We start from the raw sequence: 119,017 nt of genomic DNA on the forward strand, positions 1-119,017 counted from the left end.
CCGCCCCAAGCGGGTGCTTGGCCCGCTGGTGCCTAGAGCCCGCCCTGTCCCCCACTTACTGCCTGTCGCCGCCAAACTCCCCTCACCCCGCCCCCCTCCCCCAGTTATTTTCTGTGCCTAAGCTCCCCGCGCGCTGCTCCCCAATGTTTGGGGCCGGGTCTCTCCCCTGGCCCCACCTGCTGCCCCCACGCGCCCCCCCCAGTGTCTCCCGGCCCCCACTTGCTGCCCCCTCACCGCCCGGGAGCCTGCCCGGGAGCTCAGGCTGACTCCACTCCTCCGCTATGCCGGCTTCCGGCATCACCTGCTGCCGCAGGGTCCTAGCGCCCCCCTGCACTAGGGCCAGGGCAGGCTGCCCTTCCCCTGCCCTTCTGCCCTAGTCCTGAGACTCTCCAATGCCCCGAGCCTCTCCAATGCCTCAAACCCCTCACCCTCAGCCCCACAGCCCTCACCCCTGCACCCCCTCCTATCCCCAAACTCCGTCCCAAAGCCTGCACCCCCACCCCCTGCCGCAGCCTGGAGCCTGCACCGAGCACAGAGCCTGCACTCCAGACCCCCTCCCCCACCCCCACCCAAACTCCCTCCCAGAGCCTTAGGCAGAAAATCTAAGTGCGTGTTTTGTCCTTTGAGTGAGGTGCATTACTGAGTGTATATATTTATTAAAACTGTAGATTCTACATTAAAGTGTCAACCAACACTGTCACAATGACATAACCAAAATTAGTACAAAATTTGACAAAACGTCAAAATTAGCACTGACGTTTCACATTACAGTTAAAGAAGTTAATAAAAAAGTTAATAAATTGACTTTTAATAGCATACTATATTTTAATACTATACTACTATATTACTCTTCTTTTTTTTTCTGCCTACCTCCAGGCGCTTCCTGCCGCCAAGCCGCCAAACAGCTGTTGGTGGCGCTTAGCACTTTCCAGGAGGGAGGGGGGAGGAGCGGGGAGCCGCACACTTAGGGGAGGAGGTGGAGAAGAGACAGGGCAGGGGCGGGGCCTCATGGAAGGGGTGGATTGGGGGTGGGGCCAGGGGCAGCAAGGGGGCGTGTCAGTGATGCGGCCCTCGGGCCAATGCACTAGTCCTCATGCGGCCCTCGGGGTCATTTGAGTTTGAGACCCCTGGCCTATAAGGTGCCACAGGACTCTTTGCTGCTTTTACAGATCCAGACTAACACGGCTACCCCTTTGATACCTTCCTCCTAGTAGTTCATGCGAGTTGCTTGCTGCTAGTGCTAGTTGCTGTGCATTCCATACGTTCTTTACTTTTATTCTTTAAGTTTGTTATGCTATATGTTATACTATATAACAGTGACACTGGAACCTTTTTAATAGTGGGGATACTGAAAGCCATCCCCTTACCTTTATCCACCCCTACCCCCTCAGAGCTGAGGCAGCCGGGACCCCAGGCGCGTGGGGCCGGGAGCCGGGACTTTGGGTGCATGGGGCCAGCAGCCTGGAGCCTGGGGGTGCTGCAGCACCACCCGCACCCCTAGTTCCCGCGCCTATGCTATATCATAAAGTAGTTTTCATACCAACATTTTATAGCTACAAGCATATATGTGAAAATTAATATTCACCTACATGTTCATATTTCTCACTGCAGCCATTATAAAGAATAGAGGATTGATTTATAACCAGAGTTAAATTGGTAATTCATAACTAGGATTGACTAGTGACAGCTATGAGGAAGTGAAAATTACTGTAGTTGTTTTATGGTATCATCTGTTTTTCAAAATGCTGTTAACATTTCAAAAAAAATAAAGGTTGTAAAACTTTTATTAATGGGAAAAATAAATTTCTGTAATCACTTTTTCAATCACTTTCTTCATCCAGGTTTGGGACTTCAGTAACTCAGCAAGCGGTTGTGGGCCTATTGCAGGAGTGGATGGGTGAGGTTCTGTGGCTTGTGATATGCAGGAGGTCAGCCTAGATGATCATGATAGTCCCTTTTGGCCTTAAAGTCCATGAGAAGAGGTGAGGCAGAAACACAAGGGACCTACTTTTCTTCTCGCTTACACTGGTTAAACACTGCTGTATCTCTATTGATATCAGCAATTACTTCAGATTTGCACTTCAGTACTTGAGAACAGAGTTTGGATTAGATACTTGGATGAGATATAATATCAAATGCAATGGTAGCAATACAAAGAGTAGTCAAGGTTCTGACTGTTCCAGAAAGAGTTGGCATGGCTGGTATATGGTTCCCTGCAGGTATAGTCGAGGGGAAGGGCTACTTTCTATACAATAAACCCTAATTAAAATTGAGCGATGCATGTTATTGGGCAAGCATTTATTTTATTTTTGTTAAATGACTCGGTCCAGTTTGCCCTCTAGTGGCTGACACTTACAAAATATGCATTTGTAGAAAATAGTGCTACATAAAGATGCTTTAGAAAAGACTATGGGGCAGGATTTTATTTATCTTGCCTGACCTATGATTCAATTCTTTATTATTTTCTTTTCTGTGAGCACACAACTATTTGGGGAGGAGTTTTTATTACCCATTGATCCAAGTCCAATGTGAACAAGCCTACTATCCAGCTGCCCCTCTGCCAAGAGAAAGCAGAGGCATATAGCAGGCCACCAGCTCTCTCCACCAGAAGACAACAACAGGTGATGGGATGGGAGTATGGGAGGGTCTCTTTATGTCACCTGATATTTTGCTGTTGGAATGTATTCATCCTCCTAAGGCATATTTTATAAACATATATAGATATCTCAGTCCAACCTTGTTTTAAGAATGACAATGGTAAAAACACACTTAAAGTGTATTACATCCCACAAGTAGCATACTGAGATGCTTAACAAAATGGAAAAACAAGATATAACTGACCTTCAAAGGTCTTTTGAGGTAAATCAGAACCTCTTTGGGGGAAAAATGAAATGAAATAGCTGTTGAATTGCAATGTAGCATTTTCAGGGCTATTATCTCACCGTTCCTCAGTGTACCATATAAAACAATTTTTATTGCAATTTCCAGCCCTGTAGAATCAGGCTAGTGTATCAGCATCAGTGTGCGTGTATTCTGTTTTTCATGCATCATTTAAAAGGATCATCTAATAGTTTTGTAGTTGGGGCTCTTTTGTCATTTTCTAGCTCATGTGCTGATGTTGAGGAGAGAAGCTGCTGTTTAGTAATTTCAGCTGTGTTAACTCTACACAAACACTGAGAGAGAAGGGAAGAAGCTGGAGCAATTCTTAGAGTGCTTTGGTAAAATTTAGCCTGGAGATTATCATTCTGAAACTCTTCTCAAGGGCTGATTGTGGGTGAATCCCACCTAATCTGCTGCATGCAAAACACCAATTGACTTCCATGGCTGTTAAGTAAAAGAATTCTTCATCAAGCCTGTTTTTTCACTATCTGCACGCCGTGTCTTAGAATGAACTGTCTATAGTGTTTACTTCTGCACACAACACATAACTAGATAGTGGAACTCATTGCCACAGGAAATTGTTGAGGCCCTGCCGGAGGACAGGGAAAACATCAATGCAATAGGAGCTACAATTGTAGAGTTAGCTCTAACCTGATGAATATTATATAATAATATTACATAATATACATAAGAATAATATACATGATATGCAATATTCTTATGTATATTATTACATAATATTATTTCATGTTATGGCCACAATAAAGGGTGAGGTGTACATATTTGCAAATATGAGGAGACATATAGGAGAAAAAAGGAAGTTAAAGTATAAAAGTGGGGGAGAGGGATTGGAGAGGGACTGCTCAGTATCTCAAGTATTTGCCATCATCAATATATTTTGAAATATGTTTGATTCAGAAGATTCCGAAGGTCATAAATGTGTCTTCTAAGTGGAAGAGACTGAGACCCAGATCTTCAAACGTATACAGCTGTGGCTTCAGTCAGTGCTGCAGTGCCTAACCCCTGGGTAGACAGCTGCCTAGTGGACTCCTCAGCCTCCAGCTAGGCACATAGGGAGGGGTACGTGCTCCAGAAAGGCATCCTCAGAAACCAGCAAACTGAGTGGGCTGCCTGGCTGATGGGCCATAGATAGGTCCTCGCTCCATTTGGGATTCTCAGTCATGAACCCTCTCCTGGAGTTAAGTGGCTGACCTAGCCCATGCCCTCACAGCTGAAACAGTCTCTAACTTTCGCTGTCTCCTGCTCTATACTGCTCTCATACTCACCCTACATTTTCCTGTGTCTCTGCTGTCTTGTTTGGGTGCTGTGCTGCCCGTCCGCCTGTTGGGGGCCTGCATCTGGCCCTTCTGCTGTTGGGTCTTAGGTGTGCTCAGAGCACACCTAAAGGATTGTACCCTATTGATATGCCCTGCCTTGTTTCAGAATCCCACTTTGGGGGCTTCAAGGTTTTCAGCTTCAGCTAAGCCTCCAAGCAGCTTGTCAGCTATGGGGCAGTCAGGGCTGTGGGAGGTTTGTGAATGCCAACTGGTAGACACTTAGGTGTCTAGGGGACTTAGTGCCTATGGGGTTAGGTGAAATCTGAGTGCTGGTTTTGAAAATAGCAGTGGAGCCTAAGGGTGGGATTCACAAACCTATGTAGATGCCTAACTCCTATAGCCACCTAAGCTCCTTTGTGACTCCCACCTTAAATGGTGGACTTAGGAACCTAAAGGGGAAGATAGGTGCATAAATATAGATTCATAGATTCTAGGGCTGGAAGGGACCTCAAGAGGTCATCAAGTCCAGTCCCCTGCCCTCATGGCAGGACCAAATACTGTCTAGACCATCCCTGATAGACATTTATCTAACCTACTCTTAGATATCTCCAGAGATGGAGATTCCACAATCTCCCTAGGCAGTTTATTCCAGTGTTTAACCACCCTGACAGTTAGGAACTTTTTTCTAATGTCCAACCTAAACCTCCCTTGCTGCAGTTTAAGCCCATTGCTTCTTGTTCTATCCTTAGAGGCTAAGGTGAACAAGTTTTCTCCCTCCTCCTTATGACACCCTTTTAGATACCTGAAAACTGCTATCATGTTCCCTCTCAGTCTTCTCCTTTCCAAACTAAACAAACCCAATTCTTTCAGCCTTCCTTCATAGATCATGTTCTCTAGACCTTTAATCATTCTTGTTGCTCTTCTCTGTATCCTCTCCAATTTCTCCACATCTTTCTTGAAATGCGGTGCCTAGAACTGGACACAATACTCCAGTTGAGGCCTAACCAGCGCAGAGTAGAGAGGAAGAATGACTTCTCGTGTCTTGCTCACAACACACCTGTTAATGCATCCCAGAATCATGTTTGGTTTTTTTGCAACAGCATCACACTGTTGACTCATTTTTAGCTTGTGGTCCACTATAACCCCTAGTTATCATTGAGGATGTGGGCCTGAAAGGCCTGTGATCCTATTCGTCATTGTAGGAAGAGTGGTGCAGATAAGGGAAGAAACCAGGGCAAGGATACATAGTTCTCTTTTTTGTTTTGGGGCCTCAGTGTGCTGCAGACTTGCTGGAGCTTGGCAGAGTGACTCTGCTAGATGGGCCAGCATCATCCAAAAATTGAGTGGTGAGTACTAGTCTTGCTTATTAGCAGCCTGGCAGGACACACCCAGAGACCCTGAGAGTGTAACCAATGGCAGCCCAATAGCAACTCATGGGGACGAGTCGTAATTTATAAATAGGAGGAGTGGGAGGATGCAGTGTTGGAGCAGTGCAAGGACCAAAAAATTCTGCTGTAAGGATTGTATTCAAGCGGTTTAGCCAGTCTGTTGGATTAGACTGCAAGGCTCCCTCATCCAACTGCACTGCTAGAAATGCTGCAGGCTGTGCAAATTGCAGACTATCATTGCAAAGACCTAAGGGGAGTCTGAAGGAAACTGTGTGACTATCCCTTTTTAAGGAGCTGGTATGACCTACAGCGGGTTTGGACACTATGCCACTGAGAAGGATAACTCCTCTCAGAGGAAGAGTCCGCAGGGAGTGCATGCACATAATTATATGTTACATTTGAAGTTATGATAGCCCCAAATACTAAAACTTGGGGGAAACCCCACTGAAAGTGTTATCTTTAAAAGATTGCTTATTGCCAATATTCAGACTTGTTTCAAGGACTGCAAGTAACTATGATGTAGTCTTATATATATATTTATTTAGTAAATGTTTTCCTTCCAAGATTTTGTGTCACTGACCTTCTATCAGAGATTTAACTCTGTATGATATTTGTGGGTATACACATATATCAAAGTGCTGCAAAGACTTCACTCTGGTCTCTACTGCAGCAGAGAGATAAGCTACAATACAGGCAGAGGGAAAAATACTATACCTGATTTAGCATATTGCCTTCCCCAAAACTTACAGAAACACCCACAGGCTCCAATCAGGTATTTTTTTTGACGTTATGGACAGAATGATGTTTGTACAATCTTAAATGAGTCCAACTATATTTAATATTCAGTATTTTTATTTTGCTTTAATTAGTTTACACACAATGAGAGTAACCCTGCTGTCATTCTCTCAACGTTTTTACAAGTTTCACTGTCAAGATTATGATGCATAGAAGATATTATTTGGGCTGAACAATCAAAGGGAGTTAAAGGTGTTGTCACGTTTCCCTTCCCTTGCATTTTCATGCTCACTGTCAAAATGTTGTCCACAATCCTTGCTGTCTTAAAAAAATATGAATACTTAATATAAAAGAGCAGATGACCTGTATAAAACATACATCTCAGTCAAACAGTACAAAAAGTAGGAGCTAATAGCTGGAATAGCCATTGTTATGGGCAGAGAAACTGTAAAGCTTTATTCTGAAAGTTTACTCTGAAAGCAGAATCTTAGACATGAAAACTTTCCAGCTGCCTTGGCAGCCAGTTGCTGCAGCAAGGCAGTGGCGAAGTTATGTTCAAGGGCATGATCCACTGTCCATTAAAGTTAATAAGAGACCTATGTGGTCTTTGGATCAGGCCCAATATGCACAGAGAAATGTGTGATTTGCAGAATGACACTTTCTTCAGAGGAGGTTATCTGAAAAAATTCAAAGGTAATAATTGATGTGTCTTAAATTTCTCTACTTTGGAAAATTCAAGTTAATTTTTTTTAACCCGTCATAGAATAGAAAAATGACTAACAACTTCACAATACTTAAAGCATACCTGATAATGGATTTTCTACTTTACACATGAATATATGCTCATTTATTGCAAAGGATAGGTATTTTAGTTCCACCTACACTGTAACTTTTTAATAAAGGTAATAAATCTCAGTAGAGTATGTATGATTAACAGAGAAACTCAGTATGTGGTTGTCAGTCCTGAATGTTCTCGTATCAAGGAAGGAACAAGGATACTCTATCTCTGCTTTTTTTTTTTTTTGGTAGAAGGATCTTTTGAATAGTATCTTGACCCAGCTATGATATTTCTTTTATATCTGCAAAATAATGAATCAGACTGAGAACAGCCAGAGGGCAAAGAGAAGCCAAAATGGCTTCTTGCCTACCACGAAACAAAGCTCTCAATGATAGATTAAATGAAACTTGAAGTAGAGGGAAAGGATTTGGAAAATGCAACATGTTCTGTACCTGAGAAAATGTATTTGAGAGGTGGGGGGAAGCTATCACAAATGACAGGTACAGTACTCTAGAATAGGACTGCAACTTGCCTTTGCAAACATTTTTTGTAACCTTCTAATTGAGCATTACATTGAACAAAGATCTATAATTTAAACACTATTGGTGTTTTGAATCTGAACTTCATTCTTACAGCCACTAATTTAAAGAAAGTGCTTTGAATAGAATGGTGAAATTCTAAGTTATTTTTTTAATTTTCTTCCCAGCAAGGGTATATGAGGTTGATATACTACAGAATTATTAATGGTACATGTGAGCTGAATTGACTGCACATTTGGGCACTTTTTATCGATTCTCATTCTCAACCTGATAGTTGCAGGAAAGGACAGTAATATACTATTGGCAATGTTACTTTTATATACTTGGTATAAAAAGACATTTGGAATATACAGTAACTCCTCACTTAAAGTCGTCCCGGTTACCATTGTTACATTGCTGATCAATTAGGGAACATGCTTGTTTAAAGTTGTGCAATGCTCCCTTCTAACGTTGTTTGGCAGCTGCCTGCTTTGTTCACTGCTTGCAGGAAGAGCAGCCCGTTGCAGCTAGCTGGTGGGGGCTTGTAACTAGGGTGGACTGGCAGCCCCCTATCAGCTCCCCCTATCAGCTCCCCTAAGGTCCCTGTGAAGCAGCTGACCTGCAGGCTATCAATTGCCGGCAGTTCAGCTATTCCTTCCCCCATTGCCATGTGCTGCTCCTGCCCTCTGCCTTGGAGCTGCTCCCCAAGACTCCTGCTTGCTGTGCAGGGGGGAGAGGAGAAAGAGGGGGGGCTAATGTCAGGGTGTCCCCCTCCCCTCTGCTCCTGTATCCTGCTTCCATAGAGCATGAGGGACACACAACAGGGCTCAGGATGGAGGGAGCTTGCTAGCAGCAGCTGCGGTCTCAGCAAGCTGATCTAATTAACAAGGCAGTGTACTTAAGAGTAGGGTCAGCATACTTAAAGGGCAAATGCGCATCTCTCTCATACACATGGTGTGTGTCTCTGTCTCTGTCTGCGATGCTGTCACCCCTTCCTCCATTCCTGATGCCTTGTAGAATGTGAGAGTTAAACCCTGAGGGCTCAGCCAATTGCTAGCTCATCATTTAGCAGTAAGGCATTCCCTGGGAAATATCCCACCCTCTGACTCCTCCACTTCAACCAAGCTTCACAATCATCATCACTATGTACCAGTATTAATTTGTTTGTTTAAAACTTATACGGTGTATAATATAGTCTTTTGTCTAGAGAAAAATTTTCCCTGGAACTAAACCTCCTCATTTACATTAATTCTTATGGGGAAATTGGATTTGCTTAACATCGTTTCGTTTAAAGTTGCATTTTTCAGGAACATAACTACAATGTTAAGTGAGGAGTTACTGTACAATACACCGTTCCCAGAGTGTTAGTAAAATTACTGGATGGGCAGATACGGTATTAATGAGAATGAAATACCATAGGGGTCTCAGCAATAGCTCTCTAGAGCAGTGGTTCTCAAACTAGGGCTGCTGCTTGTTCAGTCCCAGGCCAAAGAGGGCTGCAAGAAGGGCGGCCAGCACGTCCCTCGGCCTGCGCTGCTTCCTGCAGCCCCCATTGGCCTGGAGCGGCGAACCGCGGCCAGTGGGAGCCGCGATCGGCTGAACCTGTGGACGCAGCAGGTAAACAAACTGGCCCGGCCCGCCAGGGGCTTTCCCTGAACAAGCGGCAGTCCTAATTTGATAACCACTGCTCTAGGGTATATAAAATATGTTCCAGGGAGTATCTTGGAAGAATCTTGGAACAAAGTGTCCAGCCAGATGAAACCACTATTCTGTGAAATATGGTAATTTAACTGGAAATTGCCAGTGCCTGGTACTTCAGAGGACAGTGGCTACCCATCATACTTTAAGCAACTAGCCAATTATATATCACTTAACTAGGGAAAACTTCCTTCCTAATTCCTGAGGCTATTTTAGACCATGAAGCATGAAATCTGATTGTCTTTAGGTGACATACCTACAAATATTATAAATTCACTGAATCTATCCACAGTACTTAAGTTGCTGATGTGAATTCTATAAAGAGACTGTGTGTTCTGTGAAGTAGTATTTCCTTTCACGTCTTCTGACTTTACTAGTGTTAGTGCCATCCTGTTCTTTTAATTTGTGCAAACAGAGACTCTGGTCAGTTTTCATCCGTTCCATTCTGGATACCTTGTTCAAGTGCTTGCTAGTTCCATTCTTTTCCAGGTCATGTATCTTTGTTTCTGCATCTCTCATTCTCCCTAGTCCTACCACAGCATCTCTGTTCTTTATGGGGATCTCATATGATTTCAATGAGGTTCTCTTTAGAAGTAAGGGTCTGTGCATGGGGATCTATTTGAAGAGTTGGAGCCATTGAAATTCCCACTGCTGCTTTAACCATCTTCATTGTCTTTCTTGACTTCATCGACCCCAACTTATACTTTTCTTACTTATATTTAAAATGTTCTTACCAGACCAATGGGGACAATCCTGACTTTGTCTTGAACATTAAGTAAGAACCATTGTGATGCATCATGGAAAAATCATGGCTAAGTAAAGATAAACAAAAGTCAAGTAAGCATTTTGGTTTAAAACCAATTTCCACATTATCATTAGATTTTTGATTTTTACTATTGGTTTTGATAGAAACAATAAACTCTAAAACATTAATAAAGGTTCACTGTTATTACTCCATTCTTAATGTTTGACAGTAGTTTAATTGTAACTTGTTTGCATGACTATAAAGATCTGTGGCTACAGGCTGGTATTAAAGTAAGCGAATATTTTATTACTGCAACTATAAACCAGTCATGCACCACTGTAATGCTCCCTCACTCTCCTGGTCGGAGGGAGGCCACTCAGGCTAGGCCTGTTGGGTCAGGGCCAGAGTGTGTCAGACAGGCAAGAGCCCCCAATAGGGCCGTGCTATTAATAGTCACTACCAGGCTTTAGCCTGGGTTTGGGTAGCTCAAGTAGTCAGCCCTTAAACACATTCTACCAGGGCTGGCTGGGGCCTGGGCAGAGCTCAGGCAGCCAGCAAACAAAAACAGTCTACAGGTGAGTGGTATGGGAAGCTCCTCTTCAGAGCTAGAGCCTCCTTTCACAGTGTAGGGGGTCAGCCACCCTTGGGTGGGGTTTCAGGGGGATGCAGGCCCACCCTACTTCGCTGCGTCCCAGCCCCGGGCCCTGGCAGGGGCAGAATCAGCTACCCCTGCGTCAACGGGGATCCAGCCGCAACTCGCTGAATAGGCCACCTCTGGCTCTGCAGCCAGCTGCTTCGGGGCTGCCCCAGGGCCACTTCCTGCCACCCCAGGGTTTGGTACCTGCGGCCTCCAGGCTTCTTCCGGCTCCTCGGGATATACAACAGCAGGTACTTGGGGCCAGTCCTCGTCAGCGTCTGGGTATTGAGAACTGCCAGGCGCAGATTTCTCTTGGGGATGCAGGAGAGCAGGCACAGCGTCCTTCTCCGCAGGCTCTCTTCCAACTGTGCTGTAGGGCCAGCCTTTTATACTTCCAGCCACACCCTGGTACTTCCCACAAGCGGGTGGGGGGGAGGTGGGGAGGGCGGTCTAGCTTTGCCCTCCAATGGGCGTGTAATGCACCCTTGCTCTCCTGCTCAGAGGGAGGCCACTCAGGCTCACTACAACCACCAACAGCTTCTTACCTAACCAGCTGATCCTGTTATTGATGTTATATAAGGAATGCAGAGGATGTTTATTTCTTAAATTGTCTTGTGCTCTTGCTGTCACTGATCTTAGCCTTAAAGTTCCTGAATCCAAGTGCAGAGAAGACCATATATAGCAAATATGGCAAAAATGCCTGACACTGATTGATCTGGTCACAATTGTTAACTCCACTGCCCAGGGGTCATGACCAGAAGCTCCCCACCTTCTCCATTTAAAACCATGTGAAGTTTTGAAATGACTTTTCCTGATTGCCTATCTGGATGAGCACACCTAGCCCTCCATTATTGTGTGCAACTGGCAGCTGACCATGCCAGTTACATGCTCCAGACACACTCTGGCACGTAGTAGACAGGAGATATTAGATCTCCTCCGCCTGTGGGGAGCGCTGTGCAAACACAGCTATGGACCAGCTGTAGAAACATGGACATCTATTGCACAGGGGATGCAGGGGACGGGGTATAACAGATCAGCAACCGTGCGGCACTATGGTGAAGGAACTGCAGCAGGAACAGCAGAAGGCCAAGGAGGCCGCAATCAATCTGGTGCTGAGCCATAGAATGCTGCTTTTACAAAGAGCTGCATGCCATATTTGGGGAGACCCCCCTGCCATCCTGCACATCACCATGGATACCTTCAAGGAGCCTGAGTCATAGGCCCCTGCCACGAACAGTGAGGACAAGGAGGAAGTGAAGGTGGAGGATGGGAGACATGTGAGAGGTCCCGCCATGCCATGAGGCAGGACCTCTTCAAGACTCCACTGCAGTGTCAAACCTGGGCAAGCCTGACACAGGGGAAGGAACCTTGGGTAAGTAAAAATTGCCTGAACCTATTCTCCCCCTCCTCCCTCACAGCCAGTCTTCTCTCTCTTTTTCCTGTGTCCAGAAAGGCTAGCTGGCTCAGCTGAACAGCCTCCACTCTCCTATTTCCTCCTTCACTGCCTCTCCTGCCTCCTTGAATTCCATACCCCACCCTCAGGATCTGCTCTTCTCCAGTCCTTCCTCTCTCATTCTGCTCCTGTCCCACCCCCTTCTCCACTCTCTGTGTACAAGAGAGAGAGAGCGCGAGTGGGAAGAGCAAAGGGGGAGCGGGACAGGGAGAGTCAGGGAAACCTGCCCCTGATGTGCATTGGTATTGTGGGAAATCGACAGGGGAAATGGGTGCCAGAGTCTCCCCTGCCTGCAGGCCCCTGTCTCACAGAGTTCCTGTCAGCAGGGTATGGCTGTGCTTGGCTTCTGGAGAACCTTGACCCCAAACAAGCCTTCCTGATCTTTCCCTTCACCTGAGAAAATAGTATTTAAAAAGATGATGCTATTTCCAGTAGGTGTTCAGCGTGGGTGTGAGATTTCAATGGAATGGGCACTCTCCCAGACTTCCCTGGACAGAATTATGCTTCCTCTTACTGCCCCAGTGTTAGAGAAGCGTCTAGCTTTCAACTGCAAAGATCAAATGCATACCATGAAAACAGCACCACTGGACAATGAAGCTTTCAAACAAAATCCTGCCTCTTATCACAAAGGGCCAAACCGTGGTTTTTAATTGAAAATCTACCTGAGAAAGGAATCCCAAAACCTTCCATTGCATTTACAGAGAGCTAGGGTCTGACTTTCTACTACCCAACCCATTGACACCAAGAGAGTGGCAAGTAAGGTGACCAGATATCAGAACTGTCCCTATAAAATCAGGCTATTTGGGGCTTTTTCTTATATAGGCTCCTATTACCCTCCACCCCCGGTCCTATTTTCACACTTGCTGTCTGGTTAGCCTAGTGGCAAGTGAGCGGCGCAGGTGCTGCAAATAATGATTTTTTTAGTGGGGGTGCTGAGAGCCATTGAACCAAACTGTAAACCCAGAACATAATGCAAACTACTTCAAGCCAGGGGGTTCTGCAGCACCCCCAGCACCTCTACTTCCAGCACCTATAATGAGCAGTGCTGCCATTCCGATTTGTACTTGCAGGGTGAAATCCTGGCAGTGATAGCAAAGCTTCCATAGGAGCCATGATTTCACCCACAGAACCTTCACTTAAAGAGTTATTGCAAAGAATTATTTTATTTCGAAGTCTAACCCTTTCCTTTCCTTGTTATTACACCGCGAGTAGTACTGGTTCTCACTGGAAGCTCGAAATCACATCACCTCTCTTTTATGTTTCAGCTGAATTGTCTCTGAGCTGGTAACTTGATAGGGGCTGGCAGCCCGCTCCCGGGAGACTGCAGAAGTTCAACACCATTGGCTGCTTCGGTATTGGCGGCAGGGCTGTAAAGAACAAAGGTTTGACTTTCAGTTTCGTTTCTTCTCCGCCCTGAGACTTCCCAAGAGAAGAGCTTGCACGGTAAGAGCCTGTATCTTTGCATATAGACATTGTGAGCGCTTAAAGTGTTAAGACGGCTTGAGAGAAGGTTTGGTTTTTAAATGCGCGAAAGTTTTATACGCTCCGAAGAGAAACTTAGCATCTGTCTATGAAGCTAGGCTCTAACGTGTAGCTGGGGTCAGGAGCTGGAAGATGATCTCATTTCCCTTCGCTAAAGCTTCCCTAAAGCTAAAGCTCGGAGCAATTCTTGCTCTCAAAACGCGAAGTTGTGTGTTTCAGATCAGACCAGAGGATAGTTAAACCAGATATTGATCACCTTAGCCAGTGGAGTCCTGCATGTCCCAGGCCATGTTTCAGAAAGCCATTTGTATGTTAGCTGTGCTGAGCAAGGAGGAAGTGTCGTGATTGAAGAGCCAGAATGAGAGAGTTGTGCCAGCTACCAATAAGGTGGAAATTACATCATCATGTTCTGGATTCCCTTGTTCCATAACATCACCTCTTAGCTAAAAGCACTGTTTAAAAGAAATCTCCTTGTTTCACACTGAACATGTTAGCAAAGCCTCTGCTACATAGACTTGGGGAAACTGGCATTCAGCAGTTATGGACAGTAGCGGTGGCTGCTGATTGCCAGAACTTGTAATATAATCACAAGATGGGTACTAAAATACTCCCCGTACCATCGCTTTAACTAATACCCACAGGGTATGGCTACACTTACAAATCTGCAGCGCTGGTAGTTGCAGCGCTGGTCGTCCAGCTGTGCAGGGCCAGCGCTGGTGTGTGGCCACACTCACAGCTACCAGCGCTGGTGTGTAGCCACATTTGCAGCGCTGTTGGGAGTGATGCATTATGGGCAGCTATCCCAGCGTTCAAGTGGCAGCAACATGCTTTTCAAAAGAGGGGGGTGGGGCGGGGCGTAGTGTGACAGGGAGCGGGCGAGAGAGAGAGAGAGTGGATTTTTGGAGCCAACACTGTGTGTTACCTTCCTGCCTTGAAAAATCAGAACATGTTCCCGATCCCTTACCCTTAACTCTTAACTGCAAACAGCCTGCAGCCAACGGACTCCCTCTCTCCCCTCTGCCCCGTTTCTGCCAAGCACACACTCACTCCCTGCCTGCCTCATTATCTCATTTGATTGTTCACAGATTGATCACAGCAAACAAGAGCTGTGTTTGTAGATAAGCAGCTCCGGGATCAAGGGATCAATGGAGCTACGGAGCTCGAGTTCACAACAAAACAAAGAGAGGCTGCATAACAAAACAAAGAGAGTAATTTAGTTAAAAGCATTCTGGGATATCTGCTAATACCCTGGAGGCCAATAACAGCGCTGGTGTGTGGCCACACTTGATGACCAGCGCTGCAGCACCAGCGCTGCAATCTTTATTCCCCATGCTGAGCCAGGTGTACGGCCAGCGCTGCAGCCAGGGAGTTGCAGCGCTGGATGTGCCTTGCAGGTGTGGACATTTACTAATTGCAGCGCTGGAAAGCCTCCACCAGCACTGCAACTCGCAAGTGTAGCCATACCCACAGAAAGGCAAAAATCTGCTCTTGAATGTGGCTGCAGAGGGGTGAATATGGTCATATATAAGATTGGGTTCAAGTTATACCTATACGCATGGTACAGTAATGTAACTCTTGATTTATTCGGGGTAACGTGTTAACCATAACACTCTAGCTCAGGGGTTCTCAGACTTCTTTACCGGTGACCCCTTTCACACAGCAAGCCTCTGAGTGCGACCCCCCCTTATACATTAAAAACACTTTTTAAAATATATTTAACACCATTATAAATGCTGGAGGCAAAGCGGGGTTTGGGGTGGAGACTGACAGCTCGCGACCCCCCTATGTGATAACCTCGCGACCTCCAGTTTGAGAACTCTTGCTCTAGCTCCACCTACAGGCTAGGTAGAGAACTTTCAAGTAATTCTAACTAATAAGTCTTTTCTAAACTAAATATTCCTAAGATTTTAGTGGTAATAATTGAAACCTGGATCATCCTCTTCAGGGCAATATATTTAAATAGAGAGCAGAGAAATTGGCTTAGCATTGCAAGAGAAGTCATTCTTGATGTACCCAAAACAAGAAATGTTAGGTCTAGTTCTTCTTGATAAGCAGGGAGCATAGTGTGTTTAGGAAGCACTCCGCTGCCAATAGTAGAATGTAGAGTTTCATCTTTTCTGTCCCATCATTCTAATATATTTGGACAGAGGAATACTTGGGAAATCTTGTGAAGAATGTTCTTTTTAAATTCTCCAAGTTGGAGACGAGAGAAGAACATTTATTCAGGACAGCATGTATTGTACATTTCTGAGCAAAGTATGTGCACTGTGCCATGCAGAAATTTGTTAATATGAAGTTAAGCAGTAAGTGGTCTTGAAAGTTCTGCATATTTACAGATAAAGGACCCAAAGAGTAAAGGACAGCTTTATATTTCTTTTTTTTATCTCTATAATGAAGAATAATAAAATAGAGTATATACCAAAAAAGGACACAAACTCTCTGTCTCCCCTCCTCCCCCCCAGTCTGGCTGCACACAAAGATTTCTTCGGGCAGAGCAGTCAGTATGGAAAAAAAAACAAGCCCCCCTCCCCCTGGAAAATATTAAGAGAACTTAAAAAAGAACAGTTGTTGGAGGTGTGTTAGTCTCTGTCCGTCCATACAAACAGTGCAGTGAAAGAAGAAATGAAACGTGGCAAGGTGAAAGCACAAATAACATTGATGTGTTTGTTAATTCTTTCTACTTGCCATATAAGCTTCAGAATTATTAAAAAGAACAAGAGTACTTGTGGCACCTTAGAGACTAACAAATTTATTTGAGCATAAGCTTTTGTGGGCTACAGCCCACTTCATTGGATGTAGCCCATGAAAGCTTACGCTCAAATAAATTTGTTAGTCTCTAAGGTGCCACAAGTACTCCTGTTCTTTTTGTGGATACAGACTAACTCGGCTGCTACTCTGAAACCTAGAATTATTAAACTAATCTTGTGTGGTTATGCAGACAGTAAACCCCATGCACTTTGCTCATACAAGTATCTTTCAAGTTAGGATTTGCAGGACTGGCTCTGTGCTTTCAACTGGTCATTAACTGGCCCGGGTGCAAAATACATAAGAATGACAGAGTAGCTCATTGGTGGGGTAGTGCCACTATGTGTAAAAGAAAGCATAGCGTCAAAGTAAAAATCTTAAATGAATCAAACTGTATCATAGAATCTCTATACACAATAATTCCATCCTTGAAGATGGATGGAAGAGTGTAGCAGTATGAATATACTACCAACCATCTGACTGGGATAGAAACAATGACTGTGAAATATTGAGAGAGAGGCAACAAAGGCAGAAAACACATTAATAATGGTTTTTTTCAATTATTCTCTTATTGACTGGGTATATGTCACCTCAGAGGTAAAATTTCTAGGCACCATAAATGTGTCCGGGAACCCACAAGGGGAGAGGCAATTCTGGATTTAGTCCTAAGTGGAACACGGGATCTGGTCAAAGAGGTAAATGTAGCTGAACCACTCATAGTGACCATAATGTTAAATTTAACATCATTGCAGGGGGAAAATGCCAAAGAAACCCACCACAGTAACTTTTAACTTCAAAAAGTGCAACCACAAAAATGAGGAAGCTAATTAAATGGAAATTAAAAGGAACAGTCACGGGTGAATTGCCTGCAAATTGCATGGAGACTGTTTTAAAACAGCATAATAGAGGCTCAAATGGAATGTACACCCCAATTTTTTTTAAAAAAAAGAAAAGCAGCAAAGTTCCACTGTGACTAGAAAGCAGAGTAAAAGAGGTGGTTAGAGGCAAAAAGGCATCCTTTAGAAATTGGAAGTCAAATTCTAGTGAGGAAAATAGCAAGGAGGATAAACTTTGGCAAGTCAAATGTAGAAATACAATAAGACAGGCCAAAAAAGAAATTGAAGAACAACTAGTGAAGACATAAAAACCAACAGCATTTTTTTAATACATTAGAAACCTGCTAAACAGTGACATTGGACAATCAAGGTGCTAAAGGAGCACTCAAGGAAGACAAGGCCATTGCAGAGAAGCTAAATTAATTCTTTATAGAGTATGTTGGGGAAATCCCCACACCTGAGCAATTCTTTTCATGTGACAAATCTGAGGGACTATCTCAGGAGGTGGTATGGCAGCAGAGGAGGTTTTGGAACAAATTTATAAATTGAACAGTTAATAAGTCACCACAACCAGATGATATTCACCCAAGAGTTTCATATATAAAATTGCAGAACTACTAACTGTGGCATATAACCTGTCGCTTAGATCAGCTGCTGTACCAGGTGACTGGAGGGTAGCTGATCTAATGTTGATTTTTAAAAATGGCTCCAGAGGCAACCCTGGCAATTACAGGCTGGGAAGCCTAACTTCATTACCAGGAAAAACAACGAGGAGTCCTTGTGGCAGCTTAGAGACTAACAAATTTATTTGGGCATAAGCTTTCGTGGGCTAAACCCCACTTCATCAGATGCATGGAGTGAAAAATACAGTAGCAGGTATAAATACACAGTACATGAAAAGATGGGAGTTGCCTTACCAAGAGGGAGGTCAGTCTAACTAGACAATTCAATTAACAGTAGGATACGAAGGGAGGAAAAATCACTTTTGTAGTGGTAATGAGAGTGGCCCATTTCAAACAGTTTCATTACCAGGCAAATTGGTTGAAACTATACTAAACAACAGAATTATCGGACACATAGATAAACATTATATATATGTGAAGAGTCAACATGGCTTTTGTAAAGACCATTATATTAGAAGCAGCAAAGAGTCCTGTGGCACCTTATAGACTAACAGAAGTTTTGGAGCATGAGCTTTCATGGGTGAATACCCTACTGTCCAACCTAAACCACCCTTGCTGCAATTTAAGCCAATTGCTTCTTGTCCTATCCTCAGAGCAGGGCCGCCCAGAGGGGGGGGCAAGAGGGGCAATTTGCCCCAGGCCCTGAGCCCCACAGGGGCCCCCACCAGAGTTTTTCAGGGCCCCCGGAGCGAAGTCCTTCACTCCCTCCGGGGGGCCCGGAAAACTCTTGCGGGGCCGGGCGCAGGAGCTTCTCCGCTCCCGGTCTTCGCCGGCGGGGGTCCTTCCGCTCCGGGGCGGAAGGACCCCCCCGCTGGCGAATTACCGCCGAAGACGGAGCGGGACCCGCCGCCGAAGTTCAGCTCGGTCTTCGGCGGTAATTCGGCGGCGGGGGGCCCTTCCCTTCCGGGACCCGCCGCCGAAGTGCCCTGAAGACCCGCGGCGGGGCCCCCCTCCGCCGAATTACCGCCGAAGACCGGGCTGCACTTCGGCGGCGGGTCCGGCTTCGGCGGTAATTCGGCAGCGGCGGCGGGGGGGGTGTCCGCCGTGGGTCTTCAGGTGGCGGGTCCCAGAACGGAAGGGCCCCCCACCGCTGAAGACCCCGGGCCCCCGGAATCCTCTGGGCGGCCCTGCCTTAGAGGTTAAGAAGAACAATTTTTCTCCCTCCTCCTTGTAACCTTTTATGTACTTGAAAACTGTTATCATGTCCCCTCTCAGTTTTCTCTTCTCCAGACTAAACAAACCCAGTTTTTTCAATCTTCCCTCATAGGTCATGTTTCCAGACCTTTAATCATTTTGAATACTGTGTGCAGTTCTGGTTATCCCATCTCTAAAAAGATATAATGGTATTGGAAAAGGTGCAGAGAAGGACAACAAAAATGATTAGGGGTATGGAACAACTTTCATACTGTTTTATTTAGAAAAGAGATGACTAAGGGGGAGTATGATAGAGGTCTATAAAATCATGAATGGTATGGAAAAAGTGACTAGGAAAGTGTTATTTACCCCTTCATATAACACAAGAACTAGGGGGTCACCTAATGAAATTAATAGGCAGCAGGTTTAAAACAAACAATGAGAAGTACTTCTTCACACAATGCAGTGTCAACTGGTGGAACTTGTTGTGAAGGTTATTTTTTGAATAACTGGATTCAAAAAAGAATTAAATACATTCATGGAGGATAGATCCATCAATGATTATTACCGAAGATGGTCGGGGATGCAAACCTATGCTCTGGGTGTCCCTAAAGCTCCAAGTGTCAGAAGCTGGGACTGGACAATAGGTGGTGGATCACTCAAAATTGCCCTGTTCTATTCATTCTGTCTGAAGCTTCTGGCACTGGTTACTGTCAGAAGACAGGATACCGGGCCAGGTGGACCATTAGTCTGAGCCAGTATGCCATTCTTTTGTTACTGGAAATAGAAAAAAGATTCACTCCATAAACTGGGAACTATATTTTTGAGACAGTGAATATGTATTTTCTCTCATTTACACCACCATAAATCAGTGAAGTCTATATAGTTATCCAGTCTAAGTAAGATTAGAATCAGGTCACAGTATGAAAGGTTTCACCATTTAGATAAAACGGTCCTGATTTGCATTGAAGTCAATAGGAGTTTTGCCCGAGTAAACGCAACACAATTGGGCCATACGTTTTAAGAATATTTTGTCTCCATTCAGGCCGAAAAAGTATTTTGCTGTGAAGTCCATGAAGCTATGCTGAGTTAGACTAGTTGGCCCTCCCTGCATCGTTTCCCACATCTGTTAATGGGGATAAAAACATCTTTCTCCCACTATTTGTCTGTCTTGTTTATTTTGACAGTAGGCTTTTGGGGTTAGGGACTGACTCTAACTATGTGTTTACATAGTGCCTAATGCAATGTTAGGCACAACACACATGTCCTCAGTTGGAATGTCTAGATACTCATGGAATAAAACTGGAATAATGATGATGATGATAATGATTTACTAACATGCCACTTTATTCCATGGGAAACACAGGGCCTTCCCTATTGTCTTCCATCTTTGGTGAGATGAGTTAAAAATAATAATACATTTTTCTTACTGTTATACTTGCCTTTGTAACATCTTTTCTGTCTTTTTAGATTAAGAAGAATGGCTGGTGTCAAATCTAGATTAACACAAGATGAAGTAAAGCAACTGCAACATCTGTTGGGGAGCAGACAATTCTCTCTTCTCTATAAAGCAAGCGTCCATGGTTACAATGCTTCTATATTTCATGCCAAGTGTGATGGACAAGGGCCAACTGTAGCAGTAGCATATAACGGAAGTGGTTATGTTTTTGGAGGATTTACAAGTCAGTGCTATGTTTCATCTGGAGGGTACATAAAGGATGAGAAGGCTTTTCTCTTTAGATTAAAAGGCAGAGAGGGTGGGCTCAGCCCACTAAAAATTCCTGTTACAACTGCATCAGGTGCTATATATGACTATAGTTCCCTTGGCCCTAATTTTGGCGGTGGAGCACTGCAGTTATTGAACCAAAATGCCGCCGCAGCGGCAACAAGTTCTAACAACAACTACACATATAATGTTGCTGACCTGCATGGAAATGATCTAGGCCTTACAGAATGTGAGGTGTATCGAGTTGAAGGTATGTTGATATCAAAAGAGAAAATGTTTATTGAGGAAATTATAGCTTCGTACTCTTAACGTTATATGTTCCTTTCCGCTAGATATTAGCAGTTTCCTGGAATCTCCATGGAGGAAGATTACATGGACAACTGAGTAAGTTACTTGTTGCAATATATCACTATAATGATCTGTGGCCACCAGATGATGCGAGCTACTTTAAGTAGATGGTGCTAGAATAGACAGACATGTGGTATTTGATGCTTATCTGTGTATCTTAGGTACCAATAGGGCACCTATGACCATGGTGTCTGAGCACCTCACAGTCTGGGGATAAGTACAAAATGATGATTTCAGAACAGATCAAACATAAATGAATTATTTAATGTCTGAACCAAAATAAGCTTCATGAAGAGCTATGCTTATTCTTAGCCACACTGAGTCTGCCATGGCAGAGACTTAGTGACATTCCAGAGGATTACAGACCATGATTAAGCAACTAGTCACTTATCTGGGCAGTTCCCAGAGTGGCATAGGTACAGTGTGGCAAACATAAAAGTATTTAATACATTTAGAAAACCCTGTGCATCTCAGCATAGAATTATAGAAATATTGGGCTGGAGGGGATCTCAAGAAGTCACCTAATCTAGTTCCCTGCACTGAGGCAGGACTAAATATACCGAGATCATCCCTGACAGGGGTTTATCTAACCTGTGCTTAAAAAACCTCCAGTGATGGGGATTCTATAACCTCCCTGAGAAGCCTATTCCAGCTGCACATTTGATTTTTCCTTCCTAATTTTAGTACTATGCCCTTGAGTAGGGCAGTTCGGCCGGGCTTGTCCCACTCCGGGACGGCGGGGAGACAGAACGCTATCCTACTTTGGTCAGGTGTGTTGGGGAATTAGCTTGGCTGTGCGGCAAAGCGTCAGCAGCTCAGGCCGGCTGAACAAACAGTTCGATATTAGCAGGCCCAGGCCCTGGGTCAGGGCGGGCCAACAAACAGTCAGTAGCTCAGGCCCTCAGGCAGGGGCTGAGCAAACAGTTCAATATTAGCAGGCCCAGGCCCTGGGTCAGGGCGGGCCAACAAACAGTCAGTAGCTCAGACCCTCAGGCAGGGGCTGAGCAAACAGGTTGAACAGCAAACTCCTGGCTCCGAGCGGCCTGGGAGAGGGGGAGACTGACACCCGTGAGGTGGGTGGCAGGGGGGACGCAGACCCATCCACTTCTCTGCGTCCCAGCCCGGGGCCCTAGCAGCGGCAGAAGACCTGCTGCTGCGTCAGTATGGATCCTGACCGCAACACACTGACATTGGCTCTGGCAGTGTTGCAGCCAGACTCGGGTTGGCTGTCCCCGGGCTACTTCCTTCCTTCCCCTCTAGAGGTTCCTGGGTCCGGACAATGTCCTCCATGGGGTCCCACATCATGGGCTCCTCAGGGTAGCTGGCTAGTGGTTGGTTTGGCAGCTCTTCGGGGTAACTGGCAAACGGTAGGCCTGGCAGTTCCTCAGGGTAATGGGTGAGTGGTAGGCTTGGTAGTGTCTCTGGGCTCGGGCTAGCATCAGGTGTTGGCTGATCTGGCTAGTCCTCGGTTCGGCCGCTGATCGCCATGGTCTCCCCACTGGGAGCTACACCACAGGCGTCTGGTCTCTCTGGTGGCTGAGCTTCAAGTGAGCTCTGGGCTTTTATACTTCCTGTCCTGCGCCTTGACCTCTGAGGGGTGGGCTCAGGGTTTGCTGGCTTCGCCCACTTTGGTGTCCAGGCTTGTCCCTCTCCGGGGCGGCGGGGAGCCAGACCGCTTCGCTACACCTTGTCTTTATTGAATTGCATTTTGTTGATTTCAGACCAATTCTCCAATTTGTTAACCTCATTTTGAATTCCAACCTTGTCATCCCAAGTGTTTATAATCCCTTCGTCTTAGTGTCATCCACTTATTTTATAAACATATTCTCCACTTCATTATTCAAGTCATAACTGAAAATATGGAATACTTCCATACCCAGGACCAATCCATGTGGAACCCCACTGGATATGTCCACTCAGTATGATGGCAAACCCTTAAGAACTGCTCTTTAAGAATAATCTTTGTCACAGAATCCACAGGTCTGGTGCTCTCGCACAGCTCTGGAAGAGTCTCCGAGAAGACCCCTTCAGTGTGTTATCCCCCTTTGGGTTACATTCTCTCACTGGGGTAAGCCCATCGATTCTCTGACTCCTGGGACCAAACCTCTGAGCCTTCAGCTCCCCTGCTTAACTCTGTGAGCTCCCTTTAGTGAGTCCATTTGAATTGGAAACCCAAAGGGAGCAATGCACCCCTAATTTCCTTAACCAGGAGCAGGGGTCAGCAACCTTTCAGAAGTGGTGTGCCGAGTCTTCATTTATTCACTCTAATTTAAGGTTTCGCGTGCCAGTAATACATTTTAACGTTTTTAGAAGGTCTCTAGAAGTCTATAATATATAACTAAACTATTGTTGTACGTAAAGTAAATAAGGTTTTTAAAATATTTAAGAAGGTTAATTTAAAATTAAATTAAAATGCAAAGCCCCCCGGACCAGTGGCCAGGACCCGAGCAGTGTGAGTGCCACTGAAAATCAGCTCGTGTGCCGCCTTCGGCATGCGTGCCATAGGTTGCCTACCTCTGATCTGGAGTCAGGTTTCAGAGTGGTAGCTGTGTTAGTCTGTATCAGCAAAAACAATGAGGAGTCCTTGTGGCAGCTTAGAGACTAACAAATTTATTTGAGCATAAGCTTTCATGGGCTAGAACCCACTTCATCAGATGCATGGACTGGAAATACAGTAGCAGGTATATTTAGTCTCATTAGACTGACCACCCCACCTGGTAAGGCAACTCCCATCTTTTCATGTACTATGTGTAAATATACCTGTTACTGTATTTTCCACTCCATGCATCTGATGAAGTGGATTCTAGCCCACGAAAGCTTATATCCAAATAAATTTGTTAGTCTCTAAGCTGCCACAAGGACTCCTTGTTGTTTTAATCTGGAGTGAATCTCAGACAGCATTGTAAAAATCAGAAAGGTTTATTTGATATCTGGAACACAGCATAGAAAGTCCTTGGTTAACATAGAGAGTTACAGTGTATTCCATCTCGGTCAGTCCTGTGCCTCAAGCTCTCTCTGACGTTCCTCGAGTCCTAGTCCAGAAAAGTGTGTATTCATTCGTATTTCTAAAGAAAGGTGCATTCTCATTGGCTGATATAACCATTAAAACATGTTGATTTACAACTAAATAGAACCATTACACTAGATTTGGTTCTTTTTTTGCTGCCTAGAAAGGTACACTATAATTATATGCATTTATTTAAACAACTATATAGCTTTATATTTTCAGATTCTTATTAATGGTACATTTATAGTATGTTAGAAAATAGTGAATGATATATTGCTTAATTGCTACTCTTGTGCCGTATTTATAAAGTTTGACCTCAAAAGTTAAATGTTTTTCCCCTGATACTTTCTTTATATAGAAAAGCAGCTTTTAACTCAAAGTTTTTGATGGAGGCTCATGGATTCAGCATACTAATTCTTTAATTTAAATATTTCAAGAGATTATAATAAATTTTGACCTTAACATATTTTGTATTAAATTCAGATTTTATTTTTAACAGGTTTGTTTATAAAAAGAAAACCTATTATAATTTAAATAATATTTTAAAATCTTCTTTTAAAATCCACCCTGCTTTTATGTCCCATTTTAGGTGTAACTCATTTGGTGCCTTAGCCTTTCTGATTTTGTCCTACCTGCTTATACTACTCTTCTGTTCTCATCCTTAGCAATTTGTTCACATTTCCACTTATTGTATGATTCTTTTTTGATTTTTCAGGTCATATTGGCCTCTTGCTATTCTTGCTGTCTTTCCTTCACATCTGGATAGTTTGGTGCTGTGCATTTAATATTGTCTCTCTGAGAAACTGCCACCTCTACTGAACATCCTTTTTCCTTACATTTTCTTCCCATGGGACCTTACTTACCAGTTCCCTGAGTTTGAGGTCTGTTGTCCTCATTCTACTGTTCTCACTCCTTCCTTTCCTTAGAGTCATGAAATTTATCATTTCATAATCACTTTCACCCAAATTGCTTTCTACCTTCAGATTTGCAACCAATTCCTTCCTATTATTCTGAATCAAATCTAAAATGGTTGCTTCCTGCTTACTTCCTTCACCGTCTGAAACAACACATGGTCTCCAACACATTCAGAGAACTTGTTAGACATTTTGTGCTTTGCTGTCCTACTTTTCCAACAGATATCTGAGTAGTTAAAGCATCTTCCATGAAAAAATGTTGTGCTTCCGCTAAGCATGTATGCTTCTACAAAGTTAGCTGTAGAGGATCTTTTGTCAAAGATGCCATGTGTCAACAGTGTAAAAAGACATTTCTATAAAGCATGCCACTGTCCTCACTTCAAAAATCAGGAACATGAAGTCACTGTGCCTGATATCACCTTGAGTGTAGAGAATTTCTGTTCACCTCATCCTATTCAGAAACTCCTTTGCTATGTTGACAGATGCACACCTGGACAACAGTCACACTCCAGTGAACACATACTAGACCAGGGATGGGCAAACCTTTTGGCCTGAGGGCCGCATCGCGTTTCATAAATTGTATGGATGGCCGGTTAGGGGAGGGGGTTGTGGCCCAGCCCCCACCTCCTATCTGCCCCGCCCCCCATCCTGGGACTCCTGCCCCATCCAACTCCCCCTGTTCCCTGATGGCCCCTCTGGGACTCCCGCCCCATCCACACAGCCCCGCTCCCTGTCCCCTGACCGCCCCTTAACCCCCGCTGGCCCATCCAACCCCTCCTCTCATTCCTGATGCCCCCCTGGGAATCCCTGCCTCATCCAACCACCCCTTCTCCCTGTCCCCTAACTCCCTCTGGAACCCCTACCCCTGACTGCCCCCTGCCGCTCCATCCAACCCCCCCTCCTTCCTGACTGCCCCCCCCAGGACCCCTGCCCCCATTCAACCTCCTGTTCCTCCCCCGACCACCTCTAGTCCTGTCCAGACCCCCGCCCCCTGACCACCACCCTGAACTCCCCTGCCCTCTATCCAACCCCCCCTGCTCTCTACCCCCTTACCGCACTGCCTGGAGCACCGGTGGCTGGTGGCTCTACAGCTGCACCGCATGGCTGGAGCTGGGCCACGCCGCCGCCACCACCATGCAGCACAGAGCGACGGGTCAGGCCGGGCTCTGCAGCTGCACTGCCCCAGGAGCTCACAGCCCTGCCTCCCAGAGCATTGTGCCGGTGGCGGAGCGAGCGAGCTGAGGCTGCGGGGGAGGGGGGACAGCAGGGGAGGGGCTGGGGGCTAGCCTCCCCAGCCAGGAGTTTGGGGGCTGGGCAGGACGGTCCCGCAGGCCAGATGTGGCCCGCGGGCCGTAATGTGCCCACTTCTGTACTAGACATTGGTTCAGATGTGTCCGTTCTGCCTGATTTTGCTTATTTGCTATGTTTTCACAGTGCACAGCTTACAAGATCTAAGCTGCATTTGGTGGTTTACGGTACCTGAACTTGGTTACCTGAATACATGCGTACTGCATGACAACTTGTATGCTCTGTATACATATGTTGTGAAAACGGATTCGTCCTACCCTCTTAGTAGTTTTTAGTCTACTTCTAAGCCTGTTTGAATGAATGGATGTAACTTTGCTGCATTACCAGTGACAGTCAGCACATTGCAACAGAGATTTAATTCTCCAGTGACATGTCAAAGCAACTGTTTTAAGCAGCATTGGTTGAATACATTTTCAAAATTTTCAAAGTTGACCACTGATATGGGGTACCCAGGTGGAGACATTGTAGGCCAGATTTGTATAGGTGCTGAGCACCTGAATCTCCCATTGGCTTCAATAGGAATTCTGGGTACTCAGCACTTTCTGAAAATCAGGCCATAGGATGTTTAAAATTGGGCACCCAAAATTAGAGGATATCATAGTTAAAGATCCATTCCATGTCCAAACCATGTCAAAGTTGTTTGACTTTGTGTGAAGTTCATTCTGTCAGAGGAGTCTGGCTGTTCTTCAGTTGCTCATTGTATTCAAAAGCACCACTGGATGCTCTTTGGCCATGTTACCAGGATGCTCTCAAACTCTCTATTGACACCTGGGGGGTTCATGTTTTGACTGTACCTGGTGCGGCAGTGGGGCCACCCCTGAGATTTGTGGATTCGCAGGATTGAGCCAGATCTAGGAACTTAACAACACAATGCCTTGTGTGACGCGATCAACTGTGGTCATTCTGGCTGGTGCAACAGCCCTGAGAAGACTGTGTGTTTGATGATAGTTAAAGATGGAAGATATGGGGGGGATGGGGAATGTGGAAGTAGAGAAAGAACTGACAGGGATTTGTAGGGGATCTTAATGCATGACAGTCTCTGTTAGCAAAAGTCAGGCTAGCTGTAACCCTAATAACACGAGATTTGTAGAAGCGAGGATTGTGTGAGGCGAATGGGAAAGAACTGTGTGAGAAGTTGTTGCGACTTTGTGTCGATAAGGTGGAATGCAGACTAGTGTCTAAATAGAAGTGAGAAAAATAAGATATCAAGATGGCCTATGTATAAACAAAATGCAGCTGTTGCTTATTATTGTATGTAACAAAAAGTATAAATGCTTGCTGTAATTCACCTGTGGAGAGACCTGCCTAGGAGAGGGAAACCCTGTGTCCTAGCGCACTCCCTCTCTCTATGCAATTGCTTGAGAATAAATAAAGTATCTGACTTTGCTGCACCCAACCAGAGTGAGAACTGAGTTTTTCTCCGACAGGTATATTTCAGTTTACTGAATTCACTGTGCCTAAATGCAGTGCAAAACATGTGCTGTGATCTCATGCGTGTTTGAAATTATGCAAATCTTTTTGTCTTAACAGGGAAAGAGCGAAAATAATGGAGGAAATCAGATCTTACAAACCTTATTTAAATTCAGTGCCACAGATTCGGATTTTGGTTCTTGGTCCAATTGGAGCCGGGAAGTCCAGTTTTTTCAACTCTGTGAATTCTGTTTTCCGAGGTTATGTGACAAGCCAAGCCATAGCAGGATCTGATAATACTAGCGTGACAACACAGGTAAATATTTGCTTCTAATTAATAAATATCCAAACTAAAGCACAGTCTCTTAGTTAAAAATCAACATTTTTTTCCCACTAAACGGAAAACCCAAAGATAGTCCATGATTGCCCCCACTGAATTCCATGCATGTACTTGTGAGAAGAAAGGTATTACTCAATATGGATGAGAGATAATCTGGTGCTAAATATGGATTTTTTAAATATGTATTTCTATATGTTACTTTTTTTTACCCCAATAGTATAGGGCTTACCCAGTTAAAGATGGAAGGGATGGCAAGCCTCTGCCTATTATCTTCTGTGACACAATGGGAATAGAAGAAAAATCAGGAACAGGTCTGGAAATTGATGAAGTGTCCAACATAATAAAAGGCCACATTCCTGATAGGTACCAGGTAGGATTTCTACAATTCTATGCAGTTCAACTGATATCCTTTAATGTTTTTTTACATGTACAAATATTATATCCTAAATTTAATTACTGTGGAACAAAATATCTACAGTACTCAGTACATTCTTGCAAATGTGGTACTGTACAGTAAAACCTTATGAATGGTGATCATAGGTAAGGTGTATCTGAAAAGGAATAAACTATGGGAAATTTGTGTTTGGGCCCGATTCTCCACTGTCCTGCACTTTGTGTAGCCTCTTACAGTCATGTGAAGTTGATGTAAATCGCTATCCACCCTTCTGCCCAGGTAGCGTTTAGCACCTACTTTGTTCAGGTACAAGCCAAGGGAGAATCAGGCTCAAGGTGTATAAAGATTGGAGGTGGTTGAAATATTTTGAACAAAAAGGTTTTAAATAGAAAAATGGACTTGAACCCCCCCCAGCCCAAATTTCTGTTATCTCTTGAAATTCTTGTAGTTTTTCATGACATTTTTTGAAAGATTTTTAGCAAAAATGTAATCATTTATATTATTGAAATAATTCTCTATTTTTTTAACTGGTTTTCAGGAAATGAGCAATTTTTTATTTTTTTGTGAAAAAAAATTGAAAAATGAAGAATGGGTTAGTTTGGTAAAGCAGAAACAAGGTTGACATTTTGAATTTTTAGAAAACATTGTTTTAAAACATTGCAAAGAGCAGCTTCCACCATATTCAAGCTTAGTACAGTGCCTTCTTATGTGGCCTTTTGTCTTGCCTAGTAGAGAGCTGCTGCCTATAGACCATTTCTAATTTTAACTGTTGTAATATGCAAGAGATGTAGAATTTGATTGGCCATTCACCTGAGCTGAGTTTGTTACAGAAGCAAAGATGGAGGGCTAAGATCGTTGTATGACTCTCATCACTTTAGTATCTTGGCTCCTCACAAATCTTAACTTAATCCTCATAACAACTCAGCAAGGTATTAAGTGTTATTAACCTAATATTAAAGCTATGAAACTGAGGAACAGTGATTAATTATCTTGGTCAAAGTTATATTGGAAGTGAGATCTCCTGAGTCTCAGTTTTATGCCTTAACCACAAGACCAATCTTTCCATGATTTATTTGGTCCCACTTTATATTAAAATTCCATCTATAAATGGTTTACAAAGAATTAATAAATGAAGAATGTTAAAAGCACATTACAGTACTGAGCAGCATGTGTATAGATGGTTATAAGCACATCAGTAGATGTTATAAGCTAGAGTTATGGGTAAATTTTTGATGGACTTGACAACAATCGATTAACCTTTTATTAAAACATCTGTTAATAATTTATTAATGCTTTATAGATGGAACCTTAATAAAAAGTGTGTTCAAAAACTCTATAGTAGGGATAGTCAATGGTGTGTGTGTGTGTGTGTGTGTGTGTGTGTATGCATGGGTGTATACACACACACACACACACACACGGAATATCTCGTGAATCCTCTTTATTTTCTAGAGATGCCTTTTGGTTTCATTGTAACTTTTCCACAAGGGATATAAATTCAGAGGAACTCTATTGACTTCAAAGGAACGACTCTGGATTTCCACACGTTTTCAGTAACAGAGATCAGAATCTTGCTCTTCATCTGGAAGAGTGAGTATGAGACTGGGAATCAGGAAATCTGGAATTTCAATCCTGACTTGACCACTCCCTTTATGAGTGTGGGTAAATCATTTCACCTCTCTGCATATCAGTATTCCTCTCTGTAAAATGAGATCAGAATACTTGTCTTCCTGCTCCGAGGGGTATTTTGAGTTTGTGTTTGTACAGCCCTTTGAATCTCCAGTTCTTTGGAAGTGCTACTGATTATTATAAAAACATTTCTTTGCAGTTTAATCCAGCTGCCACCCTTCGCCCAGATTCTCCAGGCTATGTCAAGACCCCTTCTCTGAAGGATCAGATTCATTGTGTTGCATTTGTTATTGATGGGTGCAAAATTGAGATTCTCCCTGAGAAACTGGAAGACAAGCTGAAACAGCTTCGAAGGAAAGTGAACCAGTTTGGTATGTTTTATGTCTCCTAATATCGTAGAACTGAATGAAGTGGGCACGCCCAGGAGGTGATCTGACTTTCAAGTCTGAGCAGCTTGGGTCATTAGGGGCCTGAAGTACTGCTAGGAGCCAGGCTTATCCTTGGTCTGGGAGGAGGAATTGCCACTTATTGCTTTTGAGGTTTACCTGCTGGCTGGCTCTCTGAGCTGGATTAATGCACTCTGGAGGGACAGGGCCCCAGACTGATGGAAGTATGGGCACTGCAATGGGCTCTGGTGTTGGTGGGAGAATAGAGGAATTTCTGATCACCTCCGTTGTTCTCTACTCTTTGGTTTTACAGTGTGCCCTATTGAGTTTCTGCTCCTCAGTACAGCAGAGCCCTCCTGTTGACACAGGCCCCCAGGGAAACAGAGCTGTGCACTAGGCTTCTAGGAATACATCTCTCCAGGAAAAAATCACTTTGATTTCATTAATTACTTTAAATTACGTATAATCCAAGGCATTAAAACCTTTTTAAAAGGGAGTAAAAGTGAGATTGATTCATTTGCAGCTGCCGTGAAGACAGGAAGCAACAAAAAGTGAAAAAAGAACTCAAGAATAGGAGTCTTGATATTTGTGAATGCCAGTTTACATCGTTAGCTCCTGTCGTTATGTTTGGACGCAATATCTGATTTTCTCTCCATGTGATATGAGTAATTTCCATAGGAGGCAATAGACAGAGACATAACCTACGGGGCTGAAAGTAGGCCCCCGTTGTGCTATTGAACTCAGCTAGGTGTGGCATGTTTTGGAGTTCCTTGTTGTGAGTCATTGAATTCATTGCACGGAATCTCAGCCCTGGCAATCTTCCCAATGAGATGAGTGAGTCATTAAGTGAAGTGTCTACAATACTAGTGGAATAATAATAATTTTGTTTACAAAGCATCTTCCCACCAAGAGAATTAGGGTGCTGCCCAATAACTGTTCACTTAATATTAGTTTAATAATTAATCTTTTTCTAATGCTGTTGTGCAAAACAAAAACGCTTTCACCTTATATAAGCAGAAGCAGTTGCAATGAAGAACTGATGGGAAATTAGGTTTAAAATCTTATTCTTTTTTTTTTGGTACAGGAATCCCACAACTGGTTTTGCTAACTAAAGTGGATGACATTTGCCCTGGTCTTGAAGAAGACATCCAGTGTGTGTACAAAAGCAAAGCTGTTGAGAAACAGGTAAAGAATGGCATTGTTGACTGTGGTGCTATCTATTAACTCAATTGATTTGAACAAATCAAGGTATTGTGATACTCAACAGTACGTTTGCAGTACTTGCATCCCCTCAGGTTCCTACACACATTCTCATTCTGGGCTTGTAGGCACAAGCTGAAAATATAACTAAATTTAATACCTCAGGTTTTGGTTTACCTAAAAGGTTTAGGACTTGTTAAAATTGCAAGCTGCACCTCTGAAGAATAAAACTGCATAACAGGAAAAGGTGGAGATACCAGAAACCTCATTAAAAATTAAGGGCCAGATTCTTTTGCCAAACCCCACTCCATATGAAGGAGCTGGAGTCTGGCCAAAACTGGCCAGGTGCAAATTTCCCCTGGTGTGAATAGGTGTAAAACTGAAAAAAAAGAGCACTTCAGGGGAGGAAGGAAGTGGGAGGGAGCTCTGTTCTACTGATTTTGTTTTAAGCAGATTGTCTTTCGGGGAGCAAACACTGCTGGATTAATTTTGTACAGTCCCTCGGCTGTTCTAAGTCATGACACGGCTCACGCACCAGCACATAGAAGTTTCTCCTTGGACTCCTTGCCCCTGTCCCATGCTGACAGCGTCTGACTCAGGAGAGAATCCATAAAGGTTTGATTCCCTGCTAGCTTCCATCTTGTATAGATTTTTACCCCGTGCAGAGTGCTTGTAAAATGCTACCATTTTGCTTTGGTTGATTTTTACACCTACTCTGCACTCACTTTGCACAGCCATAAATGCTAACACAAGGTGGAAAGTTGTGGAGAATCAGAGGCTGGGGGTGGTTTGCAGTTCCCAAATACTGAGGTTGGCCTGGGGCTGATTTAGCCATCAGCAATTTTCAATGGGAGTTGGGCCACATTTCTCAAAGGTATTTAGGCACCTAAGTGACCGTCTCCCAGCCAAGAGGAATAGCCAACTCACCTGGGGAATATTTAGCTTAGGAGATATGACTGCGTTCTGACTGCTTTGTTCAGCAGAAATGATACAAAGGGACTGGATTAAAATATTAAAATAAAATAGTTTTTAAAAGAGTTTACTCTAAATAATCTAAATCTGCCCAAATTTTAGTATTAAATCCAAAATTCTCTTAAATATCCCATCAGAAACCAACACCTACATGGGGGGAGAGATAGCTCAGTGGTTTGAGCATTGGCCTGCTAAACCCGGGGTTATGAGTTCAGTCCTTGAGGGGGCCATTTAGGGATCTGGGGAAAAATTACTACTTGGTTCTGCTAGTGAAAGCAGCAGGCTGGACTCAATGACTTTTCAAGGTCCCATCCAGTTTTTTTTTCTTTTTTTTAAGGGGGGAGGAATAGCTCAGTGGTTTGAGCCAGGGCTGCCCAGAGGGGGGGGCAAGTGGGGCAATTTGCCCCAGGCCCCGGGCTCCGCAGGGGCCCCCACGAGCATGGCCGAGGCTCCCGCCCCGGCCCCGTCTCCTCCCCTCCCCTCTCCCGGAGCCTCAGCCCATCCAGCAGCGTCCCGGACAGCTGCAGCGTGGCTCCGGCGGGGCCCCTGAGCCCCGCCTCGCTCAGAGCCGCGTGGGGAGAGGGGAGCCCGGGGTAAGGGGCCAGGGCTGGGGGGGGTTGGCTAAGGGGCAGGGAGTCCCAGGGACAGAGAGGGGGCAGAGGTTGGGGGGCGGTCAGGGGACAGGGAATGGGGGGGTTTGATTGTGGGCGTTACACGGGTCTGTCAGGACTCAGCGAGGGGGTGATAGGGGTTGGGGCAGTCAGGGGACAGGGAGCAGGGGTGGGGTCCTGGGGTGGTAGTGGAGGGTCTCTGGGGGACAGTGAGGGGGCAAGGAGCAGAATGGGTTGGGGATTCTGAGGGGGGCCAGTCGGGGGGCAAGAAGTGGGTAGTGGTCGGATAGGGGGCAGGGCCAGGCTGTTTGGGAGGCACATCCTTCCCTACCCTAAAGCTCATTCAGCAGTTTGAGGCTTGCAGAAGAGCCAAGCTGTTCGCATTTCCATTAGGGCTACCATCCCTTTCACTTCTCAAATGCCAAATTATAGTCTATATTTAATTTCAGTGCCATAGGGAGATTCATGTCAGGGGAGGGTAGCTTCATTTAAAATTAGCCACTGGGGGAGGGATCACATGAGAAGAGCAATATCCTACACCACCTATCTCCTTCCCAACCCTACCAAGGGAGACCCCCCCCTACATTTCCTGAGGCTCCAGAGGGGTTAATTCAGTGGTTCTCAAACTTTTGTACTGGTGACCCCTTTCACATAGCAAACCTCTGAGTGTGACCTCCCCATTATAAACTAAAAACACTTTTTAATATATTTAACACTATTATAAATGCTGGAGGCAAAGCAGGGTTTGAGGTGGAGGCTGACAGCTCGTGGCCCCCAGTAATAACCTTGTGACCCCCTGAGGGGTCCCGACCCCCAGTTTGAGAACCACTGGGTTAATTTAATTTTAACACCCTATGTCCATTCACATTCATGTGCTATTTTGAGCATTTCAGTTTTCACAACATAGGCTCATCCCAGATTTAGAACAAGCGCAAATGCTCAGTTCGTGGAGTATGTACATAAGCTATACTAAAGACAAACCCACAGTAACCGTCTCCAGTTTGTGAGGGACCCCATGGAGCCAGTCTCTAGGAAACAGATAAATTCATGGAGGTTAAGTCCATTAATGACTATTAGCCAGGCTGGGTAACGAATGGTGTCCCTAGCCTCTGTTTGTAAGAGGGTGGAGATGGATGGCTGGAGAGAGATCACTTGATCATTACCTGTTAGGGTATGGCTACACTGGCGATTTGCAGCGCTGGAAAGCCTCTACCAGCGCTGCAATTAGTAAGTGGCCACACCTGCAGGGCACTTCCAGCGCTGCAACTCCCTGGCTGCAGCGCTGGCCGTATACCTCACTCGGCATGGGGAATAAGGATTCCAGCGCTGGTGCTGCAGCGCTGGTCATCAAGTGTGGCCACACACCAGCGCTGTGATTGGCCTCCAGGGTATAAGGTGTATCCCAGAATGCTTTTATAAATTACTCTCTTTGTTTTGTTATGCAGCCTCTCTTTGTTTTGTTGTGAACGAGCTCCGATCGGAGCTCTGAACAGAGCTCCTGTTTGCTGTGATCATCTGTACCTGGCTGTAAACAATCAAATGAGAGGCAGGGAGAGTGAATGAAACAGAACCGATCGGAGCTCCGAACAGAGCTCCTGTTTGCTGTGATCATCTGTACCTGGCTGTAAACAATCAAATGAGAGGCAGGGAGAGTGAATGAAACAGAACCGATCGGAGCTCCGTTGAACTGCTAATCTAAAACAAACACTGATCACAGCAAACACCACAGGGAGTGAGTGAAACAGGGGGGGAGAGGGGGGGGAGAGTCCGTGTTGGAGGCAGGCTGTATGCAATTAAGAGTTAAGACTAAGGGCTCATGAACATTTTGTGATTTTTCCAATCCAGGAAGCTAACACACAACAGTGTTGGCTCCAAAAATCCACTCTATCTTCCCCGCTCCCTGTCACAGTACACCACCCTCCACCCCCCTCTTTTGAAAAGCACGTTGTTGCACTTGAATGCTGGGATAGCTGCCCATAATGCAGCACTCCCAACAGCGCTGCTAATACTGCAAATGTGGCCACACACCAGCGCTGGTAGCTGTGAGTGTGGCCACACACCAGCGCTGCTCCTACACAGCTGGATGACCAGCGCTGCAAACTACCAGCGCTGCAAACCGTAAGTGTAGCCATACCCTTAGGCTTACTCCCTCTGGGGCACTTGGCATTGGCCATTGTCGGTAGACAGGATACTGGGCTGGATGGACCTTTGGTTTGACCCAGTATGGCTGTTCTTATATTCTAACCTAAATGAACCCAAAGTTATGGAGACAGCTATGAGTCAAGGAAGCCAGCAGTGTATCAGAAAGCTGGAAAAATCTCTGACTGGATGGGCTCAGGTGTTTGGTCATAAGCTGAGGTGGGTCAAAAAGTTTTGGATTTTTTTTTAAGCAGAATTTTTTTATTGTTTCTTTAAACAATCAAACACAGCAAGCAGCAGATATTTGGCCACACACTTCTGAAACCCCAAACCATATTCAGGTAATGGCAGACTAATTTCAGGTTTTCAATAAAAAAAAAACACAACACATTTTGAAGGAAAGCAAATGTTGTCTGTGATTTTTTTTCTGCTTTTTAAAAACCCCTAGTTTTCGACCCAGAAACAGTTTTGACGGCACATATTTGTTCAACCCTTTTAATGAGCTTTAGTGCCTTTTAGCACTAGCTGATGCTGAGAACCAGTGATACCTTGTAAAGAAGTTTTCTCAAAACTGGATTTGTGCTGAGATGCAGAAGGTTTATTTTTCCCAGGGCTGCCCATGGCGGGGAGCAAGTGGGGCAATTTGCGCCGGGCCCCCCAGGGGCCCCCCATGAGAATATAGTATTGTAATTTTTTTTTATGGAAGGGGCCCCCGAAATTGCTTTGCCCCAGGCCCCCTGAATCCTCTGGGCGGCCCTGGTTTGAGCATTGGCCTGCTAAACCCAGGGTTGTGAGTTCAATCCTTGAGGGGGCCATTTAGGGATCTGGAGCAAAAATCTGTCTGGGGATTGGTCCTGCTTTGAGCAGGGGGTTGGACTAGATGACCTCCTGAGGTCCCTTCCAGCCCTGATATTCTGTGATTCTATGATCAGTTCCTAGGGTAGAGTCCTGACCCTGGGGTACATTCTGTCCTGTATCTGAAATCTGTTAATCACAGGGGGAAGAGCTGTCCCTGGCTCTGTGGGCTGGCTCCAGTGTGAACCATGGTTTAGAGTCTTAGCATAGCAAAGCAGAGCTCTGCCTTGGTCCCTCCCTGCCTCTGACATACTCCCCATACCCCTATATCTCACACAACGCTGGGTCAGGATGTGTGCAGAAGCATGGTTCTAAAGGAGCTGACTTGTATCAGTTTTATACCAGCGAAGAGCTATTCTCATCAGAATCTTAACTGTCTAGTTATGACCAAAATCCAGTACAAAGGAGCTGGTTTGGCTCAGCAAATGTATCTAGAAAGGCCAAATATGGACTTAAGTGGAATTGTACCAGAGATGAATCCCTAGTAGTGTTCTTGCTAGATCATAATGGAGGAAAAATAGCCCTGTGTCCTGGGTATCACCTCTGAGATTAAATAAAGGATTTTGGCCTCCAGGGTAGTTTACGCAGTCAGTTTCTAGCAGTGAATTTGCTAAAGAAGAATAAAATATAGTGAATATGGCCTTGAACTGTCACTGCATCAAAATGTAGTTGCCACTTCAGTTGCAGGATGGGTATGATTTCAAAATATATGTGAAAGTAGTTACGTCTTCAGTATAAGGAAGTTTGAAGAACTACAATATCTTCCACTTTTAATCTCACCAAACAATATCTGTGAAAATACTCTAAGGTTTTGCTTAGCTTTCTCAAGGAACAGAAAGATTGAAAAATAGTGAGGGATCTGTCAGAGTTTACCCTCACTTGAAACTGGGCCCCTTTTCTCAGTAAAAGCAATATCAGCAAACAGGAATAAAGCATTTCCTTTAGCAAACACACAATTGCAAATATAGAAATCAAATCATAAGACTAATTTGCCTTTCTAATTAATACTCACTATTAATTAGTAGAAACTACTCCAGGAGAACTTGGAGACATGACTGTCCTCTGTTAGATTCAAGAACAGTTCTCACACAGACAAAGGCTTCCCTCCACAGAGATTTGAAAAAATCTTATCTCTGATTGGTCCTCTGGTCAGGTGGTCACCAGGTACTACATGTTAACCCTTTCCAGGGAAAAGAGACCTTAACCCTTAACTATCTGTTTATGACAGGATCTCTTTAGGATAATCCATTTTGTATCTTTTCTACAGATGCGGATAACTGCAGAGAAACTTGGAATCCCTCTTGCTCAGATTGTACCTGTTAAAAACTACTGCTCCGAGTTGGATCTTTCATGCGATGTTGACATCCTGTTACTTTCCGCCGTGAGGCAGCTTATACGTTTAGCAGAAAGCTACCTTGATAATTTCCCTTTTGAGAAGCCAAAAAAAGAGCCCTAACCTGATGTTTATTGTGATGCTGGATATTTTATGTGCTGTCACCAGAGGTCAAATTTATTGCTCCATTGACTTCAGTGGAGTTGCACTTGCTTATGCCCATGGTGAATTTGGCTCAATGGTTCTATATCTTGTTACTGCCTGCGTAAGATTAATGGTATTTTTGCATGTATCAAGGGAAGAATAGATTCTCCAGCTTTCAAGGTGGGATCCCTTTATTAAACATTTCACATTCTTACTCTTCTCCATTTAAAAATAAAATTGTAACAGTAGGTTGTAAAACTTTTGTTAGATTAATTGAAAAAATAAATTACTGTAATCACTTTTTCAATCACTTTCTTCATCTAGGTTGGGGACTTCAGTAACTCAGCAAGCGGTTGTGGGCCTATTGCAGGAGTGGATGGGTGAGGTTCTGTGGCTTGTGATATGCAGGAGGTCAGCCTAGATGATCATGATAGTCCCTTTTGGCCTTAAAGTCCATGAGAAGAGGTGAGGCAGAAACACAAGGGACCTACTTTTCTTCTCGCTTACACTGGTTAAACACTGCTGTATCTCTATTGACATCAGCAATTACTTCAGATTTGCACTTCAGTACTTGAGAGCAGAGTTTGGATTAGATCCTTGATGAGATGTAATATCAAATGCAATGGTAGCAATACAAAGAGTAGTCAAGGTTCTGACTGTTCCAGAAAGAGTTGGCATGGCTGGTATATGGTTCCCTGCAGGTATAGTTCAGGGGAAGGGCTACTTCCTATACAATAAACCAAAATTAAAATCGAGCAATGCATGTTATTGGACAAGGATTTATTTTCTTTTTGTTAAATCATAGAAAATTAGAGTTGAAAGAGACCTCAGGCGGTCATCTAGTCCAACCTCCTGCTCAAAGCAGGACCAACCCCAACTAAATTAGCCCAGCCAGGGCTTTGTCAAGCCAGGCCTTAAAAAGCTCTAAGAATGGAGATTCCACCACCTCCCTTGACTTGTTCCAGTTTGCCCTCTAGTGGCCGACAGTTACAAAATATGGATTTCTAGAAAATAGTGCTACATAAAGATGCTTTAGAAAAGACTAGGATGCAGGATTTTATTGCCTGACATATGATTTAATTCTTTATTATTTTCTTTTCTGTGAGCACACAACTATTTTGGGGAGGAGTTTTATTACCCATTGATCCAAGTCCGATGTGAACAAGCCTACTATCCAGCTGCCCCTCTGCCTAGAAAGCAGAGGCATGTAGCAAGCCACCGGCTCTCTCCATCATAAGACAACAGCAGGTGATGGGATGGGAGTATGGGAGGGCCTCTTTACGTCTCCTGATATTTTGCTGTTGGAATGTATTCATCCTGTTAAAGCATATTTTATAAACATATATAGCTACCGCAGTCCAACCTTGTCTTCAGGATGACAATAGTAAAAACACACTTAAAGTGTATTATATCCCATAAGTAGCATACTGAGATGCTTAACAAAATGGAAAAACAAGATATAACTGACCTTCAAAGGTCTTTTGAGGTAAATTAGAACCTCTTGGGGAAAAAAATGAAACCAAATAGCTGTTGAGTTGCAATGAAGCATTTTCAGAGCTTTTATCTCACCTTTCCTCAGTGTACCATATAAAACAATTTTTATTGCAATTTCCAGCCCTGTAGAATCAGGCTAGTGTATCAGCATCAGTATGTGTGTATTCTGTTTTTCATGCATCATTTAAAAGGATCATCTAATATTTCTGCAGTTGGGGCTCTTTTGTCATTTTCTAGCTCATGCTGATGTTGAGAAGAGAAGCTGCTGTTTAATAATTTCAGCAGTGTTAACGCTACACAAACACTGAGAGTGAAGGGAAGAAGCTGGAGCAATTCTTAGCATGCTTTGATAAGATTTAACCTGGCAATTATCATTTTGAAACTCTTCTCAAGGGCTGATTGTGGGTGAATCCCAGCTGATCTGCTGCATGCAAAACACCAATTGATTCATGGCAGTTAGGTAAAAGAAATTTTCATCAAGCCTTTTTTTTTTTCACTATCTTCAGGGTCTTAGAGTGAATTGCCTATAGTGTTGTACCCGTTCTAGATTACAGTGTGATGACAGCCATGCTGGTTGTGATGAGGGACTTCCAAAGCTAAAAACGTCAGCCTCTGTAGCATGAACTAAAGAATTAAATTTATATCTGGAAGCTGTAACAAACTCACATCCTTTGTAGCACAGAGAGGGGGATGTGTAACACACACCAAACTCTGGGTTATATAACTGCTAATATAGACAGTGCAATGAAGACTTCTGCTCAACGTGCAGCTGCAGTCAAAAATCAAACACAATGTTAAGATTTGTAAGGAAGAGACGATGAATAATACAGGGAATATTATAATGCCATTATATCAAGCAGTGCTGTGATCTCATCTGGAATCCTGTCACCTCATCTCAGAATAGACATTGCTGAATTAGAGAAGATTCAGACATGAGAAGAAAAACTCTCCTAGGAAGAGAGATTGAAAAGAGGGGGATTGTTTACCTCAGAAAGGAGACAAATAAGAGGGAACATAATGAATAGTATGGAGAAGTTAGATTGGGAACTTCTGTTCTCATGGTCTCATAACACAAGAAGAGGGGGATATTTAATTATCTGAAATGGCATCAAATACGAAACTGATAAAAGGAAAAAATTCTGCACACAACACGTAGCTGGACAGTGGAGCTCATTGTCACAGGAAATTGTTGAGGCTAGGAGGACAAAGAAAATATAAAATCAACAACAGCTACAATTGTAGAATTCGTTCCTCACCATGAAAGGGAAGAGGGTGCAACCACAACGAAATATTGCATATTATTATTTCATGTTATGGCCATAATAACGGGTGAGGTATACATACACCTCTACCCTGATATAACGTGACCCGATATAACACGAATTCGGGGGGGATCAAATCAAGTTCAATACAACGCGGTTTCACCTATAACATGGTAAGATTTTTTGGCTCCCGAGGACAGCGTTATTTCGGGGTAGAGGTGTATTTGCAAATGTGAGGAGATGCATGGGGAAAAAAGTACAAAAGTGGGGGTGAGGGATTGGAGAGGGACTGCTCAGTATCTCAAGTATTTGCTATCAATATGTTTTGAAATATGTTTGATTCAGAAGAAGATTCCAAAGGTCATAAATGTGCAGGGCCGGCGCAACCCATTAAGTGACCTAGGTGGTCGCCTAGGGTGCTAACATTTGGGCGATGGCGACCGCGGTGGCCAAATCTTTGGCCGCCCCGGTCGTCGGTGGTATTTTGGGGGCAGAACTTTCCGCCACCTAGGGCGCCAAAAAAGCTGGTGGCGCTCCTGTAAATGTGTCTTCAAAGTGGAAGAGACAGGCCCAGAAACTCAAAAGCATCCCTCGTCCCAATCCACTCCATGCTTGGGCAACGATCCAAGGAGTTTTGGCCCCATTGTGGCAGGGTGGAAAATGAATTCTGCAAAAACAATGTGTAGCTCCCATGAAGTTAGACATTAAACCACAATGAAAACAATTTTAATATAATCCCAGCTGGAGAGGAAAGAGAAAGAGGGTGTGTATTTTTAAAAAATACAGGATCAGCTACTTATCTGATGTGAATTGATGTAATTCTACTGAAATCATCAGCAAAGGATCTGGCCCCCAGCCTAGGTAAGGAACTGTTTACAATCATAAACTAATGGAAAGATTATTACAAGTGGATAGCATAGTCAGGAGAGACAGAATAAGGCTAAAAAATTCCAAAGGCTTTGTCAGACAAACATTTTAACACAAGATCAAATTTAACTCTTAATGAATGGCTTCTATTAGGAACTGCTGTAAGGTTTGAATGGCTTTTTGCATACTCTGTGTATAGGAGGGGCCATCTGTGCTTGGTTGCTGTCTGATTGAAACAGCATTAAAAATTGACATTCATTGTGTCTTGGTGAGTCAAGCAGGAGAATGTGCATTGGTAAACTAGTGAAATTAAAATAGGTAAAAAAATAGGTTTAAGGTAATAATGATAAATGTTGTAATCCTGTCTATCTGTGAATACAATTTCTGCTTCTAACACTCCATCTAAAAGTAATGAAGGATATTGGGACAAATAAATATCCACTGTAAATTACAATTAAGTGAACTGTTGGAAGAAGCAGACAAAATTTATTTTAGGTGCATTCAGATGTTTGTAGGTACCCACAAAATAACCTTCCTATGTTGAGTCCAGGAAAGCCATATTTGCTGTTTTTGAACAGCTTTGGATTTTCTCAGTAAACTGTTCTCCCAGCCCTGCTAGTAATGTAATCAGCACTTATCCAGCAATAACAGGAGTGAGAGTGGCTTAGGCAATATCTTTAACCTCCAGAGACAATAGAAAATGGGTGTTTACAAAGGCTCAGTACTGTAATGCACTTATACAAAGAAAGAGTATTTTGGGGGTTGAGACAAACTGGGCAGTAATTCACTTAAAACTTTCTAGAATGTTTACAAACGTATAAATAAACCAGGAGGAGGAGGCTTTAAACCATTGTTAATAATCAAAAGAGTCAGTAGATGGCATGAGAGACTTGAAAATTCAATGTGAAAAGTTGTTCCCTTCTTCAGCATTGTGCCCTGTCTCCTGTTTTAGCACCAAGCCCTCCACTGTGTGGATTCCCCTGGTCTCTTATTCATAAGTTGCACTTTAGTTACACATAGCACATTTGTTTTTTAGTTTACTTACTAACCACTTATTCAAACATTGAGTGAAATCCTGGCCCCATTAAGGTAAATGGGAGTTTTGTCATTGACTACAATGGGGCTGCGATTTCACTCATTTTTTAAAGGTGTTATTATGAAGTGTAGGCATTTAATTTCCAGCAGCAACCTGATCTTAACTACACCTTTACCCCAATATAACGCGACCCGATATAACATGAATTTGGATATAACACGGTAAAGCAGTGCTCCAGCAAGGCGGGGCTGCGCACTCCAGCGGATCAAAGAAAGTTCACTATAACGCAGTTTCACCTATAATGCGGTAAGATTTTTTGGCTCCTGAGGACAGCATTATATCGGGGTAGTGGTGTATTTCTTCCTCGCCTGTCATCCTGGATCCCTTGTTGCTGGCTGCAGTACAATATCATACTTTCTCAAAATGACACCCGTTGTTCTTTCAAACTAATGAATCAACAGGAACCTAATAGAAGCATCTGATTGGACCAAACTGTTTATCACCTTTGTTCAGGAATGAAAAGAATCTGTTCAGATCAACCTTTTCCCTCTTTCATTTTAATTTAATGATCTAAATAATTTAGACATTACACTAGGTGAGTTTTAATCAAAACTGAACACAAGCAAATCAAACATGCTGTTTTGATTTCTCCAAATGTCTAGTTGTTTTAAAATGTGTTGAATCCTGAAAATACCCTTTTCTTATTTTATGAGACCTATTGGAAAAATACCTTAATTTCTATCATCATGGACTAAATTGTGTAACGTGTACAAGAATAAATATTAATATCTCAGTATTATGAACTCCATGCAGCAGGTAGGTATTGTTATCCACAGATGGAGAAAATGAGGCCGAAAGACTACCAGACTTGCCGAAGGCCACACTGCAAGTCAGTGTTAGAGACAGGGTTAGATGTCAGGACTTCACATACTCTCAGGCCGATGTCATTCTTCCAGCCCTTGTTTCATTACACATTTGCAAATGAAAGTAAAGAATAGAGGGGTGAGAACCCCTCAGTGGTCTTGGTGGGCCCCAAAATGTCAGTGGTATACTCGTTACAGCTGCTGCACCCCAAAAAATCAGCGAACCGAGATTCAGGCGCCAAACACCTTGCTAAACAAACTGTAACAGATTCAAAAGTGAGGGAGCAAAGTACAAGGTTATAGCTTTTATATTTTCCGTTTGTTTATTATGGGTAAAGGGACTAGAACAAAAGTCAGTATATGATGAATAAAGCAGCAGAAAAGGCAGATGAACAAAGAAACTCACGAAGAAGGAGAAGAACTGTGTGAATAGCGAGGGCTGTCAGTCGATCAGAAGAAATCAGAGCTGGTGACCTTGCTGCACTTACATGCCATGAAGAGCAATGGGGTTCCTGCCCCAAACGGGGGTCCAGAGAAGTCCCTTTTTCTCCTACAGGGCATAGAGACCAAGTAGATGGTTCCCCAGATGATCCAGCAGAGGTAGCAGTGATGGTGAGAGGTCTAGATCCGTGGAGGCTGGCGTGGAAAGGCTGCTTGTGAAGGAGAGGCGGAAGAAACTGGAGGCCAGGGATCAGGAAAGTGGAGGCAGAGCTGGAGCAATAGAAGCTTGCTGCCCAGAACAAACAGGCAGCTTAAACAGTGAAGTCATGCCCATGGGACCCAGGAGGAAGGACATAAGGATGTGCCTGATCAGGGGCAATGTGGGTACGATGGATGCCATTGCTCTGCCTGTAGTCTTCAGCATTATGGCCTCTAAAGGCTTTTCTGGGTGTTGGAATGTGGGACGTTTTTCTTGTGTTATTTTCTGTAATGAAGTAAACGGGTTAAACTCTGAGGTCTCAGGTAGAAGCCTATGAGGGCCAAACTCAGTGAGTGAGGGAGCAAAATTGCTATCTACCCTTGCCTGGGACACTGAGTCGGGGGTGAGTGTGGCTGTGGCACAGCGAAAAGGTGCTGTGGTCCAGAATCTGCTAGGAGCAGTCTCTTCTTAGCGTATGTGCAACGTGCCTTAGGATTCATGACCATATTTGGTCCACTTGTTGGATCATTAACTTCCTTGGCCCGGGCCGGGCACTGATGGGGAATGTAACATGAATTCTGAGCCATGGCCCCTGCTAGGAGCAGTGAGACACTGCCACAGCTAGGAAATGCTGTGGGCAGGGTCCGCCGGCAACCCAGAAACTAAGCACAGCAGTAAAGCAACGTGGGTGGCGCTGTGTGATAAAAGTGCTGACAAATTCATGCTATCTTGTGTAACCTCCCCTTTCCTCCCTGGATTACTGAGGAGCAGGCAATACTCACCTGGGTGCCTGATGTTGACAGTAAAGGAGATCCTGAGTATCCCAGTGGTGATATTGGCTAAATGGGAATCCTCTAGCCACCCCTCTGCTGCAGTCCCTTTACAGTACTAGTAAAGGAAATTAATCTTGGGGGTACCTGCATCTGGTTGGACCTTGTACCATGCATGCCTTGGGATCCTCAAGGAATAAACCTGAGCTAATCTATGCAATGTGTCTAAATCGAAAGTACCAATTATAAACAATATGCATCTAATATAAATTTAGTTTAGAATTAACACACCTTTACTTAACTTAAAAACCATGATATTACAGACTGAGATTAATTAAAATGTCACAACCAATTTAAATCAGCAAGGGGCAGTTCAATAAATTAATTAATGCAGTTTACAGTAGTAAGTGAAACTTATTTAACTTGCATTTACACTGGCACCATTTCCCCCACCTCTGTATGTGCGCGTCTCTGAATTTCAGCCTTCTAAACACTTGCGTGGGTGCATTTGAAGACACGGGCGTAGTCTGAGGAGGTACAGGGAGGGTCTTGCTCCCCCAAACAGAGGTGAGGCCTGGGGGAGGCATGCGGGGTATGTGCCACTCCACTTCCCTCCCCCCAGCTTTTTGTCAGTGCTGAACTGCCCTGCAGGGCTTGTTTTGCTCAATCTTTGGTCGGGAGGGGGCAGACATGCCAAACATGTGGAAGAAAAAATGCAGAAATCAGGCTTGTTTTTGGCTTAATTGGCTTGTGAGTTGCTTGTTGGCTAGTTTTTGGCTTGTAGCATGTTGTAGTTTATTGCTTATTTTTTTTGATCAGCTCCCGGCAAGCAGAGGCAAGGGGCAAACAAGGGCAAGGCGGGGGCGAGAGTCAGGGGTGCCCAGCAGGCCCACCACAGTCCCAGACTGCACGCCGGGGGGAATCTAGTCACTTAGAGCATTGGGGTTCTTAGGGATTGGCTTGTTTTGGCCTTGTTTTGAAATGGGATTAGTTTGATTTTTGGTTTATTGGGAAAGGGTTGACCACATGAAAGTTGACAACTGTGTGTGTGGGTGCGGGAGGTGTGGGGGGGCTCTGTCCTTCCCACGCTGTGCCTCTCCCCTCTGCTGGCAGGTCAAGCAGCGCAAGCCCTGCAGCCAGGCAGCCCAGTGGGGCGGGGAGCAGGACGGAGCAGCTGCTCCGGGTTACCACCTCAGCAGTTGGCTGCCACCTCTTGGGTCCTAGTTCTACCTGTTTCTTGTACGAATGCACACAGGAGACAGGGCAAAGGGGGGCAGGGTGGGGCTGGGGAAGAGACAGTGGAGAAGTAGGGGATAGGACTGCGGAAAAAAAGGGGCTGGGAGAGTGGATTAAGGTGCCCCCGCCCCACCTATTCCACTTTGCGATCCCCCCTGTTCTGTCCCCTCCACCTGCGGCCCGCCTGCAGCCCCACCCCTTTCTGCCCCTTCCCCAGGCCTGCCCCTTTTCCATCCATGGCCCCCCCATTCCATCACCCACTAAAGTCCCCATCCTGTTTGCACCTTTCTCCCCCTCTCACCACTGTGGCCCCCAGACTGGAGAAGCTTTGTCCCAGTTCCATGGTCCCAGGCCTGCAGCAGGGAGTGAGAGCTCCTCCAGTCCCAGGCCTGCAGCAGGGGAGTCTGGGTGCTGGGTCTTCCCTGCCACCCCTTGCACTTCTGCGGGGAACCAGGGTTGGAGCGTGGGGGCTTCACCTGCCTCACCTGCCCATCTGCTCCTGGCACTTCTGCCATGGGCGCGTCCCTTGCCACCCTACCGAATCTGCTGGGGAGGAGGGAGGGGCTGTGTCTTTCCCCATCCCACAGCTTCTGCTGCTGGTAGGGGCGCTGGGGTTTCCCCTGCTGCCCCGCACCTGGGTTGTCCCGCCTGTCTGGCGCTTCTGGGGACTGGGGGCAGGTGCTGCTGCTGGGGCTTCCCCCAATGTCCCATGCTGAGGTCAGGCGCGGGGTGTGTGTGTGTGTGTGCTGGGGGCTGCCCTGGCAGTCTGGCACTTCTGGGGACCAGGGGGAGGGAGCTGCCACTGGGGATTTCCCTGCCGCCCCACAGTGGATTTACACTGGGGGTGGGAGAGCCCATTTTCCCAGTTCCCACCAATTGGCCGGCGTCCCTGGGCATGGACACTGTGGGCCCAGTGGATAATCCACCACTGGAGTGGGGCCTTGGGGGGAAGAGGCAGAGGAAGGGCAGGGACTCAGGGGAGGGGAGGTGCAGTGGAGGTGAGGCCTCAGGGGAAGGGACAGAGTGGTGGGGCAGGACCTTGGTTTTGGGTGTCGGCGGCCCACCACTTTTAGGGAGCTGCTGGAGCTCCTAGGCAGAAATAACTCTTACGTCATGGCCAATGGCCAAAACACCAGTATCAAACTCAGGGGGGAGACTGTGATAATCAGGGTGTAGATGTAATGCTGACAGACCCTGGTCATCGGCGGGCAGGAGCAAACCTGGGACCTCTGGAGCTTAGTGCATGAGCCTCTACTGCAGGAGCTAAAAGCCAGCTGGCTCTTAGCTAAGGCTGTAGAGCAGACTCATTAATTTCCCTCTCTAAGTGGTCTCGGTGCCACTACAGAACACCACACCCAGGAGGTGTGTGGGTTACACAGACATCCCAAGGAGAGAAGAGAAGGGTTAACTTCCGCCACAATGAGAAGGTCAACCAATTGATTGCATATACGGTTATTTTACTGGAAGAGAATACCGAGTGAGATCTTTTATGAAAGCTTGTAATGCACTGAACTGAACAGTCATTTTGAGATATGTTTATGGCTTATGGGGTTATGACTGTATGTATGTATAGAAAATTGGAACTGACCTCAGCACCACCTCACAACAGCATGGTGACAGAATCAGGTGAGAATGGGGGCTACCTCTGAACCAGACAAGACTGCCTTCAAGCACCAACCCATTGTCCAGCCCAGGAAAAATCAATGAGGAACCACCATGGGACCTGCTTGAAACTGAAATGACGACCCCAGTCTTCAAAAACAAAGACAGGCGAGCGTTTTCTCTTCTCTGAATACCTATAGTGACTGAAGAACACCCCCCGCACACACCCACCCGCCCCAAACACTTTTAAAATGGAAGGGGTTTAAGTGAAACTGAGGGACAGGCTGTAGGGAAACAGTATGCTGGGAAACAGTTCAAAGGCAACTTGTATTAGAAAAGGGATTTTATTTAATGTGGAAGTTAAAGCCTGAGGTTATGTTTGTGTTTATTTACTGGGTAACTCATATGTTTGCTATCTCTTACTATTTCATCTTTGAATCTGTGGTTTTACTATTAAATAAACCTTTTGTTTATTTTTACCCTAAGCAGGTCTCTGTGGTGCAAACTGTGTGGAGTGTGTGCACCAAAGAGACCTGATAACGTAGGGGGTGTGGGGCTGGATTCACACCTTTGGGAGGGCTGAACCAGAGGGGAGAAGTTAGAGTTTCTGGTACTTACGAACTCAAGAAAGATGGATTTGGGGGGACTTTGGCAGGGCTGTTGACTCACCCTGCAAGGAGTAACTAGGCTGCTGGACACCAGAGCAGTGATGGCTCCAGGCACCAGTGCTCCAAGTGTGTGCCTGGGGCGGCAAGCCGCGGGGGGGTGCCCTGCCCATCCCTGCGAGGGCGGCAGTCAGGCAGCCTTCGGTGGCATATCTGTGGGAGGGCTGCCGGTCCCGCAGATTCAGCAGCGGGTATGTCGAAGCCACAGGACCGGCGGACCTCCCACAGGCATGCCGCCAAATCCGCGGGACCGGGGACCTCCTGCAGGTGCGCTGCCAAAAGCTGCCTGAGTGCCGTGCTTGGGGCAGCAAAAAAACTAGAGCTGCCCCGACCAGAGTGACTTTGCACTTGTGAACAGTTACTGGTGTTAGGGATCTGAGCTGCAGTTGCACTGGTACCCCCAGGCTCCAGGGCAGGTGGTGACAGATCCCCTTAGTAGGGTTGCCAATTTTGGTTGAACATATTCCTGGAGGATTTTTCACATGACATTATCTTTAATTAAAGGCTAATCCTTACTTCCTGGAGACTCCAGGACAATTCTGGAGGCTTGGCAACCTTATCCCTTACTGGTCTGGGTGTGCTCCAAAACATCATAAGGGGCGTAAGTGAAAGGCCATTTGCATAGCTTGCTACAATACAGAACAAAACTTAACCAATTCATAGCCGCTGAGAAGCAACAGTGAAGAAAGGTAGAGTACATAAAAGCCTTGCCTGTTAAATATACATTTTAATACTCAGTAGATAATTGTAATGTTAGAGTTGCTTTATAGCATAGGGTAGGACTGAATTCCAAATGAGCTTTAAATCCAAACTTCAGCCAGCCTCTGAAATAGGTCTGAAATATCGCTGCAGTATATTAGCACATGGCGCATTGGCCTTTTGACACTTACAAATCTAATATTGCTCTTAATTCCTTTGGTAAGATGAGTTTGTTCTCCCAGGCTCCTCCCTCCCCCTCAATTCCAACCCGGAGCTTTACAAGCTTTCATTATATTTGGATTTCACAGCTGCAGCATCAGTGGCTTCGTTCTGTCTTTTAAAGATATTCAGCTGCCTCCGTATGGGGGCACTAATGAATGAGCACCACCACCTCCAGAACAACAGACAGAAATAAAAGCTGTGCCTTAAAAATGGAAATAATATGAGCTGTGGCTAACCTCTGTCCTGAATGGAACAGAGAGAAGCAGGCATGCACTCATTTCACTAGCTACGGCTTCCCCATCTGGGCGAAGCTGCAGTCTGAGCAAAGCCTTACTTGAGAAAGTGTGAATGGTTGCCCCTCTGTGCACTTCCTTAGCAGAAATGAACATCTGCTCCAGCATCATCTTGTGCTCCCAGCACATACACCTCCCAGATATCACCTTTCCTTTCATCAGCTGCTTAAGTGCTGCAGAACATTCTAGCTTACAGCCATTTAGAATGTGCCAGTACTGCTTCTGAATGGACCTACATGTAAAATACTGTCCACTGATTTCAATGGCCTGGAAATAAACCAGCTACAGCATGGCAGCTGCAGCACTGAGCCACAAGAACGTGAAACAATGATACGTGTTGCCTGTCACAAGCTGCTGAGCTAACGTCTGTCCTCAGATGCTTGGGGCCAATTCCCACTGAAGGCAGTGGGACTCATTTTAGTGCACCTGAGTGCAGAAGAAGGTTAACAAAAAAAGTTTAAAGTAGCAGGATGGTCTTCCTGTTTCTGCGCTTCAGGCTCCCTTCTACTCATCACTAGCAGCCTGACCTTAAGTCAGGTGACTGGCCTGCAGTTACTGTTACTAGGGTTGAGCATTGAATACTCAAGGCTCCGCCCTCCATCACTGAGGATGAGCATTTATCGTTTCAGGCAGTACAGTATAGTCTGCCTAATTTGATAAATTTTATTTAAGCAGGTGCTATACACAGGGAAATGCATTTTTATTGTCTTCTCTTTGTTGCATTTGTAGATCTGAGGCTGCCACCCCTGAGACAGGAAGATAACACTCTCTGCATTTGCCGAGATTTATGGCATTACTGTGTTGCCATTATGTAATACACTGGCTTAGTATATGTGATTGAGTTTCCTCTCTTGAGGTTGGTTCCACTGTTTATAAACACCCTGTGTCTTACTTCCAGGGGAAGGAGTTCTCTTTTAGCTGATGTAACAGGGGCTTATTTTTTTTGATACTGCAGGTACCAGTTTGATCAGTGCTGATTACTGTGGTATCTGTATGTAGAGGGCATGGTCTATTAAAAATAGAATTAATTCATAATGGTAAAGAGTATTTGGTTTTTATCAAATGCCTTTTAAGCATTAATGCTCCTGTTAACATTTCTCTTCACTATCTTTGTTTTATTTGAATTGGTTTACTGGAGGAAAGTTGCCCTTTCATAAACAGGTGGTTTAAGAGGCAAGAAAATTTGGAATTAGAGACAGTGGGCCCAGTAGTGAGCGCATTAAAGTGAGGGCAAAGCTGCCACAAATGACAGTGGGAAGTGGCCCAGGCCCAATGGAGGAGCTGACAGTAGCTCAGCCTGTACTTTGTCATTTTAATGGGAGGAGGAGTGTAAGATGCTTTGTCTATCCTTTTGCAGTGTAACTCTACTGAGGAACTGGCAAGTAACATGGATTTGGACTGAGGCAGAGGTTCTTCAAGGAAGGCTAGGGAACATCTTCTGAACACTATCACAAATAAAAATGTAGCAGGAGAACTGATGTTATTGTTCCTAGACTGAATGGAGTTGATGGGAAAATTGAGGATCAACATTAAATAGTTGTCTGAACAAATTCTTTGGTTATGACTACCCACATGCCAGACAGAGTCTGGCCCTTACGATTGGCCTTTATTTTAGATATGTGATGTATGGGTATTGTTGTCATTTGTATCATATTTTTTTGTCATTCTTTTTGTAATTTTACTCTGTGTTTTACTAATAGTTTCCTAAAAAGTGTTTATAAGCACGAATTTCATGGATGTACCATAGAAAATGATCAACGGAAAAAGTTCCTTTTTACTCTGGTAGCCTATGAACTAACCTCACACTCTTTTAAATTTAAATCAAAATGGGGACTGTGTCACACACATTGGCTCTCTGGAAAGCTACTGTGGGAGCCTAGCAGTTCAAGTCATTCTTTTGTACTGTATACTAAAGCTAATGCTCTTGCTGGGAGTGAAATATTTTTTTACAGAACAGTTTTGAAGCACCGGATTTTCCTTTTTACTAGAAAACATAAATGAAAACAATTGTGTACTGTATCTTTAGTATGCTAAATTACGAAATCCTTTATATAATAGAATGTTAGAGATAGCCATAATCATGTTTTTCTCTCATCACCCAGTGAACATAATTTTAAGAGAGAGGACCAGTGTAATTATATTCCAGATAAAAGGATCCAGAATATTATACTTGGCTTGATTGCTTTGTTGATAAGAAGGAGGGAGGAAAAAGAGATCTGGATACTTATTTAATGAGCAACATATTTATTAAGCAGCGCATATTGTACATAATGCATTTGACTTTGCACGTAATGCATTAGGCTTACCTATTTTTAAAGCATTTTTTTTTAATATTTTACTGCAGCTATTGCATTCCCCTTGCAGCTGTCCAGCTATTCAATCATTTGGGTGAGTACGTCATAGCAAATTGCTAAAGTATTAAGATGAACTACAATCGTCAGTGCAGGAACAGTCAATGTCAGCATCCACAGACTCCACGATGTCCTCGGCTGCATGTTTCCTGTCACTGCTCCTATGCCAGTCAGACAGGCTCACAGCAGAATCTGTCAGAAAAGCAAAGCCACATTAACCAACATCAAGCAAATTAACACTTGAAAATATTCCAAGGCAATATTATTTTGATGGCTGCCAACTCTTTCACCAGACAAAGAATATGGGTCCAATCCTGCCTCCGCCATTGACCTCTGACTGACCTATTGACTCGGAGCAGGATTTTCATCTGTGGTTTAATTACTATAATACCTCCCGAAAACAAAATGAATTGAATTTCATGATGCACAAATATAGAAAGCAGGAGCTTGTAGAAGTGCTGGATGTGACCGCCCTTTAAATAGGAGCACTCTGTAGAAAAGCACATCAGCCATCTCTTTTCATGTTATCGCTGCCTATGGGGGTGGAGTGGGTGGGAGGGTATTTCCGCTCTCTGTTTAAGTTCATTCTGAAGGATAAGCCCTTTAGAGAATTTTCAGAGGTTCATAAACTTCTAATTAAAGTTTTCCATATATTCTCCAAACTGGCAGAGCAATGTCAGTTTCAGTATTAACCTTACCAGGTTGCTTTATCAACAGCAGCTTTATTATATCATAACCCCCTACTGCTGAAATAATCTAAATGGAATAATAATATTCATCCTCTCAATAAACATTCTGAGCTGGTTGGAGGTTTAACATTGCATATGGAAGAATATTAGAACCCGCATTTAGGTTGTTTGCCTAAGTAGAATGTGCCAAGCTTCCATAATTTTATCTCTAGTTGTTTTGTCAGACATATGGGCAATATATTTACAACATACTATATTATACCAAGAGAAAATCCGGAACTGTTTGTAAGGGTTTTGGCTGTATCAGTCATCCATACTCAATGAATGAAATGTTAATGCACAATTTGGTAGAATTACACCACTCTGACCAACTTGACATACAGGTTTTGTATAATGTACAAAACATATCCTAGCATGATGCTTGAGCTGTTTGTTATTAAATATTTAATATTTTAAAGCTAGAAAATGAGAAACCCTAAAGAGTTTGGTTTTGATTTGCTTTTGCTTAGCTTTTTCTCATGCCTTGGTCTTCTAAATTTTTGCAACCTTTAGCCGCATAAGTAGTCCTTACTTCTGCAAACAGCCTCAGTGGCATCAATGGAACTGCGTACCTGAGTAACTACGATGCAAGTGAGTAAGAATTTGTAGGATCTGGTCCATCAGGCAAACTTGCCTGAAGTATAAACTGCAGGATTTGGCCACAGATTTCTAGGGCAAAAGGGGGAAATTTTCCCCTCAGTTCTGCACTGCAGTAACTTCCCTGATATTATGCTCACCCTACATGTGTTGGCCTCCCATTGCTGTCAGTGATGTGGGCTCCCACTTTGTGAGGAGCAGAGTATCAGGGCTGAGTTCTCTCTGTGTGGAGCTGAGAGAAGAATTTTGCCCTCATATATAGGAGTTCATTTTATGAACCTGGGAGATAGAATTATGTTACCATCTCTGCTTCTGCTGCTACTTATCTGGCCCATCAAACAAAAAGAAAAAGAGGACATCTCTTAAAGCGTTCCATTGTAATGCTGTTGATTCCCAGCCTGAGGAAAAGCAATCATGTTACTGAAGAACACCAATGGCATCCTCTACCTTCTTCCCCCTCAGGAAAATAATAAATAATAATAATAAAACCCTTGATAAAAGAGCAAGAAGCAGAGGTGGTAGTGGGCTCTTGTGTCTGAGATTCAGTAAATGAACCAGAGAAACCTGCAGCTGCTGTGCAAGCATCAGTGACTATGACGACTGATTTGGCTGATCTTCTTTTCATTTTGTGTGAGAATGAGACAAGTTTATTATAGTCTAGTAATCGGAAGCAGTGAGTGGCCTAGGGTGATGACACTTCACAGATATGGAACATGGACACAAAAGAAAATCTGTGAAACATGGATATGACAAGATTTTAGAGATAGCTTGGCGTTGAGGGTGTCTTTTCTTTTCTTAAAAGGATTCATCTAGTCACATCACATGGTACTGTCAGTATGCTATTAGTAATCTCACTGTGTTACTTTTCTTATTGGTTGTGTGAGCTGGGCTGCCTACTGAAGAGATATATACCCAATATTTTTGTGAACTGCTTTGGCACATTGGGAATTGTAATAATATGAGCAAAGCATGATGATCTTTAGGAACACTGTTTAAAATCAGTCAGAGAACACTAGGTTCTTCTTCTGGTGTAAACTGAGTTCTATGGAGCTATGTCAGTTTACACCAGCTGAGGCGCTGGCCCAGAAGGTTAACATGTGGAACAGAGCTGTACTGGTAGGTGGCAGAACTGTTTACTGCTATGGTCCATGTGAGTTGTGTGATCAATTCCTGTATATTTAAGGATTTGGAAGTAATGCACCAGAAAAGAAGAAACTCTGTAGACATGAGGCCTGATTCTCCTTTCACACTTGTGTGAATTCAGACAACGGAGTTGCACTAGTGTCAAACTAATATAAGTGAAAACAGAATCAGGTCCATGCTTTTTAAAAAATCTGATGTGTCTGAGAGTTAAATACCTTCAAAACCAAGCTGTTTTCTGAAATAATCTGGAGAACACCTTAGCAATATGTTTTTGCTGATGCATTGCACATGGGCAGAGCATGGCAGCCTAATCACACTGCAGTCATGTCACATTACGTGACTGACTTTCAGTTGCTTTTCTCATCTTGGTCTACATGAAATAGCAGATTGCAATGTGACTTAAAGGACTTTTTGTTGCTTATCACAACCCAGTGAAACATCTGGAAGGCATGACACATTTTTATTGGTCACTGCTGCCCCTTTTATTTTCAGACAATACCATCTGCCAAATAATCCACATTGGCTTCTAGCTACCCAGGATTGTAATTGTTTATGTAAAATATTAATGGGGTTAGGAAATAGCAGCTCTGAAAGCCAGGTGGGCTAGTTGGGGCTCTGTGTGGTGCTGTGCTATATCTTGACTAACTGATCTGACAGAGCTCCTCTGGTATGTGACAAAGAAAGTAAAACAAAAAAAATCCTACCTTTTGGGAAACAGGAGAAGCCAACTTTAACTGAGGTTCTCTCAGTTGGAGTACAGGCTCTCATACACTGCAGTATCTTGTCAACAGAGTAACATGTAGATTCCTTTCCATCAATAACAGGATGTCCCTTCAGTTTCACATAGCGGCGTTGCAGTTTACACCCTAAGAGGAAAAAGAAAAAGTAGTTAAACCCTAAGGAATACAGAGGTTCTAATCTTTCCTTACAATAAGGGAAGTCCATATTTTCTCCTCAGCTTTTAAGTACAACTCCCCAATGATCCGTGTTTAAAAACTGATGGCACAGTATGGCCCAAACGAAATCCTATAGTCCACACTTTTAGAAATAGCACCTCTTGGGTCTGAAAGCTATTAATACTAGGTGCTGTGTAAGAACAGGGACTGCTGAATTACATTAGGAAACATGTCAGTTGTTTGTGAGTGCATAAGTAATGGCAGCATTTACATAATGATATCAAGACCAACTGTTGTATTGGATGATTTTTATAATGCTACAATTATCAGCACTAAAAGGATCATTAACATTCACAGGATCCCACGTGCCATCTTGTTTCCTGACGTGCTTGTGGGTATGATCTTGCTGCCACTAAAATCAATGGAAAAAGCCCATTTGACTCTATTGAGACTCTTTACAGACCCAAAGTAAATGAAAATACCGCACTGTTGGAGGGAGTGTAGTAGTATTATAAATATATGCAAGGAGACACACTTATACAGTAAGAGTATTTCCCAACTCGCCCCCACCCCCACCCTTTCTATCCAGATCCTCTGATGGGGTAAAATGGAATTGAAGTCAATGGTGCTATGCCAGTTTACCCCAGCTGAGGATCTGGCCCAATGTACTAAAATTCTCTGTGTGCTGTTTATAACATATGTCGTTTGTTTGATTAAATTAAGTCTACAGAGAGCGAGCTGATTTAGTGCATGCTCCTGCTCTGAAGCAAATCAATGGTGAGAGCAAGACTGGGTCTGATTTTACCAATCATGGATTAAGGAACTACTCAAGTATGAGTAAATATGGCAGAATCAAGCCTCTAGTAGTAAACTGAATGTGAGAAAAAGGTCTTCACTTGAATACAAAGTATTCAACACTTCAGATTCATTGGGAGAGTTCTAACTAATGATTAGTTATATAACCAGAAAATGAATGACAACAGTGGTCCTTTTTATTTACAGGTATATGTTTCTTTTTTCTTTTTTGTATTTTTAGGGGGAAAATAAAATAAAAATGACATTTTCTCTAAGTAGAAATTGTTTTCAAATCTACTACTGACCTTCGGCGCAGGTTTCTTCTACCAGTACCCATGAATGGACAAAAGCTGAGCAGCTGTGTGCCAGCCTATGATTGGGCATGAGGAGTTCATTTTGCTTTTGTCCATCATTATTTCCACAAATACCACAGGTCCTTCCTCTCATCCATGAAACGACAGTAACCTAGAAAGATAGCACATCTTTTCTGTCGATGCTAATGTGTTGGCCCATTACAATGCCAAGGTGTAAAAGAGAAGAAAGCTAGTAATATAACAGATTCAGACGTACCTTAAGTGTCGAGCCATCAAAAGTCACATTCGCCAGCCCTTGGTCTGGAGCTTCTACTACAACTGTTGTTTCATTTCTATAAATTTGAATGTTTTCTGTAAAAAGATACAACAATTTACAGGTTGTTCCTCTACTTTTGAAATAGTAAAGAAATTATCTAATCTCAGGGATAATGTGTATAATCATTAATATTAATTTACAATGACTATTTACTATTTCCATCTGAATACATTTTTTGTGAGGTCAGAAATAATTTTTTTTCTTTTTATTTGCAAAATGCTGCTTCTCTTGATCTACATAGTGGTCATTGACTTTTCTGTCTAGTCAACAGAGCTAGCCTGATTTACACCAGCTGAAGATCTGGTCCTAAATATCTAGCTTCCTCTGTGATGTTCATTATCATGGCATTGCACCTACATATAAAAAGTACCAACATATTCAAGCAGCTTTGAATGCAAAATGCTTCACATTTCAGTGAGATGATTAATTCTTATGCTTCACAGTGGCAAGCACACAATACAAATCAATATAATAATGGGCCTGATTCACTTATTAGTGAAAATGAAGAGTGTGGCAGTTGAAGTCATGTATGTAAAACCAAAGTAAGTCACAGGAGTATCAGGCGCATAGTTTTTCTTAGTATTGATACACAATTATTTTTTACATCTCGAAGTCCTCATTAAGCTTGTAAAATATTTTGGCCTAGATAATATTTAGTCCTGCTATGAGTGCAGGGGCTACACCAGATGACCGCTCGAGGACCCTTCCAATCCTACGATTCTATGTTCCTGTAAATATTTAATTTCTAAATAATTCCTGGAAAGGTGAGTAACACACTGTACCTCTTTTATTTTGATACATTTTGCTGCGCGTTAACACTGGCTCATCATTGTATGACACGAGGATAGAGGAAGATGGAGAAAGAGAGAGTCTGACGCTCCTTGAAAGAAGAAAACAAATGTGTTTAACTGTGGGAACATTGATGTAAATTAACAACACAGCCCCAGCCCCAGCTTCAGCATCCAAATTTTGAATATGCCCCCAAAGTTCAACACTGGTTGGGTTTAGGGCTCTGGTTCAACACTTTCCAGGAAATGAGAAGCCCAAGGAGGTAGCTGCATGGGGGCTGTTGATAAGCATTACCTGAGAAATTGAAGAGAGAGGCTGGAGGGCAGAAGAGGATTGCTGGTATTATGATTTAAAAAGTACCCATCATTTTTTCCAATGCAACAAAATGTAAACTAACGTCCTAAAATTCTATATAGAGACTCAAGAATGATTACACTTACGATGAACTAATATTGATGTACACCTCCCTGGAGGAAGAGCGTGAATTGACTTTTCTTGTCAGGACGATGAATTTGGGGTGAGCAGTGCAGTCTTGAGCTACTACCAGGTTGCAGTCTTTATTGAATGAACATTTGTTCTTCACTTTGTCAAATGTTTTGAAGTTTTCTTCCCTCACTTCACACGTGGCTGAAAAAAAACAATAAAAATAAATGGCAGATGCAACTGTGCTTTGGAGATTGTCATGGAGATTTTGAAAGCTGCCCAAGAGGTCTGAATGGCCAGTTCCCATTAAAATCAATGGGAATTGGACAGCCAAATCTTCTTGGCAGCTTTTAAAATCTCAGCCTAAGCACACATACTTAAGAAAGTCACGGCAGCAACATAAAATGATCAATCAGTGTGGAATTATACTGTTGTATACCCATCACCTTTTTTGATAAGCAGCTGAAAACAAACCATCTAGTGATAGTCTCATTTTAAAGACTCTGTTACTGTCACATTCCTGAGAAGCTAAAAGCTGAACCCATGACAAAAACTAGTAGCAGTTCTCCAAATTTTGCCACTGTTTGTAATAAGTATCATTAGAATTAGACAGACCCAGTCCTACTAAAAATCACAAAGTCTCCCTTCTAAGGAAAATAAATAGGATTGGAAAACTCATGTCCCTGCCCTATCTATATCCACCAAGTCATCCCTCTCATGGTGGGGATTGACAGCCTCTTGGAAGCGACAAAGGACAGAGCTTACAGTGCTTGTAGCCACTTGGGATCTCTGTGTGGAAACCCATGAATTCCTAACCATGCATACCTGAACTCCCTGCGCCCCCCTTCCAACAACCGCTGAGAAGGCATCTCCTGTGGTTGGGGTAAGGCTAAAGGTAAGGGTTGCCAAGTTTCCCCAGAAGAACACTGCTTGAAAAGACCAAGCCCAAAGCTGACAGGAGACAGAGTCACTGGAGGGGCCAAATTTTAACAGTATAAATAACCATTGCTCATTTATCAGGGACTAGACCAGTACTGAAGTAACATTTACATTGATCTTCTCTAGCTATCAGTGAAGATATTTCTGGAAGGAAATTCCAAGCGGTCACTTCTTGAGCCTGAGAAGCTGGAGGTGGGCTCACAGGCAAAGCAAATGGAAGTGGGAAAGCCTCATAGTAAAGGGTTAGCTGAAAAAGAAGCAATGAAAATGCTTTAGGATATGTTTAGTCATACAATTTAGTCAATCATACAGGCAAAAAGACCCCGCTTGTTAAAAATTCCCTAAATATGTATTTGTATAACTGGAATCATTACAGTCTTCCCAGGACATTGTGGGCACCCAAACCTAACATATATATTTTTATGAGCTCATTATCTTTTATTTTGTTAAAAAGAATAGGAGTACTTGCAGATACAGACTAACACGGCTGCTACTCTGAAACCTTTTATTTTATTATCACTTGTACATTTTCTTCAGAGATTATCTTTAAACGACCATTTAAAGACATAGAGAATTAAGATGCACAGATGATGTTTACGGTATTGTTAAATGACTTCCTTAAAACAAAAAACCAAACCAAATAAACCACCACACCACAGGGTGGCTGAATAAAAAGTTATCTGCCTTATCCTGTCCCACTGCAACTAGGTACAGCAGACTAAAGAGTATGTGCTAGCTGGCAGTCTTACAGAATGGAAGTTGGCTTGATGTGATTTTGGTTAAGTTTGCATACCATAGTGAAAGACACATTAAATATATCTAGATAAACAGGTCATACACCATTGCTCATTATCACATATGAAAACCCCCTGGAAAATTGAAGTACAAGGATAGGTTAAGGACACACTCACTTCCTTTATGGAAAGCCAAGATGTTGTTAAATTACACCAGACCCACCCGGGGACATTTTTCATAAAGATGCACAGGGATTTAGTGGACAAAGACCAATTAATCAGTTGGAGTCTGCAGACTACATCTGTGCAGGCTGCTGGCAAAACATAGCCCTTCTTGTTTGTTCAGAGGAGTGCTTCATTTGGGAGTTCCAAGGTTTGATCAGTGAGTAATGGACTGCAAGAAGCACTGGGCTGTAGGACTCCAGCACCAGGCAGCATATAGGTGCAAGTAAGATTAAGCACTAGCCATAGTCTTCCTCAATGCATCCTTTGTAAGTCACATACCCCATACTCCTGAGAGTCCAGGATAAAAACAAGCAGTGTGTGGGCAGGATGGGCATATCTGAGGCAATATCAGCTTCAATACTACCCTCCGCATACAAATGAAGCATTTGGCTAAAGGCTTCCCCTTTGGGCATTACTCTGCAGGCCAGAGTGAGTTGGTTCTGTGCAGTTGGTGGCTCTTTCATTATGAAAGCATCGAGTTCCCAAGAACTTCAAGTAATGCTGATCACGTTTTTATCTTGTGCTTTATGGCACACTACAGGATCAAGCCCTGTGTATTCAAGATCTACAGTAGTTCATGTAAGAGGTCAGGTTCTGCATTTTTCCTTTCTCAGAATTAGCCTAGATGTATTACCCAAAGTCAAACTATACAACTAGAAAGTATATTTGGAAAAACAAACAAACAAAAGGCCCACATACCCCGGGAGCCTTTATGATTGTATTAATTGTCCGTGGTGAAATTGCAACTGCTCTTACTACAAGCTCCTGAGAAGGATTTTTCTGATACACTTCTGAGAAGCCCATCAGGAATGCTATTCCAGGAACAAATTCCATAGCTCTAGAGATAAACAAGATGTGACATACTCAGAACTTTCATAACACCAACCAATGTAACAAGAACAACACAACAAATGACAAGGTAGCAGACTGCATACGTTACAGTTGTCCTCCTTATCCAGGATGGAAGTTTTGTCCAAGACATCTTCACCTGTACGGCTGGATTCCTTGAAATTTGGCCTGTGGAAGCTCTTGCTTCAATTCTATAGTCCCGGCATTCCTTGCCCCACCTGAACCTGGCCTTCATGAGGAGGAGAAAAAGTCATTAGAATTTTGGAAATTAAATCATATTAAAAAATCTGTCATCATATCAAAACACATGATCTCTTTATGAAACTTCAGTGAAGTCTTCAAAGCTCCTAACTCATTCACTAAATATACTTGTGGAGGAGTTTTGGCTGCATTTGGAGGAATATGGGGATGAACGGGAAGGGTGGTAGGCCAGGCTGAATGTTCCCGTTTTGAACATTCAAAATCTTGCACTGAAACATGACCTAGAATTCTGCAGTGTGACATTTTGCTGAGATTCATTACATTTTGCAAATTCATCATCAATCTGTATATTTAAAAAAAAACGGCATGCTCCTTTAGAAATTTCACTTTTACAAAAATGTCTGGTTTTGCAAAGATAAACAATTTTCACTACTGACAATTCTGATGAAATCTTGAAACTGCAGCCACAAAATGCAGAAGTCTGGAGATCACTATACATGTACATAGCTCTGCAAATGAAGGCTTCCACAACTGGGGCACGTGGGCATTGCTGTACAGAGAGGCTTGAAAATAGAAACTGCAAACACAGTGCCCTAATTCCTATGCTTTCAGGCATCAACTGAACACCCAACAAGACTTCAGCACCTCTCTTATATGGAAAGAAGGAAACAAAATGTCCTTGAAGTGGCAAGGTGGGTGAGGTAAAAATTTGTATTGGACCAATTTCTGCTGGTGTGAAAGACAAGCTTTTGAGCTACACAGAGCTCTTCTTCAACTCTGGGAAAGGTACTCGGAGCAGCAGAGCCAAATGCAAGATGGAACACTTTGTCTCTCTAATATCCTTGGACCGACATAACAACTATGCTGCATACAACATTTGAAGAGGCTGTCATTTGAAATGCATGTATAAAGAAAGGAATGAGCCAGACCCTCAGCTGTTGTAAATTGGTACTTGAGCTGGTCAAACACTTTCAAATTTTCATACTTTAGCTACAAATGTTTTGCAAACAAATTTTGAAAATTTTCACAAATTTATTTTCCTGTTTTTCAGAAGGCTTATAAAGAGTGGTTGAATTTTTTCAAAAATTCAAAATTTTGATGAAAAATATTTGCAGAAAATTTGTCTTCCTTGTTTGACCATCTCTAATCAGCACAGCCATCTGGTTATTTGATACCGGGGGGCCTTTTAACGCTCTAACTTGATGAGCTAGTTGTATCTTTACCTGTGCTTTGAGAGGCAATACTACAGAATCAGCACACGCCTTCCAGTTAGTTTCAGCCAGCTGAACCACAACCAGCTGCATATCGACTTTGGCAGCAGCAGAGTTAATATATGCTGTGGCTTGGTAACCTTGATTTTTGTTGTCACTCCTAACTGCCCGAGCCACAATGGTGAGCCCAGGTGGAAGTACGTCTCCCAGGAAATTGGGCTGAAAAACAAAACAAAAATGGCAATGCTTAAATGCACATGTATAGTCAGTGGTGACCGTTGGATTCATTTTGTACTGCACTGATAGCCGTACAGCAGTACAGAGCCTGGGCTGGCTGAGAATGAACATAGTTTCAGACTCTGATTGTTATTTCAGAGGAAGTTTTGGTGGGTTAATCTTTTTTATTTCAGTAGAATAAAGAATTTAAAAAAGATGCAGTTGTCTTGACACAAGATCCACAACTTACTTAAGACATGGCAATGGACTTATTAAGATTTTGTGTATTATTTTTAATAGATTTCTAGAACATTGGATATTACCATAGCAATATATTCATTCAGAAGCAACTCCTTTGAGCCAGAATGACAGTTGTGAGTTTCTTATTAATTGCAGTATTCATACAATATTATGAATCCTTTGGATATTTCACTATGGAATTGGCCAGGCTGGTATATTATTATTAAGATACATTTACTTGGAATGGATTCAGAATACCACACTAAGGATTGTGAACAGTTAGTGAGCTAACTGGTGCTTATGGAAATGTTTGTTTCTCTCTAAAAGTAATGGATCAGTTTTACTGTGCACATGGCCAGATTTTGTCTCTGTTACACTGGACTTACACTGATGACTCCCGTGGCTCTACTCTGGAGAATAAGCGTTGCAAGACCAGGATTTAATATTTAAATGAATAGGTGGGTTTTTTTCATACCTCTTGATGACTATATAAATTATATAGGACACATGCCTAAGTTGTGTTTTTCAGTAGAGCTGGTTGAAAATTTTCTGTCAAAACAGTTTTTGATGGAAAATACCTTATCAATGACATGGACATTTTCACCAAAAATTTTAATTTTGGAGTTTTCATTAAAAAATTGAAAATATTTTCATTTCTAGCCACCCAAAAGGAAACTTTTCTTTGAAAGTTTTTCACTGCTGAAAACTCCAAAAAAAAAGATTTGAAAAATTTAGTCAAGAAAGGAACTTTAAAAATCTTTGTCACAATTTTTTACAGGAAAGAAATCATTTCTGGTTTTCAGCTTGTAAAAAAAAAAAAGATCTCCCTGTAGTGCATTTCCTGGGGAGCAATGACTCATTGGGGTTAATGGCTAGAGGCACAGGCAAGATCAACAATGCCCCTTACACAGTCTAATTCCCAGGCAAAGACAAAATTTCACCTCATGTGCAAAGCTAGAATCACTGCTGCTGCTGCTGCTACTACTGCTGCTGCTGCTACTGCTACTGCTGCTACTGCTGCTGTTCCTGCTGCTACTGCTGCTGCTGCTACTCTCTCTGGTGCTGCTGCTGCTGCTGCTGCTACCGTCACTGGAGCTGCTGCTGCTGCTGCTGCCTGACTGAGGGGAAGATGATGATGATGAGCTGCTTGACGCCGCCTGATCTGGATTCTGTAGAAGAGAAATAGGTGAAAGACTGTAGGATAGGTCCACCTCTACCTCGATATAACATGACCCGATATAACACGAATTCAGATATAATGCGGCAAAGCAGCGCTCCGTGGGGGCAGGGGGGCTGCGCACTCCGGTGGATCAAAGCAAGTTTGATGTAACACGGTTTCACCTATAACGCGGTAAGATTTTTTTGGTTCCCAAGGACAGCGTTATATCGAGGCAGAGGTGTAGATGGCCAAATCCAGCTCTTATCATGAAAACTCCCTCTCCTAACTGGAAGCTCTTGTGTCAGTAATCAGATACTAGGTCACACGGAGGCACCTAAGCAGTGTAACAGCTCATTATAAAACTAGAGCTGGTTAAAAATATTTTATTTGTATAAAAAAGGGCAGGATTTTTTCATTATAAATTTCACAAAACTGTTTTCCTATTTTGTGACCAGCCCTAAAACAAGAACTTTACAGGAAAAATCCATAAAGCCACCACATTATCCTCCTCATTTAAGTACCTCCTTAAAACTCACCTCTGCTGTGATGCACACAGAATCTGCCTTCTGATAATGTCTAGGTAGGTGGCAAGCTCTTATTACTGCTACTGATTGTCTAAGAATTCTGCACAGAGCTAGTCTGTGCTAAAACATCTTATTATTTTGTTATCCCTTTCTCCTCCCCCCTCCCATGCCACGCCTGCTTGTTATTTACTATATGGTTCTACACCACCTAACTCAGAATAGCCTTGATCTTGTTAAGGCTTCTAGGGCTACGGCAATATGCAGGTATTATAATAATATTATCAATAATAAAAATGATTATCAGTCCATTGTGGCTGCTCTAGATGACACCATAGTATTCTTCACATTCTGACATTGGATATTAAATTATTTGGGGTCACTCACTCTTCAGAATGTCCATGTGAAATGAACATAAAAATCATTTTTCTCCCCATATCTTCCCAGTAACTGCTCTACAAGTCCTCTCCCTTCAAAGTGCTCTGTTTAATGCCATATCCTCTATCTCATCACATGCTAACATGTCTTCCCTTATGACATCCCACAACTTTTCCTTGAGTCAGCCTCTCTGTCTATTTCCTTCATTCTTCATCTGTTGGACTCTCGTACGAATGTCTCAAACATACACATTCCTCATGTGGTCTTTCTTACTTATGGCACTCATCCATCTCAACAGTCCCGGATTTCTGTGGAACAGGTCACTTGCTCATATGTCTTCTTTGAAGCCCAACCCACAGCGCCAGATCTTAAAACTGGATGGTCTAGTTTTATAGACTTCCCTTTTAATCTTACTGGTATCTTCCTGCCACATATTACACCACTTATCTATCTCCATTGGAGCCAGGCATTTATTACCCTACTCTAATTTCATCCTCTACTTCCCCATTTTCTGGAACCCAGATACTTGACATTTTGTGGGTTTGGTGTTGTCTGTCCATCTAGTTGTAGGAATAATTCTTCAGTGGTCACATTATTAAAATTACATACCGTATATTGTTTTTCCTCTGCTTATTTTGAGTCCGTCTCTCCTACACATCTCTCTATTTATAAAGATCCTCTTCTAGACTATCTTTCTCCTCACTGCGTAGAATGATATAATCTGCAAAAAACGTGCACCAAAGTGCTTCCTTCTTTTGTATGTTCCTTGTAAGGGTATCCAGGATGAGGATAAACAAGAAAGGACTCAGTGCTGATCATAGAATCATAGAATCATAGAATCCAAGATCAGAAGGGACCAATATGATCATCTAGTCTGACCTCCTGCAAGATGCAGGCCACATTAGCCGATCCCCCCACTCCTTTAGCAAGCGACCCCTGCCCCATGCTTCGGAGGAAGGCGAAAAACCTCCAGGGCCACAGCCAATCTACCCTGGAGGAAAATTCCTTCCCGACCCCAAATATGGCGGTCAGCTGAACCCCGAGCATGCGGGCAAGACTCTCCAGCCATACCCTCTGGAAAAAGGTTAAGAATATCATATCATATTGACCCATTGTACTATTTACCAGTGTGGCACTTAATTAACCTATTGAGTAAGCCCTGATCCCTGAGTCACTCCCACCTTTAGCGATCGTTCTCTTTCACTACTAGGAAGTTTTGACTGTTGACATTGCACCTACATATATGGCTTGAACAAGCTGCACACAAAGTTCGGTATCATTTTCTTCTTCGTACACCTCCGGATGACTTTCCTGGGAACTTGGGCAAAGATCAATGAACACTATGTGAATATTTTCCCTCTTCTCTCTGAATTTTTCTCACTAACTGCCTCAGCTCAAAATCAGTATCTATTGTCAATCTTCCTGGCATGGAGCCATATGGGTTTGCTCTAATATCCGCTTAACTTCTTAGTTTAATGATCATTAAAGTAAACACTTAAATATTGGACTTACCAAATGGGACTTGAAGCGGAGTCGGTACATTTCTGGAACATGCTGTTCCTGAAAAATTCCAAAACAAATTATTGCCTGCAATGATTCAACAAGAATCATATCACATTCAACTATGATACATTAAAAATGGTTACCCAATCCTCAGATGAGTCATAACTGCTGCGACTGGTCCTTTGAGACTTAGCATGTTTCCTCTCATCTTTTCTATCAGTTTTGCTGAAAGGATACGACTCCTTGGAACGCTTCTTGGCATCGTAGCGAGTTTTATCAGCATTTTCACTGCTGCTGCTGCTGCTGCTGCTGCTGCTGCTGCTGCTGGGTCTGCCGGTGGTGGTTTCACTGCTGCTGCTACTGCTGCTGCTGCTAGAGCTGCTCTGCTGTTTGCGTGCAGCCTTGGAATGTTTCTTCTCATTAAAACCTCTCTCTTTATCAGCACTAGTAGCGTGTACAGTAGGTGGCTTCTTAGAATGTGTCTTAGCTGTATGTCTTCCTCCAACAGCTTTGCTGCTGCTGCTGCTACTGCTGCTGCTGCTGCTGCTACTGCTGCTGCTTTTCCCAAATGGAGATAACTTCTTTACTTTGGTTTTAGAATGCCCTTTGCTGCGGGTCCCTTTCTGCTCATGTTCTTGTTGCCCCTTCTGCTGTTTCTTGCTTGGTGGGCCCAATGAATCGTCGAAGGAAGATACATCTTTCTTCTTCAGATTTATCCGGTCACCTGCCTTACGCTGAGAATCACTGCTGGACTGGCTGCTGGATGAGCTGGAGTTACTGTTGCTGCTGCTACTGCTGCTGCTGCTGCTGCTGCTGCTAGAGCTGGATGATGATTTTCTGCCTTTTTGGATAATGAGTGATTTTCCCTAGTAGAAGACATGAGCAAGACATGAGAAAGACAATTATTATTCTGTTCACTTGCGGAAGTTTTTACGTAAAATGCTCTTCTGAGAGAAAGAAGTCTTTCTGCCGTCCTTCAGAAAGCAAGGTCTAGTCCCCAAATAGAAACTTCATCTCTGTTTAGAACATGTTTTAGTAATGTCCACATGGGATGGTGCTCTAAACCAATACATTTAGATGACTGTGTAGAAGTTACCGTGCACAGAATTATGTATGACTGAAGTTAATACTGTATGATGTTTTATTTCCTACACTATCAAAAGTACTAAGTTTGCTTTGTGATTGTCACTTTATTTACTATTAAGAGTGTACCAAGTGTGTGTATATTGTCCCCTGCAAGTCTAGAAGTGTATATATTAGATAAGTACCTGGGTCTGGGCTGTGGGATCATCAAGGATTTTCTTCAGTTTTTTAATTGCCTCTTTGCCAGAAGCCAGTTCAGTTTCCGTGTCTTCAAATTTTACTAAACGCACCATTTTTGCAGCAGCCTGAGCACCTGCTTGGATTGTTACTTGTATTTTCTCAATTGATGACCCTGTATGGACTGACATTACATGGCAATTAATATCACGGTTGCTGGTTATTGTTATTAATAGCAGCAGAGGACTACACTAGCCGTAGTATTGTATAACAGTATTGTTCCTGTTTTTTGTTATTAATAGCAGTAGAGGACTACAATAGCCCAGAATGCTTTTATATTGTATGTGGGAGATAAAGCAACATTTTTTTTGCAGTTATATTTGCATTTGGTGAAAATGGATATTTCTGGTATTTAGTGACTTCGATAGTGTGTCATGCAAATTGAACTTACACACATTTTTCAGTGTTGAGCATGACGCTAGATTCATTTCAAGTGAATAAAAAATTGCAGATAATCCAGTCAGCACATCCAGGTCACTGGAATAAATTGCTTTTTTGACCAGAGTTTATTGGCAGTGCCTTTCTTGGCAACAGCTCTGATAAGAGAATTACACATTTGTTGCCATATCGGTCTTGACAAATTCACATGAATTTTTGTGTTTATATATTAATTAATTAATTAGATATTGTGCTTGCCTCTGGATATTTAAAGGATGGTTCAGAGTTCAGACCACTAGCCTGGGACTTGGGAAACCTTTGCTCAATATCTTTCTCTGTTAGAGATTTCATGTATAACCATGGACTAGTCATTTAGTCTCTCTGGGGTGTAGTGATGATAAATATATTAAATATTGTAAGGTGCTGAGATACTAAGGTAATAGGGGCCATGAAAGTGCCTAAGACAGAAAGACAAATATTTATTAGTTTCTCTCAAGACAATAGTATTTACCTGGTTTGCAGGTAAGTTTAAAAGCATTCTCCCCAACCAGATAATAGAGAGGAGCCTTTCTGATAAATGCAGCATTCACACTTCTTCTTTCTGCGCAAATTTCAACTCCAAATGTACTTGCATTGAAGCACATGGAACGAACAGATGGGACTTTCTGTTGGGATGATTGTCCAGCTGAATAGATGTTTCCTGTTGAAATGATTTCTGAAGACAGTCTACCCTATTGTGTAATAAACACATATCAATGTTAGATTCTGTGATGCCAATAAAAAAAAATCATCAAATTGTTAAGTCTCCTGTTTTAAGAATAGATTCCTGTATGTTTTATAGAGGTGATTAAATGATTTGCTTGAGATTCTGGTCGTCTGACATGGAATGATGCTGTTGTCAGCTGGTCAAACTGGCCATGTCATCTCATGGTCAAGTAGGCCATGTCATCTCATGTTTATGGTATCTATTTAGAATAGAAGGGGAAGGAGCATCAGGATTTAAGGCTGGAAAATGGAGTTCCACCTAATTGTGCTAATTATTTTATCTTGCTTTGTTTGTTCAGTGATTCAAGCTGTGTTCACTGAATCCCAGTATCTCGGTAACCCTATAATGACTAGAAGTTCTAGACAAAAATAAATGTATAGTATGGAATTCTGTCCTACAATAAACCTTGAGCCAAACTGTGGAGCCCTTACTCAAGTCAATGGAGCATTTGCCTTGACAGAGTTTTAGTAAGGACTACAGGTTTCATCAGCTAAAAAGCCACAAAGATCTCCTAGATGGCCAAAGTGGATGACATTAGAAAGTGCTTCCCCCAAGCATTCCATATATGGCAAACAATGATTCCAAAGGACCCACTGAATTACAGTTAAGAGGTTGGAACTAAATCTGTGCAATGCAATTTATGGTTTCCCTGAGCAATGAAGCTAACAGCTAAAGGGGCAGAACCATGACTTTCCACCAGCCAGGTGCATAGTGCCTCTTTAAATGTAGTAAAAGGTTTACAATCGATTTTACTTTTTCAGAAATGAGTAAATACTTCACATTTTTGTGGACTGCCTTACAAGATTCCTGAGTTGTCAGAGGCATACTCTAAAAATAGAGCTTTTAATGGTAGCTCTTTCTTTTGTAGGTAAATTCCAGCTATGCTGGGAATCGTTCAAGTTAGGCTTATCATTTAATTACTGTTCATTTAGCGTCAGTTCAACAGTCAGGGCCAGATTCTGTGCTGCAGCTCTCCGCAGATGCAGCAGAGAGACACAGACTAGGAGGATTCAGCTTGTTTCAGTGCCACAGGGGCTGCTCTACCTTATATACTCCTGGGGGAATTCTGCACCACTGCATGCATGCATAATTAATGAGCCATGCATAGTTTTAATATTTTGCGCAGAAAAAAGCTTCTGCTGAAAACTTGCTGCAGTTCTTCCTTTTATCCACCAGAGGGCGCTGTGGCAACAGACTGCAGCAGCTCCCAGCAGAAAATAACTTCTGCAGTTCCACCTTTTGCCCACCAGAGTGCGCTGTGGCACTAGAACACAGCAGCAACTCCCAGCCAGCTAGGGAAGAAAAGAGCCTTCTTCACAGCAGGCCAGGTCAGGAGACAGGGGCTATGAGGAGACAGACAGCGTGAATGCTGGTGGGGTCAGACAAGGGCTCATAAGGGCTAGTGGGGGAGGATAGACTGGGGCAGGGGCTGAATGGGAGTGGAGGCGTAGGGCCATGGGGAAGGGAGGTGCAGGTCCACATGGTGATGGGGAAGGGGGTGCAGAGCTACATAGGGATATAGGGTGTCTGAGTGGGGGCATAGAGAAACATGGGGATGAGGTGGGGGTGCAGGGCCACATGGAGATGGGGATAGTAGATGTCTGAGTGCAGTTGGGGAGACACATGTGGACAGGGGGTGCAAGGATACATGGGGATGTGGGGAGTGGGTGTCTTAAGTGGTGGTGCAGGGACACATGTGCCTGACTGAATGGAGGAGGCCAATCAGGATCTGTATGGGGGAAGCTCCCACCCCCCTACCCCCCCAAAAAGCAACAAAAAACCCTGTTCAATACTTTTCCCACCGTATGGGAAACAACAACCCTTCAAGTTCACACCTAGGCTCCTTCTCAGCAATTATTTCCCTCTCACTCAGATCCTCTGTTACCGCTGACTCCCCCCAGCCTTTGCACTGCTTCTGGGGGGCGTGGGAAATATGGTTCTGTATTGTAGTTTAAACAAATTATTACTCTGAGTTCTGTATTAATATGCATAGTAAGTCATCTATTTATCAAAGAACATTTTCTGAATCTTTTTTTTTGTCTGTTACACACAAACTTGCTGACAGGTATTTTGAAATAAATGACCAAAAATAATCGAAACTGGTGTAATTATATTGGGTTATTTTGACAAATAAAATATGCAGAATTTTGCAGAATTTGAAAATATTGTGTGCAGAATTTTTCATTTTTTGGCACAGAATCCAGGAGTACTTATAGCAGCCTCCCCATGGCTGCCTATAGGCTTTGCCACAGCAAAGCACTATGGCCACTCTCCTTTGGACCCCCATCCTACCCATGAACCAATTGCCAACATACCCCTCTGGCAGAGGCTGTGAGAGGGACAGTACAGTGTTGTGTATGCCATCCCTTGTTGCTCTTGCATTGGAGGAATTCTCCACAGGGCCATTGTGTCTCCTATACATTACTAGAGCATCACAAAGACGCTGGACTAGGAAGCCCTTCCGGAAAACTGTGTCCCACAAATGGAATTATATTCAATCATTTGACTGGTCACAAAAACAGACATTTATCCCTGAACCAGAAATGCCCCATTTCTCAACATCAGAGTTCAGTTCTACTTGTTGAATAATCCACCCATCGCCGCATGGAACATTTTGTGACCCTCTGTTAATTTACAGGAAGGCTACATGAGAGTTACAATGCATTTAAAGGGTTGTGGGTCTTTCCCACAGGAAATTGCAAAAATTAATTATTCAAGACAATGTTATGGTTTCTAAAAACAATTATGTTAGCCTGACACTGTGGTTAAATTCCAGATTTTTGTTATAGCATTACTATTGGGTTATTTTTGTCTGAAGGTTGTACTTGACTCATTTTGAAAAAAATAACGGGTCAGAAATAATTAATACAAATTCACTTCTGGATAAAGGAGATAATCTTACACTGATCAAAAAAACAAAAGGAGTGTTCAAAATCCAATATGTGTTACCCTTATTTTATCACTCTCGCTTGATGCGGAACCTGAATCGAAGGACAGCTTCATTATGTCAGGCACTGCCTCAGGTAGAAGAACCGGCGTCATCTTAGCGGCAGCTAAGTCTTCAAGATTTCGTGTAACAGCATATGTCTTAGACCTGCAGAATAAACATGAAGAGGAACGTTGTATCGATAAGCACTTCTGAGGAAAAGATCTGAATTATATCTTGTGGCATGTACTTAGCAACAAACATTCTACCTTGCAAATTACTTCACAGATATTTACAGAAGTCATCCTGCTAGTGAGATTGTCAAGCCCCATAAAGGCTGCAGAGAAATGTAGACCAACATTTTCAAAGTTGGGTGCAAAAATATAGGCCCCTCTGTTCATACTTAGATTTTCAGAGGTGCTGCACACCTGCCTGCAACAGTCTTTGAAAGCAGTGGGCTCTGTGCATGTAAGCACATTGGAAAACGGGGCCACTTAGTCTGGTGTCTAGCTATGGATTTAATTGCTTAGCTTTTGGCTCCCATGTTTGGAAATTATGGCCTTCTTTCTAATTTTCAAAACTGTACATAGCCTAGAAAAGACTAGCACTTGGCATGCTTGTTTCTCAACTGCTACTCCATCCTCTCTTTTTTATAATTAAAAATAATAAACACCAGGGAAAGTATTCCATGAAATGTAAATTCTTGTGTGACATTTATTAAAAATGCCATTGAAGAGAGGCGCCAAGAGTCACCTGAATAAGACATCCGCAACTTGCTGCCACTGCATTATCACTAGAATCATTGTTTTTCCCAGACCAGGAATGGTCAGAACTTCATTTACATAATAATATTCAGTACCGAGGTTCCTAAGCTGTTGTCTGTGGACTGCTGGTGGTCCAAGAGCACTCGGATCTGGTACTAGTAACATGGGATGAGATTCTGTACTGCACCCCTTAGAGGCTCAGAATGAGAGGGGGGCTGAGGTGGCATTAAGCCACCTTTGTGCCTTCCAGGGGCAGCTCCAGGCCTCAGCAAGCCAAGCGCATGCTTGGGGCGGCAAGCTGTGGGGGGCGCTCTGCTGGCGCCACAAGGGTGGCAGGCAGGCTGCCTCCGGCCGCTTGCCTGCAGAGGGTCCGCTGGTCCCGCGGCTTCGGTGGACCTCCCCCAGGCAAACCGCCGGAGGCAGCCTGCCTGCCGTGCTTGGGGTGGCAAAATCCCTAGAGCCGCCCCTGGTGCCTTCCCAATCCTGGGCTGCCCCATGGCCTGGAGCATCCTCCCCTAGCCAGATGTGGGGCTTTTAAGGTCCCTTTACACCTCTCCAGCCCTTTTACCTGTTGTAAGGGGGCCCACACAGAGATGAGGATCTTACCTATGGGGCTTGCTCTTTATTTCTAGCTGTTTAATAGCATTAAAATACAACTAAAAATACCTTATGTACTCTCCTAATGTTCCTTTTTCATGTCAGCAATTGCTGTAGCTACCACAGGGTTGTTATGGGATTGTGAATGAGAGGAGGTGGCCTGCCTGACTGTGAATGGGGAGATGGCCTATGAGATGATCTCTATTATAATGAGGTCCACACTGTGTGAAAGTCTGAGAGCTCTCCATCTTCCCTATTTGAAAGGTGAATTTGTATTCATTTGATGGTGCTCTCTTCCTCTTGAAGACTCTTGCCATGCTGCGTGCACTGTAAAGCATACAATTGCACTTCATGTGGAACACCTCAATAAAACACGTGTCACCCAGGGGGGCTTTGTTTGCTTTTCCTGCTCTCCCATTTTAGATAAGGACATGACAGCAACGCTCCATGCTGAGCGTGAGTAGAACCTTGAAGAATGGAATCTGAAGTGAAATATTCTTCCTAACAAGCTGAGTGGATAAAAGAAAATACAAATCAACATGCATTTCAGATGGCTCATCTGGATAAGGGAGACAAAGGAAAAAGCAAATGGCTTTTATTTCAGTCCCATTCAATAATTTAAATGACCACCGAACAGCAGGCTGGGTCTCCAGGCACAAAGCTCTCCTATTCCTTTTTTTTTTTTTGGTATTTTTTTATGCCAATAGTCTACTCCTGCCACCTAATGAAAGCGGAGGATCAATTCCTCCCTGTTGTGCTCAGAGAGTTGACAATGCAGCTGCATCAGAGGTGACACATGTCAATGTCTGCAGAATCACACAGCACAGTAAAAATACGCTGCAAGAGCCAGCTCTGGCTCTTTAACAAGAAAAAAACAGTTACAAAGAGGGCCTACAGCTATGGTATGAAAGAATCTGTTCTCTGTGATCCCCATACAAGGGAGAAAATAAAAGGGAGATTTTCCAATATATGTATTAGTGTATTTCTTGGATAACAGAAGAAGCTGTTCATTTATCTGTGATATAATATCAGCCAAATTCAATGTGTATCTGTGTGTGCGTGTGTGTGTGCGGGGGCGATTCTGTTGAACTGGGCCCAATTATGTCAGCAGCAAGTGTTGTCCTAAGTACTAGCATAGAAAAAAGAAAATAAGAGCTATATATGAATATGTTTCATTATTTAAAAAAAGTCTTTATTCATTTTAAAACACTACCTATAAGAACTACATAAATGGTACGCAAGTAACAACCCTATGGCCAAATTCTGATCTATTTGCACCAGTGAAAAGCCAAAGTACCTCCGTTGAAATCCACAGAATTACTCCTGATTAATACCAGGAAAAATTAATTCAGAATCTGGCGCAAGAATGTTAAAAAAAATAAAGTTTTGAACTGGTATTGAACTTCCCTCCCACACATGCACACCACATCTCCTTAGTAATGCCCTGTACCGCACACTGGCCCACTTGTGTACTCCTTTCTAGGAGAGTGAAATTATCTCATGTCACATAAAATTGTGCAATTCTGTCATTAATCTTATTTATAAGAGGCTCCTGTGAAGCAATTTCTGCCAGGCCAACCTACAATTTTTTAAAAACTGGGACACAGCACTATGCAAGTGAATGTATATATTTCAATAGCTTGTCATTAAGAATATGAGATACATTTTCAGAGCATGCATTCTCTGGCATCTCTCCATACATATACTTTAAGCACAAGGCTCTGATTTTCCCCAAAGCTTATTTACATTTCTTCCTGTAAATGTTATAGGAAAAAATATGTTTTTAAGTGGCCATCTGCTAGCAAGCTGAATATAATATCAATAAATATGCAAAACCCAATAAGTGTGTGGAAAAGGTTTTAAAAATACCTTGGGTTTGTATTGTTTCTCAAATTCAGTTTAACTTTGATTGGATTGGATTGAAACAAATGCTTTGTATTTTTCATGTAGTATTATTAATGGGTAGTTGTGATGTGTGTTGAAAAGGGAGTCCGAGTCCTAAATTTGCTGTCTTGTCTTGGGGCTTCAGTGTCTTTATCATCAACACTGTAAATCAATTCTTCAAAAGGCAGTGATTTCTCATCTGGGTTTTTATTTACTGCTGGAGTCTCATGCATCTCACCATTCTCACAGATATGGTGTACCAGCCTAGATAATATTGAACCAGATTTTACTCACAGTTACATGCCCATGGAAGTCTGGTCACTCTCAAAGCATGAGTGACAGGAGACAGTCATACTAGCTTCCCCATGCAGCCAACTATCTTCTCACTATCTGCAATGTCACTGTAAGCTCTCAGAGCACGTTGGTTGGACTAGGTGACTTTTTAAGGTCTCTTTGAACCGTGTTTCTATGATGCCTAGGTAGCTCACTGACTGTGAAGTCCATAAAGACTGAGTCAAAGTGCCATATTGTAAAATATAGTTTCATTATGAAGGCTGCTCACAAAGGGCTCTAAATAGCAAACGTCTCCAACTTCTCAGCCTGCCCTTAAGAACCATTCCCCGTGGTTTCTTTAACAGAGGATACAAAGCTAACTAGGTAAATAGTGTCAGAAAATTTCCAAAATATTGTCTCCAATAGATTTCTTATAACTTGACAGGAAGAACTGAACTATTCAAAATATCATGCAAAACAAATCCACATTAAATTAAGGTTTCCTGCTAATTCTCCATATATTGACTTAATATTTTTCCTTTTACATTTAAGATTTTACTTGTCCCAGAAGTACCTTGGTGACATGGTTCTATGTTTTATTCTCTGATCATTCCCCTTATGTGCACATTGTTTCATTCTGAGTGCATATGCCATTACTCACTTGTTTCGGAGCATAGTTTTGAAATTCTTTTATAAGCATAAGAAAAACTGACGGTGATAAAACTTATGTGTTTGATTAGGCATTATCTAATTATTTTTATCTAAGATGATTTCAGGTGACATATAACTTACTGTGCTTTGATACTCAGAAGAGAGCAAGGGAAGTGGTTTGAATAGGAAGGCGTGGCTCCTGAGTTCTAATCCCACAGTTCTAATGCTGGCTCGCTCTCTGACCTGGAACAAGTCATTTAACATTTCTGTGTCTCAGTTTCCTTTTCTGACAGACAGGGAAAACTACTGACTAGTTTTGCAGGAGTGCTGTATATTAGTTAAATTTGAAGCTCCAGGTAAATGCTCAGCATTATTATTAATATTCATTATTATTTATTTCCTTAATATTCCCTTTAGCCTGACCCACACTGGGACCCACTCAGAGTGTTTGGCATAAATATCCCTTTCTAGCTGATCTCAGGAATGGACGTGTGGTCCATGCAAGAGACTGAACAAACAACTTTGAGCCATGACCCCTTTGAAGCTCTTGCACAGATAACTGATGCTCTGTCAATTGTGGAAGAACTCGCCCCTCTGTTTAGGCATTGGAAATGCTTCCTGAGCATGTTCACTGGAACCCCCAAAGTCATCGTGGAGAACCTGGTTATGATCACTCTTGATGGAGTGAAGGATTCACACTTGGAGGAGGGTGTAATACAGCATGTCTAATAAGACAGTTTGCGACCATAATAGGGAGAGGGGACTTTTAAGGGTGAATAATGATCAGCCTCCATGACTGCTAAACTGAAGAGACCTGCAGAGCTTCCAGGAGCCAGCAGTCATGAATGCTAACTTCAGGTGGGTCAAACACTGAATTCTTTCATGGCCGCCATATTCCTGGAACAGAAACTTGTTAACATTTCTGGGCACTGTAGATTTCTGTTGTTGCTGGCACTTCTCCTTTGTGATGAATTTTCAGCCTGGCTTTCTGTGTCTTTTGTATGTGAACATTTTCCTAAGCTTTGGTCTGCTGCTTTGATTCCTTGGACACTCTCTTTTTTTTCCTCCCTGCCTCTCTTTGTGCTTGTATTTCTATCTGTTTTTGGTTCTTTGGCATCTGGCTGCAATAGTTTTCCAGAGTGTTTTGTAGTTGCATGAATAGTAGTAAATCAAGTAGCCCAATCAGGCAAGAAGATCAAATGCCCACCACAGGAAAACCAGATAAGAACACAAGAAATGCTGAATTCTGTACAATGTTAAAACACTGAATGTGTGTGTGTGTGATTAGCAATGTATTCCAATTATAATCAATGGGGTTCATTCTGCTTAAACCTAACCTTATGCTTTCAAATACAAACTTTTTAATACATATATATTGTGTAGTTATTTGAGAGAAAAAAAATGATGAAATAAATGTTATAAAACAATTTGGGCCTAAAAGTGGTTTAAAAGAGAAAAGCAAATGAAGACCACTGGAGAGAAGTGGCATTTATATAAGCATAATTTTTGATTCAAGGCATTTACTCTGTAATAAGTAAGTTATGCCAGACAGTGCCAGTCAGCCAAATTATTTGCATGGGGTGATTCCTAAAAAGGAAATGCATTTTATTTTCAAAAGATTCCTTTCTGCATTACTACATGGGAAGATAATATAATATCACCAAAAGTATCATAATATGACTGATACAACCTGATATGAGAAAGTTCAGAAATCCCAGTCATAAAATGTATGCATCTTACCTTAGAGTAATAACATCAGTTTCCTGGCTGCATGGTGGGATTTCCAATTTGAAATTCTTATCCTTAATATTCAGAGTAGCTGCAATGTTCATAGGGATATTTACATTCACTTTAGCATGTGCCTCCAATCCAGCTTGGAACAGGTGTGTATTAGTTCCCATTACAAAGATCATGTCCTTGACCATGCTGAAAAATTAGAACAACATGGTGAAGTTGCACGCATACAGTAAACAGCTGACAGATACTTACAACTGCCCTGTGCATTTGGAAATAGGATCGTTTTATTTTGTACTAAATGTTTACCTTACGGTCAGCTTGGATCGCACTTTAATATTGGCATTAAGTAAGTCAGCCAGTCTGAAATCGGAACTTGGAGTTGGTGAAATCTGTGCTTGAACTATTGTAAAGAAAGAAAAGAATATGAAACTGTGTAAAAAGTACCTTGCAGTCCTGCATACCACTTGATTTTCAATTTGCCTTACCACTTCCTGCAACATTTGTGAAAGAAGCATGATACAAGCTTGTTTCCATTGGGAATCCAATACACATAGGCACAATGCGACGGACTTCGGCAGACAACAAAGCTTTCGACCACTGGGTCCCTACACCACTTTGAAGATGATTTATGAATTTCTTTATTGAGGGAATTTTTTCTTCTGGTCCATACAATGCCTGCAATTATAGATTTGCTCTGTTTAAATAAGTAGAACTTGAATATCATAGTCCATGTCACAAATTATGCTCCAGGAGAAAATCTGCCAGCAGTGATAATAATTACTGTTGATCAAAGTTTGAACTTATTGTATATGATCAAATCCTTACCGCGAAACATCTCATGAGTGTAAAGTTAAAAAAAAAGGAAAGAGAAAAAAAAAAGAAACAGTATTTTACACCTTTTGATCATGTGTCTGATAGTACTATCAAAGAGCTACCTGCAATAGAATTTGGATGGAATCTTTATCAAGTGCACCAAAGAAGATTTCTTGTCCAAACATCTTCATGTAGCCTGCTGCAAGAGGTTTGTCACTGGGCTGCGCCTTCCAGTCAGAGAGCTGTGTGACAAGAAGAAATTTGTTAGAATGTTCCTGGCATTGGTAGGATTAACCCCTTACTACATTTTTTTTTCTGTGAACTCACCGTTTTCAGAACTTCTCTCACATCAAATGCACTGTCAGAATCACTGTCAGGTAAGTGTCTTTTCGCTAACATCTCCTGCAGTCTTTCAGCTTTCAGTCCCACCTGCGTAAAGAAGTAAATCAGAAATGAAAAAAGAAGTGTGGGAGGAATAAAAAAACAGTGATATTAATCAGAGAAAAATTGTGGGAATGCCCATTTACCTCCAAAGGTTCAGCAATGTGTCCAATGAAATGGGCCCTGAATTTGGACAATGCTATTGATGGGAATATGCTGCCTACATTATTCAGTGTCAATGAATGGGCTGCCATTCCAATCATAAGAGACTCTAAAGAGAAAGGAAAATATAGAGTAAAACGCAAGCTCAGTTAGTTTTTAAAACCACAGAGTGCAGACTGTATCAATTTACTAATTGCATAATATGAGCAATACAGCATGACATGAGAGAGGCCAGAAATCCCAGTAATAAAACTGATGGCATAAAACTGTCATAAAGAGAATATTCTGCATATTTGAACTATTAATGGACAAAATTACAACTCCCCTGCTCGTTGCATAGCAATTATGCTATTTTTTCAATTGCTTCTGCTATATCATTTACATCCGGTCAGATTCTGTAACATCAGCTTATGAGGTGCATTTACAAGACATCATTCAATGTAACTTGACAAAGGGGATCAGGAATTGAAACAGATTTGCCATCCTTTGCTAACAGTTTAGGGAAAGTGATATAGATGTCCTATAAGGACAGATGGTGAGGTGTAGATGTGTCTCCCAAATTACTCTAAGGCAGTTAAATACATCTAGTAATAAATGTTGTAACTCCTTACATGAAGTGGCACTAATTGCTCGGTAATTGTTAACTGTCAAGTAAATAGAAAGCAATGAATTTATATGTATTTCCCGTTCTCTAGGTTTATCATACACAATGGGGCAGATCCTAGGGCATGGTTAATCTGTACAGAACACGTCAGATGGCTCTGTGCTAAGGTGGTTTAAAACTCTCCCTTTGCACTCCCTTGATCTTGGTGCAGCTCTGTCCAGTCTAGTTCCTGTGCTGTGTGAAAGTAGCCTCAAGGCTCTTCTAAAAAAAATTGGGCTTCAACAACAACAAGACCAAAACCATATGTGAGAACCAGGATAGCACAGGGGCATCCCTACTACAGCTCCTTTCCTCCAGCTATGTCCACTCTTCCCTTGTTACACCAGCAGCAGCTAGTGTGAGTGGCTGAAGAACTCCTATGTTAGATCTCTGCCACTGGAGGGTCACCCTTACTTTGGAATTACACTCCACATGCGGGTTAAACTGGCTTTAGGACCAGACTATACCAACAATTCAGCACAAAGTTGAATAAACTTTACTGAGACCCCATATTGCTGCAATCCCATTACATAACACAGGAATCTAATGGAGAAAGGACCGGAGGCAACAAACTAAGCCATCAGGAGCTATAATTTTGTATGGTCTCCAATACAGCCAAGAGATGTCATTTTAGTGTGTAATAATCCCACACTGGATCACCCACTCAGGAGTAAATCTGGGGCGTTCAACACCAGAAACCACAGGTCTCCACCAATTGAGATAGGTCCATTAGCTAGTAGCATTAGTACTCTATTATCCTTTATATGAACCAGCCACTGATGTAGGACATGACACTTAGTGTGTTACAGTGCATATTGTCTACTTTCTAGGCCATGAAATCTTGTTGTTAATCCAAACATTGCACCTACTGACACTTAATAAGAATTGCTGCTTGTAAATGATTAGATGATTACACAAAATGTATTAACTTGAAGACAGCATGGACATTTTCCTTCAGTGTGTGTCAGTAACTCATACAGCTTGAGTAGCAAATATTTTTAGTTTTCTGAGAAAATATTTACCAATATTTACCAATGCAAAATTGTGTTGGCACAGCCATATGATGCACTGTAGCCAATATATCAGGAGAGATGTGGATATATATAAATGTATCTGACTAGATGGCATATCTCGAGGAAGACTGAGAAACTGATGGAAAAAAAACAGTGCTGACAAAAAGCAATGTTCAAAAATGAAACCCTATAATATTAATAAATGTGTTTTATTTAATTCTGTAATAATTTCTAGAGTATCTCCCTGAATGCATTTTAAAAGGTACAAAAGTTCACATAGCATGTATTAGTGATTTTATTTCTTCAGGCACTCTCTGTCTGCGTCTCCAAGGTAGCAAGCATGTGTATCGTATATTACTGTGGTCACTGTGGTATGTACTATACTTATTTCATTGTAGAGCAGATTAAATGGTTATGTAAAATCCATGAAAGAAAGGCAGAGCAATAACGATCTACCAAGGCGTTGCAATAAAATAATAAAATAAAATAATAATAATAATGAATAATTAATAACAACAAAATACATTAACATTTGTCACTATAGGTTTAGAATGTTTCAAGGACTTGTTTTTCATTGATTTTTTACAAAAATAACTTTAAATATCCTGATGAGTTACAAAAGTGATAAAAACATTCCAATACAGAGGGACTGTGTTTATAGATATAATCCGCCTAGTCTGCCAGCTACATATGCCAAATTGTTGGGGCTGTCATGGTCATTTGTATGGGGGAACCACTTAAATAATCACCATTATCAAATATAACTTGCATGAAAATAGCTAGAATTTGGTTGAGCAAGCATGTGTCTTCTTATCATGCTCTCTCTCTTTATACAGCTAACAGCCATACACTGCCTATGACCTGTGCGTGAAATTCCCATTGACAGGAGTGGGATATCAACAGGATCCTATGCATGGGTCTACTGTACAGGAGAATTAAGGGTATGATTGTGCAAGAAAAAGCTATGGATGTAAATCTTAGTCATGGGAAAAGGAAATGTTTGTGTCTGAATATTTTCAAACTTGAATATTTAAAGATGGGCACCTATTGTCAGAAGTGTTGAACATTCACAGCTGCATTTAGGTAATAACTGGAGATATACCAATCTCCTAGAACTGGAAGAGACCTTGAAAGGTCATTGAGTCCAGCCCCCTGCCTTCACTAGCAGGACCAATTTTTGCCCCAGATCCCTAAGTGGCCTCCTCAAGGATTGAACTCACAACCCTGGGTTTAGCAGGCCAATGCTCAAACCACTGAGCTATCCCTCCCACTGAGCTACTCCCCTGGAATTTGAATTCCGGGGGAGTTGTGGAGGCTCAGCACTTTTAGAAATCAGACCATTTATATTCAGTTTTGGTCAATTTTAGTGCCCAACTATGGTTTGAAAACTTGGCCTATGTCTGCATTGTTCCTAGCCCATCATGGAAGCTATATTGGGCTGGCTGTGTACAACGTAAAATGCACAGGGATATAAATCTCTTTAAAGGGAAGATCCTTACATATGACATTATATTCCTCATGATAGAAGAATTTTCAGGTGCAATGTGCAACTGACAAGCAGTTCAGAAATCTATGGGTAGAACTGGGCTTGTATGATTGGCTTGTATGATTCCCCTCCCACCCCTAACTTATGTGTAATTTATTTCAAAGCCTACAGGTGATTAATATAGATGGAGAAATTTGAGCCTTACCTCTAAACATACTAAAGCGGAAAACTTTGCTGAATCGATAGCCAGGTCTGTCAAGTTTGGGGCTGAGTATTCTCAGAGCCATTCTGCAGGCAGAAGCCCTGAAAGATTCAGTGAATTGTACCATATTAACATCTCCATTGCAGTTTTCAGGAAAGCAAGTTTCTCTTTTAGAGACATAATGTGTAGTGCCCTTACACGACTTGGAGATCCGGAGCTGTACTTCTGCCCAGAGCCCTCAGGGACGTAAAGATGAAGGTTGCCACTTGCATGCTAGGTTCTTTTAGCATAGCATTAGCTAAAGTCACCAAGACAGGAAGACCTGGTTTGGTTTCAAGCAGAACAAAGGCAGCAACCATTCGGACTTCAGGATTAATCTTGTGGTTTAGGAACAACTCCAGGGTAATATCTTGTACCTGAAAATAGTAAATAGAATTTTAAGTTACTGTATGTTTGAACATTTGCAATTAACTATTCATCTTTTCCCACGCTTTACCACAATTGTACTACAAGTCTTGTGTTAGAAACAAAATCCATGCTTTATTTTTTCCATTTAATTCTTGCAAGTAATGTGGCAACAAAGTTCACAATTTTAAGTTCAGAAGGGACCATTATGACCATCTAGTCTGACCTCATTGGGCCAAAGGACCTCATCCAATGCATTTTGCATGAAACCCAGAATTTCTGTTTGAGCTATAGCAATTCTTTTAAAAAGCAAGTCAGTCTTGGCTTAAAGACTTCAAGTGACAAAGAACCTGCCACCTACCTTGTAAGTTGTTCCAATGGTTAGTTACCTTGAACGTGCCTTTTTTTCTAGTCTGAATTTGTCTAGCTTCAACTTCCAGCCGTTGGAAGCTTTGTCTGCTAGACTGAACAGCCCTCAACTATAAAAAAATCTCTTCCCCACATACATACTTGTAGATTCTCATCCAGCCACCTCAAGTTTACACAACAAATTTAACTGCACGTTGTTATATGTGACAAATACAGTTTGATCTGTACAATATTTAGTAGTGTAAGCATCCAGGTTGTGCAGTGAAGGGCTTGATCCAAAGTACTTCAATGATCAAGCTCTGACTGACCTGATATTAATTCAGTGATGTGGATTAGCAAATGTTAAAATAAAGGTGACTACAAGGATGCAAATGTGTCCAAAATGTACACAACTATTTCAAATTGAGCCATGAAATGAAAGGCCACCTGATAGGACTGATTAGTGGAAATTTGTGTGTAGTAAACCACAAACCTGGGATCAGATTGTTTCTTATATAGTGGAACACCCAGTCATGGGCATTAAAATACTTCAGATTAGGGTTTTTCCAAAAAGTGCATAATAAATGTCATGAAATAACTGCCTGGGCCACATGAGGAGTGTTGGGCTGAGAGGGAATCACAGCCACAGTACCACTTTGAAACACCAAAGCAGCTTTTTCTTTTCCTCTAAAGAAGAAACCACGCTCAACTCCTATCTCCCTGCTTATATAGCTCATGCAACCTAGCAGCTGTTTCCTTATTTTTCTGCTAAAAACACATTCTGGAGCAGCTTACCCTGGAGCCAATATATGGGATCAAGACAACATATACGAAAATTGGGTATAACAGAAATCCTGATAAAGCCTCAGAGGGATGTTGTGAATTCAGCTGACGTAAAGATTAATTAAAACCATATACTTTGTTTTTGTTTAGAAAAAGAAAAGAAAACAACAATATTCCACCCTGAGTGATTAAAAAAGAATCTTTAACGTAAGTCAAACTTGAAAACATAAGGTTTCTGGTTTAGAATAAAACTGTTTTCAGGTGAGAGGAGCAGTAAAGCCAGATCTGTGGAGTAAGAGACTATTTTGTGCTGCCTGATCATAATATAACTCAAAGACAAAAGTCACATTTAATAAATGTTCCATTTATGGTTTAAAAACACACAATGTCTATACATTCATAATTAGTATTCAAATCTGCAATATCTGTGAGATATCAATATCTAGCTAAGATATGGCCTTGATTTATGACTAGATGTGACACTTAATCTATAGTTAATATAAATCTTTGGAAAACCTTGCTTTGTGGGTTCTCTCTCACACCAGTGTTGAAATAACACTAAACACATTTTGATCAGTAACTTATCTCTCATGCATCTTTGGAAAATAAGATTTTAAAATGGAAATGCGGACAACAACCCAACAACAGAATAATGAACGTATCCTTATACTAAGCTATTCCATGCATTCTGAAATACTGAAGATGAATGTGTCATAAGGAACTGGAGGTTCCCACTCATAAATAATGGAATAATGTAAAGAAACCCCCCAGAAGTATGTATAAAATGCCACTCCTGTCTTGCAACAAATAGAAACAACACGGTGAGCTTATAGCACATGCTAAAGGTTGTTTCCTTACCTTTCGTGGGTCTCTCTTGGCCAGGTTTCTCAGGGCCATCACTGCATTATCTTGAACCCTGAGTGGGAGATCAGAAGCACCAGGTGCATATCCTGGCATAAACTTCATGATGCGCTTTAGGGTGTTTGGATGTCCTACATTCCCAAAGGCCTTCAGGGCCAGAACCATTTCTTCCTCCTTGGCCCTGCTGGATGCTTCAGCTGCAAAATCATATAGTGGCTGGAAAAAAAAAAGAGGGTTTAAATTGTAATTCTGTTCTGTAGACATACCCTGGGGGGGGGTCGTTGAGTTGTTTTAGTTTGTTCAAATAATTTAATGGAAGTATTTTCAGTTGCATTTAGTGCTCGTGGAAATTGCTGGAATTTTAGCGCTGAAGACTGAAGTTGTGAATTTGTTCTTGGAACAAGTACAGCATAGACAGCAGCAATGCACAGTTCCTCACCGATATACCTTAAACACGATGGGTTAGATGTATAAAGGCACAAATGGCAGTTAGGACCCAATTCCCATTGACTTTCAATGGGAGTTAGGAACCTGGCATTGTTGCCTTTGAAAATCTTTCCTTACCTGTTTAAGAACCCCCCACAGATTCAAGAAGACAGACTAGTCTTTGGGCCCATTCTGTCTTTAGTGTCTTTTAAGAGATGGTTTATAAAGGTTCCAATCTCTGCCAACTGGAGTGGCAGTTTTTGTAGCATCGACTTCTAGGGAGACCACCAGGCCATTTCATTCTGCTGCTTGTAAAGCAAGCAAATCGTAACATTTTTTAGTCACTGGGCAGGATTTGTACTTGTGGTCTAAACAGCTGTCACTTTTGAGTGTGTGGCTAGAACTAACTCTTGCCTGGTAGATAAATCTTCTGACTGTACAAACAAGGGCTGAATGAAAAGAGCCAAAATATCAGAGAATATTTTCAATACATCAGATAGGCCTAAAGAGCAACTTTTGTTTTTTAAGACATCATATTTTTGATCTATTAATCCAACTCAAAAGCACAGGATAATACTAATAGGCAAATCCAAATTTAAAACATTTCCTGTCTGACCCCTTGCTTTGCTTTAAACACTTCCCATTCTCCCAATAACATTTGTCTTAACTAGGTGGGAGGCAGTGTAGTCTAGTGGAGAAAGAGTGCTACAATGCAGTTCAGGACACCTGGGTTCTATTCCTGGCCTGGTGGGCAGGGCCAGTTTTATGCCAATTCCCTGGAATGGGGCCCTGCTCCGGGGGTCTTAGACAGCATTTTGGTGGTGGGGAGTCCACTCCGGGGGTCTTTGGTAGCATTTTGGTGACAGGAGGTCCTTCAGTGCCGCAGAAGACCCGGAGCGGATCCCCTCGCCGCCGAAGTGCTGCCAAAGCCCCGGTCTGCTGCCAAGTATTCCAGTCGGGCCCTGCAGGTCATAAAGCCAGCCCTGCTGGTGAGTGACCTTGTGCAAGTCACTTTAGCCCTCTGTGCTTCTGTTTGCCCAACTGCAACATGGGGAAAATGATACTTACCACCTTTGCAAAGCACTTCAAGATGTACTGAGGAAAAATGCTGTATAAGAACTGGCTATTATTATTGCTAGTGTAGTCTACTGGTTTAAGCAGGTGACTAGGTGTCAAGATTTCTGGGTTCTATTCCTAGCTCTACAGCTGACTCACTGCCTGACTTTAGGCAAGGAATTAAGCTTTGTGTTCCTTAATTTGCACATCTGTTAAATGGTTCTATTTATCAGTACCATGGAAGTGTGTCCATAGGCACCAACTTTCTCCGGCACTGGTGGGTGCCCACGCTCCCCTTTCCCCACCCTTGGCTCCACCCATCCCCGCCCCTGACCCCACCCCCATTCCAACCCCATCCCCAAAGTCCCTGCCCTAACTCCGCCCCTTCGCTGCCCTTATTGGATCCTGTCCCCATATCCCCGCCCTGGCCTTGCCTCTTCCCCCAGCATGCTGTGTTCCCCCTCCTCCCTTCTCCCTCCCTGCCCCGCAAATCAGCTGTTTTGCAGCACGAGTGCTGGGAGGGAGGGGTGAGAAGCAGGATGCGGTAGCGCACTCGCGGAGGAGGAGGAGGAGGTGAGCTGGAGAAGGGGGGCGGGGCGGGGCCACAGGGAGCTGCCGGTGGGTGCTCAGCACCCACCAATTTTTTTCCGTGAGTGCTCCAGCCCCGGAGGACCCACGGAGTCGGTGCCTATGAGTGTGTCATGAAACTTCACTATAAAGCATTTTGAGAGCCTCAGATAAAAGGTACCATGAAAGCGTGCAGAATGATATGCTTTGTCTTTCCAACCTTAATTGTCTCAATTACAATTTTTCCATTAAAAAATAAATAAAAGAAATTCAGGCTGTGTACCTGGAGAGCTGACTCAGGGCAGGAGTCTGAAACGGAGCAGTACTTGTGAAGCAATGAGCCATAGACTAGATAGGCAATTCTGTGCAGTAAAGTATCTGAGCGTGCATGAGCCTTTTTCAGGATGAGCTAGAGAGAAAATATTTGGACATTACCATCACTAGCAAGAAATAATTTAATTTTTATTTTGCATTTATGTACGTTTTATATAAATCCGCATGCAGGAAAAGGCAATGCATAGCAACTAATATTCCCTGAAAGGCCGGCTTCTTAGTTGGTCAATGGCTGTTACTGTATTTCACATAGTGACCACATGGTATCTCTGAGAAACTTCAGATTTGTTGTTTTAATAATATTCCAGATTTTGATTTGGGTATTAAATTCTTGTTGTAATCCAAAGGGTGAAAAATCACCCAAGTAGGGAAGGTGAATTTTACTGAGACCTGAGGGACGCATAGTATTCATAATACTATGAGTGTTCTTTGTTGCTTTATAATTGCCTGAACTGTAGGGACAAAAAACCTAAGAGGGATACTAAATATATCCCAATAATTCAGACTGATGGGACTATTTAGCTTGAAAGCATATGCTAATATCGGACTTGAACCCATCACTTTCTGCCCCATAGGTGAACATGCTAATAACTGGTCTGTGGTGACATTCATAGAGGACCAAGGTTTGCTCTTAGAGGCATGGCTCTCACTGAAATTAAGAGGAAATGACTTTATGCTTCTGAGGGCAGAATCTGACCCACAGAATATGTACAAAATTTTATAATGAGCCTGATTCTACTCTCTCTTACACAAGTTCATTCCACACTGGCATTATTCCCTTGACTTCAGCAGAATTACTCTGATTTACACCAGTCTAGCCGTTGTGGGGTCCTTGAGTTACAGAGCCAATCTTGATCTAACTATAAAGTTAATTTGGACAAAAGACGTCCAGAAATCACTTTGCAACATTAAAACTACATCACTTAAGAATATTCAGCTGTTTCATTCTGGCTTCATCTATGTCCCTTTGATTGCTTCCGCCCTTCCAACACAGTCAGGAAATAAAGTCTTTTCAACCTCACTGCCGGATATAAAACCTTTGTATTTTCAAAGCCTTTGCAATCTTGCCAAAGGAGTAAATACAATGGATGCTAGAATTGGTGGAGAAAGATTAGAATGTTAAAACATCCTACCGCAGCTTCCTCTATCACATCACGGGTTGGTGTACTTAAATGCAGGCCCACAAGCACTGCCTGAGCTGCTTCCAAGTCACTGAGTTCTTGCCTTTCAATTTTATGCCTTAAGAATCTGATTGCACTATGAGTCGAAACGGCAGAAATTATATCCAAAATCAAGCGCCTGCAATAGGAAAGACAGTGATCATTTTCCAGATCTGCATCTGAACACATTAATTTCATATCTTCAATCATAGTTTTAAGAATTAAAGTTACTAATACCTGTATACAGGCCGGCTAGAAAACTGTTTCCAAACTGACTCATAGATATCATCATTTGCTGCCCGGAAAAGCTGTACAAGCCTCAGGAATTTTGATGGAGCATCACTAGGAACCCGCTCATGTGTGTGCTCTACCAGATACTGCAGGTTTTCCACTATCTGCAAGAAAATTAAAATATACATCAAGATCAAATATGTTCCCTTTCCCACATGCATCAGCACCAATTTACAGTGAAATATTTACTTCCGGCAGTTAATTTTACCTGACTGTCCAAGTTTTTGATTTTGAATAACTGGCCGGGAAGCTGAAGCAATTCACTGCCAAAATGGTACCGAAGAGATCCACGTTTCCGGAATTCTGTTGATGGGACTTCTGGGGAGTGTTTTTCCACATCACTCAGTACCAGCTTCTGCCTGCAATGGAGAAACCCAGTGAACTAACATCATGAGATCCAGCGTGCAAAATTAAGAGAAGTTCTGCTCTTAATATAATTATGTATTTTTACAAAAGTATTTTGTTATCAAGATGCAAAGTTATTCACAAACATATGCACTGAAATCCAGAGAGAGGGCCTGATCCTGAGAGAACCTGCAACTCCCAGTACTCAGAATGTCTCAGGGTCAGATCTAGACTTTACTCCCCTTTTGGATTAAAGAACTGAAATTCCAGGGGAAGGGAAACTGGGTCAGGAGGAGTATGTGTGTTGGGGGTGGGTAGGGTGAGGGGGCTTAGTAAATAAGATCACAGGAAATGTGTGTGTTCTATGTACATTTGTGTATTGAAGTTCAGACAAAAATAACGGACTTGATCCTTCATCAGAAATCATCACTGAATTTTGAGCCTGTCTAGAGGTTCCCTGAGAGTTCTTAAACACCTCTTCACTTTCTGGTTTCAAATGGAAGTGAAAAAAATGAAATACTGCAAGAAATGTTACAGTCTCTTCTTAAATTATTACTGATCCACCTGTAAGCAGAATGTCCTGGGGTTTTTATAAGATGAAATGTTCTCATGAGAGTTCCCCAACCTGATTTCTGAAGCAAAGAGATTCAGATACTTTGGAAATACATCCAAACCTCTGGAAGCTTTTCAAACTGAGCCAAACCATCACCCTTCATCATCAAGAAGTTTTTAATGAAAGCCTGTGTTTGTAAACATTTCTTATCCTTGCCATATCTGTGGCTAAAGGGATGTGTCTTATCCTGACAATTACATTTAAATAGACCATTTAGGACAATATAATACTTGTAAGTATTTGTACTGAACATCTGAGAACATTCCAGTAGATATGATTGTACTGAATAGTCTCTAAAACCTCCATAGAAAATTGGCATTTACCAATTTGGAATCTCTACAGAGATCTTTTGAGACATTCCACACACAATTTCTATAGGAATTTCATAAGATCTTTGCAAAAATATTATAGAAATACTCTACAGACAATCCAGTAGGAGCTGAATACAAGGGTCTATACAATCAATAGAGATTTTTCCTCTCCAGAAAACATATACTATATTACTGGAACGGCATTGGAGTCTGGAAGTATAATGCCAGGTACACTCAGACAGGTTTCTCTCCCCCTTCCAGGACACGCCAAATCTATTACATACCTTCAGCTCTGAAGTATTGGGAAAAGGCATATGTGCATATAAGGGAAAATGAATATCAAGGCTTGGTCTACACTTAAAACTTATATCAGCATATCTATGTCAGCTGGGAATGTGAAGGGGGAAAATAAATCTAGTGACGCGGCTATTCCAACAAATCCCCCAACGTAGATGTATCTTGCCAGCAGACACACTCTTCATTGGCATTAGCTAGTGCTGTTCAGGGAGGTGGTGTTACTATACTGGGAGAACACCTCCATCTGTCAGCATACGGTGAATCTACACTGGGGACTAGGCTGGCATAGGCTTTGTAATGTAGCCATGGCCTAAGGGTGGGGTTAAAAGGTAAAATAATAGTAACCCCCCCCTCCCCAATTTCAATGGGAGCAGTGTTAGGCCAGCGGTGAACAGTTTTGAAAATCTGTACTAAAGTGTATTAAATTTCTTGATATTTTACTTCAGACTTATATGAAAAAATTATTTAAAGTAGCTTTAGTTATTTGACAAATGCTTCCTGGAGACCCAGGCTGCATGCTCTCCCCTTACTACCCCTTATGTGGTTGGCCAAGTCTGCTGGACAGTTCATAGAGTATAGGAGCAGGGAGCAGAGCAAAGCTACCGCTGAGTCTCTTTTCCACTCTTTTGGGAGCATCAAGCAGCCCTTGAGGAATGGGAAGGAAGCAGTCTGTGCTCTCCTGAAGATAGAGGGCCAGGTCCTAAGGGGGTGGAAATCAGTGTAGGTCCATTGGCTCCAAGAGGGGTCTGCTAACTTACAACAGCCTAGGATCTGGCACCTGGTCTGCAATTATGCCTGACCCTTTCCTGGGGTGCATCAAACACCTTCCATCATCACCACCCAAATGTATATCCACATCTGATCCTTAGAGTGTAAAAGTTCTTTAAAATACCTTATCCTACCCCTGCTTGTTCACTGTTTAACCATGTTACGCCCACTTATGCTTCTCTTAGCTAATTAATTGGTCTCCACCCCTTTATTTATTTTTGTTACAGTTCTCTGAATTCCTAATTTGTCCTAATCTTTCTGGTATTGCAGTGCCTAGACCCATAGGCTACAGTGGAGGGACCAGTTCCTCAGTGAATTTTATGGAGCAATGCCAGTTGACATAAGCTAGGATCTGGCTTGAGGTGAAATATATCTAAGTGATAAAAAGAACTCCCTCTCTTCCCTACTCTGTGACATGATTCCTCTGTATATAAAGCCCGTAACTAGAGTTGGTCATAAAATAATTTGTTTCTGTGGAAAATGTTGTGGAAAATTAAAAAAAATATTCATAAAGAAAATGTGAATGTTTTTGGATTTCAGCTGAAAACTGGAAGGTTTGAATTTTCAGCCAAATATTTTGAGGTCTTGGCCACAAAGTTTTTGACATAAATTCAAAATTTTCCAGACAGCAAACACTTTTCGTGTAGCATTTCAGTGGTTAAAACCCCAGTTACCCATCAAAAGCAGTTGTGATGGAAATTTTTCATCTAGGCATATCCATAACTGCACTGGCAACATGGCAAATTTCAAACTGCTGTGAATATCCACATGGGTCTCTTTCAGTGACGTGGTTTTCCAGGGATCTTCCTTTTAGTGAGTAACTGTGTGTCAGAGTATTTGACTACAAATAAATTCGTTTGCATTTTTTCAGATCAAATTGCATTTATCTTGGCTTTTAAAGCTTAAATCAAATATCTCAGAGAAATAAACTCATCAAATACTACCAACTTTAGCTAGCAAAATATGGATAGTGATGCACATGTTTCAGATTTATGACCAACAGTGAAGGTTTGTTTTTTTAGTATCTGGTTGAGGCTTTATATACTGTAATATTGTCAGTCAACATGTGGTAGGTATAGAGGTCTCAATTCAGTTAGGGAATTTGACTAGATTACGTAGATGCTGAATTAGTGAATTAAAGGGATAGGTAATTTTGGATCAGCTATGCAGATGTACAGTACCTTGCTTCTACTACAGCATCCCCTCCAGTGACCTCATGGAATGGTGTGAACTGATGGACTTCTTGGACATCAGCTTGCACAATTAAAGCCTCCTCACGGGAAGATTTGATTTTGTAACTGTAAGTAGTGGCTGCCCGGGAATACTTGTTTTTCTTCGGAATGAAAAAGTGACAAACAGAAAGTTATTTAATTTAAATTCCGTGAATAGAATTCATAGATAGTAGGCTCAGAAAATACCACTTATACCATCCAATGTGACCCGTTTGTTTACAAGGCTACTCACTATACTATTCCCATTAATGTCTCATGTGAACTCTGCCGGCATATATACATAATGAAGTTCAATCCCATTGCTCATACTGCTAAGAATTTTAAGCACAAACTTTTCTTTTCTTAAATTTAAGCAACTGATCATTCGTTTGAGAGGGCAGAATTTTGTTCTGAACAGAGACAGCATGAGACATCTGTACCCCTATTCTGAGGACATAATGTGATACAGAGGCTTTGCAATGGCCAATACACATGAATACCATGCAGAAAGAAAACATAGATAATTAGATGTAACAAGCCTGATTTGCCTTCCACTTAAAGTGGTATAAATCAGGAGCCAATGTAATTAAATGGGTGCAAAACCAATGCATGTGAGAGAGGAATCAGCCCCACAATGTGTTTAAATATAAATCCGTCTTACTTACTTCTCTGCAGGCTGGGCATTGGCAAGTATATGCAGCACCAGTAAACATCTGAGCTCTCTCATCACAGCTGTTTAGGTCCTTGGATTTTGTCACATACATTTGATTTGCTTTCTTATTTTCTTGAAGCACATAGGTTGTATTGCAAACACCATCGATCCCAGCCTGCCAAAAATTAGAACCAATCAGCTCTCAGAGAATGCTTGTCTTGATGCAGAATTGCTGGATGCCTAACATGGAGCTCTACTGTGCTCTCACCATATTTAAAAAACATACATATATTGTCAAAGGGCCAAAGCACTGACAAAATTGAAAGCACAGACATTGAAAGCACAGACAAAATTCCCACTGACTTCAGTGGGATAAAATTTTGGCTCAATTTGTATCAATTTCCAGTTAGGGACTATGGAATAGGAGATATAATTTGGAAAAATTAATAAATATGTGCTGAAATAATTTGACCAGTCAGACTTAAACTTCAAAAGCAAGAGCTTTTTGAGTTGCGGCTGATACTTTGCCCTTAAAAATCCCATTATACCTAATCTCCAGCTCATACATTCTTCTATTAGAGGCTTCAGAACAGCAGATAATCTGACACACAATGTGAGCAGCAATAATTATACATTAGTTAAGAATAGTGGAGCTTTAACTGGGGATTTTCTTGCATTAGAAGGTTTAACTCAGATGTTTAATACTACTTTAAAATTTTATATGTATAAGGTGTATTAGTTCTCTTCAGTCAGTGAACAGGACTTCTACTAATGTTAAAGGGAGATAAGTGAATGTATTTTTTGGGGGAATGGTTCATTTCCTGACTTTTCATTGTTAATGATAGCGTACAATCAGGGCCGGTGCAAGGATGTTTTGCGCCCTAGGCAAAACTTCCACCTTGCGCCTCCCCCGCGCCTCTGCCCTGAGGTGCCCCCCTTGTGGCAGCTCCCCACCCCCACCCTCTGCCCTGAGATACCCCCTCCCACCCCAACTCACCCCTGCTCCGCGCACGAGCATGAGCACCCCGAGCACGCCGTCGCTGCTTCACTTCTCTCGACTCCCAGGCTTGCGGCGCCTAAGCTGATTGGCGCCGCAAGCCTGGGAGGCAGGAGAAGTGAAGCAGCTCACCCCGCCCCGCCTCCTCCCTGAGCACGCTGTCACCGCTTCACTTCTCCCGCCTCCCAGGTTTGCGGCGCCAATCAGCTTAGGTGCTGCAAGCCTGGAAGGCGGGAGAAGTGAAGCAGCCACGGTGTGCTCGGGGAGGAGGTGGGGCAGGGATGAGCTGGGGTGGGGAGTTCCCCTGCGTGACGCCCACCCCCCTTACTTGCTGCAGGTGACCCTCCCCGCACTCCCCTGCCCCAGCTCACTCCGCCTAAATGCCGGCGGCGACCGGGACGGCCGAAGATCTGGCCGCTGCGGTCGCTGCTGAAGAAAATGGCTCCCCCCCAATCCCAGTGCCCTAGGCGACCGCCTAGGTGGCCTAAATGGTTGCACTGGCCCTGCATACAATTACTCCAAGGACTTAGTGGTACAGGACCTGATTTTGCAGACCTCAGTTAAAACTCTCATTAATTAAGTGATCTCTTGTAAGTCATTTATCACCTGATTCTTCATTCCTTAAATATCCCAACTCTTATTGACCTCACTGGGAGTTTAGAAGGCACAGGAAACACAAAGTCACGCTCTGCAGCTCAGGTTCACTTTCTGTGTTTTGGGACCTATCATGATGCCTATCTTCCTTTCTAAAGTTCTTTAAGATCCTCAGGGAAAGATGCCAAGGTTTACTAATCAGTAAATGACTGAGTAAAATAATGAAAACTCAGAGAAGATTTCAGTAGCTAAACCCATATGTGTAGGTTGGCAACCGGACTACCACATGTAACCAATTCATTTAGAAATATTGAAGATGTGCAACTGGGCATTGCAAAATACTGCGTATGCTACAGCTACAAGGTCTCAATATGGTGCTGCAGGAGGAACACATATTGTGAAAAATATGAGATCCTGAAGCTCATTTCTGAACCTTATTCTGATCATATCAAGTAAATGAAAGTGGTTTTGGTCTACATTTGCAATAAAAATATTTTGAAAGCAAAATAATATCAATGAAATGAAAACCAACCTCATCAGTGTAAATATAGTTATGGAAAACTAAATTAATTTCAATCTGTGTGTTGAATTTCAATGTGGGGTTACTTAAAATGGTATTAAAACCCATAAAACAGTGGAAATTCCAACAGAACATCAAGTACAGCTGTAAATGTTATTATAATAACACATCATATGTACTATATTCCTTCCCAAATAGGAGCTAAAGGAGATTAAAGTATATATGATTTCTTAGAGACATCAAATTGCTATTATTTCTAGATGAAATGTTAATAATATGCTGAGGGCTTAAGCTTATTTTAATGTACTATTCACATTTTTTGTAGACTAACATTATAGCTTTCAGAGCGATTTCCCTTTTCCTTTTACCACCCAACAAGCCGTGTTTTCTTAGTTTCTAACGTTGTTAATGCACCCCTGAAATCATTTGATCAATTAGATTAAAAATCTATACACTTCTCTGGACCATTAAGGCCCAGATCTACCAGTGGCGGTACAGAATAGATGAACAACTTTCCTCTAAGTCTAGATGTTGCTTATTAGTAAATAGATACTTAACATTCAGATAAATGAGTTAGAAGAACCAGAAGTGTATGCTTATTCAAATTACACCATAAACATAATTACCAAAGCAAAGTGCTCACCTCCTGCAAGTTATATGTATTCTGTGACTTCTTCAGGGTGAATTCCAGCACATTCAGAAATCCTCGATAGAAATTAAGACCATCATCAGAGAGAGCATCTGGAGCCATAAGATTTCCAACACGGCCATTGCTGTATTCAAATTTGACGGGGTTTCTGAGTTGTGCTGAAAGAGCCTGGGTCAGTTTAGATGACCGTGCAAATGGATCTCTAGGCCAGATACCATTGTATTCTGCTGCTTCAAGTGAATGAATCTGGAGAGAAGGGGAAATAGATTTCCTATTAACATTCTTCCATGAACTTTTTTTCTTAGGATTTTATGAAGCAATACCTCAAGATAAAGCCATGACAGGGACTTGCAGATGTGAAAAGTGGCTGAGTGGGATGTTTCCACACATACCATCCTTTGGCTCAATTTGCAGATCATCTGTCTGGCCCAAAGGTTGGCCTGTGTGCAGAACTGAGCCAGAGAAGAGACACACTAAACCCTATTCTACCACCAGAACTGTGGAAGATCTGCAGTAAATTGTGTGGAAAGTCAACGTTGCATGAAGCAGCATTAACTCTGGTGGCACTTACTATGATCCCCCTAACTGAAGTCACAAAGCACAGCCAAGGGTAGAGCTAATAGTGACATGGCTGCTGAGCTATTCTTAGAGTCACAATTAGTGTGTGTGTGGTGGGGAGGGCGGCTAGAGAGCAGAGGGGAGGAATTGTCCCCCCCTATATGTTTTACTGGGGAACCTTGGGGTTGGAAGCTCAGATAGCTGCAGCTCTCTCCACCTCATATTGTAGCCCTGCTGCAGTGCAAAACCCCACCCTCCAACACACTGCCCCATCAGTGTGCTTATGCCATATATGTTCAATCTCCAGGGCACATTCAGTACTTGGGCTTTCAGTGGAGACTGCCAACATGGGTGAGAGTTATGCTGGTGGTTTTACGATGAAGATACTTGTCTACTGGGAAGGGGTCCGAGACCATTAATTTTGACTTAAGGTAGATATGAACCAGTGGCCTATAAGTGAAAGGTTAATCTCCTGTGCTGTTCACTTCTCCAGAACCACATGCTTTAAATTTAGCAGCATAAAAATAAACTTCTCCTATAGCTGAAAGGGCACGCCATGTTACGTAACCAAAAAGAGACATTTCCTATTGTCTTTCATTATATCCTATAAGCATATACTACAGCAGGTAGCTACTTCAGTTGGAATGTTCCTGCTCTTTTCAGGCACTTATTAGGACACAGCCACTAGTCTTTCCTATATATAATTTAAATTTGCCAAGTGAAATCTTTTTAAAAGATGATTTTTCTTCCACACACATACAAGACTAAACGGAATCAGCCCAGAGCACTAAAGGGGTCTGTTTCTATACATTCATTGGAAGCACACACAGGCTTACATTAGAGGTCAAAATCATTTTCATATCATCAGAAATCTCTAGTAATTACTCAAAAATATTAATGTCAGCATACAATAAAGGAATACAATCTCAGTGTAGCACAACATAACATTTTCCCACTGAAGCTAAAGAAACAGCCAGAAAAAAATACGTATGCCAGACATTGAATGACATCCAGCTGCTATAATATGTTTATTTCTGTTTGTTTGCTAGTTGCAAAATCAGTTGATTAAATAATCTTAGGTTGTACAGTTTGGGAACAATTGAATTGATCCAGTAATGAATTATTATGAATTTGAAATTACATTCTGTTGTCTCCCTGACCACAAAGCAGAAGAAATCCTTCAAGCCCAAGGTTGGCTTGAGCTGAGAATTACCTGGCAAAGTGCAAATAGAATATAGGGAACTGCATAAAAAAATAACAGTGTCAGTTACATTCTGCCCGAGTAAGCAAAACACATGATGAAACTTAATTATCTCTCCAAAGCCTGAAAAAAAAAAAGTCAGGTAGGAAGATAATTTCAGCTTTCACATTGGATACATTTTCTTACCCTAATAAGACAAAGTTTTGGCCCAATACCACTGATTTCCACTTTACATTTTACTTTTATTCCAGCTCTTGCAAGTCCTCTCTCTGGAAGTCCACTGAGAAATACACTTTCAGAATCATATGTGTAAACCTTGTTTTCTTTGAAATCAGGTTCTGTAAAGAAACAATGCTCAGTAAACATCATAGAGAACCTATAGAATATATTTTAGTATACTTAGCTCCAAACAGGAACGATCAATTTGTTCATTTTGATATTACTTCTGAAGCACATTAGCAGTTGTAAAACTAAATTAAACATTCCTACACCTTTCAGATTATATTTCAATTGCACTCACTAGAATTATATAATCTGATAGGAAAAATACTTACGATAATTAAGATGCTGACTCCCTGAAAGAGAAAAAAAATATAGAAATTATGGCAAAGAATCATTTTACATTTTTTTTAATAAAAAAGTACTGTTCAAATTTTTATCTCAAACTCTGAAGTACATACTGCATAATACTTTCCATTTAATTTTGTTAATTTTTAAACACTGATTTTTATTCTAAAGTCAGAATATATCCAAACTTTCCTCCCGTAGACAATGAAGAATTTGCTATCAGGTTTTCTTATCCATTTATGCAACTTTGAAGTTTATATTTATAAATGAACAACAATTAGTCCCTGACGCCTTATTCAAAAAAGTCTCTGCTATAAACCTATCCAGTCAGATAACATACTTACTTACCAACAAGGGTTAAAGTTAGAGCTAGAATTAAGTCCCTCATTATGAAGGATAAAGCTAAAGGTGAAGGTGCCAGGTTCTCTTTTATAAAGGCATAGTGTATCACATGATCATCAAAGTGATGTTCCAAAATAAATAAGCATATTTCAGAATCAGTATTGATCAATCAAAAAACAAACATTTCTTGGGGTAGGAATGCTGTTAATGCAAATCTATTGGATAATTTAGACCAAATGTATTTTTTCTATGAAATATGGAATCTATTTCTGATATTTCTTGTTTTTGCCCTTTTTTTCCATTTCTCCACACACATTTATACAATAATTCAACAACTGGCAATACATATTTGGGCTTACTTTAAAAACAGTGGAGTCAGATTCACAGCTGATGTAACTCAGCCTAGCTCCATTGAATTCAGTGAAGTCATGATGATTTATACCTCCTGCATATCTAGACCACAAGCTCTTTGAGACATACATTAGTTCTCCAAAGTGACAGTCTTAAAGGAGGATTTGTGCATGATTTAATCTTCCAGTGACTGAGATTTGTGCATGTTGCTTTAGGTCACAATCCTGCAGAGAAAACCATGCAAATGCAGAGCCCCACTGAAGTCAATGAGGCTCAATGACTGTGCATGGCTCCCCCTGCAGTTCTCTTTGCAGGAATGGGGTCTTATTACAGACTTGTGTGACGCTATCTGGGGAGAGCATTTCCCTCAGATTCTGTTGCTGGTTACGTGTGTATCAATCTCAAATAAATGGGCTGGCCATTTAGGTCAATGGCATACTCTAGATTTACGGTGTAAATCTCATTTTTATGGTGTACTCTAGATTTACACCATAAAAATGAGAGGAAAATTCACCATTTCCATGGGAGCACGGAATCACAGGGTTTAGAGGACCCTTGAGAGGTCGTCAAGTCCATACCCCTCTGCTGAGGCAGGACTGTGTTTACCTAGACAAGTGAACCTATTTTGCTGTGCTATCGTAAGAAAAGGCAGTGGGTAAAATTTTCAAAAACACCCGTGTGTGTTAGGTGCATTACATCCCATTGACTTTGAAAGGAATGGCCACTAAATCACTTGGGTGATTTTTGAAAATTTTACCCACAACCTTGCACTCATATAACTTTTTGATGCCCAGCTTCTGGTAATAATGACAATTATTTTAATCTTCCTTTGGAAAAAGTTCACAATGTGTTGCAAATCCTATTTCTCCCAAAACTAAGAGCACCTCAGTTATGCACATTTTGAATGAGCTTACGTCCATTTTGAATGTAACCTTGCCTTAAGGGCAAATATTTTATGTAAATTACATATCAAGTAAAAGACATAATTTTCAAGTAGCTGGGTGCTAAGGTTGTTATGCGGAGAGGGGAGGAGAAATCAAGATGTATGTCTAGTATTTGAGGCTGTGAAAGTTAAAAAAAGTGCTTGCAAGATAGATTCACATGCAGGCAGCTAAAACACAGCGGCTAAAAAGAAGAAAAATTTTTCCTTAGGCTGCTACTTCATTAAGAATAAGAAGAATAAAAAATGGTGCTGGATTTTTAAGACTGATTCTGGGCCTAAAAATTTATTCCGTGGAGGCCCCATTGACCAGTTCCCTCTCTACTGTACATTTACTTGAGTATTGCTACCCGAATGAGGGAATAACACACTAGAGCTGCGCCAATGCTTCTGAGGAGGAGTCTTTCGGTGGAGTGCATGGAGCAGTCAACTATGTAGAATAACCTGACATAAATGTGCCGTGCACAGTCATCAGTGGACAATCATTGTGCTTAGCAGTGGCAACACCAGTTACTCTGTAGATGGCACCGAGGTGCACAGATGGAGCAGCTATTGTACATCACTTTTGGAGTTGAACAGATAATCAATGAGGGAAACCAGTGGCAGAAAAAATAAGTAGGACGAGGGCAAACTCATCTGGGGACCCTTATTATTGATGCTGCTAGAAGTCCTGGAAATCCTAAATTCACACCTGCCTTCCATAAAACAAAATGTATACACTCCTGGAAATCATGCTGTTCTCTAGTAAAAAAAACAATGAAAATATCTTCTATTGAAACACATTAAAATTTGCAAGTTATGTATATGAGTTGTTATGCCAGATCCATATTTAAGTCGTTGGTTCGGTGCCAGTTCGGATGGTAGAATCCCACCTTACTGAATAATCGAGAGCAACTGGGTTTTCCTTAATATTTTCTCTTCAGAGTGTTAACTAGACCCTCATGTTTCCCATCTTGTGGCTATCTGATGAGATCACAGTGTTTTCAGGAGATAGGGGTTCAGTGGCATCCATTTGCAGGTAGCATGTATATTGCCATAAGTGGCTTTAATAAGAGATGGATTTCAATGGAGTTACACCACTGTAAAACTGGAGGGACACAATGGCGAATCAGGCCCATAGTGTGCAACAGTAGCTTCCAACTTTGAAATTGGAACTGTCATTTGGTCTTATTAACTATCAATTCAGCCTGCAATTTTCAGTGGGGCCTAAAGGAGTTCGATGCCCAACTGTCATTGACTTTCAGTGGGAGATGGACACCTATTTCCTTTGAAAATGTCAGCCTAAAAGAATGTGCCATTCTGTCTTTCCAAGTATCACCATCTTTCCCAACTCATATATTCCATCCACTTGGTGTTTTCCCATCAAAGATGTAATCTGCATAATGGGGGGAAAGAAATAGAAACTTTGCACGTCTCTAAGTAAAATGCTACAAAAATATATTAAAGAGATGGCAGTGAATAACCCAGGAAGATCTTTGAGCCCTGAAGTTCTAATATCAAATGTGTAAATGCGTATTCTCTCATTAACTTTCTTTTAAGAAATCCTAATTTAATTTCAATCTGATTTGGTTAAATGAGAAAAGTGTGAGAGACATGAAACATTCACTGACTGTATAGTTTTCTTACCACTTTGCCTTTGTTGACTAGGGCATTAAGTATACAATGGTGACTACTGGAAGTATTTGATAAAGTGCTATTACTAATGAAGGAAATGCTTATTTTTTCTGCAGCCACATTATAAAAGTGTCTGCATGTATAGTGGCAACATAATATTTTCTGAGTGGTAACATCAGAATTCTGCTGCTTCCATTACTGTTCTTTCATTCTACTGTAATCAATGATATAGCTCAATGATATAGCCGGACCGCTGCAGTCATATTGTGCCATCATGATGAACTGGCCAGGCTTGCATAGTACAAAATGTTGAAACATTGTAAGTAAGACTATTAATGTGAGACTGTTAACACAGTATTGGAACAATGTGTAAGAGGCACTCATACATTTTTATATGGTGCTATAAGACATTTCTATTTTAACAATAGGTTTTATAGTTCAGATAGACTTGTTCTAGCATTACTTTAGTGATGGGTGAACCTTAAAAGGATTAAAGTTTGTGATCAGCTTGTATAAGCACCCCAAATTTGGACGCTTAAAGGTATGTCTACACTGCAATCAGAAGATATGATTGCAGCACACAGATATACCTGATATAGTCCTGCCCTCCTAGGGCCTGGGTACATACTCAAGTGGCCGCCACACATGCTGCTGCACCTTCACTGCTGTTGTTATTCAAGCTAGCTTTGATTTAGCTAGATCAAAGCTATCTCAGGTATGTCTTGAGTGCTGAAATCACACCTCCTGATTGCAGAAGAGGGACATCCTGAGATAACTGAATCTCCGGAGTATCCCTGTGTTCCATTCATCAACAGTTCCTGCAAAATTTCCTCCCTACCTCACCATAGCTGCTGAATCCCCACTACCCGAGTTTGTTTTCCTGGGTGTCAGGAAGAAAAAGGTACAGAAATTTGTTACACCTTTTGTTATTTTCAAGGGGGAGCCTGGTGGACTATTCCCCATCCCACACAAATTCACTGGGTACCTGAAAGACAGTCCTAGAGTTTTGCCACTGACTTTGAGGGGAGTAGGACTGAGCCCTAATCTAGCATTTCCCCAAAACATCCAGGTCAGAAGGGATAAACAACCTACCGCTTTAAGAAATCAGATGAAAAGGAAAATACAAGTAATGAGTGCCACTGAAATACACCTAAAATAAATACAACTGAAAAAAACCCGACAATAACCAGCTAGTGGGTACATACTTTCATGATAGAGGAAGGAATTTGCAGTCTGGTCACAGACTTCATTTGCAAACTACAAAGGTATTGCTAAAATACAAACAATAAGCAAAACATGATTTTTAAAATGATGGGAGCATCTTAAAAAAAGGCAAGTGAAAGAAGATCACAATGCTACTATTCTATGCCATTTCCACAGCAACACACGTAATAAGGACTATGATGTGCACTATTTCAATATGTGGGGGTGGGGAGAGTTCCAGAGAGCATGATGGCAGCGCATACTTACAAGGGCTGTAGCATGATAAGATAGGATGCTTTGAATTTACAGGTACGTGCACCATAAATGAAATATGAATACAGGCTAATTAACCCAATTAGAACTATTGCTTCCACGCTGCCATTGTCTTTCATAACAGATTCTACTCAGGTAACAGACTCTTATTATCTGCTGTTGGACTGCTGCTGATAGCTCTGCACTCTCCTTGTTCTGTATTTATGTTGCTGAATTATGGTGCAGTGATGCCATTTTCATCCTGCTAATATATTGCCTAACAACAAAGAAGGGATTAGCAAAACAGCTCCCAAGCAACCACTGTAGGTTAAAATGGATGCAATCGGGTGGCTAAGATTTTTGCCTTCGAATTGTACACAGCTTCTATAGTTGGAGAAAGGTTAAAATGACCAAACAAATCATATCGAACATTCAGTCACTGAGAAATTTAAAAAAATATTCAATAGCCAGTGTTTCAGTATGGCTTACAAGACAATGTTTTGTACTTCCTCTGCTGGCTCTGGGGCAGTGGATAACTAACAAGGAATGTTCTCTAGTTTGGGCCAGGCTGCCAGATGCTGATTATCCAGCATTCACCTAGGGACTTTGCTACATCAGCTTGCTTTAAAAGTTTCTTTTGTTGTTCTAAAACAACAAAAACCCTGACAATTCAGTCCAAAGTACTAGAGATAAAGCTGCAGGCCCAGTTTCCTATCGTGTTACCCCAGTTTCATACTGGTTAGCACCACTGATTTCAGTGGAGTCATACCTGTGGGACCAGACACAGTGCCTTCACAATGACATTGATGGCAAAATTATTTATTATTTCTGCCTTTCTTTTGGAATATGCAAAAATTAAATGGGGGCATCTATCCAAAGCCCACAGTGGAGCTGGTTGGAACATTTTCAATGAAATGGTTTTTCATTGAATTGTGTTGTTTCGTTGAAGCTGAAATCTTTCGTGGAGATATACCAATGTCAATGATCTTTTCAACAGGAAAGCTTCTGAGGTCCAGGGTGGACTCTTGAGTCATTTCCACAGAGAGAGAGAGAGAGAGAGAGAGAGAGAGAGAGAGAGAGAGAGAGACAGATTGAGGGAGGGAGAGAGAGAGAGAGAGAGAGACAGCGAGCTCTGAATCAAACCCCAGCCTTTTTGAAAATGGATGTTTGAACACAATTCTTTGTCACAAAATTGTTTGAAAGGCTTTGTTTTCATAAATAAATTTCAAAATCTCAAATGTTGTCAATGAATTGAATTTTCCTCCAGCCAGCTCTAGTCCACAGCTCCCCTGACAAAAGCCATAAGAACAAATTATACGAACCCCACAACAGCCAACAAAACTCCACTGCTCACAGAATGCCCACCTCAGAACAAAATTACATTTCATTTGATTTTTGAGCTTCTACAATGGGATTAAAGATAAAAAAGAGGAAAATGTTTTTTTAAAAAAGGCAAAATTATTAAATTAGCTATAATTATGGAAATTATATATCTACAGAAATGGAAAGCACTGATTCATCATCATCACACTCATCAGCTGTCAGGCTAATTACTTGGCTTTTGCTTTCTTTTTTCTTTTTTTTTTACTTGAGGCAGTGCTTGGATAGGGAAAATGTCAGTCAACTTGATGTTAGAGTCGGGTCACATCTGAGTGCTAGCAGCTATCTGCTATAAGTTCATCTTGCCCTAATTCAGATTTCTTGGTCAGGTAGCTCTTAATTTCTGTGGCATTGGTATGCAGACACAACATCAAGTAGTACTGAAATTTAGCCTTTGCATGAAAATGTGTCTTCACTTAACTCACCTTGGTGAGGAAACAGTGTCTGTACAAACAGGATACTCCAGAGATACAAACAGTTAGTGTACCTAGCTTTCAAACACTGTTCTTGCATAAGGGCCACTGCATGTGGTTGTATTCCTGGTTATTGTCACAGTGCCAGTATAATGGTTTGTGCTGATACACTTTGACTGGATAGATAATGTGTTGATGCTCAATTATGGCTGCTAGCACCATCACCCCAGTTGGTATGTATGTATAGGATTGTGGAGGTATTCTGTTTACCTTAACAATAAGGCACACAGAATGTATCTGGGATCATCAGAAGAGTACATGCCAGAATGGCCATTTTTATAACCATTCACAAGAGGTTCTCTGGGCCCTACACATTGACTATAATCTAAGAGCCATTGTAGAAGGCAGCCCATGTTCCTCCATAATCTACCACCTTCATGAAGTTGCAGAATGTGAATCTCTCTTGTGCTCTGGGAGCACAAGGACTGTGATCTTTGCAGACATGCTTAAGGAAGAGGGGAATTCTCCATTCACCCTCTCTCTCCTCCATTATATCCTATGCCAGACCACCCATAATCTGGCTCTAGCCTTTAAGCTCTCCTGGGCAAAGATTTGATTGTATGTGTTTTTAAAAGCATTGTGTACATTTATGGTACTATACAGATAAATACTAATTAATAATTACATTTATGTTGTGGTTCCATGCAAAATGTGCTAAGCACTTTCCAAATGCAGAGGAATCCATTGCCACTACTCCGAAGAGCCTACAAAAACGATAGTATTTCTCAGGCACGGTGTTTGCAGACTTCTTTGTTTTCTAGACCACGAGTTTGATTCTCTATTCAGTTACGCTATAAAACCAGTGTAACAGAATGGTGAATCAGGCTCATCCCGTTGCCATATAATTGTAGGAACATTTCTGTATTATTGACAGCTAAAGAAGTTAATGATAACAGATTATAAATTCAATATAAACTCACTTAGGGGCAGAACATATGAAGAGCATGATGCCTTACCACTAGGTCACTGTGACATCAGGTCATAGGCCAGATAAGATAAGCGGTTTATAACTCCCAAGAAAGAAACACTTTTCTGCCAATACAAATAATAGACATTGACTTTACCCTCAAAAAATGCAAAATCACCTATCAGTATTTGATCAACGACTTTGACGTTGAAAGACCCAGGGATCTAGTCACATGAAAACAAGAAAGCAATGCAGACTAACACAGTTTAGTTTTAAAATGAATCTAATGGCTAATTCAGTATAAATTAAATACCTTATATTTCATTAATTAGGAAGAACTTTGTTACACTTATAAAATGGATATTTCTGCTATATTTTAAATGGCTCATTATTCCTTTTTCTGTTTTATATAATTTCACATTAGAATATTAAATGTAGAAGTGACGTTCATATCTATTAACCAAGCAACTTAAACCCACCTAGACATGGGGTATAGCCCTAAAGCCTTGAATTGTAATTGACCATGGATGTACTGTATGCACAGGCTAGTTCTGGGTTCTGAGTTTCCTGGCAACGTTCAGTGATATCACAAAAAGAGTACTACTTGTAAACCATTTGGGAAAAATTTACTCTTGGTTCTAATTCATGGACTCACCTGGGGCTGAGATCATCAAGGATTAATTTGATTCTGTGTTTGTGAGAGAAGGGCCTAAACAACCTTCCCAGATCTACCTGTTTTGGAATCAGGACTGAAATCCAGATTTGCATTTCACAGCTGCCTCCGGCTGAAATTTTTCATATCTGTGTCCTGGCCCTTTTACATTCCTCTTATACTGCAGGGCATTTCTTGTTCATTAGAGTGAATACCAGAACAATGCTGCATATTTGTAGAAAAGATTTTCCTTTCCTACAGGACAGGAGGACTTTTATGTAGCCAGCACAGTATCTTTCCCCCCATACAGTATGTTGCACGTAGAATGTATTTTTGCATGCACATTGAGTGGTCTAGTCACTTGAATTGTATTTGCATGTTCCCATCCTAGTTTATGTATACGTAAAGGATAAGGGCCAAGATTCTGGCAGCCCTGTCCACAAAGCTCAGTCCAACTCCTACTGAAGTGAAAGGAGTTTCATTCATTTTAAAGGGAGTGGATCAAGCACATACTGAGCAGTACCTTACTCCTTGAGAAGTTATTTTAACTTTAATAGGAGTGCTCTAGGACTAAAATACTACTCAATCTGAGTAGGGCTGGCAGCATCTGGCCCTAACTCACAAAGCATTTCAGCCCGTTTTTACAGGCCCCTTAATGCTGACCCTTATTTCAGCAACCATCCGGTTTCTTAGTTTTTTGTGCATAGTTGCTGTAATGTGTAAATTCATTTCCTTTTTCCCCATCTCTGGGGAAAGCAGTAGCAAGGTTACACTTTTCATGGCCTTTTTAGAAAAAATACTGGGAAAGCAACTTCTGAATTGTTCTGTAGCAGTTCCTGCACTGATCAATAAATAACAATACTCATTCTTGAAACCAAAGTGTGACATAATGACCAACTGAACAATTCTGGATGGCCTGTAGTGGAATAAAAGAAACACAGGGAGATGCCCTGTCATATAAGGTTTATACTCTTTATGCACTTTGCCTTTTCCTTCACCTTTGACAATAGGTATCTACTGTTTATTGTATGAATCAGTCAATGAGCTAGAGTTTCAGCTCGGGTAACTTGGCAGAGCTCATCAAAGTCTATGGACTTATGCAGATTTACTGCAATTGACTATCTAGCCCAGTATTTCTAATCTCCCACTCAGGATGATCTTGGTTTATGTAATTTATTTTAATTACTTTTTTCTGGTAGGATCTATACCAATCAGCTGAAATCCCCATGAGTGGGAAATTAGAAATATCATGCATATACTTTAGATACCAAGTTACAAAAGACAAAGATGGAAAATACAAAAAGCCTAAATATCTTCCATTACATTCTTGTTGGATTCATAATTTCTTTCCCAGAATCTTTGGACATTGTGACATTAAAAACTAAGCATGCAAGAACCAAAGGAAATCAGAGCTTTGACATCTCACTCATTTTAAGCTAGATCCTGAATTCCTCATGTTTTATAATAAATTTGATCTGAGGACTTCCAGATTTTTCAGTGGTTGATTTTCATCTGTTATGAACGATGACGCAGCATGCATGAAAAAACAAAGTCCTCATACCCAATAAAACTACTCACATTTATGCTTTCCTTTGTGAAAAGGTAAAATATTGAATTTTCCATCTCCACTCCACTCACAAAATATGCAGTATATCAAAAGTACCCTTTAACATCTAGTAAGCACTATTTCAATACAAGTACAAAGACATTTTGATATGGATACTGTTCTGTTGACCCTCTGAGCTCTCTCATTACCTGATTCTCCAGTGATAATACTATTGTCCCATAGACTACGGGCCACTATCTCACAAGACTCTTGTTGGAGTAGAACTGGCAATACTATTAAGATCAGCAAGAGTCTTACTAAAATTGGGCTTTCATGTGAAAAAAGATGCATTTTATCAATGGGGCTGTGAGTAACTCCAGAGACCTAAACACGCTGCTGGAAATCCATCAACATGTGGGATTGAGAATGGGTGTTTTGCTAGATTTCTGCTACTAGTGCCTAGCTCATTGTTCTGGTAGCTTTACATAGTATTTTGGTGGTGCTTATTACTAAACCTGGAATCAGGAGGAGTTCAGATGTCAGGTAGAAGACCAGAGTTGATACGATATAATTCAGTAACTTACCTTCAATGTCTTCCTTCCAGCCAATCCACAAAGAAATGTAGTGTAAGACGCATTGGAAGAGTCTGATAAATCTCATCTTCCAGGCATAAAAGTTTCTGCTGGTAACAACAAAGTGAAATTCAAATATGAGACATGCAGCTCAAAAAAAAATGCTTCATGTGAAAGCACATCGGCAACTCCACCTATAAATTCCCACTTACCCAATGCATTGGGAAATGTATAGAAAGTGATGAAAGGGAGTTGTGGTAGTGCATGCACCAATACTTAGTCAATGTCTGAAGAATAAATAAAGCAAACTAGAGACCTGCAAGTTAGTGGTCAATGGACTCTAAAAACATAAAACTGTCCATACTGCCACTGACTGTGATTCAGCCTTAGCCGCTAGATGATAATTACTGGAGCATCAGGGGAAACTAGCATAGCTGAAATGTATAGTATATTGAAATGAACAATATTCCACACGTTTCTAAGCTTCTCAACACAAAGATTTTGCACTATTCTTGGACCTGTGCTGCTACCCCACTTTGCCTCTGAAGATATAGAGAGCAGGGAGCAGGCCTGCTGGCCACTAACTAAAGACTTGCTGACAACCTCCTGAAGAGGTGGAAAATTAGGGGATGATGTTCCTGAGACATAGTAGGGAGAGGGGTTGTACTAGTGATGATTGAGAGAAGATGGTTGTATGTGTGTGTGTAGGGGGGTGTGGGGCAAAGACTAGCCAGGGGAATTGTGTGGAACGAATGGTGCAAATGTTTGGATAAGATTTAGATAAGCACCCAGACTTTTTCATTCTTATTCAGCCCAAACTCTGAACCTTTGACGATTTGCCAATCCCCGATTTTGAGGGTTAGCTGGAGATCACCTACGATTCTAAAGGTCACAGTAGTGTGCTGCTAAGCAGGCATTCAGGAAAGTGGGGGAAATTCCCTTGGTATAGTTTTGTTTGGGTTCAGAGAGAGAAGATTCCAGAGTTCCATTCTGAGATCTCTATGCCATTGCTGGGCCCAGCACTTTGCCTCTAGTGCCATTCATTTTGCTCTAAAGCCCTGCAAAATCTTGGATCCTAGGCCAGTGTATTTCTCCCACAGATGATGTTTTATTGGAAATCCCTTAATGAAGAATCAGTACCATGGGCCATGTTCAAGAAAGATGAAGGCTAGTAGGATAATCAGGGGAATAGAGAGGGCTTGGCTTCTTTAGCAAAACACAGGCTGAGAGGGGATCTGATTGCTCTTTGTAACTACATCAGGGGCGTAAACACCAGGGAGGAAGAGCTATTTAAGGACAATGTCAGCACAAGAACAAATGGTTATAATATGACTATGAATAAATTTAAACTGAAAATTAGATGGCTTCTAACCACCAGAGAAGTGAGGTTCTGGAACAACTTTCCAATAGGAGTAGTGAGGTAAAACTACCTGACTAGTTTTAAAATAGAGCTTTGCAGTTATGAATAGGATTCTATGACAGTGTTAACTGTGATAGTAGGGGACTGGACTCAATCACTCAGGAGGTTCCGTCCAGTTTTATGTATGTTTGGATTTAGTTAGACAGACTGCAACAAGGGAATAGAAAAGCACATCAAGGGAAGGAGTGAGCAGGACCTGATAATCCTAATGATCATCCACTATAGCCTCGTGGGGTGACAGGTCAGGGGTTGTCTCTGGTCCTCACACTTGGTTCCTTTTGTAGTTTGGTTTATTTGGCTTTGGTGAGTGTTCCGGGCTTTTGGTCAAAAGTGAAGTAACCTGGAAGAGGTGAAAGCACAAAGTCAAATGCTGCTTCCAATGGAAGCACCAAAAGAAAATGTCCCCAAAAATGTTTCCCTTGTCTCTTAAATAGGCTGTTCCATGATCTTCCAGATTCTTCTAGTAGTTTCCATTATTGCATGGATGACTAGATTGTACCAGATGAGTACTTACATAAGGAATGGGTGGATCTACTTGGTCCAGATAAAGATGGGGAGAGATTAATCCATCCCTGAGCTCCTGGATGGGTAGGAGGAGCACAGTCTGTACTATCCTTTAGGATAGTGTCACTGTCTCTTTCTGGGGTATTCAGACCATTCCACTGACCAGGGCAAATGGGGTTTTACTCCTTCCCCATCCTCTTTGGGTTCATGTCCCCTCTTTGACTCCTCCACATGCCCTGTCAACAACTGGGGAAAGACTGCTCCAAACTTCCATGTGAATTTGTTTACAGTTCCGGTCTTGGCATTTAAGTTTAACAAATTAAAATTATTTGAATACAAGAATTTCTGACTGTTTTTCACGTATTTCCACTTATTTTATTGGCATCTGAATAAAAATATGAGCAGGTCACTGGAAACTTGCTACACTGTTCACCTCCTTAACTCTCAGGTCCAAAATAGATTCTAAAAATCAGAAAGCAGCTACAGTTCAGCACTACACAGTGAGAGACTGAGCGCTTGAGACAGTGTGAGAGAACAGCATGCGTACATTAGAAAATAGTCCAAGGACCTGATTCACTTGCTGCAGGATACAAGTAACTTCACTGGGAATAATTTTTATCCTGTGGTGTGAAGATAGGTCTCCAAAGAGTCTATACAGGAAAAAAACCAGAGTGCTCTCTATATACAGCAAGTGGCTCACGTCTTACAAATTAAAATTGCTATTTGCTTTCAAAGTACAAGAGGTAACAGCACTTAAAGTGTATATGTATACGGCAGGTTAACAGGGGAGCTATTTCATCCCACGTTCCTTTAGCTTTCTTGTGTCATTAGGCAAGAAGTCTTCAGCAACAGTTTCTACTAACCTCACTACAGACCATGCAATCTTGGGGACAGCTTTCTATACAGCCTCTTCCCCGAAGTGTTCATGATCAAGAAGGACACAGTTCACAGTTTCCTCTTTCCCCAATTTTATTCAGTTTTTATAAAAGCGTGCGGTAAGTAATGAACGCTCATTTCTATGAGCACATTGAAAAGCATCTATGTGATGGTTCCGTGAGCGCTTCATAGCCCTTTACAGTCCGTAGTACAGAAGCGAGCCTTTGGGGTGCCTCAAAAAGTTTTAAAACACTTGATTTCATTCAGGGAAGAATCAAAGAGTTTCAGGAGGAGAAATTGTCTTTACACACATAAAAATGAAGGGGTCTTTTAGCTAGATGACAGCAAACCTGCGTTCTGTGATCCCGCAGGGGTCCTTTTAATAAGTCACTGAAAAGTTCCATTTGATGAGTTAAACCTTCAATTTTTTCCATACTTATTATAGCCAAGGAGGTGCTAACCTAGTACAATGGGCAAGGGGGCGTTAACACATTACAGTAGACCAGACAGAGTTAGTACAATACTGGGCAATAAGGGACCTCAGTACAATGAGTGAAAGAGGCAGTGTCTGCAACCCAAAAATGTGTTTCAGAAGAGAATGCTTTAGGCTGTTACTGGTCATTGTATAGCTGCCATTAAACTAAATAAAATTGATTAAAGATATTTAAATATTTCCCTACTATTTTTTTAAACAGAGTGCCTAAAGATTCATAGGTCAGAAGGGACTATTCTCACCATCCAGTCGGCCCTCCAGAATAACACAGCCCAGAGATTTTTACCCATTGATTTCTGCACCTAACTAGAGTCGGGCAAAATTTTTTGGACACAAGGTTTATTCACTGGAAAATACCGTTTAGGCCTCTATGTATACGGAAATAGCAAAAGAAACATTTCAGTATGTCAACTTCTCTTTTCAAAATGATGTTTTGTTTTGCAATTTATCAAGATTTATTTCAAACAGATTAAAAAACACCTAAGAATGAAACAAAAAAACCTGGAAAAAATAGTTTTTGGTTGAACTAATATTTCATTTGACCTGACATAAAATTTCATTGCTATTTTGATGAGAAAAAAACCAACCAAACAAAAAATACTATTTTGAGTAGACCCAAAATGAAAATTTTGTCCGATTTTTCAGTTTGGCTACATATTCACTTAGCTCCACATCTAACTCAACAAATTGGAATTATAGAGATGGAGTTAAGCAAGGGATTAATTTGGCCCCATAAATCAGATACCATGGTGATGAGAGTCATATTACCATGTAGACAGATAGATTAGCTAGCTAGATGTAGATGGGAATGCAGTAATACTGTTGCTGGTAGTATCGGACTATATGTCTGAATACAATTTACATAAATTAAAGCTGCTTGCTGTGTGATCAGTTTTTCTATAGGCAAAGCGAGCCTCCAATGTCCACCTTTGTTTCCCTGATTATATCCAGGCCCATCAATTCTCTTGCTTCCATTCATATTCACTTCCCATTTCGTGCCTAAACATCACAGAAAAAGTAGGATACATCAGCCATATATTCCTGCTGAAAGAAAGAAACAAAGAAACAAACAAAGAAAGTAAGAACGGTGCCTTTTTCAGAAGAGAAGAGAAGAGTATTCCCATCTGTCGCTTCATTGTAAAGCTAAATGTGGGAACAGTCTTCTCAAAAGAAATTCTCAACATCCACTATGTAAATTTCCATAGGTATTCAGCAAACTAAATCTGCAAATGTATGTGACCTACTTTATTTCAGACTATTTAACACCTAACGGTATCCCTACTGCCAATCAAAATGACAACTTCAAATGTTATATATGCCCTTGATCTGAGAAGAACTGAACTGTTGATGGATGACTTGAATAAGACTCAGGAAAGCTGTAGGAGAAAATGAGATGTGTAAGAACTAGATTTTACAGCACTGTTGCGCAGATGCATTGCTGAGGAAAAAGTACTGTTCATTCTGTTGACATGTGGCCAGACTGAGGCATACAAGGTAGAATGGTGCCTCTGAGCATAAATTTAACATACTGAGTTACAATTTAAGATCATTTTAATATTCATATTAAGGGCAGCTGAGAGTCCAGGTAGCACCTTTTCTGAGTGATTACAAAAAAACCCCAATAGCAAAGCTTCATACAAAACACTGAAGTACTAGGAAATAACTGTCAGCAATCATAATGTATGATGCACTCTAATTTTATGGATGCAGATGAAAAGAGAAGAGAAGCCGAATGCTTTTGGAGTTAGCTACTCCTGTGCTCTCAGTACAATTTAAAGAGGTCTATGCTGACTACTGGACCTTATTTCAATGGCTTTGTTTCAAGGAAAGTGGGTCTTGCTGGCCAGTACATGCAAGCTGCTTAGTGGCATGTAAGCATGAATTTATTAACCAGAGCACATGTATAAATTGGAAATATAGTTAGATGTTTGGGTTCAATATTACTCAATGGATGTGTGCTAAGATAAAGGGATATGAGGAAATATTTCTGGATTCCTTTTGACAACTCTACTGCAGGAAGGGGAAGGATGGTCTTGTAGCTGAGGTACTCGCCAGGGACTGAGGAGAACTGGTTGAAATTCCCAACTCTGTCACGGACTTCCGGTTTGATTCTGGGCAAGTCACCCCATCAGTCTGTACCTCAGTTCCCCGTCTGTGACAAGGGGTCTTGTTTATTTAGCTTGTAGGGTCTTTGGGGGTAGGGGTTTTCTCTCACTATGTGAACGTATAGTATTTAGACCATAGGGCTCCAATCCCAGTTGGGGCCACCAAAGTACACATAATGATGATAATATTACATTGGCATTGCTGAGAGCTGGCTGTGTCTTCAACAGATTCCTTCGATGAGCTGCAGTTAAGCAGAAAGGCTTACATCATCAAGCACAAAAGGATTTGGCTAGTGCACCCAGCATTACAAACTCTGTAAAGATGGCACAAAATAGATTTTGAGCAAACTTCAACTTTATTCTTCCAGCAGGGATTTCTCTAGTGCAGTGGTATACAACCTTTGCAGCGCTGAGAGTCACAGTTCTCATGAGCCCAAGGGCCACAACTAATTTACATTAATATATTTACTAAATCTGCACAGATGTCGTGTCAGATAGTATCCCCATGATGCATTTACAATATGGAACTTGAATACATCCGATATATTTTCCAATCTTTAAAGCTGTTTTCCTTGCTTTTTATTTCCCTTTCCCCCTATTTTATTCCCTTTTCTCCAACCATCTGCCACTTTCCTTCTCTCATGTAGTTTTCTCTTTCTCCCTTTTATTAGAGACTTTCCCACTTTCTTCTGGCCTTTTTCCCATTCCCATTTCCCATTCCCTTTCTCCATCCATTCCTTTCCCCTCTCCATTTCCCCCCAATACCTTTTTCTCACTTTCATTGCTCTGTTCACTACATCCTCCCCAATTATTACTCAGTTCCCTCTCTCCACTACCCCTTTTTGCCCTCCTCTTTCATTCTTTCTTTCTCTGTTGTCCTTCTCCAGTCTCCTTTCTTTTTAATTATTCTTCTTGTCTCATTGTCTTCTCTTCCTCCTCCTTTATTCCTTGTCCACACTCTCCATGTCTTTTGTTACATTCCTGCTGTCCTTCCTCATTTCCTTCCCCTTTACAGCCATCTCCTCCACTGCTCACTAGCTCATTCCCATTGTCCCTCATCTCCTACTTCCTTCCCTAGTGGCACCTCTGGAAGGTGGGATCATTGAGTGAAAACAAAGCTCCTCTCCATTACCTAAATCTCTTGGTTGCTAAGCACTTTGTTCCTGTTCCTGCATCACACCACACTCTACATAACTTTTGCCCAGTGTCAAAAAGTCAAAACTTATACCAAACTATTTCCATTGTGTACTCTTACAGCTCTAGTCAGAACAGAGAGCTCAGGAGGAGACAAAGCACAAAAGAGTTAAGGTTCAAAATATAGTTCACATAAAAATACTATCAGTTATATGGTAATAGTTTCAGTAATTATATATATTTGTAGCTATATAAAAAAATCCCAAACATTAAACTCCAATGAAAGCCGAAGTGCCTACACCAATCTTAAATCTGTTCCAATATCTCTGGCTTCCTCCAATCATGCAGCAGAGAGTTTAATCACTTGCTACATGAGTTTTGATACATATTTGTGATATAGCAATGTATTTGCTGGGGAAAAATGCACATTCCTTTGCAACTTGGCTTTTCACAAGTGTTTAAAGATCTACCAATGAAGGCTGCAAGGACCAGCTCCTGGTCCATCGAACGCCATGTGGGTTTTACCATTGGTTTCAATGGAACCACAGTTTGGCCCTTTGAGTCATGTGGTCTTTTTTTATTCAGTGTGTTGGATGGAGAAGATACAGGACAATTTATGCCTCTCTGTGGAGAGTAACTGCCTCCAATCTATGGACTATATTCAATATTCTTTCCCTGTCACTTGACTGCCCTTGAGGAACTATGTGATGTGGAGACAGGTTACAGTGGGATGATGAGATTTTTTCTGTCCTATATTTACAAATGACAATGGGAAGTACAGTAGTTTCTGGTAATTAGTGAGGAGTTTGTTTTTTTTGAAGCTCAGTTACATGTGATTTGTTTTGCAGCTAACAAGATAGTATATTGAAAGAGTGAGTGCCTATGATCTGTACTGAAAAGGGAGTAAGGAAGTGAATACTAAAGGTGGTCCTTAGTGTATACTTGAAAGCTTGGTGGAATATGGGAGCATGGTTAAAGTAGGTCTTAACCTTGAGGAACTCCAAAATGGCTAACCGAGGTCTAATGCAGCAGTTTTCATTGGGGATTGGTGTCTGCTATAATTTACACAAAAGACTTGAAATTCAAATGAGCAAACTATTACACCAATATTTTCTGGAGGAGGAAGGTAACGATTCATTTTACACATGCCTGTGTGTGTACACACAGACAGAATAATGTTTTCTAGTAAGTCTCTCAACTCACGTCAGAACATTCTAAAAAAGTCTAAACAATACATTTTTGCAAAAGTATCTAGTAAGAGCGACTTTTCCAGCTTCTTATTCATTAATAAAAGTTATCTATACGTGGAAGCTGAATCTTTTTGTTAGTTAACAGTTGTCAAACACTGTCTAGCATGATTAATGATATTTTCGAAATATAAAACAGGGCTAATTGGTGTCTAATCTGAAAGCAATTCTCATAGTTTAAACCTTCTTTCACTCTTTTGCGGGAATGCTTGTGTGTTTTTAAAGAGGAACTGATTGCCTTGTCTAGGGAGTGAATTATTTCATTCTTCTGTATTAACAATTCATGAATGATGCCAATAGCTGCAACATAATCTTCTTCTCCCTGTCCCACCAATAACCTCAGCTGTGTCCTGGAGAGTAAACTCATGCCACATCAATCAATGGTCTTCATGGTCTGTAGCATAGACATGTGAACTGTGGCTTACGCTATGTTCTCCTTTGCTCTCTTTACTTGTGGGAGTTGGGGCTGTGCAAAAATGAATTAACTGTTACAAAGTTTCCCATCATCCTGCTGTTTATGTGATTTGTAAATCAACTAGAAAGAAAAAGGAATATGGGTTTTCAAAGTGTGAGCAGGGATGCTGTTAGTCCACTGGGGGTCCTAAGTAGGAATATTTTGGGGGACCCCCCCTCAAACAACACATACTAAAAAAAGCAAATATGAGGCCCCCTTGAGCTGCTTGGGGACCTAAGCAATTGCTTAGTCTGCTTATGCCTAGTGCTGGCTCTGAGTGGGGGGTCACGACCAGGTGTCAGCAAGTCACCATAACTACGCCTTTTCCCTGTTGCCAGGAAAATTTGAAAACCACTGGATTAGAAAGCTAAAGAGCAGTTAAGGGGGTCAAAATTTTCAAACCAGACCATAAAGTTGCACCAGCAAATTTGCACATGCCATTTCTGTACTTGAGCAAAACCCTGCATTTGCATCAAGAAATGACATTTAACTATACACACACAAAACTGGGTAAACAAACATCGGTAGTACAAATATGCCTGATTGGAAAAACAAAAACAAATGCAAGATTATATGCAGACAAAAATTGTATACTCAAATTGGAAGGTGTAAATTTAGGCCCTGATCTCGATCTGAAGTATGTACATGACTTCATCCACTTTCGTCCCCTTTAACTTCAATGGAAGTGCTCACGGGAGCCAAGTTAACTTAAATGTTTGCAGAATCACAGCCCAAGAGGCTAGATTGAGACCATGCAAGAATTGGGGCATGATTCTCATCTGATTTACACAAGTTTTACACTAGAGTAATTACACTCATTCAGTGTATGGCATGGTGCATAATAGATAGATAGACACACAAGCACACACACACATTGAGGGACTCTAGGCTTTCCGATGTACATAATAAGTCTGTTCAACAGATATTTCTCCCAGCTCAGTTTCATGATTGCCTTTGGTATGGATGCTTGAATGGTTAGCTACAGTGGGGAAAATATTGTGATTTAGAAAAAATAATCTTTTTTATGCCTTTCATTACAAATAACATTTTTGATGACTGGAGCATCCATAATAAGGCTTGACAAACAAAAGGTAACTTTGGCTGCCAGACAAAAAGAATGAAAAGGCAAATAGGTGAAGCTAGTTTTAACAAAAGCTGCTGTGGCCTCTGATATTAAGCATTTGATCTCTCTGGGGAGGGAGGAGATACAATCTATCAAAAACATGTTTTGTAAGGTAGCAAGCCATATATCTGAAAATATAAAATCGAGATGACTCCTCTTATAAATGATCTTGAGAGAAGAAGAGCTTGAAGACAGAGCAGTTATAAACAAAGGACAAAATAAAAGCAGTAGCAGAACCGCAGGGCGCATGGATAAAGAGGTAGGAGATTGCCAGAAGGGAGCATGATAATAATATCAGTCAATGGGATGGGTTACCCAGGGTAAAGGGTAGACAGCCTCAAAAACTAAACCAAATTTCTTGACCATCTTAGCTCCTAATGCTACAGAGCATGGTACTGTTTTTGCTTTTCTATTCATAGCACTTGTAGCCTCTATTCATAATGTATATTATGATTTTACATTTAGTGTTTTTCTCTTGCTGCTTAAATTGTCTTTTGTTGATTTCTATTACAATAATTAATAGAGAATTTGTACAATAAGAACAAAACCAGTTCAGCTCAGGACGACTGTCTAGAGTATGTGTCCTTAGGACCTTTTTCCCTATCATGATGATTAAAGTACATTCAGATGCATTCTGTACTCTGCTCATATATTTCAATCACATTTTGATTAAATTCTTGTGTGTCTAAACACCACAATGGAGATCAGCGCCCCCCTCCTTTATCCTAGGCACTGTACAAACATGTAGTTAGATATAGTCCCTGACTCCAAGAACATACAGTCGAAGGGGACAAGATAGATACAGATCAGGGGAAAGGGAGCTGGGAAACAGAGCTGCACAGGAATTAAGTGACTTGCCTAGATTAACATAGGAAGTCCATGGCAGAGCTGGGAACTGAAGTCAGATAGCTCAAGTCCCAGTCCAGTGCCTCTCCTGAAAGATATTCTACAGCACATATTATACACATTTGCCATGCTGACCCCCTTTGCTCACAGTACTTTGTTGTCCTAGAGTCCACAAAATGGACTGTTCTGCATATGGGCAGCAGCAAGGTAAACTTCCCCACACTAGCCGGTCAGTTGCTAGGACTGACCATCTCCTCTTAGGACAGGACCATTCTTTTTGTTTTTATGACTGCACACTGATTAACATCAGGTCTCTGTGGTCTCAATGGCACACTGGTCTTACATACTGTGGCATGACCTCCTCCTTTCTGGGGCACCCCTATCTGAAATCTTGCAGCAAAGTTCTGTAGCAGTTGCTAATGGATTGCAAAATCATTTGAGAGCATGTGATTTTGGTGAAATCTGTCTCAACTGTATTTTAAGTGGAGTATACACATTTAGCATTTTTTCATATACTTGCTCTGTGAATAGATCAAATGGTAAGATATGCACAAATGTTTGATTTACTTTGAAGGACTGAAATGCCACTGGGCATGTGTACTTGGCTGGAAAGGAACCCTTGCCACCTCACATTCCACGTACATGGGTTGCAAAAAGCTCACTTTGTCTACACATTCCTGGTACGGAAATGCCACAAAGGCAATCGAAAAAGAAAATCTAAAGATTTTTGTTTCAAGAAGGAGATTTCTGTGGCTAAATTCTGTTTTGGATTATCTGACTTCTGAATCACAAGTGAACATGATTAAATCCAATGGAAATTACAATGCACCTCTAGGGAAGTGTACACTCTAACTGTGCCCATATCTGTACTAAACTGTGCCCAAACATTATTAAGTATATTGGGGGGTAACACTGTTAGATTCTATTTTATACTTTTAGGGCAACCATATATTTCCAGTCTAAATTACTTATTTTAGTTTGAGGGGAAACAACAGAACAAGATAGAACCAAGAAAAGTCTTCACAGGAGAGCACAGTGGTTTTCAAAGATGATGGGGTTTTTTTAGCCACCCGGCTCTCAGTAATTTCAAATCTCAGTGTGGGTGCATGTGTCACCTTTGTAACAGAATACATCGGAACTGAACACAAAATGGCAGCTGCCTCCAGCAGACAACATAGACCTAAATGTTTAA

General features: G+C 41.9%; 2 protein-coding genes and 1 long non-coding RNA gene across 3 annotated transcripts; 1 reads left to right on the forward strand and 2 right to left on the reverse strand.

Moving 5' to 3' along the window:
• Nucleotides 1-6,410: 6,410 nt before the first annotated feature.
• LOC123376520 lies at nt 6,411-11,912 on the reverse strand. The gene is made up of 3 exons (XR_006581820.1): nt 10,861-11,912; nt 10,009-10,086; nt 6,411-6,957 (listed from the first exon to the last, which is right to left on the reverse strand). It is a non-coding gene; the product is annotated as an uncharacterized LOC123376520 (long non-coding RNA).
• Nucleotides 11,913-13,431: 1,519 nt separating this feature from the next.
• On the forward strand, nt 13,432-38,006 carry LOC123376518 (interferon-induced protein 44-like). Its single transcript, XM_045028573.1, has 8 exons — nt 13,432-13,552; nt 20,460-20,965; nt 21,048-21,099; nt 27,823-28,018; nt 28,260-28,412; nt 30,265-30,436; nt 31,536-31,636; nt 37,496-38,006. Exons 2-8 carry the CDS (start codon nt 20,470-20,472, stop codon nt 37,682-37,684), a joined length of 1,359 nt encoding a protein of 452 aa, XP_044884508.1. The 5' UTR covers nt 13,432-13,552; nt 20,460-20,469; the 3' UTR covers nt 37,685-38,006.
• A 13,589-nt stretch (nt 38,007-51,595) lies between these two features.
• Nucleotides 51,596-97,779, reverse strand: LOC123375782 (vitellogenin-1-like). Its single transcript, XM_045027040.1, has 35 exons — nt 97,740-97,779; nt 97,379-97,399; nt 97,011-97,162; nt 95,060-95,311; nt 92,319-92,480; nt 91,624-91,775; nt 88,317-88,467; nt 88,055-88,212; nt 87,791-87,956; nt 86,608-86,733; nt 84,273-84,491; nt 82,077-82,294; nt 81,882-81,979; nt 78,519-78,643; nt 78,319-78,420; nt 78,114-78,233; nt 77,664-77,853; nt 77,485-77,578; nt 77,182-77,367; nt 71,296-71,440; nt 68,092-68,311; nt 67,151-67,326; nt 66,026-66,748; nt 65,892-65,939; nt 63,263-63,490; nt 61,878-62,084; nt 60,540-60,682; nt 60,304-60,442; nt 58,757-58,892; nt 57,724-57,910; nt 57,277-57,374; nt 56,435-56,529; nt 56,170-56,329; nt 54,878-55,039; nt 51,596-51,897 (listed from the first exon to the last, which is right to left on the reverse strand). Exons 1-35 carry the CDS (start codon nt 97,777-97,779, stop codon nt 51,773-51,775), a joined length of 5,724 nt encoding a protein of 1,907 aa, XP_044882975.1. The 3' UTR covers nt 51,596-51,772.
• Between the last annotated feature and the right edge of the window lie 21,238 nt (nt 97,780-119,017).

The sequence above is a fragment of the Mauremys mutica genome, chromosome 8 (genome assembly GCF_020497125.1).
Source record: "Mauremys mutica isolate MM-2020 ecotype Southern chromosome 8, ASM2049712v1, whole genome shotgun sequence".
In the NCBI taxonomy this organism is placed as follows: Eukaryota; Metazoa; Chordata; order Testudines; family Geoemydidae; genus Mauremys; species Mauremys mutica.

What these genes read in the sequence shown, in the direction of transcription:
- LOC123376518 (XM_045028573.1), top strand. Translation starts at nt 20,470, where the DNA reads ATGGCTGGTGTCAAATCTAGATTAACACAAGATGAAGTAAAGCAACTG. An exon ending in TGAGGTGTATCGAGTTGAAG is followed by an intron (nt 20,966 to 21,047) that starts GTATGTTGATAT and finishes CCTTTCCGCTAG; the next exon opens with ATATTAGCAGTTTCCTGGAA. An exon ending in AAGATTACATGGACAACTGA is followed by an intron (nt 21,100 to 27,822) that starts GTAAGTTACTTG and finishes TTGTCTTAACAG; the next exon opens with GGAAAGAGCGAAAATAATGG.
- LOC123375782 (XM_045027040.1), bottom strand. Translation starts at nt 97,779, where the DNA reads ATGAGGGACTTAATTCTAGCTCTAACTTTAACCCTTGTTG. An exon ending in TCTAGCCGGCCTGTATACAG is followed by an intron (nt 87,957 to 88,054) that starts GTATTAGTAACT and finishes TTCCTATTGCAG; the next exon opens with GCGCTTGATTTTGGATATAA. An exon ending in TTGATGGCTCGACACTTAAG is followed by an intron (nt 56,330 to 56,434) that starts GTACGTCTGAAT and finishes CTATCTTTCTAG; the next exon opens with GTTACTGTCGTTTCATGGAT.